Consider the following 144,179-nt stretch of genomic DNA (forward strand, 5'->3'; position numbering starts at 1 on the left):
GCAGTTGCGCCCGGTGCGCCCCCCCTTAATTTCGAAAACGAAAAATATAGCTACAAACGGCAGTTTTTTGACTGTGTCAAAATTTTCAAGCTCACTCGTTCTGCTCGCTCGCATTTGTATTGTTATGCCATTAGGGCCTGTTGCATAAAAGTTACTATTATGGTAACTTTGCCATCCAATGGTAACTTCCATGGAATTCTTGATTTTGATTGGCTGTTGAGTATTGTTGCCATGGTAGTTACCATTGGATGGCAAAGTTACCATAATTGTAACTTTTATGCAACGGGCCCCAGGGGGTGGCGATGATGTTACTGATGTTACTGCCAGTAATTGCCAGCAGTTGCGCCCTGTGCGCCCCCCTTAATTTCCAAAGCGAAGAAATATAGTTACAAACGGAAGTTTTTTTGACTGTAAAATGTCAAAATTTTCAAGGTCGCTCGCTCCGCTCGCTCGCATTTAATCGTTATGCCATTCTCCTGATGTTGTTGCCAGTAATTGCCAGCAGTTGCGCCCGGTGCGCCCTGCTTAATTTCCAAAGCGAAGAAATATAGCTACAAACGGTAATTTTTTGACTGTAAAATGTCAACATGTTCAAGCTCGCTCGCATTTAATCGCTTTGCCATTCTCCTGATGTTACTGCCAGTTATTGCCAGCAGTTGCTCCCGGTGCGCCCCCCCCCCCTTAATTTTCAAAGCGAAAAGATGTAGCTAAAAACGACATTTTTTTAACTGTAAAATGCCAAAATTTTCGAGCTCGCTCGCTTCGCTCGCTCGCATTTTATCGTTGTGCCATTCTCCTGACCGGTTGCTGCCAGTAATTGCCAGCAGTTGCGCCCGGTACGCCACCCCTCCTTAATTTCTAAAGCGAAAAGGAATAGCTACAAACGGCAGTTTTTAGACTGTAAAATGTCAAAATTTTCAAGCTCGCTCGCTCCATTCGCTCGCATTTTAATCAATTCAATTCAATTCAAACTTTATTTCATTTTTCGAAAAGAACATAAACATTTCACTTTCTTTGGTAACATAGAATAGGGTTGCATAATAAAAACAAAGTAAATTGAGAAAACATAATTGTGGAACCTTGGGGTAACAAAAACGTTGTAAGGAAAATTGATTGACTGAAGTGATACAGACGATATAATCGTTATGCCATTCTCCTGATGTTGCTGCCAATAATTGCCAGCAGTTGTGCCCGGTGCGCCACCCCCCCCCCCCCCCCCTTAATTTCGAAAACGAAAAAATATAGCTACAAACGGCAGTTTTTTGACTGTGTCAAAATTTTCAAGCTCACTCGTTCTGCTCGCTCGCATTTAATTGTTATGCCATTCTCCTGATGTTACTGCCAGTAATTGCCAGCAGTTGCGCCCTGTGCGCCCCCCTTAATTTCCAAAGCGAAGAAATATTACAAACGGAAGTTTTTTTTTTTACTGTAAAATGTCAAAATTTTCACGCTCGCTCGTAGTGAATCGCTATGCCATTCTCCTGATGTTGCTGCCAGGATTAGATTGCCAGCAGTTGCACCCGTTGCGCCCCCCCCCCCTCCTTAATTTCCAAAGCGAAAAGGAATAGCTACAAACGGCAGTTTTTAGACTGTAAAATGTCAAAATTTTCAAGCTCGCTTGCTCCGCTCGTTCGCATTTTAATCAATTCAATTCAATTCAAACTTTATTTCATTTTTCGAAAAGAACATAAACATTTCACTTTCTTTGGTAACATAGAATAAGGTTGCATAATCAAAACAAAGTAAATTGAGAAAACATAATTGTGGAACCTTGGGGTAACAAAAACGTTGTAAGGAAAATTGATTGACTGAAGTGATACAGACGATATGATCGTTATGCCATTCTCCTGATGTTGCTGCCAATAATTGCCAGCAGTTGTGCCCGGTGCGCCACCACCCCCCCTTAATTTCGAAAACGAAAAAATATAGCTACCAACGGCAGTTTTTTGACTGTGTCAAAATTTTCAAGCTCACTCGTTCTGCTCGCTCGCATTTAATTGTTATGCCATTCTCCTGATGTTACTGCCAGTAATTGCCAGCAGTTGCGCCCTGTGCGCCGCCCCCCTTAATTTCCAAAGCGAAGAAATATTACAAACGGAAGGTTTTTTTTTTTTACTGTAAAATGTCAAAATTGTCAAGGTCGCTCGCTCCGCTCGCTCGCATTTAATCGTTATGCCATTCTCCTGATGTTGTTGCCAGTAATTGCCAGCAGTTGCGCCCGGTGCGCCCTGCTTAATTTCCAAAGCGAAAAAAATATAGCTACAAACGGTAATTTTTTGACTGTAAAATGTCAACATGTTCAAGCTCGCTCGCATTTAATCGCTTTGCCATTCTCCTGATGTTACTGCCAGTAATTGCCAGCAGTTGCACCCGGTGCGCCCCCCCTTCATTTTCAAAGCGAAAAGATGTAGCTAAAAACGGCATTTTTTTTAAGTGTGAAATGCCAAAATTTTCGAGCTCGCTCGCTCGCATTTAATCATTGTGCCATTCTCCTGACGTTGCTGCCAGTAATTGCCAGTAGTTGCGCCCGGTGCGCCACCCCCCTTTAATCTCCAAAGCGAAAAGACAGAGCTAAAAGCGGCAGTTTTTGGATTGTAAAATGTCAAAATTTTCAAGCTCGCTCGTTCCCTCGCTCGCATTTAACCGTTATGGCATTATCCTCATGTTGCTGCCAGTAATTGCCAGCAGTTTCGTCCGGTGCGCCCCCTTCATATCTAAAGCGAAAAAATATAGCTACAAACTGCAGTTTGGGACTGTAAAATATCAAAATTTTCAAGCTCGCTTGCTCCGCTCGCTCGCATTTAATTGTTATGCAATTCTCCTTTTTTTCTTTTTACAAAACGTCCCTCCGTAGGGAGGGTATCCCCCTCCTACACCCTCTCCCGCTCAGTTGCTTCGCTCCCTCGCCGAGGATCTCACACCGTCACATAATGTACCCCCGTAATAGTCCTTCATAGTATCTTCATTTTCACTATGCTCTGTAAACGCGACTTTTACACTCTAGTTTTTACAAAAAGTTCCTACCGTGGGAGGGGGTATCCCCATCCCACACCCTCCGCACTGAAGGAGCGGAATGCTCGCCGAGGATCTATCTCACACCGTCACATAATGTACCCCCGTATAGTCCTTCATAGCGAAATATTCGTGTATGTATACAATCACATGTATAAAATGTACAATATATAAGGTATGTGTAAATGTACATGATGACACAGGAGCCAATAAATCAAATAAAAAAAAATCGCACAGTTTACATTTACTGTCAAAACGCACCCCCTTGAAAAAAAGCTGGTGACGCCCCTGACAACTGATGAATTCCCTGCATAAATTGTTACGTCGTGCAAGCTTACATTCTGCGCTTGAAAATCTAGTGGAGTGCCCAATCAACTGAGAAAGAAGAAAGGTCATTAATTTTGTACTCATGTGCACATGAGCTAACCCCTAACTGGCTTATTGTTTCCCTACGTTTGTCAGTGATCATGGTCATGGAGGGTATTATTGTCGAAGGCAAAAAAATATTTACGATTTCGCGGGATGTGATAGTAGATAACGTCCTTAACGACGTATCTGATTGGACAATCGCTGCATCGATGTTACCTACGAAGAGAAGACGATGTTGACATTATTGGATTATGATGTTAAGTAAACAATGACTGGTCCAAAGTTTATGATAAGCATATACACGTAGGTATGTTCTCGAGTATGTACTCAAGTATTATATCTAACGGCTCCTGATTTGGTTTGCACTATTCATTCAGACATCCTTCGATGTTGAGTTCAGTACAGAAACCCCTGAGTACACGCCTTGATTATCTACTGGAATACTCATTCTATTAAAAAGGTGAGTGAAGCGAAATAGTCATGTCATATTTCTTTTTGAAGTAACTGAAATTCTTTATTCGTCTATCTAAATTTCTGTTCAGACTGACTTCTATGATTATAGCGTTCCATCTATGAATATCAATATTCTGGATCCCCGTACCCACCTCTGAATCATTTATTTATTTATTTATTTATTTTTGCATATTATTATGCCTCTATACTTATCTTCTCTTTGCATCATTTATGAAACTTTTCCGGCTACTTTTCAATCGCTACTAATGACATAACTTACAGGTCTGTTCTGCCATATTAGCAGGATATATATATATATATATATATATATAGGCCTAATTATATGATTTTTGTGGATGATGTCACGTCGTGTCTCCTTCCTTTCTTCCTCCTCCTTACTCTCTAAAAAAAATCGAGTGAAAATTTTCACTCTTGAAGGAGTGAATACAAAAAAGAGTGAATTTAGAGTGAAATTGGAGTGAATTTCGAGTGAAAGTGTTCATTTTCATTCATTTTGGAGTGACCTCAGGGATCACTCGAAGATTTTGGAGTGATCCCTGACGTCACTCAAAAACGAGTGAAAATGAACATTTTCACTCAAAATTCACTCTTTTTTGTATTTACTCATTCAAGAGTGAAAATTTTCACTCGATTTCTTTTTATAGAGAGTTATACCTCTCTCACTCTCTCTCTCTCACTCTCTCTCTCTCCCTCTCTCTCTCTCTCTCTCTCTCTCCCACCTCCTGCTCTCTGCAATGTTCCCTTCTGTCTTGTTTATTAGACAATTGCATTTTGGAAAATATTGAAGATAATTATCATATCACTACAAAACACACTATTACTGGAATATTATCTTGAAAATCAAACCTAGCTTGGTGAGGAAAGATAACCCGGTAATATCCATTAATCCATTATGTTGCACGTTTAAAGGAATTTGAGAATCATGTGTATTAAAGGTAAGCAACTATTGTGGTCGACACGTGTACAGAAATTTAACGTCACGTCTGTAGCAGATGCCGTGTTCCTGTCTGCAGCTGCGGTGTAAAACAGTGTTTTGCCTGTTTGAATCTCACACATCAATCACACTTTAGAAGAGTCTTGCATTTTCTCTCTACTGAACAGGTACCCGAGAATAAATTGCTAATTTGTCCCAAACCTCAGTGCTTAAAATCTTGACTCACAGCAGACTGATGATAAAGTAGAGGTAAAGTTTCTACTTAGTCCTTTTAGATTTAACCTCATGTCAAAGTTTGCGATATTTTGCTTTTCCATTAGAATTCGACTAAATGGCTTCATTGGCATGGTTGGAAAAAGCTGTGACGAAAAGTCTGCAATGCCCACTTTGTATCGATCTCCTGAAAACACCAAAACTCCTGTCATGCGGTCACACCTTCTGTAAGGACTGCCTCTGTCTTCTTCAAGCTTCAGGCGGGAATCCAAATCATATTTCCTGTCCTCTCTGCCGCAAGAAGACCGAGGTGAAAGACGGGAAAGTATCGAACCTTATGACTAACCTTCAGGTCCAGTCTTTGGTAGACGAGATGGCAGGGGCCATTCAGCCATGCACGATATGTACCTCGGCGGATCGCTCTGACGCAAAGACCTATTGTCAAAATTGTAAGGCTTACATGTGTGATAAATGTCAAGTAAAGCACAATGAGTGGCAAGCAAACACCACCCACCAGATCGTCACCGTTGAAGACATCAAACAGGGGAGGGCACACATCAAGAAGAAGGTTTTATGTCCTAGTCATGACGAGGACGAAGGAGAGCAGTACTGTTCGGATGTCTGCCTTGATTGCCTGAAGATCATGTGTATGAGGTGTCGAATGCTGGATCACCAGCCGAAGGATCACAAAGTATTGAGTAACGCCCAGTACAGCAAGAAGAGATTACAAGAAATGGATGGACTAAATGAACAAAGTAAAATTTGTAAAGATGATTTAGAAACTTTTATCAAGAATGTAAGCCAGAAGAGAACAAACACCATCGCACATATCGAAGAGAAAAAGAAAGAAATCAATAAGACTTACGACGAATATGTGAGGAAACTGACGATGAGGAAAGAGAAACTGATTCGACAACTTGAGGAACAAAAGACGCAGGTAGAACAAAAATTCAAGGATATATTGGATGATACTAAGAAGCAGATTGCAATAATCAAAGGTTCCTCGGAGTTGGCAAACAAGAGTTTAAAGGCGCCACTAGAGGGCGGCACAATTGCGATGCACCACTCACTTTTCGACGAATTGAAATGTGCGATTGGGAAAGATAAACCAGATCTAACTGACGCCAGTTCTCTTGAGGCACGTGTAAAATGTATTCGATTTCAGTCAAACACAACAAACAACGAGCTCAATCTTGGCGAACTTCAGAGAGTAGAATGGAAAAAGGTCGTGGAGAGAGAGCTTCCTGTGAAGGATTGTATGGCTACAATGATTGAAACACCGACCGGTCAGATGGCCGTAGGATCTCGCTTCGGTGGGGTTTATTATTACACGCGCAACGGCGAGCTATCACCGACAAGTGATCATAAGGACATTTATATCTTATCCATTGCGTATCTCTCAGATGGTCGCCGCATCATTATTGACGGGTCAAACAACATATCACTTTTTGCCGTAAACGGTGAAAAATGTGACGTAGAATTTGACACTTTGACACACAGTGAGGGCGGAATTTGCGAAGTTTCGGTAGACGGTGAAGATCGTATTTATGCCGGCTACAGGAAAGCTCATCTGATCAAAGTTTTCACGAAGTCAGGTGGAAAGGCAGTGCGTGAGATACCCTGTAAAGACTACGCACCTGCACAACACTTCCTCCTGAAATCAAACAAGGAGCTTGTCGTGGAAACCTTTTGTAACACCGTGGCAGTTATCGATGAGTCCGGCGCAGTGAAGAGTGATGTCTCGAAGGATAGTAACATCTATCATGCCCATCCAGCACTTTGCAGCGATGACTCCATCTTAATAGCCTGGGTTAATAAGAGAGAAAATCTCCTTAGCATCGATCATTACGGTAGTGATCTAAAGCACAAGGAAACACTCTTTGATGGTCAGCGTATTGACATCCCTGAACGTAAATGGTTCTACCTGCAGCAATTTAAAAGTACAGGAGACATTGCTTTCTGCACGTCCGACAAACTCTACATCTTTCAGAAATCAACAAAGGAAGTGTGAGATACAATGCATTTGTCACGCTGGTTTTGAATAACCCACATACACTGCGGTGTAGTGGTATTGGATGGTGAAGTGGTGATGTATTTGAAAAAGAATATTCCCATGAAAGAAGGTGATTCAATAATAAGATAATAATTATTGTGTTCGAGTCCTCCTTTTATGTTCATGTGATCCATTCATTAATAATTAGTAGGTGTAGTACATGTAATAGGCTAACACTGTATCAAATTAATGTCTTCATGTCGAGTGCAACACACGTCACGGCACCGACACCCACAAGTCATACAGCTCACAAGTCATACAGCTCACAAGTCATACAGCTCACAAGTCATACAGCTAGCTCACAAGTCATACAGCTCACAAGTCATACAGCTCACAAGTCATACAGCTCACAAGTCATACAGCCCACAAGTCATACAGCTCACAAGTCGAAATACAGCTCACAAGTCATACAGCTCACAAGTCATACAGCCCACAAGTCATACAGCTCACAAGTCATACAGCCCACAAGTCATACAGCTCACAATTCATACAGCCCACAAGTCATACCGCTCACAAGTCATACAGCCCACAAGTCATACAGCTCACAAGTCATACAGCCCACAAGTCATACAGCTCACAAGTCATACAGCTCACAAGTCATACAGCTAGCTCACAAGTCATACAGCTCACAAGTCATACAGCTCACAAGTCATACAGCCTACAAGTCATACAGCCTACAAGTCATACAGCTCACAAGTCATACAGCCTACAAGTCATACAGCTCACAAGTCATACATATACAGCTCACAAGTCATACAGCCTACAAGTCATACAGCTCACAAGTCATACAGCCTACAAGTCATACAGCTCAAAAGTCATACAGCTCACAAGTCATACAGCTCACAAGTCATACAGCTCACAAGTCATACAGCTCACAAGTCATACAGCTCACAAGTCATACAGCTCACAAGTCATACAGCTAGCTCACAAGTCATACAGCTCACAAGTCATACAGCCTACAAGTCATACAGCTCACAAGTCATACAGCCTACAAGTCATACAGCTCACAAGTCATACAGCCTACAAGTCATACAGCTCACAAGTCATACAGCCTACAAGTCATACAGCTCAAGTCATACTATGTATACAGCTCACAAGTCATACAGCTCACAAGTCATACAGCTCACAAGTCATACAGCTCACAAGTCATACAGCTCACAAGTCATACAGCTCACAAGTCATACAGCTCACAAGTCATACAGCTCACAAGTCATACAGCCTACAAGTCATACAGCCTACAAGTCATACAGCTCACAAGTCATACAGCCTACAAGTCATACAGCTCACAAGTCATACAGCTCACAAGTCATACAGCTCACAAGTCATACAGCTCACAAGTCATACAGCTCACAAGTCATACAGCTCACAAGTCATATAGCTCACAAGTCATACAGCTCACAAGTCATACAGCCTACAAGTCATATAGCTCACAAGTCATACAGCTCACAAGTCATACAGCTCACAAGTCATACAGCCTACAAGTCATACAGCTCACAAGTCATACAGCCTACAAGTCATATAGCTCACAAGTCAAACAGCCCATGAGTTCGACACTATTAAAGCCAACAAGGCCCACGAGATCGACACATTACGCGCCGTGTTGTGTCGTATATGTCGAACTCATGGGCTTTATTTGCCTATAAGTGTCGAACTCATGACGTCGAACTCATGGACTAGTGAGCTGTATGACTCATGGACCTGTTTCAATGTCGAACTCGTGGGCTGTATGACTCGTGGGTGTCGGTCTAGTGGAATGACCCCAGTGTACAGCTCCGATTGTTATGATGCACGTATATTTGAATATAGATGTTAGCTGTCATAATAATGATGTCAGTGTATGGTATACAAATATCGACTGCTGCAGAGGGAGATGGTAAAACTATTTGCACCGAGGTGATTTCTCAACAGTGCTATGTCCCGAGACGAAGTCGAGGGACATGGCACTGTTGAGAAATCACCGAGGTCAAATAGTTTTACCATGGCCCGAAAGAAAGCAGTCGATATTTGTTTTATATCCCTCTCGAGCATTTTACTAGAGTAATGGCGGTTCTCTTTTGGAAAAATGTGCAGGTTTCTTGAACGATAAATCTAACGTTAGGCCGTAGCTGTGCAGCAGCAGTGCGTGCAGCGCGTAGCGAACGACACGTACCGCTGCGCTGTTACCGGTTGTTGATTCCTTCACACGAGCTACACTACAGCGTGCAAAACTCCGAAAGATCGAGGAGGTCCAGGACTACGTTAGAAGTAGGCCTAAAGCAGCTTCGTTACCCAGATCATCTTCAAAATCGGTTTTAGTTTATTCCTAATTCGTACCTGATATGGTGTCCTGCGATCATTCCTCCGTTACTTGAACCAGTCACTTTGTCAATTGAGCTGAATGCATTGATCACACTAATTGCTAATAACGTTACACACACACGCCATCGCACCACAGATTTCTGTAATGCTGTCGCGCACCGCGCTGCTAGCGCTAGCTCGCTACAAGCCACAGGACTGTCGCTCAAAAGTATCGCTACTTCGCGCACTGCGTACATTCTTAAGTGAGAAATGTAGATATCGATCACACGATCACGATTGGGTGCAAATCGTGGATTCCCAAAAGTACTATATCACGCTGGCTAGTAACCAATTGCACCGCATCCAGCTGCTCGAAGCTAGCTAGTAAAACTACACCATGTTCGTGCTCTGTACAATCCTATGGCAAGAAGCTTTACATGAGGGATAAAATATTTACTATTTGTTTATTACTTATAAATGATGTCACTGTATATACTTCTGTGTGTTTTACTCATCAATGATGCTAGTAGTGTTGGCAGTTTCCTGGATGGTTAGTGACGTCAACAATCTTTATTTTTTTCTCCATCCCATCATTCTTCCTCAGCCGTTGTGTAAATATTCTAAGAGAAAGATATAATGATATTAAAGTGATTATTGTTGAATTGCAGTATCTTATGTAGAGTGAAATAGTAAACGTGTAATTTCATATAGATCAAATCTATTAGGCCTATGGGTGTCCTATAGTTAACAATGTTAAGGGTTCATTTGAATATAGTGTATGTTGTAGCGTTTGGTAATGTGCTGGCTATTCTTTTGTTTCGCACGTGAGTTCTCATTATTTCAATCTCATGTGCTATTTGGCATACAAACAATAACAAGAAAAATGGATGATACTGATTTTTACTCCCAAATATTATGATTTCCATGCATCAACGAAAATCTTGAAAGAACTCTGTCAACTGGAGGCTATATCAAACAATGACACTACAGAGCTTGAAGGAAGTTTGGTGGCCAGTGAGATTTGTCATATTGGGTAAATCAAACTCGTTGGATAAGGTTGCTAAGGTTGTTTTAGATTGAAACTATTCTTTTATAGCCGGCTTGATGTTAGTAGCCGAAGCACATAGAATATATGTGACCGTGCACCACAAAACAAACAAAAAGTCGCACCCCTTGATTTCAAATGAGGACTCGAAAAAGGTGAAATGGTTCAAACAAGTCAATCTTGAGTTTTTCATATTTCTGAAAGAGCTATCGTTCTACATTATTGTTCAGTTTGGTATCATAACATGAATGGTAATGTGTGTTTTTAGCAGTTTTTCTACAACCCTTTTTGGGGAAAGAGTAGAATGATCAGGCTTGTCTTGGAGGTCGCTTTTCATGTCTTGAAATCCTTTGCACACTATTCACTTTTAAGTCTAATAACTTTTGAAAGGGATGACGCTACTGCTTTGAAAGTTAGCATTAATCATGGGCAGAATGTGCTAAGAGAACATGCTCCATTATCATTTCACTATGTTCTACTTACCTTATTCACTGTTATTAAATGAAGTGAAACATATGTTTTGTCGAAAAATTAATAAACTTTGAATTGAATTGAATTGAATTGAATTGAATCAGCTTAATCTGTTAATCCCTTCTTTGTTGTTGCTCCGATGGTTTATATCCTGTTTTTTGTCCCTTTCATTGCACAGCTAACACGGCTTAGTAAAGATTAAAGCCTTGAATAGACCCTGTACTTCAGAGCCTCTTTTCTCAGTTCACACTTTTTCAGAGTGTGTGCTTTCTTTCCAGTATTTAGGTAGTTTAGGGAAGTCCATTTGAATTGAGCAATACATCATTTTAAAGCTGAGAGTCTGCTCTTTCAGAATCTCTCCCCTAACTGAAAATCCATGTCTGGCGACTTTTTGTTGGTTTTGTGGGACAGGGCCACATATATTATACAGGTTTTTGATCTGTTGAAGTCTCCTGTAATGTGATTAATTCGTCGAAATGATACAGGAAGTGCAGTACGTGTCATGGCCGACGGAACCATGGGGGGGGGGGGGACCCCATTTTTCTTTGCACCATACAAAGGAATTCATAAGGTGTCACCACTTTGCCCCCACCCCCATTTTTCTTTTTACCCCGGAATTGCGTAATTGGGACTGAAAGTATAGATAGAGACCTTGAAGTGTGAGCGCGGTAAGGTTATGTTCTTGCGCTGAAGACCATTTTTTCTTTTCTTTTTTTTTTTGATTGTCAGCTGAAAAAAAAACGGAAGTGGAGTGCAGAAGGCCTTTTTTCCCTTTATTTATTTTTTTGTTTGTTGCTTTTTAGCTCACGAAACCCGGAAGTGGCCCCCAGAATTTTGAAAATGCTCCGCCGGCTATGCGTGTAGGCTGAGAGTGTATAAGACCAATGTCTGTGTAATGTAGAGCGCAACAGCGCTATTTGTACGAATGCGCCTATATTTGAGCCATATCGAATGTAGAATTTAGATATCGTGTGATAATGATGTCATTGTATGATACTATTTCTGTGTTACGTGTGTTGCTCATTAATGATACCGATACTGCTGGCTGTTTACTGGATGGTGAGTTTTGCCAACATCCTTTTTTTTTTCCGGTATCCCTCCTCATCCCCAGGGTACGATTGAACGATGAGTGACTGTTGAATTATGCACTGTGTTACGCCGTATTGTGAATAGAGAACATGTTATTACATAGTTATTCTGGTGTCCTAGTTAACAGTTTAAGAGGTTCATTTGAAATTGGTGCTTATTTTGATGTTTTGTAGATTGTGGACTGGTTTCTGTTATATCAATGCGTTAATTATTCCAATCTGTAACAAAATGTGAAAGCAACTTGATATCATAACATTAGCAAGAATCATAAACGGAGAAACAGGAATCAATTTTCAGGTTGGGGTGACAAAAACTCGATGTTTGGCTAGGTAGAGCCTTAATGGGCAGTTAAAAAATATCAGAAAGATTTGTGAAAAGTTATCATGTTGTACATTGAACTTGAGACAACTTTTGGATTATAATTTCTGTTGGTTGTTATCTGAGCAGCAGTTGTTTATAATTTGCCGTCTGGTGTGAGATTTTGCTGTTGTTGCTTCGATTGGATGCGAACCATGAATACTGAAAAAAAAAAACTGATTCATAAATATTCTGGAAAGTTTGAGACAAAAGTTTGAAGTATAGAGAGCACTTTAGCAGAAAGGTGACAACTATCCTAAGATCTAATGGCGTCTGTATAGTAAAAAAATATCAAAACTTAAAGGTCAATAACCTCGGCTTTTTAGTTATTGCTGGGGCCTACTAGGCAGTATGAAGTAAAAATAGAAAAAGAGTTTTCAAGGAAAGAATGCATTATGATTAATGAGTATAATACTATATACATATTTTTCTTTTCTTTTCATGGCCAAACGGCAGGCCACTAGAAGCTTATGGTAAGGATACCCACCAACGCGTTGCACGTCATATCAAAATCACGTTATTCTGGTATTCCAGGAAAAAAAACAGTTACATGGTATAATAATTTTGTGACATTGACAATCGCAAGTGGCATATTGTGTAACAAAATAGTAACAAACTACCACTCTTACGAAGGTAAGCGGCAAAAAGTAATGATATTGGCACGATTCGCTATGTTGAGAAGTGGAGAGGTTATGGCAGACCGATGGCGAGCCGACTGTTTCATTGAGCGATCTATGAAACAATTCTTTTCGTCTCAGGTGCTTAAAGGGATGGTATATTTTTAATTGAGACCTAATTTCAGGTTTCTAACATTTTTTTGTTAAGATAATGAGAAAGTTCTTATGAAATATGAAAGAACATGTAATTCCATGAGGAATTCAACGTTTATTTGATAAAAATTGGTTTGAAATGGGTGAGATATCCAAAACAAACCGATTCTAATAAAGTGTGGGACCCACATTTTATTACAATCGCTTTGTTTTACTTTGTTTTTGGATGTTTCAGTCATTCACAAACCCGATTTTCATCAAATAAACTTTGAATTCCTCTTAAAATGGTATGCTCTGTACCATTTCAAAAGTGTTTTCTTAGTGTCTCGCAAAAACCTGAATGCCCAATTCTCATCTCCACCAACACTGTATCATCCCATTAAGGTGTAAAACGTCATTTCTCATCATCTGACTTTGCAGTAGGCCTAACGCCCCGACGTGATCGTGATTTCTGTTCAGAGAAGATCTCGCTTTAAAACTGCTGCTTCAAGAAGATCTGGGGCGGGGGGGGGGGATTCATCATCAACTGTAGTATACATTCTCCTCTTTCTCCTGGTACAATATAGATGGACTTGCTGCTTCTACATCTAGATAGCTAGTCAATGCTGGAACAAACCAATATAACCTAAAATCTTATAACTATTGTAAGAATCGCGTCGTCCCTGAAGACCATTTTGGAGCAGAATGCTTTAAGGAAGACATATGAGCGAAGATGATGAATTACACAACGACGAAAAAAAGGTGCTCAAGCCAGACGCCATACCTACAATTTTTGTTCATCGGCCAAGCACAGTATAATGACTGATTTCGCTTCATAAAATCATTATATTACATTAGTGAAATAAACAAACGAAATAAAACTGTCCTGCTGAAATTGACAAACTTTCGTATGCGAGTGTGAGTAAAGTGAGATAAGATAAGTATGCAGTGCGTGTATTGCGAGAGGATCAATTGGGAGGCTGCTACGTTGCTCACGATAGGTTTGTGGGTAATTGCTCAATGGATTGTCGCGATCATCATTGAAAAGCCCCCCAAGTATAATGAAATCTCACAAACTTTTACTCAACTTCACTGGCTCCCCATTGACAAGCGTCTCATATTTAATATTCTCCTGTTAGTTTATAAAGTTCAAAATGATGTCTGTCCACAATATCTCAAGGAATTGATTACCTCACCTGTCCCCACACTTAGTCGTAGATCACAACATCAATCCCTTCTCCGCATTCCTAAAGTTAATACAAAGTTTTATGGTGATAGGTCTTTTTCAGTTGCTGCCCCAAGATTGTGGAATTCATTACCACAACATATCGAGAGCTTTTCCAGCCACTTCCAATAGCTAGTGATACCATTACTACCAAAGTCCTCTTCTACCTTAGCAGGAAATATGTAATTATATTGCTTTTTGTGGAAAATGTAAGATAATGATGTTACGTCGTGTCTCTTCCCCACTCTCTCTCTCTCTCTCTCTCTCCTCCTATTCTCTTCCTCACCTCTCTCTGTCTCCCTTTTCTCTTTTGTCCTTTTCTTGCTTCATCCCTGCGTAAAGATGATGCTGTTTTGAGAACTTAAACTGGGTGAATATTGCAAATATATCATTACACATTATTGCCAGAATGTAATGTTACCCGGGTCTCGGGTAACTGGGTTGAATTCACACTCCAATATCACTCTGATCTGTATGCAGAAAAGGATAACTCACGTCCAGTCAAGATGGATGCAGGGATGAAAGTGTGCTCAAAACCCCATCCATCTGAGTGATGTCATTTTCTCTGAATTTCAAGCAGTTTGGTTAACTCCACTCCGGGTTTTAGGGGTGGATGGATCAAGTTTGTGAGGGTATGTTCTTTCTTTTAAATCAATGCAATTGTCCAAAACTTCTACAAAAATGGGGGGGGGGGGTCTATTTCCTCGGGGTATCACATCTTTCCCTCCTGAAAGAAATGTCGTCCTCGACATTTACACAATAACTAGGGTTGATGCTACCAAAGCATGGATTACCAAAACGTATGTTCAGAATGAAGTCAATAAAATCCATACCATATCATTGTCAACTGACATTATCTCATCTATTCATGCAACACAGTAAACAATTAACTTCAAATGTAGCATCATAATAACATATCCTGACACATGGTGCTCCTCCATATCACACTTTGCATTTCGCTTTCGCAGGGTTAAACCCCTTACATATGCTACATTGTATAGCACACTAAGAAGTAATAAGCTTCCCAGGCGCGCGTTCCTGAGAGTGTATTCTTCTGATCCTTACAGATCCACATGCGTAATATTATAGTTTTACTCTATATTCATACAAAAATGATATGGCAAAAAAGAAATGACTCTTGATCTGTAGAACTTCATTACTAGCAAAACAAATAAAGTTCTCCCACTTTTACACTGCGCAGTGTTTCTTTTCTGTTCATTTCTTTTACAATTCATCTTTACCACATGATTAAGGGGTACAATTTCTGAGAGAGAACTGCTTTCCACAGCGGTTTAAACCACTAGTTACCTAAATTACAACTACCTTCATTTGACGAAATCATCGTCTTACTCAGCGTACCCGTCCTCTATGGGGCACACATAATGTTCGGCGTATTAGTCGACTGCCTGGTTCACTGTTGATTTCCCACCTGTTGTCCGTGGTCATACATTGTGGGGAATGCAAACGGCATTCTGTAAGGTACAAAAGGGTTATACAAGGGGTAGTTATAGGTCGGGTTCATAGGTAGGTGGGGAGGATACATGTTATTATTTTGTGGCGTTGGTACCTCGGGCATGGCAGGGTTTATGTCATTAATGTACAATGGCATGCAATGGGGGGGGGGCAGGATTTCCGAGATTATGGTATGTTAGGGTATTTGGGGGTTGCCTGTTTCTGCGAGGGCGGCCTGAGCTGAAGGATGCGTCGTCAGGTGGCGTTGTCTGGGGTGCAGTGGGGGGTCCCTCGGGGTTCGTCGTCATTTCTGACTCCCGGTTGAGAGCAGCGTGTTGTGACGGCACCATCGTCTGCTGCCCATCTCCGTCGATTGGGGTGCCCTCGTTATGATGACCCTCAGTATCCGCGTTGATTACCCGGTCTGGCTGGTGGTGACCCTCAGGGGCTGGTACCGCGGTGATTTCCTGGTCTGGGTGGTGGTGACCCTCAGCGTCCGGTGCTGCGGTGACCTCCAGGTCTGGTTGGGGCTGGGCGTCTGGTGATGGTACTGGTTCTGGCTCGGGTTGTACCTGTTGTGCCTGGTGACGGGTTTCAGTGAGGGTCTCTTGACGACCTTCCTGCTCTCCATACCCACGGCTGTACCATTCATGATGGAGATCATCGTCAGAGCTTTCCTCCATGCAGGCATCGGAGGGATCTGGAGTCTCATTTCGGTGATGGTCAGGAAGGTGTCGTTTTCGTCGTCTGCTTCTCTCCGGTGCTCCTCTCCCACTTCTCTCTACAGCCGGTCTTACTGAAGGGGTTTGTCGGTCAGCGAGTAGTGTGTCGCAGGGGGACAAGAGATTGCGATGAAGGGCACGAGTCCTACCCTTACCATCGTCTGGCTGAATGTCGTAGACGGGGAGGTCACCCTTCTTGGACACAACAGTGTATACTCTGTCCTCAAAGTATGACCGTAGCTTTCCAGGTCCTGCTTTCGGAAAGCAGTCTTTGACGAGAACTCGATCGCCCGGCATCAGCAACGTACTCGCTGGTCTCTTGTCGTGGTACTTTTTCCCTCTCTCTGAAGCCTTCTGCGCATTCTTACGTGCAAGGTCATAAGCCTCTTCCAGTCTGGTTTTCCACTTTTGAACGTACTCTGGAAGATTCTGACACTTTGCCTGTTCTGATGTGGTCAGACCGAATGCTAGGTCGATAGGGAGCCTTGGTGAGTAGCCGAAGAGTAGGTAGTGGGGTGAGTAGTTGGTAGCATCATGTCGTGTGTTGTTGTAGGCATGGACGACTTTATTGATGTGGCGTTTCCAATCGTGCTTCTGCTCCTCTGCCAGGCTCCTCTAGCATGGCTAGCAGGGTCCAATTGAACCTTTCCACTTGTCCGTTGCCTTGGGGATGGTACGGGGATGTCTTGGAGGCTGTGATCCCAGAAAGTTGTTGTAGTCGGGTGGAGAGTTGGTTCTCAAACTCCCTTCCCTGGTCGTGATGAAGCCGTTTCGGGAACCCGAACTTTAATATGAAGTCATTGAAGATTCGGTCTACAGCGGTCTTGCCAGACTTGTTCATAGTTGGATAGGCCTGCGCAAACCGCGTGAAGTGGTCCATCACGACCAGCACATACTCTTCACCTCCTCGACTGCGTTCTAGGTGGAGGAAGTCGATGCACACGAGTTCAAATGGTTCAGAGGTGGTTATGGGGACTAACGGAACTTTGGTGTTTTGAGCGGGTTTCTTCTGCATGATGCATTTACATTGCCTGGTGATGTATGCCTCAATAAAGCGTCCATGTGGGGCCAGTAGAACCGTTGCCGGGCGAGGTCAACTGTTCTGTTAGTCCCAAGATGGACCATCTTGTCATGCAGCTCGGTACACACCAAATTCCGCCACTTCAAGGGGAGAACAAGTTGTGTTTTCGTTTTCGTTCTCCGCCTGAGAATTCCATCATGTCCAACCTCTAGTCTCCTCCATTCGTGCATCATAGCTCTGGTTTCTGGAGATTCGTCTGTTCGTTCATCTGCACGTGGCCACCTTCCCTTTTGCTTGTAGAGGAGCACTCGTGAGATGTCTGGGTCTTCCTGCTGGGCTGTTTTGATGTCAGTCATGGAGAAGGAGGTCATGGATTCTGGAGACATGTCTGTTTGGGTGTCAGTGGGCTGTATGAATAGTGCCTGGACCAACGCCATTTCATCCTGGGTCTGGTGAAGGGAACCTCTCAGTGCGGCCTTGGTAGTCATTGTCGTGATCTCCTGCGTACACGATTCCTGTCGTTGGATGGGGGTCAGGGGCATTCTAGATAGAGCATCAGCATCGCCGTTCTTCCTTCCTGGTCTGTACTTGATTGAAAAGTTGAAGTCAGCGAGCTCACCAACCCATCGATGCTCTGTGGCGTTGAGCTTTGCCGTGCTGAGGATGTAGGTCAACGGATTATTATCCGTATACACGGTGAAAGACTCAGCATAGAGGAGGTAGTTTCGGAATTGCTCAGTAATCGCCCACTTGAGCGCCAGGAACTCAAGTTTCCCTGAGTGGAGATGGTAATTTTTCTCCGCAGGTGTCAGGGTTCGCGATCCGTAGGCGATCACCCTGACATCACTCTCCTGGTTCCCATCACTCTCCTGGTACAGTACCGCTCCCAGTCCCTCCTGTGAAGCATCAGTGTGTAGGATGTACGGTGCACTGAAGTTCGGGTACATCATCACAGGGGGCTGTACGAGGTCATCGATGAAGGAGTTCAATATTTCCTGATGAGAGGATGTCCAGGTGATTGGGGTGTTGGAGGGGGCTTGTCCGTGGTGTTTTGTCTTGTTTGTCCGTTTGGTAGGTCTGTGTGCCCGTTGTTTGTGTCCCTTGTGGTCACTGATGCTTTTAAGAGGTCGTAGAGTGGTTTGGCACGCTTTACGTAGTCCCTGAGGTATCTGCGATAGTACCCAGTCAGGCCACGTATCTTGCGCAGGTCTCCTACCGTCTTCGGGTGTGACTCTTAAGTGAAGTGAGGGCCTCTGTTTCACTGGGGTCTGCCTTGTATCCTTCCCCAGAGATCACTTTGCCCAGGAACTTCACTTCCTGCTTGAAGAAGCTGCACTTTGCTGGCTTCAGCTTCACACCGTTTTCCCGAAGACGCTGCAGAACTGTTTGGACATGCCTGAGGTGATTATCAAAGGTCTGGCTGTAGATAACAATGTCGTCCAGGTACACCTCACAGATGTTGTGGTTGAGGCCCACGAGAATTGTCTCCATGCACCTTTGGTATGCAGCTGGTGCATTCTTCAATCCGAATGGGATTCTATTCCACTCGTGTAGACCCCATGGAGTGATGAATGCAGTCATCGGTCGGCATTCCTCGGCGATGAAACCTTGGTGGTACGCCTTACCCTTGTTTAGGGTAGTGAACCACCGGTTTCCTCCCAGTCCGTCAATCAGGTCCTGCATTCTCGGTATTGGCTGTCGGTCAGGTATTGTCTTCTTGTTAAGTCTGCGGTAGTCGATACAAAGACGGAGGCTTCCATCTTTCTTTCGCACACACACGACTGGAGAGGCATAGGGTGACTCAGATTTCCTGATCCACCCACGGTCAAGGAGGTCCTGTAGGTAGAGTTTCACCTCTTGGCAGAGTGGTCGGGGAATAGACTGGTAGGTCTTCTGAACCGGGACGTTGTCGGTGAGTCTGATGGTCATCTTGAGGTCGGGGATACATCCCATGTCCTGCTCACCCGATAAGAAACTCTCTATTTCCTGGTGAAGGAGTCCTTCCACAGCCTTCTTCTCCTCTGCTGCCAAGTGGTCAAGCTTAAAGGAGGGTCCTTCCATTTTCTCATCGGTACCTGACACTGAGGCGATATAACTGTCGGTTTTGGGTTGGTAGTTGGTGGGTTGTGGGTCACGTGAATAGTCAGGGAGTATTGTATTATTGATTGCAGTCTTCCCAATGGCGTATACCGAGGGACTACAATCGTATTCTTGGAGTAGTTGTACACAGGAAGGTCTAGACGAGAGGACTGACCTTGGGAGACTTGTACAACACAGGAGGGAACTTCTAAAAAAAAAGATGTCACAAAACTTCAACGGTTGCAAAATTCTGCTGCCCGATTGTTAACCTTTACTAATAAGTTTGATTCCATGTCACCAGTTCTCCGTTCCTTACATTGGTTACCTGTAGAAAAAAAGAATTATTTTCAAGATTCTGTTATTAGTACATCATTCAGCTCATTCTTTTTCCCCAATATACATAAGTAATTCTGTTCAAAAATACAATCCGATACGAAGGCTACGTTCATCATCAGATGCATTCTTACTCCAAATACCCAGAGTAAAACATGGGTATGGTGATCGTGCTTTTTCTGTTATGGGACCAAAATTGTGGAATCAGTTACCTCTTCAGTTAAGGGAATTGTCATCGACAGAGTCATTCAAATCCAAACTTAAAACTTATCTGCTCCTTTCATACTGAGGACTGTAATTGCTGTATGTCATTAATATTGGATCAATATTGTATTTTAATTGGTATATGTTGTATTTTATATTCTTTATTTGGTATATATTTGTTTTTGTTTACCATTTTCTTATTTTTTGAAATGTTTGAATATGTGCATGTAAATATATGATATCTTTTCATTTTTGAAGCGCCATGAGCACTGAAAAGTGGACCTGTGCGCTATACAAGTAGCCACTATTATTATTATTATTATTACATCTTCAGGCAGGTTGCTGTTGATTCCTGGCTCGAACAGTAGTGTCTCTCCCCTCATGTTCCCAAGTCTCACCATTACTGTCACATTCGTCCAGGACTCTGGGCGCAAGACGATCGGGGAACGCGGGGAACGACCAGTCCTTACGGTGCACAACTCTTCTGGTGGTCCTGTCCTCAGTAGGGAGATTACTTGGTCAGCTGCTCTAGGTGACACTTGCATCGAGCTTCCAAGCTGTTGTGTGATGCCAGTAAGGCTGCCAATTGGTGTTGCTTGGACCAGCTCACTGATCACATTGTACCCAATGATGGTCTCAGGAAGCTCCTCGGGTGTCACTAGAAAAGGTACGAGTATGGTTGATGATGTGCTGGTGTCAGGGTCGAGGCTAAACCAGACTTCTATCCAGCCTTTGTATGGTAAGGAAGTGCCGTTGGCCGCCTTGAGTTGGAGGTCAGTATCTAGTATTTCCTGGACTTCCCTCAGTTGGACTTGTGGAAGCACCTCTCGATAAATTCTCTCTGGCATCACCGAGACCTGTGTTCCTGTGTCCCAGAGGGCTGTAGAAGGAATCCCATTCAAAGAGCATTTAACTAGACACCTATCACCAACAAGTTTCACAACCCGTCCCCCCCCCCCCTTTTTTTTTTCATGTGGTGACATGGCCAGGACTTTGTTGGAAAATCTGGTTTAGTTTTGGTTGTCCGGATCTGGTCGTGGTTGGGGATCCTGGTCTTGGTTGGGTTACACCCTGTCCCCGCTGGGTGCCCCCTGGTCGTTTCCCTGTCGTTTTCTGCATCCCCGAGCGAAGTGTTCACTGCTTCCACACTTATAACAGTGCTGACAATCATCCCCTGTCCCTTCTTTGCGGCATGATGGGCAGCCCCTTGGTTGCTGAGGTGGTCGACGCCCGGCTCCTTGTGGTTGTTGTTGTTGTTGTGGGGAGCGCTGAGATGTCGACATTTTGCCCTGAATAGCTTCAATACTCGCTCTCAATTCTGCAATCTGGGCAGCCATCTCTTCGCGCAGGTTTGGCTTCCTTTCCTTGGGAGTTTTGGATGGGGGCTCCTCAGTCGTGATTGTGTTGATTCTTTGAGGTTTTACCCCAACCTTCTGGAGACGCTTTGCTTCTAGTGCTGCAGCCGTAGTCAGTTTCTCCAAAAGTTCTTCATCAGACACCCCTGGGGTGAGGGATTGCTTAATGTCCTGTCGGATGTTATCGTTCGTTAACCCCGTAACCACTGCATGTACAAACATGCTCTGGACGAGGTGGGGGTCATACCTCAACCCAGCGGTGGAGTCCTCAGATGCGAGGAGAACCCTTTGTTTCAGGTCAAGTGCCCTCATGACGAATGCTTACGCTGTTTCGTTCTTCAGCTGGCTGATATTCGACAGCTCTTGGTAGACTTCCGTGGCTTCCTTCTCCTGAAAATGGGCCTTCAAAACCGTCCTCAGAGTGACCAAGGTCAGGCGGGTGTGATTCTCGTGGTAGGACCTTAAGCGTAGTCCTGGGGTGATGGCCCTCACTATTGCCTCGATCACTTCCCTCTCACTGTAGCCCTTTGAGAGGGCAGCCTCGATCTGGTGGTTGAGGCTGGTGTAGGTTAAACGATCTTTCTGGTTGGGTTCCCCGATCTGCCCACTGATCCGCAGTTCCTTCCGGAAAAGTGGAGGGACAGTCGAGGGAGTCGTAGTCGGCATTGCGTGGTCGGGGATGGTGGCAGCAGGTGGTGGGGTGGAAGGAGGCCAGGAATGCGGTTCATCTTTTCGATGCGTGTTCTCATCAGCCCGGGCTTCCAAAAGACGCAACCTCTCCTGGAAGTCACTCTCCAGCTGGCTCAACCTGGCCTTGTGAGCCTCAATTAGAACCTGCATCTCATCCTTGTCATCACTGGAACCTTGCTTAATCGCATCGATCCGCGATTTCAAGGTCTCCAGTTTTTCCTTGGCCCCCTCCTCCTCCGGGCTTAATTTCCGAAGGGAAGACTGCACAATACGTACTAGAGCTTGTCTGGACCGATCCTCGTCCGGTGTGGGTATGCCCAAGAGAGGACATACCTGTCGTAGCTCCTCGATGCGAAGACCAAACAGCTGCTCTTACATTTCGAACTGAGCTTCCTCGAAGGCTTCCATTTCGAAAGTGTCGAATCCTCGGATCTACACGGTCAGGCTCTCCCGGCAGCTACTTTGTTGATATTCTGCCCCCTATCTGGCCTTGTAGACTAGTTGTCCTTCACTTTCACCCAAGCCTTCGCCGTGGAGTCTCAGTACGTATAGCTGTTAGCCAATTCGTCGTCGCATCACGAGGTTAACTGCTCATACCAGGTTCAGTGTCCAAGGACAGCAAGTCTTCATCCTTGAAACCTGTTGATTTGCCGTCCTGGCAGGGTCGCCAGAAAATGTTACCCGGGTCTCGGGTAACTGGGTTGAATTCACACTCCAATATCACTCTGATCTGTATGCAGAAAAGGATAATACACGTCCAGTCAAGATGGATGCAGGGATGAAAGTGTGCTCAAAACCCCATCCATCTGAGTGATGTCATTTTTCTCTGAATTTCAAGCAGTTTGGTTAACTCCACTCCGGGTTTTAGGGGTGGATGGATCAAGTTTGTGAGGGTATGTTCTTTCTTTTAAATCAATGCAATTGTCCAAAACTTCTAAAAATGAGGGGGGTCTATTTTCTTGGGGTATCACAGTAATACTGACCAAAATACAGCGATTGGTAAGGGAGGTATCATACCTGTGCAATGTCCATTAAAAGTGCAATGTTGCTTGCTTTGTGGAAACAGATGATCATAACATATCATGGTCGAAACCTAGACTCTATATAGAAAGTCGAGTTCACAACTCATGCAGATGCAATGTCCCCTGACGGTCTGATTTTAAAACTATAATTACATGAAATAAGTTCAAGTTTAAGTTCAAATTTATTTCCATTCGACATAAAATCATCAAACAATTCATACAATGAAAACACATAGATAAAAAATATATTAATATCAAAAGAAATACACACACATACACGAAACAACAACAAGAACAAGATCCGACGCGTAAATTCATGTAAATGGGGGATCAACAGAGAAGAGCAATAAGCCTTGTAAATCGCTGACCCCTAGAAAACATACGTACTGTGTAAAATATATCGGGAGTATAGAAAAGAAACTAAGGAAAAGAAAAGGACAGGACTGAAGAACAAATCAAAAGACATATATAAGTGCAATTAAAATAATCATTCTGAATGAGAATATGAATTCAGGAGTAAACAATTATTATTCCTTTTAAAACTATTCAAGGACCGTGTCATTTTCAAATCAAATGGTATTTCGAACCATATTAATGGACCTTTATAAAAAACTGTATTCTTAGAAATATTTGTTCTCACATGACATAAATGATAATCATTAGCACGACGGGTGTTATAAGCATAAACATTACTTTTCAATAAAAATTTAAAAGAAATATTGTAGGGTAATAAACCTTTTGAACTCATATACATAAAACTTGCAAGATTATATCTATTAATATCATATTCATTTAAAAGCTTCAAATGAAAAAAACATGAAGGTGAAGTGTGAGCATTAAAAGATACATTGGAAATTATTCGAATAGCTTTTTCTGTAATGAAAACAATTTTTTTTCATACAAAAATCATTTCCATTGGACCAGGCCACATTACAATAATTGATATGGGAAAATAAATAAAGTATAGTATAACATAATCAGAATATATCTAGGGAAATGCCTCAGATGATAAAAAGTACCAATACCTTTGGCAATACGATTGCACACGACACCAATGTGTTCATGCCATGAGAGCTTGTCATCTATACTTTACATAAGACAAACGAGAAATTGTTTGACTATTAAAATACAAAACAGCATTCATATCTAATTTTCTATTTCCAAATACCATAAACTGAGTTTTACTTACATTTATCACCAATTTATTATCAATCAACCAATTACTCAAACAAATCAATTCATGATTAAATAAATCCACAAAATAACTAAAATTGTTATGTGACTTGATCACACTGGTGTCGTCTGCAAATAAGATAAACTGTAAAATTTCACTTGAACAAACAATATAATAAATACGAATCAGAAATAACAATGGACAGAGAATGGAACCTTGTGGCACTCCACAACGAATGCTTTATACGGAGACTTGTAATTGTCAATTGTTACAATCTGAAATCGCCTAGACACACACACACACACACACACACACACACACACAAATCTTTAAATGTGACCCTGCATCACAAAACGCACAGAAAGTAGCCAGACATGAAATTTTAGTTAGAGCATACTATAAAAGAGCAGACTTTAAGCTTTAAAATGATGTATAACTCAAATCAAATTGACTCTCCTAACCTATCTAAATATTGGAAAGAAAATACACACTCAGGAAAAGTGTGAACTGAGAAAAGAGACTCTGAAGTGCAGTGTGTATTCAAGCGCTAAATCTCTCCCAAGCCGTGCTGGCTGTGCAATGAATGGGACAAAAAACAGGATGTAAACCACTAGAATAGCAACAATGAAGGAATTATTAGATTAAACTGAAATTAAGCGTGCCTTATTAACACATTCTGTTCATGATTGATGCTAACTTTCAAAGCAGTAGCATCATCCTTTCAAAAGTGATTAGAGTTGAAAGTGAAGAGTGTGTACAAGGTTTTTAAGAAAATATTAATGAAAAGAGGACTCTAAAAACACACCTAATCACACTATTTTACCAAAAATGTTCAAGATAAACTGCCAAAAAAAAAAACCCACTTTCCTGCCTGTTTTATGATTCTAAATTTTAGCATAATGTAGAAGAAGACTTGCTCTTTCAGAAAATATGGAAAAGTCAAGATCGGTAAGGCTGACCCATTTCACCTATTTTCAGTCCTCACACAAAATCAGTGTGTGCGACTTTTTGTTCGTTTTGTGGTGCAAGGTCACAAATAATCTTAGCAAAACTCCGCGAATACCATAATTTTCTAATTTATTCAACAAAATTGAATGATCAAGGGTATCAAAAGCTTTGCTTAAATCAAGAAAAATAGTGTCCATACTGAATCCATACTGACTGTTTGATAAGAGATTACATGAAATGAAAAAAAGTGTATAGCCGTTTATGTAGACATTTTTCAAATACTTTGGAAAAAACGGCAGAACAGATATCCTGCGATAATTCACCAAATTAGAAATATCACCACTTTTAAAAACAGGAATTACCTTTGCAATCTTCAGTTGATCCGGAAATACGCCATTGCAAATGCGCAAATAAAATATATAACATAAAGGAGAACAGATTACATGAATCACTCTTTTCACAACATCAACAGCTATATCATCATATCCTACACTGGTTCCACTCTTTGAATCATTCACAATATCAATAATTTATTTGCATGTCATTGGAGAAAAATATGCCGTTTTATCATTTTTTGTCAATTGTGAACTATAATCATGATTTGAATATTGCACATTGTTTGTAAGATTAAAACCAATATCAACAAAATAGTCATTAAATTTTTCAACCATATCATCTTTATTAGTAATTGATGCACAATCAATATCAATTTTCATAATATTTTGTTTTCTAAATTGTACACCTAATGCATCATTAACAACTTTCCATGTTGACTTTATATCTCCTATATAACCATCAAATTTCTTTTTTTAATAATATTCACGTTTTGATTTATTTAATTCATTTGTTACTTTATTTCTAAATTTTTTAGAAACTTTTTTCCTATATTCAGTAGGTATTTCTTATATAATCTCCATTTTTCCTTATCATTTTCATCAAATTCTTATTAATCCATGATTTATTTTTTCTATATTTTACTTTGATTTCACATAAAGGAAAACATCTGTGATACAAACATCCAAATTTCGTTATAAACTCATCATAACAACAATTGGGATCAAATGACTTAAAGTTCCAATCAACACTTTCCAAATTACGACAAAACTGTTCCAATATTCATATCATTTATTTGTCTTTTCCAGGACACACACCTTTTTTCTTTAATTTCATCATAAGAAACACAGAATACAGGAAAATTATCACTGATATCAGCCAAAATAAGTCCACAAAGTATATTTCTAATATTGATTGTAAATATATTATCTAATAAAGTTGCAGATTTTGGAGTCACACGGGTTGGATAATGAATAAGTGGATACAGAGAATATGTTCCACATGCATTCACAAAATCATTAGCATATGAACAAAAAGAAACATTCATTAAATTCATATTAGAATCACCAACCAAATATATTATTTAGTTTTCCCTATTTACAATGTTCAAAACAGAAGAAACTTCATCTATAAAAAAAATGCACAGATTGATTAGGTGGCCTGTAAAAAACACCCGACACTACATTCTTATTGACAGTATTTTCTATCTCAATGAACAAACTTTCACAGTGTTCATTACTCACACTCAAATCTTCTCTATGTTTATATATTAATCCATCCCGTACAAAAACTCCCACGCCGCCACCTCTTTTACCAACTCTATTATTATACACAAAATCATAACCTTGAATAATACACATATGAGCGTCATTCTTCAACCAAGTTTCAGTGACTCCTAAAACAAAACAAAAAGAAAGATTCAAACACTGCAATAAAGCACTCAAACCATAAACGTTTCTAGTTATACTTCGGCAATTAATATGCAAAACAGAAAAATTATTACAACTCAGGGAGTGTTTGGAAACCTTGTCATTGATTTCATCAGGTAAATAAAAAGACTGATCAATCTCGGAGTCCATAAATTCTTCATTACCATTAATGGGCGACAGAACTTGTGATATTGTACTGAGATGTAACCTATCTATTGCACTTTCATATACATTGCGTTCAGACATGGCAAAGAAAGGAGAGCGAGAGAGAGATGAAACGACAAAAAGAAATGAAAAAGTAGATTATATCTGACACATACGCACACAGGTGCGCAACACATAAAATCACAGTTTATACATAAGTTAACAAAAAACCTTGACAGATTGTATCATCTGGATGCCATCAAGTACAAATACAAGCAAAAAAGGTCAGTTACCATGGGAATTATGTTACGTGTTTAAATCAGATAGAGATGATATGAACTTCTTGTTTTTTCCTGTGGACTTCATGAGGGCTATGACACGCCCATCATTCGACCACACTGCACTAACTTTGTCTTTCATTTTGGAGGTTGCCGCCAGAAGGTTTGCGTTCTGCTTGGTGAGGTCCTCAACTATCACCCTCCCATTGCCCTTCCAAATCGTGCATGCGAGCTAGCTGCTCTTCGATCATGCTGGATACATGTGAAAGATTGATTCCATGCTTTTTCATGTTTTTTTCAATCGCTCTCCCTACAGCACACTCAACGAGAATAGATAATTATCAAATAGATAATTGATGTCAATACCCGCTAAGAAATCTCACAAAGAGAGGTTTAGGAGTAAGGTAAAGTTTTTCCTCGGAAATGTACATTTTTCCTTATGCTTTTTTTTCTTAGGATTTCTTTTTTTTTCAATCTCCGAATTCTTCAAGTAGTATTTACATTTTCCTAATGTTATACTTAGGATTTTATTTTGTTTTGTTTTGTTTTTTCCCAGAATACTTTGCAATGTCTTCATTGGAACAGGCTGTGACGAAAAGCCTACAATGCCCACTGTGTATCGATCTCCTGAAAACACCAAAACTTTTGTCATGCGGTCACACTTTCTGTAAGGACTGCCTCTGTCTCCTTCAAGCTTCAGGCGGGAATCCCAATCATATTTCCTGTCCACTCTGCCGCCAGAAGACGGAGGTGAACGACGGGAATGTATCGAACCTGAAGACTAACATTCAGGTCCAGTCTTTGGTAGACGAGATGGCAGGAGCCATTCAGCCATGCACGATATGTACCTCGACGGATCGCCCTGACGCGAAGACCTACTGTCAAAATTGTAAGGCTTACATGTGTGATAAATGTCACGTGAAGCACAATGAGTGGCCAACACATACTAGCCACCGGATCGTCACCGTAGAAGACCTTCGACAGGGGAAGGCGCTTATCAAAAGGAAGGTTTTATTTCCTAGTCATGATCAAAACGAAGAGGAGAAATACTGTTCGGATGTCTGCCTTGATTGCCTGAAGATTATGTGTATGAGGTGTCGAATGCTGGATCACCAGCTGAAGGGTCATAAAGTGTTGAGCAAAGCCCAGTATAGCAAACAGAGATTACAAGAAAAGAGTGGACTAAATGAACAAAGTAAAGTTTATAAAGATGAATTAGGAACTTTCATCAAGAATGTAAGTCAGAAGAGAACAAACTCCATCGCACATATCGAAGAGAAAAAGAAAGAAATCAATAAGACTTACGACGACTTTGTGAGGAAACTGACCATGAGGAAAGAGAAACTGATTCGACAACTTGAGGACGAGAAGACAGAGGCAGAACAAAAATTCAAGGATATTTTGGATGACACTAAGACGCAGATTGCAAGAATCAAATGGTCCTCGGAGTTGGCAAACAAGAGCTTAAAGGCGCCGCTAGAGGGCGACACAATTGCGATGCACCAGTCGCTTTTCGACGAATTGAAATGTGCGATAAGGAAAGATAAACCAGATCTAACTGACGCCAGTTCTCTCGAGGCACGTGTAAAATGTATTCGATTTCAGTCAAATACAGCAAGCAACGAGCTCAATCTTGGCAAACTTCAGAGAGTAGAGTGGAGAAAGGTCGTGGAGAAAGAGCTTTACAAGAAGGGTCGTATGAACCAAATGATCGTGACACCTACAGGTCAGATAGCTGTAGGATTTGGCAATGGTGGGGTTTATTATTACACGCCCAACGGTGAGCTATCACCGACAAGTGATCATAAGGACATAAACATTTTCTCCATGGGGTATCTCTCAGATGGTCGCCGCATCATTGTTGACAAGTCAAACAACATATCACTTTTTGCTGTAAACGGTGAAAAATGTGACGTAGAATTTGACACTTTGACATACAGTGAGGGCGGATGCTGCGATGTTTCGGTAGATGTTGAAGATCGCATTTATGTCAGCTACGAGAAAGGTCAACTGATCAAAGTTTTCATGAAGTCAGGTGGAAAGGCAATGCGTGAGATACCATGCAAAGCCTACGTACCTTGGCAACTCTGCCCGTTGAAATCCAACAAGGAGCTAGTCATGAAAACCTATAATAACTCCGTTAAAATAATCGATAAATCCGGCGCAGTGAAAAGCGATGTCATGAAGGATGGCGACATCTACAATGCCTATCCAGCAGTTTGCAGCGATGACTCCATCTTGATAGCCTGGGTTAATACGAAAGAAAATCTCCTTAGCATCGATCATTACACCTGTGACCTGAAGCACATGGAAACACTCTTTGATGGTCAGCGCGTTGACATCCCTGAGCGAAAATGGTGCCGTCTTCAGCAATTCAAAAGTTCAGGGGACATCGCTTTCTGCACGCCCGACAAACTCTACATTTTTCAGAAATCAATGATGGAAGTGTAAGATCCAGTATCCATTCCCCCCCCCCCCCAAAAAAAAAAAAGAAGGAAGAAGAGTTGACATCCCTGAGCGAAAATGGTGCCGTCTTCAGCAATTCAAAAGTTCAGGGGACATCGCTTTCTGCACGCCCGACAAACTCTACATTTTTCAGAAATCAATGATGGAAGTGTAAGATCCAGTATCCATTCCCCCCCCCCCAAAAAAAAAAAGAAGGAAGAAGAGGAGGAGGAAGAAGAAGAAGAAGAAGAAGGAAAAAAAAACTTTCCAGGAGAGACTAGTGAAATGTATGTGAGCGTAGTATTATAGGGTTGGGAGGTGGTGATATTTAATCGCATAATACCTTTGAGACGTAGAAGACGTTTTTGAAAAGAACCATTCCGATCAAAGAGGAGGGCACAAGAATCAGAGGGTGCAAATAGGACAATGAAAGAGGTAAAGAGGCAAAGACATTTCATGATTACATCCACATAAAACAAGGCCTACACTTTACTGACTTTACAAAATAATTCCCTGCTTATTATGGATTGTTCGAAATTTCAGAACAATAATTGATAATGAAAAGCAGTTCCTGCCTTTGCCATGTTTGTAAGAGTCGACTATCTAAACGCTAAGCCCATTATTCTAAACCAGGAGAAGGTCATATAATATCCTGCATTAAGAATGGCTGTCTGTCATGCAATGTATCCATTTTTTAAAAGTAAAACGCACCATAAATATAGCATAAGGGTATGTGCATAAATGAACTTTGTTCATCTATCTCTATTAATCTATCTCTTGGTATTGCTATCCGGGAGGGCGTGGGCAGTGAAATGTGAACGGGTTGTCTTGATCCCATTGATCAGGGAGACTGAAATCTATGGTATAGCTTCCTGGTTGAATTGTTGAACTATCCTTGTTTTACTATACAGTGCAACTACAGGCTAGTTAGCAGTCGCATTGTGCAAGAGCTTGACAGCATGGTTTGTTATAATTGAGCAGTTTGTTTTATAATTGACTAAGTCCGTCTATGGATCATTGGGTTTTTAGACTTCAAGGACAAGTCCACGTTCATTGCAATACACATGTGAATTGATTGAATGCAGTAATATTAGTAGAACGCGTCAGTGAAAGTTTGGGGAAATCAGACAATCCGTTCAAAAGTTATCAATTTTAAGTTTCTGCGTAGTCACTGCTGGATGAGAAGACTACTGCAGTGCATGATGTATGAGTACAAGGATAAACGCATACTGGATATTACGAAGAGAATTTCACAAAAATTCACTTTTTGAAATAAGTGCACATTTCCTCGAGTCGTGACTGACGTGTTATTCACCCTTGCCTCTGATAGAGGGAAGTCAAGTGCTCTTTTATTATGCAAGAAAAGTGAAAATATCTTGAATTTTCTTTACATTTTCTTTATATAGTTGTACACATTTGACATCACAAGCTGTAGTAGTCTTCTTATCCAGCAGTGACTAAGCAAAAGCATAAAAAATGCTTAACTTTCGTAACGGATTGTCTGATTTTCCTCAAACTCTTGCTGATGTGTTTTATTAATATTGCTGCATTTACTCAATTCATATGTCTACGAAGATAAACTTGTCCTTTAACCCAGTTTTGAGGAAGCCTCAATGTTTCAGAGCAACCTCATACGGGTATTTCTTTCGTTGAATTCTTATTTCGTTATTGATTCGTTGTAAGAATAGTTTGCTGAGTATTTGACCTTCTCATAAATAACTTCACTTAATAAGTCATCAAAATTATGCAGTATAATGATCATGATGTCGTCGAATGTCGCATGTATTATGTATGCTACTTGAAAATGAATAAATGAATGAATGAATGGAAAAATGGATGAATAAATGAAAGAATGAGTGAATGTAAGGCTGTTTGAAATTGATGTTTATGCCGAGTATAAGAGCACCCATTGGACTTATAAATGCACTGTTATTGAAACATATTAACATAAGCGCTCTTTTCTGAACATGTCAGTGTGTAAAAGATATAATTTTATATGTTACTCCGCAAGAATACAAAATGTTTGAAGTGTAAAATTTCCATAAAAGGGTATTTTCAAGCTAAAACCAATGTGAACACTGCACATATATGGACCTGTGCAGGGCCATGCATACTGCTTGTGATGTTTAATATGATTATGATTATGATTATTATCATTATTAATTTGCCGGGGGGGGGGGGGAGGGGGATTCACACGAACTTTCATAACCAATGTTTTCCAACAGAAGATCAAGATTTGCCAAAAGTAAGACCAACCAGGTAGGAAACATAACGTAGGCAATTTGTATGTTGGTCCATGCTGTAAGAGGAATTCTTGTGCTCTGTCCTGTTGTCGGTAGGTTCCTTATGTCTGGTTATGATGGATATGAAAATTCTGTTCTGCCTAAAAATATTACAATATTTGTGTTTGTCATGAAACAGAATTTGTATTCTAAATCAGTGAAGTCTGTCCTGGGCGTTAAAAAAATTATCCAAGGCAAACGTGGATTTGAGATTCATTGTCTTTGAAATTATCTCGCCATCAGGAATCTCTATTATTTATAGCCGTTTTGTTAGTAGTTTGACACATTGTATGCCTGAATGGGCTTGGTATACTTACAATAGGGTAAAGACTGGAGGAAAGAGCTGAATGTTGATGAAAATGTTGTGTAGGGCATTACAGCATTGTGCCGATTACAGAATTGTACCTGGGCAGATAAGTATAGTCAAAGTTAAGCTTCTGTCTCATGCAGACATAATCTTGATGTCAGCAGTTCGTGTATTATAGTCCACTGTAATCACATCACACTCAAAAGCCTTAACAAAGAGCCATACAGCTTTGCTGTTCTGAGGTGATTCGTAAGCTTTACCAGCTACCTGATTGCATGTAGGAAATACAGATTAGTGTTGAAGTGGCGGCCTCATCTTAGCGCACATAATATTTGTGCTTGCCAAAGTTCAGTGAACTTAAATGGGACTTTTAGTAACTAATCAGTGGGAATCAGTGGGAATGCTGGAGGATGATTGTTCCAATCCTTGTGGGATTCGTTTAAGAGTACATTATATAATGTGTGAAAATTATTTGCTTAAGAATGGTCTCATATTCAAGTAATGTGCAGTTTAATGTTTCCAGGTTAGCGTGCCTGCTCAGTGACGGGGCATTAATCTACACATTACTTGAATATGAGACCGTTCTGAAGCAAATAATTTTCACACAACAGTAGATATATAATATACTCTTAAATGAATCCCACAAGGATTGGAACAATCCTCCCTCAGCATTCCCACTGATTCCCACTGATCGGTTACTAGCCTTCTCCTTTAACGCCCCCTTTTTATGCGGCTGCAAGTATTTTGGGAAAAAAATCATGGATTCTTTTTAAGTTTAGATTTCAGTTAAGTTCCCGCCTAGAGTTCAGTGGTCCCTGAAATACCAGAGTGGATGAAGACAACGATGCATACCACTTTCTCACTACTGATGTGAGAAATGATTTCTTATCTTTATTATCATCATGTACGAACATAATGTACCGTAGGTCATTCCTCTGTTTCGATTTTTTTCATTTCAAGTTAGTAAGAAGGAGATGCTTGTGTAAATTCTAAAATAATTTGTTTTTATACCTATACATTTGATTTTTATAATGAATGTAATTCTATTCAATGTTTTTGAAGACAACACTCCATGAGAAGAAATAAAAATGCAAAAAATGTTGTTCTGTACAGAGTGAAATTGACTGGACATTATTGTTTGTTCTTACTGTGTCGCTAAAAATGACCTCGGATTATTGTGTCAAGAGCCTACTCCTTTATGTGAGGAAATTATTTAATTATCGATTATTAGCTTTGGCTTTTAGGTAACCTCTCCGTGTCACAAAATCTGCCGTGACGAGACATTTTTTTTTTTTGTCAATCCAGCAGCAATGATTATAAATTCTCATACATTGTGCAACTATTATTTTCGATTTTCTTATTTATTAATATTAGTTGTTGGTTTTTTTTTTGGTGAAATTTTCACTGTAGTATCAGCACTGCATGATTTCGGGAAACTTGAAAAAGTTACCACTTATGTGGTTAGGCTTGAATTTATGGTAGAAAAATATATAAAAAACAAACAAACATGACAAATACGTAGTAAATTAAAGTGTTTTAATCACGGCAGTCTTTTATTTTTCTGTTTTCACATAGCGTTCCTTTGGTAGTAGAGGGACACGCATTACATGCATGAAAGGATCTCAGGAATCTGACATTGATGTGAGAACAATTTCGGCTTCTGTTTAATCTCGAGCTCTCGAGAAATGACGTATGTTCTATTTATAAGACAGTAAACATAGCATACAGCTTTTATGTATTTTTTGAGATTCTGTTTGTATGATATCAATGCTTGTCAAGAATAATTGTGGCATGGTATTTGCTGACGTGACAATTATTTAACAAAGATATCTTTAACAATTCTGGCATACATCTTATAGGGATGGTACAGTTTCGGTTGAGATCGAGCTTCAGGTTTCCAAGTTTTTCTTGATGATGATTTTTTATTTATTTATCTTTTTGATAATGCAAAATCTCAGGTGTGAGTATTTTCAATTTGTCTCCGTCTACAAACTAAATTTGTTAAGATCGAAACCGAAACTGCTGATCTGTTAATTAACAAAAATGTCGGGGAAAAAAGAATCAGTGGGACTCGAACCTGTCATCTTTTTGCTTTCCGGGCAGCGACACTACAATCAGGCTGTCCTTGGTTGCCGGTAGTGACATGATGAACATAGAACAAATACCCAAGCTCGGAATTTCCGACTTTGTTATTCGGACAAGGCATTAAAGAAGGCTTCGCTGGACCTAAACTCTGGAATTCCCTTGACAGCAGTATAAAAGAATCTCTAAGTTTCAACACTCTTACTTTGAAATTAAAGAAAATGCTTATTAATGCTTATATTACTGGGGATTTCCATTTTGAAAGCTCCTAACTGATTTCTCTTGCTGCTAACGCCTTTATTTTGTTTACTTTATTTCATAACCATTATGTTATATCATTCATATGAAGACAACTTCTCAGTAAGACCTAGGTCTCACATGTGTCCTGGCATCGACCCCCAATACTCTCCTCTTTTGTCCTTCCCTCTGTCTTCCTGTCCCTTTCTATCTTCTTTTTATCCTTTCCACGTGTATGTAAGAGAGCTGCTTTGTTACTGTATGTGTGTGCGTTTGAGTGCGTACTCGTTTTGTGTTCTGGTTCCCGTGGATTATGTTAAAATGTCTCGTGTATTACATGTACTATTATATTGCGACTCCGAGGGGACTGCATTCTACAAGCTTGGCTTTTTAGCAGTCCCCTTCATTTCCGACCTTTTCTCTGTTATGATTCAGTCACATTTTGTCCTTGTACTTCTTCTACCAAGATATGTTTTTTGTTTCATGTAAACAAATGACGTGTATTTAAATTTCATTTGGACATGTAAAAGTTACTTTGTACTGACTTTGTGTATATGCAATGTCATATTATATGCTTTGGCCGGAAATGAAATACAAAAAATGAATGATTATTATTCAGAGGGGTAAATGTTGAGGTGTGAGTTTCTTCAGTTTGTCTCCCTCTACAAATTAAATTCGTTAAGATCAGTGAAGATCGCACCTGGTGATCTGTATTTAGAATTAACAAACCTGTCGGAAAAAAAAAAGGAACCAGTGGGACTCAAACCTGTCATCTACTGCTTTCCGGGGAGCGCCACTATACCACGAGGCTTTGACTATGTGTGTCTACGTGTGTGTGTGTGTATGTGCGTGTGTGGTGTTACATTATGCGTGTATGTGTATCACATGGGATGCAAAGGACATATCCCGCGGTTTCGGAGTTGGACTTCGTTGAATTGGACTTCAAGCAAAGAAACCAAAATAAAAAAAACACCAAAACACAAACAACAACAAAAACGAACAAGCGAACGAATCAGAGAATAAAAAGAAATTATGTATCAGGCTTTATCAGCGATTTTACACTGTTGGCATCTTACTGAGCAAAGCCCAAATAGCTTCAAGGAATGCATGCAGTTATAATGATGGTCGTTTAGTTTCTTCCACTTTGCATTTCATGATATCAATATCAAAAGTCAGTGGCAGTGACAACATAGGTCGAACGAGGGAAGAACAGTGCACAAGACTGCTATAGCAAATACCGAATGCACGCCTGACGGATGAAAAAGAATTAAGTGCTTTTCAGACATCAACATGGCATGAAGAAGAGAATAGAAAATATGTGTTTGTCTGCGTTTGGAGGGGAAGTCTTTGTACTTCCCACACACCTCGACTTTGGACATCCGTTGTGGAATACAGTGGTATCGCCCCTCCCTATTGTTATCCTTAAAGGCATACTTTACCATTAGCAGATGAAACAAAAACCCAGCATTAGTTCTTTTGTTCTAAAATGTCAGTTAGAGATAGAAATAACCACTGTAAAAATTTGAATCCATACAATCGAAGTATATATACTTAACAAAGTATGTCAAATACACAGAATGTGAAAAATATTTCCAGACTAACTCGTCTACAGTTATGGTCTATTGAGAAAAATACTGATATCTCCTTGTAATCTAGGCTTTATTGCGAACATTTGTATTGTATATTTTTTTTTTTTGATACTCACAAACCAACACATAATGCCTCAAATGTGATATCTTGATTCTTTTAAAATCACCGCTTCCAAAGGTAAACAGGGCCTTTAAGGTTTCCCACGAAGCGATTTTATTTTCTCTCTTATTTTATTTTCTTCTCCCAACTAAAGAAAAAAAAGTAGGGATCAAGGAAGCATTCGCACATAAATAATTTAGTGCGACTGGAAATCGCATCTGGCATAATGTGTAGCACTATAATGAACTAACATATAGGCTGGCAAGATTTGATATTATATGGGTAGACGGGAGGCTACTGGAAAACTGGGGGTATTTATCACTTTCAGTGACAGTTTTAATTTTTGATGAATTATGGTTAATTGTTTGGTTATGATAGATACGTAGGCCCACCATGTTATTATTGCTTGTTTGACTAGTAAGCGTGTAAGTGTCAGTGTATAGTTATTGTGTGACTGTATGTAGGGGAATCGGTGGAAGAATTGTACTTGTCCACATACAGTGTGTTGTATTTGATGTATATGTCACTGTTTTGTCAAGTGTAATGTTTGTTTGTGCAGGGCCCCCAGTAAGAACAGTACCTGCCTACTGATGGGGCTACCCTGTTGAAAAAAAGACAGAATAAATAAATAAACAAATAAACCAGAAATATTCGCGGCATGACATTTTCACGAATTGCCACTGCAGTTTAGTAAATTGTCATGCAGGCAAAAAAACTTTCCAATGCATTTTGATTTCGCGAATCTTAGTTTCTCGCGACATTGGAGAAAGTTTCATGAACGCGAAAATTTCTTGTTTTACAACATGGCGGACAAACAGAGGTTCTGTGACAAGGGCCCACAGAGGAAGTCAAAAGACTCTTAGTCGTCTCAATTCAGGGTGGAAGAACGGTATTAATTTATCATCATGGTGACAACGTCTTCCGATTACTGTTCGAGAGAAGATTTTGCTTTGAAACTGCTTCTACCAAAATTGGGTGGGTGGTGGGGGAGGGGTATTGGTGTGATACGATTTATTGTCAAATGCAGCAGACAAGAAAGGTTGGAAACCTGAAGCCTCATCTCAAATAAATACTATATCATTCCTTTAAGTACACAATGTCAGATCCAAAGTTCACACTGGCACACTTCAGTAAGTTTGTAATAATGTACTCGGAATGTCAAATTACTTGATATTTGGTTTGCACCATTATTGCACACATCAGTCTGTCGTTGTTGAGTTCAGTTCCGAAATCCCCGTGAGTGAGTGATTTCCTTATCTACTTGAGTACACGTTCACAGGTAAGTAAAGTGAATAGTTCATGTAATCTTTCATGTAGTTACTCCGATTATTTATTTTGGAGTTTTGCCCGCGTAAAGCTTGTTTACCTATCTTTTAAAACCAAACAAATATTGTCTTGTTATAGCATGTGCATACATGCATATTTACCTGCATACTTGCCTTCTGTGTTGTGTGAAGATTCGTATGAATATTTAAATGAAGAGGTGAGGTTTGAGGGCTTACTTCGTTCCTTCGGGTGTTCGCGTTCGCGTCGGGTGGTCGCGTTACCCGACATTTCGTAGATTAGGTGCCCTAATATACGAAGGGTCAGGTAAGGAGGGGAAAAATAATCACAATTTAATACAGAATGATCCCTGACATAAGGCTGATCGTTTAACGCGACTATACGTTAAAGAAAAGTGTCATTCAAGTGACGAAGTATCGGGTGAATCAGGGACGGCGAAACCAGTGAATAAATCAAAGCAAAAGACATTAAACAGGCCACAAAATAGCACAAAAATGGCAATAACAAATAAAAGAGTATAAAATATCCTCAGAAACATAATTCTATTTCTTAATAAAACAATAGCATTACAGGATGGAGAATATGAATATTTAAACTTGCGATCAAAACAGCAAATCTAAAGCGTTAAAATAATTAAGAGTTTTATTGCAAAACGCGCGCTAACTCCATTCTTGTTAATTTGATTGCTTGATTGCTTGATTGATTGATTGATTATTGTTCACTCTGGAAATTCTCTGTACATCGGATATCACAGCAAAATAAACATTAAATACATCACAGGTATACACCACAGATATATCACAGAATACGAATGAAACTAACTCATACTAACATGCAATTATAGCATATGCAGGACTCCACACTAACTTTTATCTTTGGCGGCCCGATCGATTGAATTTGTATTTTTTGGTGGCTCGAAAGTAAAATCTGGTGGACCGAAAAAAAAAAAATCAAGAAAAACTAAATCGGTCCTACTAAACATATAGAAAAAGAAATATTAAGTATTACTGAAGTGATAGAGGTACCCATGGCATATCTGAAATAAATGAATTAAAAAATTCAATCATATTACCTTTATTCTGAGTTCTAAGATTGAGCAAATGGGCTTATAGATTATTATTAAAGTTGATGCCTATATTAAGTGGTCAAAACTTACATTTGAAATGATAAAGTGGGAGCATTGCAGATATTGGTAAACATTCGACATTTTGTTTTGCCATTGTAAAGAGCCGAAAGTTACCGTTATTCATTTCTGCTTGTAAAAGCAATCATCCAACATTTACTAGTATTTTAACACCTTACGGCAGCCGAATGCTGTACAGTTAATCATTTCAAATGTAAAAGCAAATAACTGAAATTTCATTTTAGCATCATACGGAGCTGAATGTTATCCTCATTCATTCCCGAACGTGAAAACAAATAGGGCCTATCCAATTTTTATTTTAGCATCTGAGTCGATTGATATCATTGATTATTTCCAAATGTAAAAGCAACATTTTGTTATTTATTTTAGCATCGTCCGGAGCAGAACATTACCGTAATTTCCAGATTTAAGAGCAAACATCCAACATTTGTTTTATTATCGTACGGAGCCGAATGTTATTGCTGTCTACTTCCGAAAGTGAATTGAATCATCTGACGATTATTTTAGCATCGCACGAAACCGAATGTTACTGTTTTTCATTTTTGAACGTCAAGGCAGACATCAGACTTTTATTTTACCATCAAACGCCGCTGAATGTTACTGTTATTTCGAAATGTAATAGCAAATATCCGACATTTATTTTAGCATTGTATGGAGAAGAATGTTACTGCTATTCCGAATAAAACGTCAAAGCAAACATTCGACATTCATTTCAGCATCTTCCGGAGCCGAATGTTGTCCTTATTCACTTTCAAGCAAAAAATCAAATATCTGACGTTAATTTCAGCACCCTACGAAGCTGAATATTACCGTTATTCATTTCCAAAATAAAAGCATGCATCTGATATTTATTTTGGCATCTTACGGAGCCGATTGTTACCGCTGTCCATTTCCAAAAGTAAAAGGCAAACATCCGATTTTTTTTTTGATTTTTTTGATTTTTTTTTTTTTTTTTTTTTTTGGGGGGGGGGGGGGGGGGGGTGGCTCGATCGGGACACCGGTAACTAGATTCTGATCGTATCTGAAAAGAATTCCATCTTTTCAGCCAAACAACACAAGTATTCGCAGTGATCTGAAAGAATGTCTCCATAAATGATACTATGTGGTTTTGTAGGCCCTACAATAAAGGACGTTTATCCTCAAAGAAATAGGTCCCCACTCCATTCACCGCCATTCAGTTACACGTATATAATTTGTATTTCGTCATAGTGCAGCCGATGACTGCTAATCAACCTCCATAGACTTTGCACATGGTAGACACTCGCACCTGTGCTAGAGGGGACCGATATCACGATTCAGCCCGATAAAGTCCATGGAGGTGGTATGAGCTAGCTGTCACCAGCAGTGAAGAAATGAGTGGAGACAGAAACCACGATAATGCCGATAACAATGTTGTCAAGACTTTCAGATAGAACAGGAAGGACCAGCTGCTGATCGTTGTAATCCACTAGTCGAGACGATTAAAACTTTCGCCGCACATAATACTGTACAATATGAATGACCGTCCATTGAAACCTGCATTATCACACTCTATCGCACGCGAGCGTACCGCTTTGCCATAGTTATGCACGGCGAGCATTATGTGCTGCTAGCCTTGTATACAAACGCTCGTGATAATTTTTTTCAGAGTAAAAACGTAAGAATACAATCGCGTATTCGGAGATAAAACACGCGATCGTTCGTAAATTTGCACTGGCTTTTTCTCTAAGATTCGGGTAAGCTGTACCCGATACTTCGTAAAAAATAGGGGTCTAATTCTCAAATGCTCCACCCGACCCTTCGTAGATTAGGGCATATAATTTACGAAAGGTCGTGTATCGCGACCACCCGACCCGAACGCGATCTTATTTGTCCCAACCGTATAACTGCAGACACATAGCGCGCATAAAAATGATAGTAAAAAGTTATAATTTTTATTGATTTATTATATGTAAAATAATTATATTATAAAGATAAAGGCGTAAATATTCATATTTGAATGACGCGCCTCAAATACAAAAACAACAACAACAACGATCACCCGATGAAACGAAGTAAGCCGAAAAAGAAAGAGCTAAGTTAATGCTATGAAGACATTAATGACTAAAATTTCATGTTTCATGGCGGACCCAGGGGTGCCCTGATCGGGGGTGAGGGGGAGGAGGGGGATTTTCCACATTTTCAGCACATTCTCGAAAAATCTAGGACGGATTTTCACCCAACTTGTGAGATACAGTCATATTTATGTTAATATAATCTTGATTTGTTAAAATGCGCCCCCCCCCCATCGCCGAATGAGGGGGGGGGGGGGGTTAAGCTTCACTTTTAACATCCCCAAAATCTGGATTTTTTTTTTTAAATCTTCTTCTGTCAAACCGAAATAGATAGAGCTAAGTTAGTGTTATGAAGACATTGACGTGATTAATGAATGAAATTTCATGTTTGACTATGGCGGATCAAGGGGTGCTCAGATCGGGGGGGGGGGAGGGGTGATGGATGGAAGGGGATATTCCACATTTTTAGCATCTTCTTGAAATATCTATGAGGGATTTTCACCAAACTTGACAGATAGCAAGATAATGGTAATAATTATGATGTTAATTTGTTCAAATGAGCCCCCCCCCCCCTTCCCCCACCGCCGAAGGGGGGGGGGGGGGGGGGGTTGGGCTGCGGGGAGTTGAAGCTTCAGCGTCCCTAAACTCTGGAATTTTTTAAATCTTCTTCTGTCAAACCGATAAAGATAGAGCTAAGTTAGTGCTATGAAGACACAGCGTTAATGAATGAAATTTCATGTTTGGTTATGGCGCGGATCAAGGGGTCTCCAGATCGAGGGGGGTGAGGGCAAGGAGAGGAATTTTCCACATTTTCAGCATCTTCTTGAAAAATCTACGACGGATTTTCACCAAAATTGGCAGATTGCCTCTTTACGGTGATATGCACTTAATTTGTAAAAATGAGCCCCCCTCCCACACACACACACACATACACACACACTCACACACCGCTTAAGGGGGGGGGGGTTGAAGCCTCGGAGTCCCTAAACTCAATTTTCATCTTATTCTGTCAAACCGGAAAAGAGAGCTTAGTTAGTGCTATGAAGACATTAATGCATGAATTTTTATTTCACGTTTGATTGTGGCGGATCGAGGGGTGTCCTTATCGGGGGTGGGGGGGGGGGGTGAGGGGAGGAGGGGGGATTTTCACATATTCTGCATCCTCTTGAGAAATCTTTGACGGATTTTCACCGAACGTGGGAGGTAGCATCTCTAGGGTAATAGAATCCCACTTTGTTCGAAGGGACAACAAATCCAAGTTGTTTCCCTTCCCCAAAGATGATGATGATGATGATCCACAGCATTTGTATGGCGCCATATATCTGTCACAGAAACATTCAAAGATAGGGATAAGACCATGGTAGCCCCCGCGTCATTTAGTAAGCAGACGTGAAATTTCATCAAAGTATAGAATCTACCTTCTGAAAATGTTATAAAATTGTGTTCTATTCTTTAAAAAGTATGTATTCCGTTTTTTCATAGTATAGGGTTTCCAATAAAATTCTGAATTCCACCCGAACGACCCCACCCCCCTCGTCTTGGTCCCTTTCAAGTTCAAGGGGCGGAGATGGGGTGGGGGGGGGGGGGGGCTCCATCTCCTCCCACCTTAGGGGTTGGGGCAGTGCTCATTTAGACAAATTGAGGTCATATCACCAGATAAATACGCTACGCTACGTTTCAAGTTTGGCAAATATCTATTATATAAGGGTTTTAAGAAGAAGCTGAATATGTGACAAATCCGCCTCCGCCGCACTTAACATTAATTCATGAATTAACTAACCATAACAGGCACCAGCACTCTATTAGCTCCATCATTTTTGTATAGTTTTTTTTTTTTTTTAAGTTGATAAATAATTTAATTATCCGATGGATGCGTCTTTCGTTTTCAGGAAAAAGACAAAAAATGTGAAAATTAAGCCTCCTTCCTACCCCCTCCCCTTTTTGGGCATCCCTTCATCTGTCATAGTAAACTTGAACCTACATCATGCATTAACTGTATTTACAGTACTATCACCATAAAGATGCTATCTGCCAAGTTTAGTGAAAATTCATCATAGATTTTTCAAGAAGATGGAGAAAATTTTGAAAATCCCCCCTCCTCCCCCTGGTTACAGCTCGTTATTCCGAAGGTTTGTTATTCCGAAGGCTCTTTATTCATAAGATTCGTTATTCCGAGGGTTCATTGTTCCGAATTTCATTTACGGATTAACCAGTCTTCGGAATAACGAACCTTCGGAATAACGCCACAAATTTTCGGATTAACGAACCTCTAGGTACAGGGACTTTGCGTGTTTCGGATTAACGACCCTTCGGAATAACGAACCTTCGTAATAGCGAACCTTCGGAATAACGAACAGCACCCCCTCCCCCTCCCCCTCCCCCTCCCCCTCCCCCTCACCTATACCCCCGATCAGAGCACCCCTAGACCCGCCATAATCAAACATGAGATTTCGGTCATTAATGTCTTTACAGCACTAACTTTTTCGGTTCGACAGAAGTAAAAAATAAATCAAGAGAAGAGGGACTCTGCGGGTTCAACCCCCCCCCCCCCCCCCGTCGGCGGGGGTGGGGGGGATTCAATTTAACAGATTAAGATCGAATCACCAGAAATATACTATCTGCCAAGTTTGGTGAAAATCCGTCATAGATTTTACAAGACTATGCAGAACAGGTGGAAAATCCCCCTCCTCCCCCTCACACCCCTTATCAGGGCACTCCTGGACCCGTCATAATCAAACCTGAAATTTTAGTAACTATAGTGTCTTCATATAACATAGTTCCGTATTCTTCGGTTCAACAGAAGAAGATTCCAAATTCCAGAGTTTAGGGACCTGAAACTTCAACTCCTCCCCCCCCCCCCCCCGCCCCTTGGTGGTGGGAGGGGGTGGGGCTCATTTTACCATATAAGACTATATCACCGTAAAGATGGTATATCTGGCAAGTTTGGTGAAAATCCTTCTTGAGATTTATCAAGAAGATGCAGTAAAAGTGGACAATCCCCCTCCTCTCCATCACTTCCCCTCCCCACCCACCTTCCCCCCCCCCCCCAATCAGGGCACCCCTGGATCCGCCATAATCAAACATGAATTTTCAGTCCTTAATGTCTTCAAGGCATTAGCTTAGCTCTATCTTTTCTTTTTTTTTTTGTTCGACAGAAAAATATATATTTTTTTAAATCCAGAGTTTAGGGACTCCCCCCCCCCCTTTTTTTTTTTTTCGGCCGGGGGTGGAGGGGGGGGGGGAGGATTGGGGGCTAATTTCAATTCATAAAGATCATATCACCGTAATGAGGCTATCTGACAAGTTTAGTGAAAATCTGTCCTAGACTTTTAAAGAAGATACTGAAAATGTATAGAAAATCCCTCTCCTCCCCTCACCCCCCCCCCCCCCCCCCGCGGCGATCCGGACACTGCACCCCTGTATTCGTCATAATCAAACATGCAATTTCAGTCATTAATGTCTTCATAGCACTAGTTTAGGGACTCTGAGGCTTCAATTTGAAGACTCCTCCCCACTTATGGCCCCGTGCCCTGCATCCCTGGATCTACCATTAAACGTGAACTCCTGTCATCAATATCTTTAAAGAACCAACCTAGCTCGTTCTTATTTGGCTATATAATACAAGAAGAATTTCGATAATACCGTAGTTCTGGGGCTTTGAGGCCCCCTCCCCTTTTTCGGGGGGGGGGGGGGGGGGGGGCTACTATATAACAAATTGAAATTCCATTGCCATAATCGTGCTACCTGCCAATTTTGTTGAAAATCTGTCAAGGATTTCATTAAGAAAATCTAAATGGTGGAAGTTCATGGGCAGTTTTGATATGTCTTTATACAGAATATCGCTAGATTAAATGATTTGCACATTTCCCGGCGACGTTGTGCACATTTCCCGGCAAAATTGAACTTTTGCACATTTCCCGGCGTCATGTTTGCACATTTCCCGTTGATGAAATTTGCACATTTCCCGGCGAGACGTTAGCACATTTCCCGGCGTTTGCACATTTCCTGGCAAGACGTTTGCACATTTCCCGGCGTTTGCACATTTCCCCGCGAGACGTTTGCACAATTCCCGGCGTTGGCACATTTCCCGGCTCCACAGACCGTGCATCGCAAAACGAACAAAAAGTCGCACACACTAATTTTGCGTGAGAACTGCAAATAAGTGAAATGGGTCAACCCAGCCGATCTTGACTTTTTCATACTTTCTGAAAGAGCAAGTCTCTATTTACATTATGCTAAAATTTGGGGTCATAAAACGGGCGGGAAAGTACGGTTTTTTTAGCAATTTATTTCAAACATCTTTTTTTTTTTAATGTGACCGTGCATCACAAAACGAGCAAAAAGTCGCACACACTGATTTTGCGTGAGGAATGAAAATAAGTGAAATTGGTCAACCTAGCCGATCTTGACTTTTTCATATCTTCTGAAAGAGCAAGTCTTCTTTGACATTAGGCTAAATTTTGGAAACATAAAACGGGCAGGAAAGTGTGTTTTTTTAGCAGTTTATCTCGAAAATTTTTGGTAGAATAGTGTGATTAGGTGTGTGTTTAGAGTCCCGTTTTTATTTCTGAAAAACCTTGTACACACTTTTCACTTTCAACTCTAATAACTTTTGAAAGGATAATGCTACTGCTTTGAAAGTTGACATTCAATATGGAGAGAATGTGTTAATGAGGCATGCTTAATTTCAGTCTAATCTGATAATCCCTTCATTGTTGTTATTCTGGTGGTTTAGTTCCTGGTTTTTTTTTTGTCCCATTCATCGCACAGCCTGCACAGCTTGGTAAAGATTAAGAATAGACACTGTACTTCAGAGCCTCTTTTCTCAGTTCACACTTTTCCTGAGTTTGTACTTTCTTTCCAATATTCAGATAGGTTAGGAGAGTCCATCTGATTTGAGTTATACATCATTATAAAGCTTAAAGTCTGCTCTTTCAGAATATGGTCTGAACTAAAAATTCATGCTTGGCGACTTTTTGTTTGTTTTGTGGTGCAGGGTCACAAATAGTGTGATTAGGTGTGTCTTTAGAGTCCCTTTTTCATTTCTGAAAAACCTTGTACACACTCTTTACTTTTAACTCTAATAACTTTTGAAAGGATATTGCCACTGCTTTGAAAGTTAGCATTAATTATGGACAGAATGTGTTAATGAGGCATGTTTAATTTCAGTTTAATCTAATAATCCCTTCATTGTTGTTACTCGGGTGGTTTACTTCCTGTTTTTTGTCCCGTTCATCGCACAAACAGCATGGTTTGGTAAAGATTAAGCGTTTGAATAGACACTGTACTTCAGAGCTTCTTTTCTCAGTTCACACTTTTTCTGAGTTTGTGCTTTCTTTCCAATATTTAGATAGGTTAGGAGAGTCCATTTGATTTGAGTTTTACATTATTTTAAAGCTTAAAGTCTGCTCTTTCAGAATATGGTCTTAACTAAAAATTCATATCTGGCGACTTTTTGTTTGTTTTGTGGTGCAGGGTCACATACCTATAATGACAGATCTAATAATGGATTATATCAATGTGATAAGTCAGCCGTGACATCATTATGACGTCATTATCTGAAATCATGTTTACATTTATATCTCATTAAGTCACGTTCTATCTATTCATCTCATGAAAATTGGTCATGTTCATAGAAACGAACGCTTTTCTTCATACGCGGGCGTAGAGAATCTAACATACTCCAATCGAGCTCAAAATTGTTTTGCACACGTTTCAGGTTATTTGCAGCATTTCATAAAAAAAGACCGACAGACGTATACGCGCGCGCACATATACGCACACGCAGCTCGTATGCAATGGAAATTTCCCATTTTTCCACATGGATCAGATTTCTAAGATATCAAGAAATAATTCTACCAAGTTTCAAGTCAATCCGACACAATATGACGTCGAAGTCAAGGCCCGTCAAAGCTAAAATTTCGCGCGGGCGTCAATGGCGATATACAATGCAAAAATGCCAAAAGTAGCTAATTTTTAATCCGATTTCACTCGTCAGGATGGACAGTGACTCCCATTTTTTATTACATATTCTGAAAGCTGGTGAGCTGTTGATATGATTTCATGAGGGCCTGATGCTCGCAAAATGATTAAAAGATATCAAATTCCTCAATGAATTTTATGAAGTAAATTTTCAAAATGACATCATCAAAGCTCAAGTTCACTCGAGAGTATCCCACTTATCCTTAGCCGATTTTCACCCAGATTTCAGTATGTTGTAGCTTGTTGAATGACCTTTTCGATATAATATATCGATTATATTATAATCTTAAAATTTTGATCGGATGACGTCATCACATCGGAAAATTAATTGAAGTAACCTTGTCAAATTTGATCAGTTTGCGTGCTATATCTATAGCAGGGCATTTTTTATGGATATGAAAATTGACATGACTGTCTTTATCGAGCAATAGCTCACTTACTCTTTTGTGAATTTCTTCCAGATTTTGATATGCTGGAGCTGAGACTTTGGGCTATCGTAATAGGCCCTCGGTTTTTTTTTTCGGTTGAAAATGGCATTTGGCTTCTATGTAGCACTATTTTGCTTAATACACAGAGCCTATGGGGATGAAATAGGTCAGTGGATAGCGTATCGGGCTTTTAAACTAAAAGTTATGTGTTCGAGGCTCGCTCCAGCCAATTCTTTTGTTTTTTTTTAAACCCTTAAATGTTTTCTATTTCTTTTAGTAAGTCTTATTCTCCCTTGCTAACTTTATTTTTTTTCTTATCCTTTTATTTTTTCTTCTGCAAATTTCTATACTATACCTTATCTATTCTTTTATTTTTATTTCTTTTTTTTCCACTTTTTGTGCAATAGATCAAGAACAGCAAGTCCTATCAACCCATATTTTGCACATGTTTAGTTCATGTCACGAAAATCATTTCATAAAATAACACCTACTTCCTCCGACACCACCATTGGTAGATGAATTGAAGTAAAATATACTTCATTCTGTATTCTTGTTAGTGTAATATGGTATCATAAATAGTGCTCCCGTGAATGGCGTTTTGAATCAGCGTTTTGTATCAGCGTTTCAAAACGCTGATTCTGCCTTCGTTGAGCATAAAAACACCCCAAGATGCAATCTTGGCTGTGCGAGGTATAAAGGTTCAAGGGCCAGACTGCTTTGTCCTGTATCTTGGTAATTGCATTCTCTATCACTCCCATATTTTGCACACATTTAGCCCATGGCATACGGATTGTTTCGTGAAATAACAACTTTCTATCAGACGCCATCTTAGCTGTCTGAAGTAGGGTCAAGGATCAAACAAATTTCGTCTTGTATCTTCTTAAACTCATTGTATATTGTCCCCATACATTGCACAGATATTGACCTTATGTCAAGATAATTTCACAAGATAATGACATTTTCCTAAGACGGCATGTTGTATGACAAAATGAGGCTCATTTTGTCTCTTTGTTACCATGATAATACGTATTCCCTTACCATTTTAAATCTGTAGGCATGACGGGTTTGATTCCCTTTTCTTCGATGAGAATCTTAGAAATCATTTATATATCGGATCACCTAATTTGTCAGTCTTGACAAATTTTCGAATCTAGTTCCCTGATTGTTGTTGCTCAAGTGGTTTACTTCTTGTGTTTTGTCCCTTTCATCGCACAGCTGGCACGGCTTGGTAAGAGATTGGGCGCTTGAATAGACCCTGTACTTCAGAGCCTCTTTTCTCAGTTCACACTTTCCACTCTCTAGTATTTACATTGTAGATAGGTTAGGGGAGTCCATTTGCATTGGGTTATACATCATTTTAAAGCTTAGAGTGTGCTTTTTAAGAATCTGCCCTCAACTTAACATTTATATCTGGCGACTGCTTGTTGGTTTTGTGATGCAGGGTCACAAAAAGTCTTGATGGGTATAGTTGCCTGTGTAAAGACCTGGACTCGTGCCCAGAACCCAAACAGGGCACATTGGTAAGACATCTTTTGTAATGTCCTTTTACCTTGTGTTTTTGCCTAGGGGTGGATGGGTTTTCGCATCAAGATTACCATGTACATTATAAGCAGCGTGAAGAAATAATGATTTGCTTGCATCATTTATAAGTTACACGCATAATCAATACATCACTGCGATGCTTCTCTCAATGAATTTGAAACCCAACGTGGCTGGTTGTACAATGACCATATTCTGCTCATGCGCACAGTGTAACTTTGAGCTGGCTTTGTGTGCCAGAATCGTCGCTAGCCATAAGAAGCTGAATTCACCTTGTGGATGGGAGGGCACAGTCGTAAAATAAACAAATGAATAAATAAAAAAAAAAATCAGTAAGAGGTTTCAGTATTAAAGTACCATCACTGATGACAAAACACGAAACGTTCCTACATGTATGTCGATAGGAATTTAAAAAACGCCTTCCCATTAAGCAAAGGGTCAGCACAACCCTTTGACACAGACAAACGTCAACACGGGCAAAAACACTTCAGATGAACGCCTGCTTTCTCTCAGCGTTCCACATGTCGAGTTTTCAGCGATGACTAATTTTTGTCGGCACATGTGAGCAACGGTACTGCCGACCACAGCCTGCACTATTGAAAGTTCACGGACATTGTCATGTTATTTCATCTAGATCCATAAAGTTGAAAAAAAAATTAAATCCTTAGTTCAAAGGCCAGAATTTCTAAACATTGCATCAGTCATTTTAACAACAAATCTCTTCATATGTAGGCGTTTAAAACGATTTATGAGATTAGAAAATAAAATAAAGCACCCGAGCTTTTAGAATAATTCAAGTAACTATGTTGAATTGATACAAACACGGCTTTCAAAGGCATATATATATATATATATGTGTGTGTGTGTGTGTGTGTGTGTGTGTGTGTGTGCGTGTGTGTGGTGTTGCATTATGCGTGTGTCTGTGTATCACATGTGATGCACAGAATATATCCCGCGGTCATGGAGTTGGACTTCACTGTGTTCCACGAAACAAGCAAAGGAAAAAGAAATACATCCCAAAAAAGCAAAAACAACAACAACAACGAACAACGAAGCGAACAAGCAAACAAATCAGAGAATAAAAAGAAAATATGTATCCGGCTCTATCATCGTTTCTAAAGTCAAGTTCGGCTAGGTTGACCCATTTCACCTATTTCCAGTCCTCACACAAAATCAGTGTGTGCGACTTTTTGTTTGTTTTGTGATGCACGGCCACATATACGAGTAGTCAAAGGGGTGCACATTTAATGGCAACCGAGTGGGATGTGTTCAAAATCATCTAATCCAAGGGAAATATTATGAGAAACATGCACTAGCATATAGCACAAATATGCTTCAATTTTCCATGCCTTCACATGGTCCCGATCGTTACGGTTGTACAGCAATTGCCCTTTTGTTTGTAAGAAATGAAATGATATAATAATACAAAAAGAAAAATGCTCTATCATTAACTACATTGTCAAAAGGGTGAACATTCGAAAGCAATCCCTTGGGAAATGTCCAAAATTACACCGCCGATCAAGACCCGTAATCACATCACACGGATACTATGAACGCAAATACCGACGTTCTTTCGTGTAAGGTTTTAGAAGTAGTTCAAGCAATACAGCTACACAATTTTATATCGATTAATGTTGTGGAAATGATAGGAGAAGCGTTGCTTCAAAATATCTATTTAGTGAGAGGATGCACATTAAATACCAATCCTGCGGAATGTGCCCCCAAAGTACACCATCCTCATGGCAATAATATAGAAAACATTGGATATTATTGACTCGAATACACTATATGTTCCAAACGTACATGTTTTCAAACTTCGATCGTGCCGTACATCAAGGGGCACTTTTGTTTTCAAAAATACGTTGTAGTTAATAGAGGAGACATTGCTCTACAATACTCCTCCTCCTGTGTTCTTTTCTCCTTTTTTCCCCTTCCCCTTCTTTTCAGTACGTTTTCCCGTTATAATTTACAATCAATCTTTTTCAATCTGATGTTAAATGATTACATTTATCATATTGTCTAGGATTATTTATAAGGATTGTGTGCAATATTTGGGACTTCTTGAGAAAACTTGTATCAATAATGCATTTACTTCTTTTATTTACACAGGTGCTTGCATTTGCGCTTTGGTTCACTGCTTTAGGGAGAGACTATTTTGTTTTGCTGTTGTTGTTTCAGTCTATCGCGGGCTTGGCTCGGGGAGGGGGAGGGGGTACGGGGACTGTTACTCAAATCGGTTATGTACTTAAAGGTATTAGCCCACATTTGCAAACCCACGAAAATCAAAACTGCATAAAACAGGTCCAATATGACTTCAAGTACAAGTTATAACAGTAACATACCTCACCTGTTGCTCTTTGCCTATACCATTCGATAAAAGAGAGAAAATCATCGTTTTAAAATCAATTTTCAAACCGGGTCAACCCGACCCAAAATCGAATTACGAGCGCGGGCTAGCTACGTACATGTAACTTATACATGTATCGCATGCATGTAGTACGTACGTGGACCGGAGCTAGCGAGCGTTATACGCATGCATACGGTGCATTTTCATTTATTTTTATGAAAGTAATGGACTAATTGGAACGAAATTTTGCACAGGTGTTACTGCAATCATACCCAAACTCCATGCTAACTATGACACCAATTGCTGCAGGTTTACAAATGTGGGCTAATACCTTTAACAGGGACAGATTCCTGGATTTTTTTTTTCTACACCGATTGAGTCAGTTTCATATGTTTGTACAATTGTTTCTTCAAGTTTGACTTTGTATGTTCGGATTTTATCATGTGCTTTTTCGTTTTCCCGACATTTTTAGCACAATTTACATAGAAATTTCGGATTGAATTTTTTTGTATTTTGTTATTATTACTCGACGATTTAGATTACATTAAAATAAATTGAACTCAATTGAATCGAATTAATTTTAATCAAGCACGAACCACTGGCAGGTGTACAATATAACGCCATAATAGAATAAGTAACAGTGTTAGACACGTTCAGTTTCTCACGTTAAAAATGCCTCATATTGTGCATCCACGCCGAGGCCACAACACGTAAAACGAGTGAAAAAAACAACAAAAGAAGACAACATTTACATCATTAAAATGACAAAATTGGGGTGAGCGAAGAGACAATAATCATTATTAAGACAAAACTTTTTGAGACATTAAAATCTTCAAAAGGAAAATCGTTCTTACATCTTTATTTTTCTCAACGGTGATGGCCTTCAAATGGATATAGGAAAGTTCACCGAGTCTCTTGAAAACAAAAAAATAAATAAATAAAACAAACAAAATGTTTCAGGTGTATGGTTATTCACAAATGTAAAAGTGCTGGCATGAAAAACACTGCATACAGATAGTGATTGGTTTTGCAATCATATAAAAACCATTGTTTCTCACTGGCAAGATGTTCTGCAGACCTAATTGAGAGAATTATGCGAAATAATGACGGAGATATAACAGTGAACGTTCACAGCGACATTTATAGTTGCTTCATTGTAAAACTTAAACTCTTCAAGTCATGGGTGCAAAAGTCAGATTTTGGTCTAATCTTGTTTGTACCATTAGCCTAATTTTTCTTGATGGTCTTCCTCGATTTCGAGGACACTAAAACCGAATCAGGATGATGAAATGCTTCCATTCTTGAGGGGTTTGGAAATATTCAAAGTGACCCTCAAAATGGCCGCCAAAATGTGAAATTACTGCTCCATAGAGTATTACCTTTATAAATAGTTTTACCGTATGTCGAAGTTGTTGAGTTTAAATCCGGATTGTGCAACTTTTGCATCAATAAGAATTCTGATATATTCAAGGTGGCAGCTTTAATGTCAAATTCCTCCATATTTCTTTTCAGGTGGTATTGACGAAAAAATGAGAGGATTGTATCAACCTATTTCGAGGGTGCTGAATCCGAATAGATATGACAACTTTTGCATCCCGGAAGGTTTTTGAGATATATGAAATTTTTGTAAGAAACAAAAATGAAAAAGTTGATTATTGATATTTCCATTAAGATTGTATGAAAATATACTAAAAAAATTGATTTGATGTTGTTGATGTTGTTGTTGTTGTTTTTTTTTTTTGAGGTTGATAAATCAGAATCTTGATGAATTCTTGAATGTTCTTAGATACTCAAAATTTTTGTGCCCATTATTTCCGACCATCTTAAACATTTAAAACCTCGATGTTGCAAAAATTGCATTATTCAGATTCGGATTCTGCAAAATATATCGGGCAGACCAAAAAATTAAAAAAATAAAAAATAAAATCAGCCTCTGGCCACCACACTTTTTACTTGATCAACGATAGTTTTGAAAAGGGACTTGTTGCATGAGACTTATTTCTTACAAACTAATACAGGCCCTCACATGCGGGCTGGTTATATTCGTAAGTAAAATCTCTCATAACGGTCATATCGTGTTTGTGCGTTGTATACCAGCCTCACCAGTCAAGTTTAAGAGGCAAAGAAAAAAAAAAGCAAAGATGTGCAGTCTGATTGAGGTGTATGATAGAGGTGCCAGCTGCCTCTGAAAAAAAAAAAAACAAGTCGTATAAAAAGATACACAACAATTGGCAACGGGGTTGAAAACATGATTATCAGCCGGCGGGGGAGGGGGAGGACCCTATTGGAAAGAACACAGTGTCTCACAGTGAGTTCACAGTGTGGTCACTATGTGAAAACGCTCGAATTTAACGGTGTGGAGATTATTTCACACTGTAGTTTGGTTTTCACAGAGTGTCCACATGGTTATGTTCTTTTTTTTTTACCGTATGAATTGATGGTTCCCAATGAGTTTGAATTTAAAAGTTTGAAGAGATTTCACACTGTGTTCAGAATGTGTTCACATTGTGTTCTCACTATCCTTCTCGCACTGTGGGATACTGTTTTTTTTTTTTCCCAGCAGGGAAGAAAATTGCCCCAGTTTGGAATTGTCATTATTATTATTATTATTATTATTATTATTATTATTATTATTATTATTATTATTACCATTATTATTATTATCACCATTCCTCTCATTATTATAACTATTATTACTATCAGAATGATAATCATCATTCATTCGGCAATTAAAACGTGTCTACATAGACAAACATAAACAAACAAATTTGATTCAGCAAGTCAAAGAATACATGAAGTATAACAAAGCAACAAAGCACAAGTGGAAAAATCAGGCCTAGAGAACATAAGAAACAGGGCTGCCATGGGCAAGAGAAAGTAAATTTGATTACCAAACACCCCTTCAAATATATCAAAATCTGTACCTGTAATAGCACATAAAAGTCATATCAGGGGTGATTCATTTTTAGATGAGAACAATGTATGGAAGGGAAACGAAAAAAACAAACAAAAACATTACAGATAAGACAGTTTGTTTGCAGTTGATCGCAAGAATCTTTTAAGTTGATGATGCAATTACTTACTTTGCTGCATAGTATAAGAAACAAAGAAATGTTTGTGAAAAGACGTGAACAGTTGCAAAGAAGGAAATGACAATTAAATTAATCAACATACACAATAGTCATATCCCATCAATCACTGTAGTGTAAGATGGGAATGTTAATATCTGAATTTACCCATGATGTTGTGAGTGAGTCTGTCTGTTGGATTGTGAATACCTACTTGACATGGTGATTTTGTGTTATCTCTATGGTAATGTCAAATCGGTTACGTTTCAGCATAATTATCGAACGAAAGCACTGAAAACACACCAGAGCTGGTTATACGGCAGTCAGAAAGCAAAATCCCACAGGGCTCATTGGGGATCATCTTTCAATAGAAGGTCGGGTACATCATAATTTGTATAAGGATCTAATGTTCAAGAATCGTATTTAAAAAAATACAATACTATTCCTATCAACACATCGAATAAATATCCCACCAGGCCATCTAGTGAATTTCATTTACCTCTTTGTAGAACGATTTTTGCTAAAAACACACTTATTTATGTAGGCCCAAATTATTGGAATTCTTTGAATCATAACTTAAAAAATGCTCCATCCATTACTCTTTCAAGAGGAGACTGAAGTCTTTTTTAGTGCAATCGTACGACTCTACAATACTGAATTAACCTTTTGGCTTTTTTTTTTTTGTATATACTAACCTGTTTACTTTGTCCCCTATTCGAAGAATTAACGGTATTTTTTTCCCCTGGATGTTTGCAATGTTGTCATCTATGCCATTTTTACCCATAGCGTCTAGTAGTTGACTTTCCGTATGCTACTTCGGTTCATATATCCCTCTATTTTCTATTTTCTTGTCTTTCTTTAAGGCGTCAAAATTTCACTTTCCCCAGCAACTATCTTCTGTTTCTCTTGGCATGCTTCTGCCGAAGATTGCTGTTTATGTTTATGTTGTTTCTGTTGTTCTGTTACTGTTTCTGTCTCTGTTTTGCGTTCTTGTCTGCTATTTTGTCTTCAGTTCGTCAGTCTTGTCCATCCCGTTTTGTCCTGTACAACCTTTTCTTTAGTAGTTATCTTGCTGTCTAGTCCTGTTTTATGTTAGGTGGGGTCTATGTAAATGTATTTATTTGTTAATCTAATTTCTAGTGGGCTTCTAGACTTCTTTCACTTTGTTATTTTTTTTTTGTATATACGACGCTTCAATTTATCTTTTCGTTGATGTTTTTCTCCAGAGGGACCCACATACTACAAGCTCTGTCTTTTTAGTGGGTCCCTCTATTTTTCGCATTTAAAACAACGGTATACATGTATATTTCACTTGATCACTTCTGTTTCTTTCTTGAAATACAATGTATGATTACTATAGGTCTTCAATTGTCGTAGTCTTTTTATTTCACTATGTTTTACTTACCTTATTCTCTGTTACTAAATGAAGTGAAACATATGTTTTTGTTCAAAAATGAAATAAACTTTGAACTTGAACTTAAATAAAGAGTACAAAAAGTGAACACATTTTTCCTGACAATACAGAATGGCTACAGAACAGTGGAGTGATGTGGACTCCCTTCTGAATGACATTGCCAAAGATATCCCACACGATGAGGCTGTCGCGGACCTTGGGAAACAGTTGGGATTCACTTGGCCGGAAATCCAAAAGTTCATAAAAACAAACAATCATGACTGTGAAGTAACGAGCTACGGAACACTCTGCATGCTCCAGAAGTGGAGAGACAGAGTGAGCCCGTTTTCACTTCGATCGGACCTAAGAGAGGCTCTGATTAAAGCCAAGCTAGTTCGGATTGCTGAGACACATCTACCATCAGGTAAGTTGTCAAGCTGTTATAGTATAAATGTGTTTTAGGATTAAAAGCATAGTATTACGCACGCACGCTCACACACCATGTACTAGGTGTTTCAAAAAAATATTTCCCACTTTTGATTGTTAATAGTTCAATAACTATTCATCCGAGAAAACTGTCATTGATATCAGTAATAGCTGAATAGTGTACATTTTTATTGAAGGTAATTTGAATGTGTAAGCACAAATAACTTTCATTGAATCTAAGATTGATTTTGAAGTAAGGTTTCAGATTTTGGTCAAATTTTAACCCTTTGTACAAAAATGAACTTTGCACAGAAACCAATGATGTGTATGTGAGTGTGTGCTGACAATGGCCCTGAACAATGGACATGCATGAACCACCCGTTAAGCCTAGGCGTCAGTCTCGCGCTCCCAGGCACGTGAATGCTTAATCAATAATTCATGTGATTGCCCTGGGCACTGCTAGTCTGAATTCATGCACGGTAAGAGTGAGATTTAACGGAGCACGCGAACGATTTGCGAAGGACGCGAATGACAAAATCCAACATTCGGAAAAGTTTTTCTCCGAATGCGTTCCGACAATGAAGCCGCAAACTATTCTTGCGCAATTTGTGCGAAGTTTCCACGACGTATGTGCGAATGTCGTGTGTATCATTGCTAAAGTACAGCATGTTACGTACACGAAGAACACGCGACGGAAATGCGAACAACGAAATATTTTCAATAATCATGGGAGAAAATGTACCCAAGGAGAGGTGGAAGCTGTCTTGAGTTGATTTTTTTTTTCGATCCTCTATTTCTCCTTTCTCTTTCTCTCATTTTTCTATCGTGTACTTGCCTACATTTTTTCCTAGGACCTATATCTCCACTGGTAAAGCATTTGATTTTTTTTTTTTTGCAGTTCTTCCAACACATAATCTCTATAGTTCAAATAGAATTTTGCATACTTTAGATCAATATTAAGTGTATTCTGCGATTTTTTTTTGTATATCAAACACTTCTTTCTCTTTTCTAGTCTTTAATTTCTTTTGTTACTGTAGTTGTTAATAATTGTTTGATGTTTAGATATATGCTACGATTTTTATTTGTAGAAAACGTATAGGTCATATATCCTCCAAACATGCACTAAACGTTCGTGAGAATGTCTCTAAAGGTACGCGAACAGTTTGCGATTACGTCGTAAAATGATCGGAAAAACTTCGCAGATTTCGCGTAACATACGCGAGACATTCTCCAAAGTTTCGGAGTCTGTTTGGGATTTCACGAACATTTTGCGAACATCGCGCGTGTCTTGCGAAGGGCTTGCGCATATGACAAGGCTTTAAAGACACTTTCGAGAACAATTCACGAGCAAATCACGACCAAGTGTGCGGAAAAGGTTCGCAAAAAAATTTCAAACTTTTTTTGAAATTCTCGTCGAAGAAAAAACGACATTCGCGAACAATTGACGACGCTTCCGAACCCTGACGTTCGTTTGACGATCTTTTGCAGACTAAAATACGAATGCTGGATTTTGTCATTCGCGTCCTTCGCAAATCGTTCGAGTGCTCCGTGAAATCCCACCTTAAAGTGTAAAATGCATGCACATGGAAAAAGTTAGCACATGTTTCCGTGTGCTTGCAAACACCACATTTCATTCCAGCTGGCAATCATTTTCAAATTTTGCTTCACATATCACTAAATCTGGGATATAAATAAACATAAACGATCTAAAGTTCTTCATGTCAATACAACTGTCTACTACTAGTCTGACAAATTTGTCGCTTTTTCGATAAAAAGAGATCAGTTTTGGTAAAGAGTGTAGCAGCATTTTGGGGGGCGATTTGTTTCACAGTAGATTTATTTAAGGCTTCATATACACAAGTGTATACTCTAATTGATTTTCTTTGCTTCCTGGCACCATGTTTACGACAGAACAGAAGGTATTCATTGTAATTTCGTTTTTCAGCAGTAGGGAGAGCACTGTCGCCACTCAACGACAGTATCGGCAGGCGGTTGACTTTACACAGATACTGCCAGAGGCTGAATAAAGACGAGTTGTGATAGTGGAATTTCTCATGAAATAATAATGAAGCATTCAAACCCTGGCCACTGTTCAGGACCATTGTCAGAGTATTAAGCACACAGTCCCATACACACCCATTGACCCCTGTGCAAAGTGAAATTTTGTACAGAGGGTTGAAAATCTGGAGCAAAATCTGGAACCTAACTGTGAAATTAATCATGGATTTCATGAAACTGATTTATGCTTTCATCTAACCACCTCCAACAAAATTGTACACTATTCAGCTCTCACTCATATCAATGACACTGTGTTCTGATATATATATATATATATATATATATATATATATATGACACGAAATATCATTATACTTCCAAAACCCAGAACAAATTTTATGAAATTTGGACGCATTTATTCCAGTGTTAAAATATTCAATAGCCTCCCCGAAAATGTAAGAATACTAAGTAATTTGAGGGCTTTTGAAAGAATGTTAGAATATGTGTTATAGTGTGGATTTCATAACTATGTTTGAGGTAATTTGTCTGAATTTACGTGAACTTGTTTGTGTCACCCTCTTTTGTAGCGTTTGTGTTTAGTGGTTGCGTTTATATTCCTCTTCTTTTTTTTTGTTCTTGGTATCTAGTTTCTGCTATATTGTAGTGTATTTCATTATGTTATGCTTGTTGTTTTTATGTTTTTTTGTAATTGTTGATTTACTTTGATTGATTTGTTAATTGTTGTGTTGCTTTTGTTGTTGCTTTAACACTGTACTCACGGCCTCTCTGAAAAACAGCCTCATTTGGCTGATCGAGGGCATTTTATACCGTGATTAAATAAAATAAAACAAACAAACATTTAATTGAATTTATTTGGGCATTATTCAGGGCTGCGCTACGTTTTTGAAAGAGGGGAGAGGGGTGTCTAAATCGCCTGTCAGTCAAGAAGAAAGAACATCAAAAGACAAGAGAAACAACAACAAAAAAGTCTTCATACTTTTAAGGTCTGATTTTCAGCCGAAAGTCAGCTGACAAGCAAAAAACAAACAAACAAACAAATGAAAACAAGAACAAAAAGTCTTCATATTTTTGCAGCCACTTCCCTCCCACTTTGCATGGAAAAGAGTGGGACATTTGATCCCTGTAAAGTGTGTGTGTATGTGTGTGTGTGTGGGGGGGGGGGGGGCAAGCTTCCCCCCCCAACCCCACCCCCACCCCCCCCCCCCCACCCCCCCCCCCCCCCCGGGCTGCGCCCGTCCAGTTATGGGCTTGTAATCGTGGTGATGGTGGCTATCGCCGATCATCCCCCCCCCCCCCCCACTCCTCAGTACGGATTTACGCCGTTGCTATACATACGCCTTTCTGAATCATTGTGAAGTTGGAGGATACACCCAAATTAACCCAGGAGTTCATCCATGTTACCCAAGACCAAATGCCCTCTTGGAATCTGATTTTGAGGGGCTTAATAAACATGATCAATGTTAACAACAATCGCTGCAGACCTAAATATTTGTGAATTTTGTGAATTTTATTGCCTCTTCCGACCTCCTCTCGGGGTATGAGAGTAGCAAACAGAGAGTATAAATACATGTAGCAATATAACAAACCAGTGAATGCAATACTAAAAGATTACACATGACACAAGAGATATACAAGATTATAAATTATAGTGTATAAAGGAATACAAACATGAGTAAAATGAAAAGATATACAAACAACGTCGAGTTTGCATGCATCCAAGTAACGCAAGTCTCGCGAGACACAAGATCGAGAAAAGTGTCAGCAGACGGCGAACAAAACTACAGAAATATATATAGGGCTCACACCCATAAATATTTCCCCATAGGGATGTGTGTTAAAAATCAAATTTCAAAAAAAAAAAAAATTAAACAGCTGGGAGAAATTAGGTGTTTCAGCTTCACTAACCTGGATAAGTAAGATATACCCTTTCATACATCAAATTCTCAGGGTGGATAATTCAGTTCAAATTCTGTCCAGGGGTCCACAAAGCCAGACTACGAGTTCTTGTCACTCAAAAAATCACCCATTTTCCGTACACCTACCCAATGAAATATAGTCCCCTCAAATTCTACCAGAAAAGCTTTCATCTTCCAACCAAAATGCAATTTGTAGAGGAATTCATACTCAATATCTACAGCTATTCAGTTTTTTGCCAAACTACATAATTGATTTTTAATTAATTTTTTTCTTCATTTATTTTGGTATCTTTGGTACGAATTTGTGAAGGGGTCTGGGACATTCCATTGTATTTATGGGTGTGAGCCCTATATGCAATATGGAGAATTTAAAAGGCGTTCTGTCTTTTCTCCCCTCTCCCTTTCCCCCTCTGTCTTTCTGAATGTCTGTCTGTCTGTCTGTCTGCCTGCCTGCCTGTCTCTCTCTTTCTCTCTCTCTCTCTCTCTCACACACACACGCACTTTTTCTTGCACTCGATCCCCTTTCTCTCTTATCTTGCCTGATTCCTATATAGCTTTACGTTAATCTGTTGCTGATTGGGCAATAACAACTTACGAAATATTGCCCTTGTATCACGATTTCATACGCCATTGCGGGAAGATTACGCTTAACACAAAACATCGTTCGGTGAGGAAGTATGTCTGGTAACGTATATCGACTGTCATTTCTTGCACATTGAGTAGAAACTGTTATAACGGGGGGGGGGGGGGGGGGCAGGGAAACATTGGTGGGGCAGCAGCATGTCACACACCTCTGACAACAACAACAAAACAAAAATCGCCACCACCATATACCATGGCCCCGTTTTATCAAAAGATAAAACCGATTATTAATTTCTTTAACACACAGGCTGTCATAGACTTATGATAGAAATCAACCTATATTTTAACTCTTCATAAAAAAGGACCCAGACTTGAGTAAGTTCAACAAAACTTTATCCTCCCCTCGCCTCAAGCGACATCGTCCACAGCCTCGATCCAACGTGGGCCGAACAGGCCACATCCACTTTGCACAAATGCATAATTATTCGGTTACAGCTCGTTATTCCGAAGGTTCGTTATTCCGAAGGTTCTTTAGTCCGAAGGTTCGTTATTTCGAAGGTTCGTTAATCCGAAAATGAAACAAAGCTCGTTGTTCCCAAGGTTCGTTACGGACCCTATTTCACTTCGGATTAACGAACCTTCGGAATTACAAACCCTACTTCATTTTCGGATTAACGAACCTTCAGAATAGCGAACCCTATTTCATTTTCGGATAAATGAACCTTCGGAATAGCGAACCCTATTTCATTTTCAGATTAACGAACCTTCGGAATAAAAACCTTCGGAATAACGCCACAAATGTTCGGATTAACGAACCCTTTTTCATTTTCGGATTAACGAACCTCTAGGTATAGGAAATTTATGTGTTTCGGATTAACGAACCCTCGGAATAACGAACCTTCGGAATAACGAGCTGTAACAGCACCCTTATTATTCATGACACTGTAGGTTCCATTAGTTTCTGAAACAATGTGGTAAAAAGATGTATATATACAGGAAGCCGACATAGCTGATTCGGTGTCCCTGCCTACTGCATTTTTCATTTATAGAATATTTAGAAAAGTTTCTTTATTGATATCTCGTAGCCCAGGGGCTTAATTGCGTATGACATTACAAATAATTTCAGACAGTTACGAAATAGAGCAATCACAATCACAATATCATAATTGCACTTAAATCAATAGGTTGAGCAATATCCGATACTAAGTATATAAAACGCACAGCAAGAACATATCCCACATTGGCCAAAACAAGCCGAACTATATAAAAAGTACTGTGACGACTGGTTTGCCTCTTCTCCAATAAAACTACAAAACGTCATACACAGAACATCAATTTTGCATAAATTATGCCGATATATTAAAGGCGTAATTTACCATCTGCAAATGAAACAGAACCCAGCTTTAGTTCTTTAAATTATTTCTAACATGTGAGACAGGGATAGAAACAACCTACGCAAACATTTGCATCAGTATAATCAATGTTACGTATAGTTAAATATACAAATTGTGAACAACAGTTATAATAAAAACAATTCTAGACTAAACGGTCTTCCTTTGTTGAAAAAGATAGTGATATCTTCTTATAGCATAGGCTTCATTGCATATTTTCTTTTATCCTGTAGGATGTTTTGTAATACTTCTGACCTACAAACATGCATCAATGATAAGATACCTCATTTTCTTTTTCAAATCACTGCTCCCAATGGTAAACAGTAGCTTTAAAGTTACATTGATTTTGTCAATCTCTATGTAACATCGTAATGCCTTGTATTCAGACTGAATCAAGAAACAGGTGTAGATATTTTGGCTTTAAGCTATTGCAGTTTCCCTAACGACATGATATATATATATTTTTTGCCATATTTTGTTTTTCGTTCAGAATTCTTTGCAGTGTCTTCACTGGAACAGGCTGTGACGAAAAGTCTACAATGTCCACTGTGTATCGATCTCCTGAAAACACCCAAACTTCTGTCATGCGCTCACACTTTCTGCAAGTACTGCCTCTGTCTCCTTCAAGCTTCAGGCGGGAATCCCAATCATATTTCCTGCCCATTCTGCCGCCAGAAGACGGAGGTGAAAGACGGGAATGTATCGAACCTTAAGACTAACCTTCAGGTCCAGTCTTTGGTAGACGATATAGCAGGAGCCATTCAGCCATGTACGATATGTACCTCGGCGGATCGCCCCAACGCAAAGACCTACTGTCAAAATTGTAAGGCTTACATGTGTGATAAATGTCACGTGAAGCACAATGAGTGGCCAGCAAACACCACCCACCAGATCGTCACCGTTGAAGACATCAAACAGGGGAGGGCGCACATCAAGAAGAAGGTTTTATGTCCTAGTCATGATCAGGACGAAGAAGAGCAGTACTGTTCGGATGTCTGCCTTGATTGCCTGAAGATCATGTGTATGAGGTGTCGAATGCTGGATCACCAGCCGAAGGATCACAAAGTCTTAAGCAACGCCCAGTACAGCAAACAGAGATTACAAGAAATGAATGGACTAAACGAACAAAGTAAAGTTTGTAAAGACGATTTAGAAACTTTTATCAAGAATGTAAGCCAGAAGACCACAAACACCATCGCACATATCGAAGAGAAAAAGAAAGAAATCAATAAGACTTACGACGAATATGTGAGGAAACTGACGATGAGGAAGGAGAAACTGATTCGACAACTTGAGGAACAGAAGACGCAGGCAGAACAAAAATTCAAGGATATATTGGATGATACTAAGACGCAGATTGCAAGAATCAACGGTTCCTCGGAGCTGGCAAACAAGAGTTTAAAGGCGCCGCTAGAGGGCGACACAATTGCGATGCATCATTCACTTTTCGACGAATGGAAGTGTGCGATTGGGAAAGATAAACCAGATCTAACTGACGCCAGTCATCTCGAGGCACGTGTAAAAAGTCTTCGATTTCAGTCGAACACAACAAACAACGAGCTTAATCTTGGTGAACTTCAGCCAGCAGAGTGGAAAAAGGTCGTGGAGAAAGAGCTTCCTGTGAAGGATTGTATGGAAAAAATGATTGAAACACCATCCGGTCAGATGGCCGTAGGATCTCAGTTCGGTGGGGTTTATTATTACACGCGAAACGGCGAGCTGTCACCGACAACTGATCATGAGGACATAAATATTAGAAAGGTGGCATATCTCTCAGATGGTCGCCGCATCATTGTTGACATGTCAAACAACATGTCACTCTTTGCTGTAAATGGTGAAAAATGTGACATAGAATTTGACACTTTGACAGACGGAAAGGGCGGATATTGTGATGTTTCGGTAGACGGTGAAGATCGCATTTATGTCAGCTACAGGAAAGCTCAGCTGATCCAAGTTTTCATGAAGTCAGGTGGGAAGGCAGTACGTGAGATACCCTGCAAAGACTACGAACCTTCACATCACTATTCGTTGAAATCAAACAAGGAGCTTGTCACGCAAACCCATAGTAATGCCGTGAGCGTAATCGACGAGTCCGGGGATGAGAAGAGCGATGTCATGAAGGATGGCGACATCTATTATGCCTTTCCGACAGTTTGCAGCGATGGCTCCATCTTGATAGCCTGGCTTAATATGAAAGAAAATCTACTCAGCATCGATCATTACACTAGTGACCTGAAGTACAAGGAAACACTCATTGACGGTCAGCGTATTGACATCCCTGAGCGAAAGTGGTTCTGCCTTCAGCAATTCAAAACTACAGGGGACATTGCTTTCTGCACTGTCGACAAACTGTACATCTTTGACAAATCAATCATGGAAGTGTGAGATACAATACATGTGTCACGCTGACGTTGGTTTTGAATAACACATACACACACACACACACACATACACATACATAGAGAGAAAATGAGAAACTAGAGTAGATACATGTACGTCTCCCAATATAACCAAGTCCTCCAGACCAGCAGTTTTCTTTGATTGTATCGAAGCTTCGTTATAGCCCTAAAGTAAAATATAAAGATAAACATAGATGATGACATTTTGGACATTATTTTGTATCATTTTTTATTGCAAAGTGGGAAGTCACAGAAGTTTCATGCTGAAAAAGGCCTCTGACTCCAAGTCTCCAAATTACGAAATTTCCCTGCCGTGAACAGTTGCAGTTTCATCATAATTTTGGGGAGGGGGGGGGGGAGGGGATCCAGGAACTTCGTTAAGGGGCGGCGCCTTTACAAAATTAAAGGGGGGTGCATGCCCCCCTTCTTTTTATAATTTTTTTTGTTTTGACACAAAATTAAGAGGGGGTGCGCACCCGGTGCGCCTCCGCCTGGATTCGCCACTGATTTAGTTAATTCAAGCAAAATAAGTTGTGTGTGTGTGTGTGTGTGTGTGCATATTTCTTGCCACAAAAAGCCTTTCATACTGACAAGATTCTAGGTACACAAAACACAACAATCTAAAGTAATTTTTCCTCAACACAGCAAAAATGTGATTTATTTAAGAGATGTTAACACTGTCTTGCTGACATCAATCAAAAGCCAAAAAAAAAAATCATTTGAAAAAAATGCTATTCGGAATACATTCAGACAAATCCTATAGAGCAACTGCTATACAGATATTACATGGAGGCCACGTAAAAAAAAGAAGAAAAAAAGTAGAAAAAGAAAATGCCGGGCTAAGTCCCCAAACATATATCAAGGTGTTTGAAATACATGTACATGTATATATTCAAACAGGGAGGTGTTACAGAGATGGAGTGGCAACTCTTCGTTATTCATGCGAACACATGTTTGGGTTCAAACAATGGGATGTCTAGCATTCCACTACGCTTTGAAGTCATGCTCGGCACCGCTCTAGTTGCAAGACGAAGTTCGGAGACGAAGAACGCATTTCACCTTTCGTTGAATTACATGCTTTATTTCACCGCAAAATTTTTAATGAAATACTCGAATTGATGTAGAATAGTTTAGGAAAGAATTCAATATTATTAACATGTATTTCTAGTTTCTTCGTAATTCGCAAATCGAAATGAAATGAAAATTAGGCCCTCTTCAAAACCTAATATTTTTCTATAATGTGCACATTTCCGCATGTTATTTTTTAAAATCTTTTAATAAGGGATATTTTGATCTTTCAAATAAAGTACTCCGTTAAAGCGTGTTCCAGCGTGTTTTTAAACTATTTGCTGTTAAAATTGTGAGTTTTACACTGCATTTTGATTCGCTGCTCCAATTCAAGGTACACAAATTCATTGTTGCCATCATATTGAAAGAGAGAGCGAATTGCAGTAGGAGCAAATATTTCTTGATGTGAGAGCGCTAGTCCCGATTATTGATGCTCTCTTTTGTCAAAGCACATGGGTAACACCTATGTTGAGCTCATAGCTTCTCGGCGGTGCCGCGCATGACTTCAAAGGAGAGCAGTAGTTGCCTCTCCTTCTCTAGCACCTCCCTGATTCAAAGGTGTCTGCTAGGAAATGTTCCCACATACATTGTAATGTACTTGTAAGATATTTAGCACAAACAGACAATCCTATTCTATTCAAACAGAAAGGCACATACATACATTGTACATGCAGTAGATGTTGATGTTTAATGATCTGTGTGCAAACTTTGGCAAAAGCAATATTACAGTGAGCTCTGGAGAGCTACATTCAGAGCGCACACACAAAACCCAAATGATTAGCCATACCATTCAAAGCAATGTAAAGTCACATGGATTAATGGTTGTCTTTTGTTCATGCCTCAATAGTGCCCACGTGTTCCTTGGTCACAAAAGCACTGGTCAAGAGATATCAAAATTGGGCCTCGTGCATGCAAAGCTTGTCAATATTTTCTGTTAGATGTATAGTCGGGCTAATACTTGTAGCACTTTTTCATCTTCCATTTCATGATGATATTGCTCGGGTCAATACACACAGTGCAAGATATTTATTATGTTGAATGTGTACATATTACTTTCTTTTTGCACGGTTAAGTTCCATTGTGACTTTAACAATTCAAACACATATGTTTTCACTAATCTCCAAAGTTTTTTTGGTACAATAAGCCATTAGTACTTTGTGTAGAATTTAGATTTGAATGCACTAGTGGATATCATGCTAGGTATTGTTAGCACTCTTACCAATTGGAATAAAACATGCTTAACATCTTATATCTCATATAAAACTTGTGTCTGTAATGTGTTTTGTAATAAATAAAAAGATTAACTATGACAAAGTCACTATGACATATACAATATTGATTAGTTTTTCATAAAATTCTGTATAAAAGTACTTTAGAATGTGACTATAATTTGCCACTTTGAAAAAAAAAATCATATTTCTAATCTTGTGCAGAACATCCTGAATACGAAGTGTTGGTTGGATATTCAATGCATTTAAGATTAAGAATTGTACTGTCAATTTTGAATAATATCCACATTTTTAAAGATATTCTTCATTTTCGAATATATTACACTAGTAAGTAAAACAATATACAGTTGTAGTGTGCAACTGAACACAACTATGGCATCCTGCATTGTTTTTAAAAGATGTAAAAAAGGATTAGAGTACTAAGCAATTTCCTATTTCTAGGATCCATGGCCAACAAATGTTGTGACTGACCTCCAACTTTTAAAAGGTAACAATTAAAGACATAAATAACAACTAAACCAAAGGCAGGCTGGCTCTAATAAGTCCAAATCAAAGACACAAAGATCTGAATTTCAGTTGCCGTCAATGACATCAAATGTAGGTGTATGCACAACACGAGCCTGGACGGATGGAAAAAAAAAGTGTTTGAATACATTTATAAACAATTCTTACCTCTACTCGCTGTCAAATGACACAAGATTCAAATACATCAAAGTATGCCCCAAAGACTACTTGAAGGAGAGGAAATAAGATTAAAAAAAAAACAGAGTGGCAATTTTTGACCGGCCGAAAATTTAGCACTGCCAGGTTGGAATGTTGAGAAAGTGATCAATGATTAATAGTACTGACCAATGTAAGTGTCTATCATATCATTAATGTCATGCATGCTTGCAAAACATGTTTGCAGCACCACACAAGAAAAAGCTGGCATTCACACAGCACTGTGTTGCCTCTAAAAAAGGATATACATGTACTTTGATGAAACAGAACATCTTTGAAACATCAGCACTATGGTCTATAATACCTCAAACCTTCAGAGACTCACCGCCTTTTGCTACATCACTATCATGCATAGCTGCTTCAGTTAACAGCACTCTTGCACTAGAAGTAAACACTGTCTGCAGTCATGGTTTGTGGCTGTTCATAAACAGAGCAAATCACACTAAAAAAAAAATAAGCCCTGTTACTCCTTCATCAAATCAAGCTCTCTGCTAGAGCCACTGACACAAGCGGATGCACTTTAAAGGACAAGTTCACCTTCATAAACATAAGGATTGAGAGAATGTAGCAATATTAGTAGAACACATCATTGAAAGTTTGAGGAAAATCGGACAATCCGTTCAAAAGTTATGAATTTTTGAAGTTTTTGTGCAGTAACCGCTGGATTAGAAGACTATTGCAGTGTGTGAATAACTTAGATGTCACATGCGTACAACAATATAAGGAAAATATAAAGAGAATTTCACAAAATTTCATCTTTTGAAAAAAGTACACATTCCCCCGACTCGCTACCGACAAATGTTATGGCTAATATTATTCCCCCTGCCTTTAGAAAGAGGCAAGTCAAGTGCTCTATTATTATGCGAAAAAAGTGAAAATATGTTGAATTTTCTTTACATTTTCTTTATGCTGTTGTACGCATATGACTCACAAGCTGTAGTAGTCTCCTCATCCAGCGGTTCCAACACAAAAATTTTAAAAATTCATAACTTTTGCATCGATTGTCCAATTTTCCTCAAACTTTCACTGATGTGTTCTATTAATATTGTTGCATTCTCTCAATCCTTATGTTTATGAAGGTGAACTTGTCCTTTAATCCATTGAGGACGGGCTGATCTTGCTACAACACGTATTTCCCACAGACATTTGCCTGGGGGTTCTCAGGACTTGCCTTCAACGGGTTAAGAAAGACGTAACTGATCAAGTGATGAATAGAAAATAATGATGCTTTAACAATAATACCACAACTGTAATCCTTAACAAATATTTGACAATGAGAAAACATGCAAGCACGAAACAATTGGCCAAATGAAAACACCGCACAGAAAAGCTCTGTACAGCCTCTGTAAAAATTGACGGCAATATACAATCAAAAATTAGAATTTAACGCGTACTGTTACAGATCATACTAATGACAAGTTTCACTGACCATTGGCAACATGTGTCATCAAATATTACGCCTACGTCATTTTTAAAAATATGGACATAAATACATTTTTGCTATATACAGACATTTTTTTTTTTGCATTACTGCAAATGTGGTAAAAGCTGCAGAAATCACAAAATGTGATACAGACGTACTTTGTTCCCTTGAAAGAAATCTCGAAGATATCTTTAAACGCAGAATATATTTTGGCACCATAAATGTGCCATTACATTGTCTGGCGTGGCCTAGCCTGCACTGAACAAATCAATGAATATGAAAGCAGTATTACCAAGGAGACACAAAGATGGAATTTTGCACGAGGACATATAAGAAATTGAAGGTGAATTCATTCATCAGTCTTCCATTGGGCTCAGTAGATTATAATGGCATAGGTGCAAATCAAAATTTAAAACTTTGAAAAGGTTTTCATATAAATACATGACTAATGAATCTGTAGAAATATACCAGTGCCAAAACTTGTAGGCCAATAATTCACAAAGGAATTTTTAATATAATCCCTGGATTATACATATTTTGATAGCGTCAATGTATATGACACATCATGTCTGTTTAAAAACATCCAATGATGACTGCATGCCTACACATGCATGCAAGGAATGCAAATTTTGTGATTAGTTTAGTTCTTGGACTATGAAAGTTCAAACCATGGATTAGATTTCAACTGCCTTTTGTGAATTGCAACTGTTTGACAAAAAATTGCCCTACATCGACGTAAAAATAAGCAATGAATTGATCGCTGTTTTAGTAGTAGCCATGACAAAGATATCGTGGGACGGTATACATGGGTATATTTACTTATGTTGAGGAAAAGCTGATTTTGCTATAACACACATTTCCCTGTGAACCTGCCCGAGTACACTCAGGGACAGTCTTCAACAGGATGAATACTACTATTATCCGGGTACTTGTGATGCATAACTTACATATCGATATTATATCATTTGTGGGATAAGAACCATAAAAAAATTCTATAAAGAATCCATATTTCCGGAAGATAGTGAGGACTTATAAATGTGACTTCATCAAATCTGATTGTATTTTTATTAAATTTGTATCATGGTGAAGGATGACTATTGCACCGTGCCGCATTTCTTGATCATTTACAATACTATCCACACCAAAACAAAGACCCCCCCCCCCAAAAAAAAAAAAAAAAAAAAAAAAAAAAACCCACCCCAGATTGAATTATAGCAAAAGTGACCAAATTTTATTGATCTTAGCCTTAGATCACAGCAGAACCATGGATGTCTCTAAAGATTTACACTGTGATATCGCTGAAACATATCACCTATCTCTGTACAAAGTGTTCGTTGATTCTCTTTGCACCGACTGAAAGCCATGTTAGTCTTGCCTCACAGTGGCTTCAGAGAATTACATTCCGAGTGGAACGGTCGGCATGATGACAATCAAAAGTTGACCCAGAATCCGATCTTTTTGACCGGAACCGCCTTTACGACCTCCGGCTTCTTTAACTTGTTAAGCTCCATCACTTTGTAGGAGACGCTGGAATCCCTCTGAAAGTCACAGAAAGAAAGAGAATAAGAATGACAAATTCATCATATTTCAGAGACAAAGATTATCACAGTTTCCATCACAGTAAAACATTTTATCATTAATCATTGAGTGACTGAAGAATCGAGAAAGTATAACTTTGGAATATGCAGACTTAGCAGCTATCTGAAATGTACTACAATTATAGGTACAACTGCTATAGTATTACAATGTCACCCTCCATGCTCTTCTTGCAAAAAGACATAATTACCAATATGAGGTTATAAACAGCAGGTTCTATTGCAAAATAAAACTCCATTTCTTGCCAGCTTTATGGCAAATACTAAAATAATGAGACATAAATTATATCATTTTGAAAAAGATGTTAAAAATCATTTAAGCTGGTGTTTGACTGTTACGAGCCTCAAAGAGCTTGCACTGGGGCGCAAAGTCTAAAATCAAGGTTTATTCAAGAAATATCTCTTCAATCTTGTAGCAAGAGACATGTAAGAGTCAACTTTGAGACTGACACCATCAAAACACAGATAAGAGACTGGTCCGAAGACTAGCAGAGGAGACTACATCACTGATGCATCAGACTCACCCCAGCGAATGAATTGGACTTCCTGATAGGGTGGCCTACTTTTGACCGAGAGTAGGGAGGATACTGTATGTTGCTGATTGACCGACTCCTGGATGGATGGACGAAGAGAGGACAGAAAAAAAAAATGGTCAGTGCACTCTGGGTGTTCTACATGGTTTTGACCAATATCAGTGTTTGTGACACATATTACTTTGAATTTATGTATAAAGCATTAAAACTCCATTAATTACGTTCTTATTTCACGGCTGATTTTCAGGAAACCCCAACCTGTCATTTTTCTTTTTTTTTCAGTGTTTGTAAGAGTCAGTAAGAACTTGATTGTTCTGCATGCACACAAATTGGCACTACTATAATTTTTGATATTGTTTCAATAAAAAAAAAAATAGAGCAAACAAATGTTCAACGTTGAGACAAAGTTAGCATTCCACTAAGTAATGCAACACAAACAAATCAGCCCACATGCACCTAATATTACTGTCCAGCCCTCAGAATACTGGTATCTCTTGTACAGTGAAACCCCATTTTAACAAGCTCACTTGCAATGAAGTACAGGTTGTAAAGAAGAGAACTGAATATCCATTATTGTACATATATTACGTATACATAGGTGGTCTCTCTTTTCTTTTTCTTTTTTTACTACATCTCTGACAAGGCAGTGGTTACTAGCTGTGAGGTAAAATCTGTGGTCTACGCAACCTCACTATGGTGGGATTTTCTTGTTTAACTGAAAAACGAGAAATTATTGTGTGCATGAAACTTTCATAAATTTTGTGAGGGGCTAAGATTCCCAAAAACAGAATACAAGCAAAGTTTTTGTCAACACAGTGCATTAAATGCCAGTACAATGCTGTGCACCTTATGAGTACTGTCCCGGTACGTTTACTTAGTGGTGCGCAATCTTTTTCTTTCTTTTTTTTTTAGACTGTATGCATGTTTTGTGGTGTGCATTCATTTCATTTTCATGATTACATTGACCAGCAGTGCATATTGTTCACCAATTCCCCAGTATTGCTAGTACATGTAGTATTGATACTACTTATTTTTTCACGGTCAGCTATTTGCTATAAAAGTTTCATGACAAGGAAAAAGGCCATTGGCTCCACTTCACGAATGCTTCTGGTATTACAGTATACATGGTTTGTAGGTGCAGGAGAACGTAAAAGTTAAAGTGATGATTGTGCAACCGTCAGCCACATACCGGTAGAGGAAGGATGAGTGAGGAGGAGGAGGCGGTGGATGGTTGCAAGACTGCACTCAAAGACAGGAACGGCACAACACACACCGTCAGTGACACGAAGAACAGCAAAATACACACCGTCAGTGACACGAAGAACAGCAAATACACACCGTGAGAGACAGAAGGTAGGATTGTGGTAAAGATTGACAGAAAAGGAAGAGGAGGAGGAAGAGAAGGTGGTGCAGGATGACATGAAATCAAAGGATGTTTGTGAGTGAATCATGGTGTCAAAAAGAGAAAGAACAAAATAAGGCCAAAGGCATAACAAACAAAAAGTCTACTGTCTCTTGTTATGAATGACCGTACGTGCGATACAAAATGTGTGGAAAGATTAGCAAAGGAAAGGTGTGACAGAATAAATAGTCATGGCAGTCTCAATTAAATCAATTTTCTTTATAAATCTTTTTTTTTTGGGGGGGGGGGAGGGGAATAACCCACAAGCATTGGTTGATGTCTTTGCCCCTATGTTTTTCTTCTTCTTTTTTTTTGCACTCTCAAAGTTTAGTACGCTTCCATGATGTTGCTGAATATTAAATAGGCAAATAAAAACCAAAGACAAAAACAAAGCAATTTGGTCATCAATTGTGTCAAGGGCATGTGATAATAAAGTCATAACACACTAACACACAGAGATTAGCAAAGAAGCACAAAGTCAAGTATACAAGGACAAATGACCTTTTTTTTTGGGGGGGGGGGGGAGGTTGTCATTACAACTTCTCAGTGCTTTTACTTGAGCTCAATTTCTTTTTTAGAAAAAAATTTTAGTGTGTATGTTTTTATTTTGGATATTGTAATGAATAGAGAATCTGCATTCTACATGACTTGTAAAAACAGTAGCAGATATCATGTACTCAATATGGAAATATGCCTTCAGGTTAAGTGCGGAGTTTTTTCTCCCCCCCCCCCCCCATTTTTTTTCTTCTTTTTTTTTGGGGGGGGGGGGAGGGAATCTTGAGTAGATTTTTCTGCATGGAATATTAGCACTTTAATGACAATCACTGTAAGGAAATCAGTTTCTACGCAGCTTTCAAAGGCTTCAAAGTCTTCAACCTTGACATGGGAAAACACAACTCAACACTTTCACAAAAATTACACAGAACCTGCTCCTAGATTATAGTTTAGCAAGTTTAATCTACCAGAACGGCAACACTTTCACTCCAGAAAGAAAAGAGGCGAGACAAGATGACAATACCATCGGCTGTTACATACCTCTTTGGCGTCATAGATCGTCTGTCGTGATTCGTGGGCATGCCAGCATGTGCTCCTGCTGACAGTGGCAGTTCAGCTTCAAAAAACATGATCGAGAAAAAACATCAATTCTGTGATTATCACATTGGAATATGAGCACTTGAGCCCACTATGTACTGTAACCAGCAGTACTTTGTTTTAAATCTATGGGAATGTGTCTGTATGTAAGGGGTAGCATTCTAACAATCGGCAAGAGCATGAACAGTTTAAGAAGAAAACAAAAACCTAATCAAGATAAACAGAACAGCTATAAACTAGATATATCGCTACGGCTACTGATATGCCTCCGCCATAATGCATGGTTCTCCTAATAGGTCTATAGTACAATGTCTTGACAATGTGTGATGACAGTTTCACACAACTGGCAAAATATTAAAATGACAGGTTTGACACAAATGTGCTGAATGTTCACTTTCCTAGAACTAGGTTCAATTGGATGAATGATTAAAATGTCAGAGTGCAGGTATTTGGGGAACTGATGATTTTTACTTGACTTTTGACCCTTTTATAAGTTTATGCATTGAGCAATTTCCAAGGTATTGAGAAAAAGTATAATTTCAGTATCAAATGGGAAAATAGCATTACCTAAACCTGGCCTTTGACCTTTGACCTCACAGTTACAAAGAGAATCACTGTTAGGTTGAACATGCATAAATATGTAAGTTTCATGATGATACCTTGAGTTACTTTCGAGATATGGAAGAAAAAGTGCAATTTAGCACTTTCACTTGACCTTTGACCTTTTGACCTTTGACCTTTTGGCAAGAAACTTCCCCAAAAATATATATTGGGTAATACACGCCATACATCAAGTTTAAAAAAAAAAACCTTCAGGCATATTGCATTTTAAGGAAAGTAGTGATATTTTGAGGAGTTGACCTTGACCTTTGACCCCCTTGACCTTTGACCCATGACCCCCCAATTCCCTAGATAATCACTGCCCATCGGTACAAGCATATATACTAAGTTCCATGAAGATACCTTGAACCATTTGCAAGATATGGAGAAAAACATGAAATTTCAATTTTTTTTCACAAAATAACCTGTGACCTTTGACCTTCGACCCTGTGACCCTAAAATCCACACAAAGTATATCCCCCAAGGATATACCCTCATACCAAGTTTGATGTAAAACCACCACACGGTTCTTGAGATATCGACAAAAACAAAACGGGACGGACGGACGGACGACCCGAAAACATAATGCCTCTGGCCACTTCGTTGCGGAGGCATAAAAAGCTAAATGATATTTAAAGTCAAGCAATTGAATTTACCATGAAAAACTTTCTAGGTATCCAAAAACAAGGTCAATAGTGAGTGAAAAGTGACATTAGTTTAGAGATTTGCATGGAGAATCAAAATTCAACACCACAAAGTTTCCTTGGATGCTTACATGTACTGTAGCTCATATTGCAAATTCTGCATGGCATTTCATATTTTAAGTATGTCAGACCTCCTTTGTACAATATTCTCATCACCGAAAATCATATACTGGTGGTAGAATCCCCAAAGCTACCGGTGGTAGAATCCGCCTCACCTGGCGTGGGATCCGAGAGACTGCTGGTAAGAGAGCGCTGCCTGGACCGATCCACTCTGGGCGGGGGGAACCTCTCGGGGTCACTGTCTGTCTCACTCTGCTTGCCCAGTTTCACCGGGTCCCGATAAGAGTTCTTCTGGGACTTGCGGCTGGGACTGTGAGAAACGCTGCGCCGCTTGGGGCCCGCCCCTTTCTTGCGCCTCCGCTTGGACTTGTCACCGGCATCCGGTTGGCTGTGACTGGGAAGAGGAGTTGAAATTATGTAATAATTGATATCTTATTGCTAAAACTAAAGAGAACTAATGTAACGTCTTCTCACTCAAGGAGTGTAAGGCCCTCACCAGGGGGGCATTTCATGAAGCATTTTGTCCAACAAACTTGTCAGACAAATTTGCTCTCAGCCAATCAGATGCAAGGATTTCAGCAGCTTAAAACATTTTGTCAGATGAAAAATCTGACAAAATGCTTCATGAAATTCCCCCCCCCCCCACCGACTGACATTTTAATGAACAAAAACAACTAAAAAAGCCTTCATAAGCTGTCATAGTTGCCATTTAGCAGATATGGTAGATGTATACTAGTGTTCAGGGATAAATTACAAGGTCAAAAAATAAATCGTCAAAGTGTTAAGCTCACCAATACTTACTCCATCCTTCTAATGTCTTCCAAGTTAGTGAGTACAGACCTTCCAAGTTTTGACGGAAAAAGAGGGATGATTTGGCTCAAAAGTAGGAAAGAAAGAATGGTCCACGTAGCAGTGTGAAGTAAAATTATCAACAACAAAAAAATATGAAGAGCTGGGAACGGTCAAAATTCAGATTCTTTCCTCAAAATTCAGATTCTTTCCTGAAAATTCAGAATGGTTGGGAGGTCCTTGATTACTGGTAGTAAACTTTGATTTCTACATGAGATTCTTTTAAAGTCATCATATCATCCATTCATTTTTTTCCTCTACCCAGCATGCTCCTTTCATCCCGTCCCTAAACTGCCACTACTCACCCATCCTCCGGCACCTTGAGGCTGCCCAGGACGTCACCGGACTTATCCTCCGCATCATGCTGAAGGGCGTGTGGGTGGTGGTGGTGGTGGTTGGGGTGACGCTGGAAGAGATTGCTTGCAGGCGTGTCACCTGGCAATGGATGCCGGGCGTACAGCGACTTCTGGCCGCGTGGTGACATGCCTGACTGTGCCTGAGAAGCAAATCACACACAATCAACAGCATCAAAGGCTACTTCCCTTTCAGCAAATATACAATGTCGAGAAATATATATTTTTAAATGTATACACATACGGTGAAATACATGTATCCTCTTTTGCTAACATATGTACAGTATCAGGTTTGCTAACGTTCAATATCAGAACAGTTGACATCTATGGTACATGTACCAGGTAATTGCTTCATTTTATGGCCTGAGCCTTTAGTCAGTAATGGCAGAGCAGCTGGTGGGTTTTGGTTTTTTTTTTTTAAATTTCATGAGCACTGCACAGAGAGTTGGTCCTTATATATAGATAGATATTTTATGTTTTTTAATTTTTTTTTAAAGCACCACATGCACTACACTGGCCAGCCAAATAGTTTGTAATACACCAGAAGGTGGACTGCACTTTACGAGAAGAAGATGAATTTCTTCTGTACTGCACAGCAGCAGTGAGAGGGCCCATGAGATTGATACAAGGTCAACATGCACACATGTACCACAACACCACAGATTTTTGCCCCACAAATGTTTTGACAAGAAAATTTGTGACAGAATATCTGTGTAAAACTGGCTTTAGATACAATGTACTTCCATTACAACAAACACAAATACAACAAAAATGTTAACAAGTTACAAATAAAAATTCAGGTCCCAAAATCACCATCCATACTCAAATCTTTATATAAGTTTATTGTTTGGCTACAATAAAATTTTGATAAAATGAAAGAAAACTGTCTCGGGTCCTGAGGACTTCATTAAAATGAAAGTCACCTGTAACTGATTATTAATGTAGCAAAAATTATCCCTTTTAAAGGGAGCTGATCTGCAGATATTATGCTTCTTCGATTTAATCTGTCCTCATCTGCTGATCATCATGGTACATTTGAAAACAATGACCTGTGTAGGCCTGCTAGAACAGAATTACCCATCAGGGCATTGTGCACTGAAGTGAATTAAGGTACAAATCCTACACTTAGATTAGGAGGTTGGCCAAAAACTAGTCTGTATGCGCTCAATGTTGTATTCTCCACACTGAACCACTCCGAAGGCAAGAGCCTGTTGTGTGAGCTTTATCCAAAGTGACATGGGGATTCCTGAATCTGAATACATTGCCAGTCAGGCCAACCTTTGCCAGTCAGGCCAACCTTAGCAATATATAGTCTCCCTCCAATACCATTCCTTTGACATACACTGTAGCCCAGGATTTGATGCTTTCTATTTATGTCATATTACAAAGCCCGCAGAAGACAATACACCTTATACACGTACACCTGTACCTATCTACAAGAACATTGCATTACCTATCTACAAGAACATTGCATTTGTGACAATATCTGTATCTATTCATGTTTGGGCTTTTGTGTGTTGCATGTATTTCTTTTTTCTTCTTCTTTTTGAATATGTCTTGTTAATCATCTTACATCTACAATTGTATGCAAGGTAACTGATCTATTTTTGTTGACATGAGATATCCATCTTAACACTTGTCTCAACATTACTATTATACCATGTATGATCTAACTTCTACAATGACACTTATTACCTGGTATTACCTGGAAACCCTTCAGTTACTGTACATATTTGGCAGGTTATCCAGTGCAACACTCAAGCATTACAGGCCAGCGGAACCAAAGTATACGAAGAGCATTCTATGGCAGAGACTCCAACTCTCCCGTTTTCGACGGGAGATCTCCCGCCGAAAACCCATTATTGCAAAATCTCCCGTTCTCCCGTTTGAGATTTAATTTCTCCCGCCCTGGCTCAATGTCTCCCGTTGGAAAGGATTTCTTACTTATTGCTATCGTATGTTGCAAAAGTAAGCCTTAGATAGCACCAGAGAGCATCTATAACCCTAGGAACTTCGCGCTTTGCACACATAAACTTGGAGTCTCCCGTTTGCTAGGGGTTTCAGGCGGGAGAATCTCCAGATCAGAAGGTGCTTGGGGTTGGAGTCTCTGCTATGGTGCTTGGGCTACCATGCAAAAACATGCGGTAAGTTCATGAGCATCTTGATGATATCATGCAGTTATGAGAAATGGATGCTGACTGCAGTAAATGTGATGGGAGAATATTATACACTTGTAATATATATTTTCATGAAAAGTTTGTGCTACAAAAGATGGTAGTGGCCCCAGTGACACAGTGGTACAGTCTTACCTCTGGAGGAAACTCCAAAGTGACTGTGTGCAGTCCCTCTTTGGCACTGGGTGAAGCCACTGTGCTCTGCGGGTGAGTGCAACGTCAAAGAAGCGGCAAGGGGCAAATATATGCGGTGAAAATGCAGAATACATGGTGGTGTGGTGGTATTGTTAAGCACACAGCAAACTGAAAACTCCAGAGTGTTATGAATGGCAGACCTGGCATATCATACTGGAGGTATACATCATAATGAAATTGATAGCAGGTGAAATGTCTTGCTCCTGTTTATAATCTTATCAGATGGTTTAACTACCCGGCTGTTAACTCTTTATGTGCCATGGTGGAAACCCCCTGTGTGCCACGTTATTCTGAGACACGAAGGTAGTCATGTTTTGAGAAAGAATTCTGCTTTTCCAATTTGTATAACTTCTACAAATTTCTGTTAAGATGGGCATAATAGTAGGCAAAGTTAAAGAGGAATGCCAAGCTTTGTTTCGATATAAATTGTATGACGACTCTATTTTCAATTTTTCTTTTGAATGACCAGTTGCTACATTACTGTAAAGGCATGACTTTTCCACATTAAACCGTGACAGAAACTTAGAATGTATGAGCAAATCTAGTGGGGAACATTGCTTGATAGTCGATCACCACATAGAATGCAAGCCGTATACATGTATGAGAGGAACAAAAGCATGAGAAACGCTTTCATTGTGCCGCGGGATTAGCAGTAATTAGCGGTTTATCGATCGGTCTTGGCGGCTTTGTTTGTTGAGCAGAATATGCAAAGTTGGCACGCCGTCGACTGAGTTGGAGGTGCGAACGTGGCACATGAAGAGTTAAGAGATGTTAGATGAAATCAATTTGCCCAAATGTTAAACATGCACTTACAAAAAAAAGAATAACGCAGCACAAGATGTTATACAGGGCTGCACAGTAAACCATATTTTCTACTGGTCCGACATGTCTGTCAGACCAGTAGGTACATGTACCCAGTTTTTCCATTTTTTACTGGTCTATTCCTGAAAAAGTTACTGGTCCAACAGTGACTTTTACTGGCCTGGGACCATTGGACCAGTACCAGGGTGCAGTGCTAAGGACATCCATACAGTTGCTATTAGATTATCTGTGGATCCACTATCTAATTGACTTCCTTGTATGGTGGCACACAGTATACATTGTAAAAAGTAAAGGTTCTGAATTTCAATGTGATTTTAACATATATTTCTTCTCTTCTTTTTCTTTTCCTCGTTCAAGAATGACTTATCACAAGTAGTAAGCAGTCTGGTCGATACAACTGCTAAAATTCTTTCCTACCCAGATATTTCTTTTGCTCGATCATAAAACATGAGGAAAAAGAGTAATTGTTAGAAAGGGACGTTATATGTTTTTTGGAGGCAAGGGTTGCAGGGGTCAGGGGTCGGTTTGAGAGAGAGGGAGAGAATGGGTGGGGAAAGGATCTTAGCTCTCAAGATCCTAGTTGAAAAAAGACCATGGTGATTTGTGATTTCATTGTTCGGGGTCCCCAAACACATACAGCACGGGAGTTATGATGGGGTTGCCTAGGTCGTGCAATATGAAAGAACTGCGGTGTACATGTATATACATGCAGCAATAACCTTCCCATAAAGCTTTACGCATCTTTAAATCGTACCAACACCACAAACCCACCAGACCAGTTAAAAGAGAAAACATACACACAGGTATGAGCACAAACCAACAAACACATAAACAGTGTAAAACATTGTGGGTGAGGGTGAGTATAAACACATCATACAGAAAGCTGGTAGTATGGGCTAACAGTAACAGTACAATTACTTGAAATACTACATGTATATGATACCACATTTCCAAGTATGATATTTCAAGAACTGGGATGTGTAAGACAATTTCCTACAAAAATGGTTGAAATGCATACAATGTAGAACAGAACCACAATGACATGACAACGAGAATAATTATTACTCCTTTTGATGGGAGAAGCTGGCATTTTGCACATTTGTGTTACAGGACGCAATATTTCTGTGAGTTGTTCATTTTGCAAATATCAAATGACTTGCAAAATCTACAAGACTAAAAACATCACCAAGTATGCAGTAGCCTTTTGAGTTCACCCTTTTCAAAACTCTTTAACCCTATTCTAACTGGGGGGGTCAAATTGACCCCACCCTTGACATTTCGCGCCACGATTCCACAACGCGCAAACATTTTGCCGCGTCGTTTCATGACTTTTTTCATTGAAGTCTCCCCCATATTTTGAGACCAAATTTGCGACGTCCGGGTACACCGTTCTGAAGTTACGCAATGTTTTGCATATGCATGTCAACCCGAAAACAGCTCAAATTCATGATTTTGTGTGCAAATCCAATGCAAATTGTGTTTTTTGGTTTAATTGATATATATTAGATTATTTCAACTTTTGAACATTGAAATTAATCAATTCTTATGTAGATAAGCTTGAAAAAGTGCCTGCAACAAATTTTGGTAAAAAAACAATAGAAAACAAAAGGTCGAAAAACAAGAGAATACATAAGAAATTAACAAAACAATAAAAAACAAAATAAACTGATTTTGATTGCGCTATTTTTTTACGAGAAAATTGTTTGATGTGTCTTGAGGAACTCTTGACACAAAAATTTAGCAATCCTTCATTCTTTTTGATGGAGTTATAGGTGAAAATATGATTTCATGCATAAATTTGCATCATTAATTTATCAAAAAATATAAAATCAAAATTTTTCTATTGTATGACCAAATCTTGTAGTTGACATCCGGCTCTACGTTCAGGCAAAATTTTGCGGTGATCACGCGATCGGCGGCCGAGATCTGAAAGGGGGGGGGGGTCAAATTGACCCCCCCCCCCCCAGTAAAAACTTGGTTTCAAATAGCCCAGTTAGAATAGGGTTAAGGGATACACTTGTAATGTGTCAGGCCTGCTGAAAAAAAAAAAAGAAGAAAAATCTGCAGCATTTCTTACCCCTTTTATTAATCAGTTTTCCAAGAAATTCAATGATGACATAATAGGTGTTTATTTCAAAGTCTGTATGTAAACTGACAAGCTTGTCCCATATCATGAAGCACCAGGTTTCTATGTCTTGCTTTTATTTTGATCAGCTGTGTGTCCATGGAAAGCAACGCAGTAGAATTTCATTTTAAAGACTTAACGTCCCACCTTGCATTTGATAAGTGTCTGCATATGGCAGGCATACAATAAACCAAATGTGAATTTAAAAAGAAGACCAAAAACACAAAATTCTCCCTGGTTATTGCCATAGAGTTAACAGCAGTTATAAAATGCAGGAAAACAACAACAATTACAATCATGTTTAACAGCATTCCCTGATTCAATAAGCTTTGTGTACTGTAGCTAGATAATCTAAGGTATCATTTCAGTTACAATGTATGTCGGATCTTTATCTGTCAAGAATGTTATGTAAGATTTAAAGGATGTTTAAGATTGAAGATACATTATGTGCTACAAATGCCTATAAACTACTATGATTTTGATGAACAAAAAGGCTATCATAACACCACATCTTGTTGTCACAAATACATGTACATCTACTGTATCTTCTACAGCTATGCCACTACAGCTACTGTACGTATGCTTGTATGTCACTAAGCAAGACAAACAACTCTGAGTGCTTAAAAAAGGAAATAAAACATAATTTCAATAATTTCAGTTACTTTCTTCACAGTCACAATGTGTGAACAGGTGGGAATCATTAATTTCAAAAGCTTGTTGCGAGTTACACCTTTATCAACATTTCAAGAGGTAATGACATTTAGATTGTGTAAAGAAGTTTAATCAAGAGCAAAGGCCTTCACATGATTACTGAGACTGTAAGATTTAACTATCTAAGCACACAAATATCACTGTGATTTAAAGTTTATTCTTATTCTACAGGAAGCAGAGGAGAAAAAAAAGACCAATTGCACTGCCCATCCATACACTAATCATTGCCATATTTGTTAAAGTTGACCATGTAAAAAAAAAAAAAAATGTTGTGTACATAAATATTTGATGCATATAACATACAAACCATGCAGAATACATAACACTTTGGTGAGTTGCAATGGAATTAGAAATATCATGCATCACAGCGTATTAAGAGAATTTCGTTCAATAAGCATGATAAATTCCATGTGTAGCAGGGAAGCAAAAAGAAAACGTGCTTAGTGCCCAATGTTGAGGTGATATTCATGATAGCAAAGTGTTACTGTGATAAGAGATTGCATAATAATTTGTGGACCAGCATGTCAACTACAGTAATTTGGACTAACCTGCAAAGCGTGGGTCTTGACAAACAGGGCGGTCCGCTGCTGGGCAATGGTGGCAGCCGACAGGGCTTGCTGCTCCGTCTCTCCATGCAGCTCCTTCGTCCCGTCCAGGGCGTTGATCATGACCGAGTTGAGCAGCTCCGTGACTGTAGAGGGCAGCGTGCTGCTCGCCTGCTGGCCTGCGCTGCGGCCAAACAAGCCCAGGTTGTTGGTGGACTTGGAGAAGAGGGTGCGCTGGTTGCCAAGACGACCACCACCTGCAGCGGCTTCTCCTTCGTCTGTCGTCTCGGCAACGTTCCTCCCACTGAGGACAGAGTCCGACTTGGTTTTCATCTTGGACCAGGTATGGCCCGCTTTGGTACCCTTCCCAGTAGTCGGTGCCCCTGTAGAAGGGGGCGACTGCTTGCAATGTGTCAGAGGGAGGGGTATGGTGAAGTTTTTTCCTCCAGAGGTGAGGCAAGAGGTGGTGGTGGTGGTGGTGGTGGTGAGGGGTGAGGCGGTCGTCATGGAAACTGACGAGGCAACAGAGATGCCAGTCCCTTGTAGACTAGCCAGATGTTTCCGCCTCTCTATTGATGCCCTAGTTTCTACAATGATGGCAAGGATGAAATACAAACTCAAAGAGTCATTCAGTGCTTATGGATTAGAGACACTTTAATGTCGAATTTTGTCCTGGAAAGAAGCACTGAACGGTGGGGGAGGGGGGCATTTCATTAAGCGTTTTGTAAGATATTTTTTCTGACAAACTGTTACAGGCAACTGAAATCCTTGCATCTGATTGGCTGAAATTTGTCAGAAAAAAACATCTGACCAAAATGTGTCATTAAATGCCCCCCCCCCCCATATGACTAAAATACAAGGAATTCAAGGATGTACTAACATCAACAGAAAGATTTTTTTTCCCCCTAAAGTTTCAACAGACATTGTATTAGGAGCACAAACAAGCAACTAAACAATCATTCAAAGGGGTGCTGTAACTTTCTAGGATCTGCGAATGAACAGTCTGCTCTCCAGGTGACGGATGTCCCTGAGACCACTGCATGCATTCTCTTTTCCACTTTACAGAATTTGCAGGAAGCATTTTTAAGATGACCATAAATAGGCGGACAAGTGTCAAACCACTCCTGTCTAACTGAGTACCATCAATATAATGTCAATTACCAGCAATCCTAAGGATTGAAGAGAATCTTTGACCCACTTTCTACAACAACAAAATTATTTGCCCAAGACTATTGGGTAATTGTACGGATGATGCAGTTTGTACCAATCATGCAATAGAAGTTTTTGTTGATCAATACTAATCTCCACACATATTGCTCTGATACACTGCTTTGCATACGAACAAGCCTTCCATAAGAGCAGCATCAAATTGCATTAAATCTACTTTGTTCTGCCAGTAACATGTTTCTATCTGACAAAAATGGTATGTTAGGATGGTGGTCCTGACAGGTTTAAATAGCCTCATGCCTTCCCTACATAATGACATTTTGTGTTGAAACACGGTACTTGCAAGTCTTATGTATGCCAAGATATGTAAAATGTGTATTTTGACATAACAGTTGCATCCACTACGGTACCAAGTCTTCCAAGAAATAATGTACTGTAAACGTCAATATTTTCGCGTTGAGCGGCTCGAAAACATATTCGCGGGTTCTTAAATTCGCGCTCCGCAGCGGGTTAATACACAGTCGCTGTTTTCATCCAGCGATGCCAGCGTATGAAAGCGATGTAGCGAGCGGCGCGAGTGTGAGTACAAGCGCTCAACTACGTAGTACACTGTACACGTATTTTACTCGATACATGTACTGTAGTACTAGTACTGTAGTCGCGGAGATGTAGCACACCAATCGGCCATGGGCTCGGTGCGTGCGGTGCGTGCGATGATACTGCTATATGCGTAAACATGTCTGTACTACGTAGCAGTATCATCGACGAAGCGCACGCAATTCAGGCCGTTCAAAATGTGCATAGAAAATTGCGAAGATATATTTGCGCGTTTTTGAATTCGCGCTAGCCGAATGTAGCGCGAAATCCGCGAAAATTAATGTACCGCGAAAATTTCCACGTTTACAGTAACATGTACATGCATTACTCACCACGGACTGGTCCGAGCGGTTTTGAATGCGTCGCCCTCTTTGGGCTTCCCGCAACGTTGGGCTGCGAACTGGCTGCCGAGGTTGTCCCTGCATGACCGGTACCAGCCAGGGCGTTGAACGAGCCCCCGCCGTGATGGAGCATAGATCCTCGACTCACTCTTACTGGACTCATGACTGTGGCTACCAGACTGAGGAGGTATTACAGAGAGGGTGAAAATGAAGGCGGGTTTAAGGAGGGGAGAAATCAGAGTGCACCTGGAGTAATGGCCCCTTTTAGGAGTAGACATAACACAGTATAATGTTTCTTGTGATAATAATATTTGTGTATCTTCAAGTACTTTTATCTCTGCCAAGGGAAGAGGTTATGTTATCATCTGCGTTGGTTTGTTTGTCCCAGTGTAAAATAACTCAAAAAGTTGTGAAAAGATGTGGATGAAACTTACAGGAATGTTGAGAATGCACAAAGGAACAGATGATTAAATTTTGGTAGTGATCTGGCAATCTTTGTGGATTTTTTGAAAGATTTTGATATTCTGGCAGGTGGGGTCAATGAACTTGGGAGTTCAGGCTGCACGTATTTGAGGTTTCTAGTTTCTGCTAGGGCGAGGCGCGCCGTGCAGCTGAGGGTTTATGATGTAACAAAGGCTTCTATATTGGGAAATTGGGCGACTCTAAGCACACAATGATATAAGTACGAATGGGTGGAAATCACTGATATCTCTATGGAAGAACAAGATCAGTGGAGGAAATGAGCTGCATGCTTGGCAAAGGTCTGCACTCTCAGAGTGCTTCCCTAGTTTATGAAGTAATAGCCATCAGAATCAACTTTGCTACAGCTAATATTTCACGCTTCATTACACCTTTAAGCCAATATCAAAATTCAAATGCCACTCACGACCAATCATACCTTGAGGTTTTGGACGCTACACGAGACATCTTTTTCGGCAGGGAGGGGGCGCCTCGCATACTGCGGAGATATCGCTGGACCCAGCTCCGGACACCATGGACGCTGCCACTCTCTGTGCCGGCCAATCTTGACCACGGGTTGATATCAAGTATGTCTAGTGCAGCTACGGCAGTGGCTCGGCCAACCTGTGACAAAGTATGCACAAGGAATATTCCTTTACGTCCATGGCAAAGCATACAAAGAAAACTCATTGTTTCTCCACAGGTCTACAATCTATTCATGGCAGATTTTGCAGTTATGTAAAATATATCATTCAATGTACAGTATTCTAGAATACAATGAGGGGAATGAAAACAAACTGGATGTACGGCATACACATTTTAGCAGAAAAAAATGTAAAAAAAAACAGGAGGATCATCTCTAAGTTCATAAGAATTGGGGAACAACATACATTAAATTCAATTTGCACCTGTCCAGAACACATTGAATGAAAGCCATGCTGCAAATTCCATAATCTGAGTGGTTGCTTAAATGATTATTCAACATAAGACAGAAAACATACGATGGAATTTTAAAAAAAGAACGAAATTTGTCAAGAAATGGATGACGTCACCTCCTCATAATGCTGTGGTCCATATTTTGGAGGGTAGCCAGCCAAGGGTGGAGGTGTTGCTCGCCCCTCATCATTGGAGGCTGGGGCAAGAGAGTTCACAAAGCGACCTGAGTTGTAGTTGCATTCCAGTGTGTAACTGCAGAGAAAATATCAGTCAATACATTGTAAATCAGTGTTTGTAGGAGTAGACGGCTTGGTAGTGTCTGGTGCTACTCTAAATAGAAATTTCTGAGTTTTTCTTTTTTTTTCTATACAACAGTTTAAAGGGATTGTATAGTTTTGGTTGAGACCTAATTTCAGGATTCTAACATTTTTTGGTGAGATAATGAGAAACCTCTTTATGAAATATGAAAGAGCATGTAAATCCACGAGGAATTCAACATCTATTTAGTGAAAATTGGTTTTGGAATGGCCGAGATATCCAAAACAGAGCGATCCAATAAAGTGTGGGACCCACATTTTATTACAATCGCATTGTTTTACTTTGTTTTTGGATGTTTCAGTCATTCCGAACCCGATTTTCATCAAATAAACTTTGAATTCCTCTTCAAATGGTATGCTCTGTACTATTTCATAAGTGTTTTCTTTGTATCTGACAAAACGTTAAAAGCCCAATTCCCATCTCCGCCAATACTGTACTATCCCTTTAACAAATGTAGAAAAATTTACTCCAACTGGCTTTGATGTTGTCATAGCTACTTATCTTCATTAGGTATGCAAAACAGAATTATTGGATGGCATGATGCAAATTTACGGAATTTAATGGGATGTGGAGAAAATGCGTTGTTGTTTGAAAGAAAATAAAAGGAAGAGAAAGAAAAAAATTGGGGCCCCATACAAATACTTTGCCCCAGACAATACTAACATTAAAGAAACATTATAAATCTTGGGCGAATAGAGATATTAAACAAAAATATCAAATATACCATGTCTCCACAAGGGAGCTCATATCATCTCCAAGAGGAGAAAGTACTCAATACTGAAGTATTATGACTGGGAATACCTGAGTTGACAATATGTGTTCACACTTCCAAACACAAACAAAGAGATACTACAACTCTGAACAGTACAGCTTTAAAGATCTCTTTGATGGACATACAACAGAATTCAAACATGGGGATTGGCATAGTTGTGAATATATCATGAAGTTACGCACCTGCAGCACAGTAAGGGGACAAAAAAAACAACAACAACAACAAACAAACGAGGAGCATCTAAAGTACTGTATACACCGAATATTTCACGAGGCTTTATTTTCACAAATTTTGCGAGTCAGGTGCTATTTGCGAATCTGAAAATACATGAAAATATGAACTCTGATCCCGACATGAATGTGACGAGCACGTAAACATTTCTCCATTCAGTGCTGCACTCCACGGTCGTGAATTTAACCACTCGCGAAATCGCCAGGAAGTCCCGATTTGCAAAAATTTAGACTCGCTCAATATATGGTGTATACAGTATTGAACATATTCTTACCTGTGGGTGATTCCTGTGGCTTTGTACACTGCCACCCGCCCACTGCCTTCCTTACTCATACCATCCCTCTTGTCCTTGGTATACATGTTCTTCTCTGTGAAGTTGCAGCCGTCGAAGTCAAAGTGAGCGGAGTTCATGGAGATCAGCTTCGTGTAGAGCAGGTTCTCCACCTGTCGATCTTCGTCTTCTAGGTGGTTGCCGTACATGAAGCATCCCCGCTTGGAGGCGTGGCCGTGCAGGTCCACGTAGAATGCGATGCCACTTTCGTCGGGACGGATGGAAGCGGCATCGACGCTTTCCGGCTCGTCGCTTGCAGAAAATTGGGCATTATTGTTCGAGTGGACCTCTTTTGTGGCATGGTGGGTCTTGCTGATTATCACACTTTCCACATCGGAGTCGTCCACGGATGCGTCGTCTCTCGTAGGGTCATCCACCTTAGAGGACCGTGATGACAGCGCACCAGTCCCATTGATTTGTTCATGACTTGCTATATTTTGTACATCTGCTTCCCCCTTACCATCGCTTTTACATTGAGAGTCCCCTGCTTCTCCGTTCACCGTCTCTCTGTGCACGACAAGAATAGCGTTTGCACCGGTGCCTTTCTTCTGAATCACAAACTTTGTGTTGCTGAGTTCGGCACGAACTTCGGCACTGTCCGTTACGTCCCCGCATTCCATCAGTGAACCGTTGTCACACTGTTCGTGGCCATTTGTGGAGGGACATGCAGCAGAAGGGGAGATCCCCTCTGGCCGAGAGTTGGCCGGCTGCTTCTGCACTCTGGAATTCACATGGTGGTGTGTGATGACACTCTTGGCAGCAAAGATGGAGGGATGCAGGTCTGGGTCGGGATTGAGGTACACCCGATTCAGGTTGACGCCTCTCTGATCGGTGCGGTAGTGGCCGCGCTGGACGCCATCAGGGTTGAGGAGAGGAATGAGCTTGAAGACAAACAGCTTGCGGAGCTGGATGGCCCGCTCATCCTTTGGGCGGAGGATGAAGTCGAGGAATCCGTTGAAGACAAAACTGGCGGGCGTCTCCCCGGGATGTACACGACTGCTCAAAAAGAACACCTTTACAACAGCAAAAATACAAGACAACACATTATTACTCCAACAGCAAGTGTCCTAAAAACAGTGTCCTATATTGTTTATCCAAATATTTGTCTCTTCATGTCAATGCAAAAGAGCAGTCAAAAAAGCTGCTCCTCACACGGTGTCCTTAGTTAAAGCAAAATATGTAAGCTCCATACAAAGACATACTTATAAAAACATATTCATTTGAAAGCACAGGCAATCTTATCTTCTTAGATGTGTAGGAAACTGCAAAAAACAAAACAAACAACTCTTGACAAAAATTTGACTTGCCAAGAGACTACTCTGCCTGGCTTGCTACATCTCCCGAGACCAATTTGGATTCATGCCTAAACACACCCGTTTGTGCTTGAATTTCCTGGCCCGCTCTGTGGAGGTGTCTGGAAAGAGCCCGTGGAGGCGTGGCTCCCTCTCGGAGGTCAGGCCGTGGCAAGAGGAGATGGTGACGAGGTCAACTCGCAGGTTGTCAAGGGAGTGGCACAGGAGCTCACGGTGATAGTAGATGGCATTGCTGGGACTGAAGGTGAACAGCATCAGAACATTGGTTTGTCATTATTTATTCGGCAATTCAACATACAATACAAGCGGACATGAACAAACAGAAAATCGTATTACATGATATAAAGATTGTGGTGATTCCAGGTGCATGCCGCTGGTTGCCAGGGGAGGAAAAGGCAAACTTAATCACCGAGGCTCGAGGCCTTCCTCCCCGAACTGGCAATAGTGTGCTAATGTGTGGATAAAGTTTATATTTCCTTCTTGCTCTAGATATTAAAGGCAGTGTTGCAAGTTACCCTGTTATTTCACTTTTTCACAGAGGACATGAAAAGCGTTCACAGCTTCTCCACTGATCGAGGGTCTCCGTAGGCCTTTTTTTAAACTTTAATCTACCTATTTGATCTTTTAGAGTAATGCTAAAAGCATGCTTTTTTCCTTTAAGTTTTAAGTCACAGCTGGTACATACTTGTAAGCAATTTTTGTACAGCAGTATGATACAATTAATTTTACTGATTAATCGTTCTCATCACAACTAAGTTCACACACCTCTTGAAATGTATTAAAGTTGGGAAGACTAAAATATTTTTCCCCAATTCAATTTCATTACCTTATCTTCTTTTCAGAGAAAACCCCAAATTAGCATGCTCTCTTTATGAAACTAAAATCACAGACAGCCATATTATCAAAGGAAAAGAAAGTGAAAATATATCTAGAGCTTGTAATGTCAAATGAAAGATTTTTGACAGCATCATAAATGCGTACCAGCCAGCGTCATATTTCCTGCCAGAGAACTTGTTATCCAGCTCTGTGAGTCGCTCCTGGTACTCAGTGTACGAGTATGGGTAGCAGAAGGCAAAGTAGACGGAGGAGAAGCGATACTCAAACCGGTAGGTGAAGGACAGGATGAACTGACCATCCACTGTCTGGGGAATGAGGCATGGACGGAAAAAAAATTGTCAATTCATCCGTAAACTGACGGAAGGAAAACATAAGATCCTTCAAAAAAAAGTTCTAGATTTAGTACATAAAAAAACAAATAGTTCTAATGATGAAGGAAGAAATAACTGTGGCTGTTTTCACTGAAACCAGGAATCTCCTGTATGGCAGTATACTCACCCTGTAAAACCTGAAACATTCAAGGCATGGAACTTTCACAAATTGGAGCCAACAGTCTTTTTCACAGAATAAAACTTCCCTGAATTGCTAACCCCCCATGAAAAAAAAAAAAAAAAAAAATGAGTACCTTGAAACTAGAAGAAATAATCCCTGAAGCATCTCTTTCTGAACTGAACTGGGATGTAATGTGCTGTGAAAGTAAAATGGTGCCATCAGTATACTACATTTGGCAGACAAAAACTTTTGCATACATACTTTACTTTGCGAATCTTGCCACCTCGCAAAATTTGTGCAAGCTTCATGCGAGCGAAAATGTCTGGTTTTACATACCTCATGCGTCGGTCTGTCCCTAATACGCTCCCACTTGGGCTTCTGAGGCAAGACTTTGACGACAGGTGCCAGTCCCTGGCTGTACAGCTTGCCCTGCTTGTTCATGTTCATGATGTTAAACTTGACCAGCTTGTTCATGGGGCAGCCCTTGACAGCAAAGTGGAACCAGGTTCTATTTTTAAAAAAAAGCAAACAAATATTGAGTGTCATATGTGGGAAAATCAGGATAGTTACGACGTTTGCGAAGCAGGTTTACCAAATATTCCACAGTCCTGTTACTCTGTCGAGTGAGGTGGGTTCTGTTGTCAGAATATTGTTGCAAACATACTGGTAGTAATGAGCTTCATTTCCTATCGAACTTGAGCCACTTGTAGTGGAAAGCCTCAGCACTGCAGGCAGTGTGAACAATGAATACTATATTATTTCTTTTTTTAAAGAAAGAACAATATTTTTCTAATGTACAGCTTGTACCACAACGAAAGTTGATGAAAGCTTTCAAAAGAAAATTATTCAGCATATCATCGTTGTTGAAAAGACTGCATCAGCACCTCACCACAAGCTTCTGAGCAAAATGAAACCAAAACATGTTCAAGTACACTGTAACTGGTATCCTCACCTGTTGCCATTCTCAAACTCCGTCCCTGCACAGTCCGGACTGGTCCACAAGTTGAACTCATAGTCAGGCATGGCGTTAATGTCGCCCACCCTGTGGGCGTTGCCATCCTCCTCATCCTCTTGGGTGACCCTCTCGACCCTGGCGAGGTTCCCCGAGTCAAACTTGGACGTGAAGAGCAAACCAGCTGCCCTAAACTCCATCATGTCATTGGGTCTGTAATTTACAGAGGAGGAAAGAAGCAAAATACTGTATTATTTCATGCTTGATTCAAGTATGCAGACAACTTTTTGATTTGATAAATATTAACTTTCTTTCATTTCTTGGCCATTACGACAAACTAAAGACGTATCGACATTTACTTACGTATGTGTAAACACTAAATTCTCTGACAATGACACAGCATAGCATTCCGCAGTGTCATTTGGGTCTCACAAACCCAATCACAATCCAGGCCCAGTCAATATAAATTTCTATCTATGGGCCTATTAACGGTTGTCTATCTAGACTCCTACTAGCCCGCTACCTAGCCTAGTACAATTAGTAAGCACACAAAAAACAATTTACAGTAGGCCTATAGCCACCCAGGTAGGATAAAAAAGAAAACTCTCTCCTAGAATGAAAAAAAAAGAAGTTGTTTTCTTTACGCCTAAATTGTTATGTAAAAAACCTGCATCAATGTTTGACCTCCCGTGCCAAAATTCCATTGCATGCAAAAGCTAGATTCATATTCAGTTGGCAGTCGAATTATGGTGAGCTTGCTTTCATTTTGATGGTGAATAACTGTGTATTTTTCACATCTCTAACCCAATTGTTGCTACTAGTACTGTTGATGAGGTATTGGAGGGGGTCACCCTCTCCCCATCCCATCCCCCCCTTTTTTTTTTGCTCCCATGACCACCCCCCCCCCCACACACACACACTCACACACTTTTGATACAGTCAAAGAGTAATTACATGTAGCTTATGCATTTTTAATCTATCTAAACTGTGTGAATGAAGATTAAATTTTATTTAAAAATTCTAATTTTTTCTGATTAGAAATTTCTAAAGTCTAGATCTAGTAGAAAAGATCTAGGATCTACAAACTCTAAGGTCTCTAGACTCTACCAGGCCTCGAATTTCGCCAGTTTTAGGGACAGGCAATTTTTGGTTTTAGGGGCCCTCTCTCTCAAAATTTTTTAAGGGCAGCATGGAAAAGTTGCAGTACGCATGGTAATTTTGAGAGAGGCATTGCAGCAAGTAGATAGGGCATTGCAGCAAATTGCCTTTTGCCTCCCGGGTAATTCGAGGCCTGCTCTACTAACAATCAACAAATGTTCCAAAGTAAAATAAACAGGTGGCCTGAATTAAACCATGTGAACTTTTTCCTACTGTCTTCAACTTCACTCTTCAGTTTTGCTGTTGGTGATTGGACTTGGAAATCCACGTTATACTTTTTTTTTTAGTTTTGGATTTTTTGGTAGGACAAAAGCAGTAAGACGTATCACGCGTAAGAGCGCAAGAAATGCCCCTCATCAGAAGTAGGACGCCTCATGTGAAAGCCTTGCTATTTGGTCCGTCTGCTGCAAAGACCAAAGTGTTAAAACTTTTTCGAGACCGATATGTGATGAGACTGAACCATGCCATGGCATACGGCCAAATACGGGACTGGAATGATCTTCCCTGCCCACCCTGGCTTTGCCATTTTACATGCCATCATCGATGCTATTTTGATCTTCTTATCTTAGAGTTCCCTGAATTTATCTGACTAAGTAACTCGAGCTCAGTAACTGTAGTGTTACATTAAAGTCAAAGACTGAAAGTCGAAGTCTAACTTACTAAAGTAGACAAAGCCAACACAAAGGGGCATAGAAACCTAGTGTTACATTCATATTAGTCACAGAAAGATCCGTCTCTCCGGATATGGGATGAGGAGTCTTTTATTATTTTTTTTTTTTACGTTATCGCTCTCCTCCGTAATAAGGAGGGGATCCGTGAAGCGAGACGCAGTCTCCGCGGAACATTTCCCCGACGACCAGATACCAATGAGATACAAATTATACAGACCGATCTTTCGGTCAAGGATGCTACGTGCAGTCTTTCATAGCGTGAACGATAACAGCAAAAGCAACGAATGGGACTACGCGGCTCAACTCTCGTAGGCGTTTAGTTGTTTACAAAATAATTTCAGCCGGAACAAAGAGACGTGTTACTCTCCATATGAAGACAGTATTTCTTGGAACTTACCTGACGACGATGACATCAAGAATGAATTTAAATCGACAAAAACGAGAGCATAATAACCTTTGAAGCGTTATTCGACGCTTATCGATACGTTCCAACTGCTTTAAACAATTTGGCTAGCAACATGTCACGTGACTGATATCATTAACTGTGATTGGACGATTAATCTAATAACGATCACGCTGAAAACAGAGTTACGTAATCCGACCGGAGGCCGATTAGAAAGCTGAATGTCAAAACATGAAAAGCATACACGACAGATCGAGGCTTCAAGCTTACTGCTAAGCGTGTGTTTCTGTTTGAAAATTTGTTCCAAACTATTAGTTTTGGTGGGAAAAATCTTGAGAAATCTTTCTCCTCCCATCAACTTCCAATCCCTTTGCCTGATTGCAAATATTTAACACCGCTTGCGCTCATATTCTTCTTTTCATTTCACTTATTAAGTTTGTTTCAAAAAAGAATGTTCACAAGTGTATATACAAAACGTATGTTTACAAATACACATCCTAGATATATCATAATATAATATAATCACATCCCTAAGTTGTGAAGCCAAAATGATGCATGATGAAAATAGAGCTAGGGGAAGGTAAAAGGCAAGACTTGAAATGTGCGTGTTCAAAATGTTCATGAGTGCTTATACGGATATTTCATGATCTCTGTGGGGATAAATAAAAGAAAGACTCAATGCTTTGTATGTCCCTTTGAAGTAGAACACTATTTTTCACCATCCGTTCATTGTCTGAATCCTGTAACCTACGTTTCCATGTTTTTAGGGATTATTAATGGCGTGGAGGTATAATAGGCCAACATGTATTTCGTTTGATTACTAGTAATCATTTTCTATTTCACGTTAGTCATAGATACTCCTTACAATTGATTACATCGACACTGATAAACCAGAATATTTTCCACCACGCTCTTAAACCATTCAATTACAAAATCATATAATCACTGCAAAAATGCTGTGGAGCATACATTATCATTGACAGTGGGTTTTTTTTTTTTTTTCCGGAAGTGTAGGTCCCTGAGTGCATTGTGGGCCTTACTTTATTTTAAGCACTAGCTGATTTATAGAAGGTAACTAACAGAAAAAACAAGAAAAAATATCAGTTCTTCACTTAAGACATCGAATAGATATTCTGTAACATATGGTACAAAATATGCTACATAACATATTATGCTACCAACTTTATACTTTCTTTCCTGGAGATAAGGCCACCATGCAGTTATGACCTCAAAATCACACAGTACAAGCTTTAGCCACACGCCCTGCTTGTAACTTGTACTGTGCAATTTTGAGTTTAAGAAAAATTCGTTTAGAAAGTTTGAAATCTATATTTTGTTTTTTTTTTGTTTTTATGTAGGAACATTTTTTTCTCTCTTATATCCCTCATTCACAGGCCATAATACATTTTTCCCAGCTTTATTTCCCTGTTAATCCGTTTATACTTCAACAGTACTAGCAACTGAATAGATGAGATGCAAAAATCATGTTCTGTAATGTCATTTATTTAAGATGTAAACAAAACAGAACTGCGCAAATTTCAGAATTGTGCTAACATAGTGGGTTGAATGCATGAATGAAACTCATAAGAAAGAAAATTAATATTGTACACTACAGTCATGAGTAAAAAATTTCAACAGGGCTTTATCAACATTTATGTTTGGAATAACTTCATGACGTATTATGGAAAACATATTGTTATATTTCTATCTCTTTCCAAGTTTCACAAGCCTATTATGCACTACATGTGTATTTATACACTGGACTCCCGTTATAACGAAATCCTCGGGACCGGCACTTTTCTTTCTTTGCTATATCGAAATTTCGTTATAACCAAACAAATAAACAATAAAGATTAAAGAACATAGAGTGGATAATTCTGCGGCCTGAATTTTTACTTCGTTGTACCCGGAATTTCGTTATAACCATGTTCATTATAACGGGAGTGCACTGTATCATTCTCTTGATAGGCCTAAACATTCAAAAGATCTAAATAACCATATTTTCATGTTCTGTGCATATGTGAAGAGTTTGATATCAAAATGGGTTAAGCACCATTTTTAAATGACATAAAGTAAGTCCATCATCAGACAGAGCAATATAAAAATTTCCAATGATACTTCTCTTGTTTCATACCTAGTAATGTTCTTACAGTTAAAAGATTAAAATACCACATATTTTCTGATCAATTTACTTTTCTTTATTAGCAGCTTCAATCGCAAGCATTCAAAATGAACAAAAACGAAGTAATTTCCTTTTGCGATCGAACTCTTCTTGTACATGCAGCTGGTAAGGTAGAGTATATGCCATAATACAGTTGTACAACAACAAACAAGAAGAGACACGTATGAAATATAACTTTATGATATCACATCTGCACAATGCAGACAATTTAATTTCATAAGTGATCAAAAGAGTACGACAAAAGAACAGAATGTATGCCTGCATAGATTGAATTTTCAAACATGATTTTGCATTCAATAACGTAGTCACCTTTCATATCATTCAAATGTAAAATAGCATCATATACCCAGCAAACTCAAACAAAAATTTGAGGGTGCCATACAATGCAGTTATCTTTGAAACAGGTATGCACGGCAAGCACCTTCAAGAAGATTTTTTTCTCTCTCTTTGCAGTTAGGCTGCATAAAAACAAGAACATAGTTTGCTCTACTTAGTCATAGCAAAATGGGAGTTCAAAACACTGAGGGTATCCACAACAAAGTCATTCATATATTTCATAGTTTAAATTTGTGTTAAGGTCTGAAAGAGGCAGTTTTAAATCTACAGAAAGTAACTTGTTGAAAATCTCACACAAGTATAAACATAATGATATGATTGTGAGAACTATTAAAATAAAAGAGTAAGCAAGCTGTTTTGCTAAATATGTCTCTGTTATGTGGTATCAATATGATATTCATATCTGACTTTCAGTCCTAAGATGTATGTAGCACTAAAGCATTTACTTCCTGAATAATTTTTTTTCTTCCACAATTTACTCTCATTATATTCTGCACAGCATTGAAGAAACTTGGAATATATTGTGTCATATTTACATTTTCATCCCTTCAAAATCTTGCAGATGAGAGAGAAGAATATTTTTTTTCTTCTGTCTTGAATAATCTAATGATAATAATAGCTAGTTTTCACATAGCGCATTCAGACTTGTTAGTTCAATGCGCTTTACAGACTATTATTACCCGGTCACTGGATACATATTTTCCAACTAGCGCTGACAGTGCTCACTTTCCACTCCCTGGGGAGTAGGAAAGTCAGTCGCCATTTTACAGGCGAGCACATACTGATCAACCAACACAAACATTCCCATCCTAGCAGGTACTCATTTATACTCCTGGGTGGAGAGCAGCAAAGAATGTGGACAAACTGCCTTGCTGAAGGGCAAACGTGTCGGGCTTTACTTTTCGGGCATCTACTGCTGCAATGTTAAGAACATGTTTAATATAAGATGCCTCTCATGATGAGGAGAAATAAACAGTGTGTTAATCATTGCTATACAGGAACTTGTAGTCACATTAATCAAGAAATCACACATACACTGATCAGTGTCAATGTCATGAAAAAAAAAAAAAAATTGCACACATCCTTAACCTGTGAGATCAAACAAAAAAATATTAACAATGATGGTGAATAGAATCACATGCAAAATTTTGACAATACAATATCAACACTGGCAACAAATCCTGGACAAACACTTCCACGAACAGGTACAAACATTTTTGATTCATTCAAATATACCACATTCCCTGGACACACATATACACGTACACACACACACACACACACACACACACACACACACACACACACATACACAAAACAAAAATGCTTGTAGCAGTGCTTTACCGTTTATCCGCAATACCGTACAAAAACACACCCACTTTTTAAAGTTATTAACAATTCACAGACACTTTCTGAGATGTCAGTTTCGGTGCCTTAAAGTGAAAAAAAGGCAAATATTCCATACATGAACAAGCCAGAACAATCTGCAATGTACCAAAGACACTAATTCTCAAGATTTCATGGTCAAACTACATCTCTTTTGGTTTTGTTTCTTCATCATTTACTCATTAATACTTTGATTACTTTTGACCACCATCTGCCTATGAAAACAAAATAAAACAACGACTAATCCTAGAGTTTCATGATGGACACTATTTCTTTTTCTGTGGTATCATGAGTACATTATTTCCATAGATTTGAAAGATCATAGAGAATAATTCCATGATTGGTTATTTCAGGATGGGCTGAGTCGCTGAAGTAGCCACTCCACAATTGTTGTCCTTCATGCTGATCATGACGTAGCCGTTGTTCCCCCAGTAAGTGGACCAGGAATTCTTGACCAGCCAGTAGTCCTGGCCGTTGTACGTCCCATAGCCAACAGCCAGCACGGCATGGTCTAGGTCATCGGTGGTATTGCCTGCCGGATGAAACACATTTGGCAATGACATAATTTATGTTGACACATTTTCCAGGCAGCTGGCTAAGGCAACATAGTATTCATAGACATCCATACTGATAATGTCAATGGGCCGAATGCATAAAACTAGCAATTGCTTCAAGCACAAGCACAAGCTCGTCAAGTAAAAGATCTAGCTCAAGTAATTGCTTAAATCCATATGCATAACCTTGTGCTTTCATTTACACCTTTTATTTGTCCCGCATGAGCAACTGCTTGCGTCTTCAACAAAAGAGACGTCACAAGAACAAAGGCCAATGTGATAGCACGTATTTGAAAGGGTGTGTGTGTGCAGAAACATTTCCTGACATAGCAGAATGACACTCATAAATGCACACACACAGACGCACACAAACGCACATCTATTGTATACACATTTACACACACACAAACTGCCTGATTCCAAGCACTGCTTATAGTAGCCTGGATCTACCAGGTCGCACGTGGAGAGAGGTCTCCTTGCTCTCCACATATGTCAAACATCACACCTGTTTTTCATCACATTTTCCGTGCTAACCATTAGACATTCCCGTTGTTGAAACGAAAAAATTTCTTACACAACTCCGGAGGAATTTCTTCTAGATTTTATATCCCACTCATGCACAAACTTGGTCTATGAATATGAAAATGATATTTAAAAGCGCACATCCCACTTAAGCAAAAGTTCAAGCTCATTTCATAGAGGTTGGAAAATCGTAAGCAATTGCTTGCAAGGCCAAGCAAAATGTTGGTTTTATGCACATGTTTTTAAGCAAATGCTTGGTCTCTAAACAATTGCTTTTGCTTGCCAGCAAAAGCTTTTGCTCGCAATTGCTTGTTTTTATTCATACGGATTCAAGCAAAAGGCTAGCACCAGCAACTGCTAGTTTTTATGCATGTGGCCCACTATCACCAACTCAACTGAGTGTGAGTTGAATCAAACAGCCACACAGTCACAAGACCCTAGAGCAGTTTTCAAGTTCCCAGCTGGAGAGGACAGTCAGGCTTAGGAAATCAATTAAAGGGAATTTTTCAACAATCTCTTCTTTTTTTTTTTCTCTCTCTCTCTCTTTCTAATTTGATCCATACACATGATGTGGCACAGGTTCCTATTGTTAGCAGAATGTTTAAATGGTCTAGTTCTTCAACTTGTATTCATCTAGAGCTACTGGAATAGTTTAAGATTCTGAGAGATATTTCAATGCAAGTTTTATTCAAATTTCCTTTTAGCACATTATTTCAAAGCATACATTCTTCCTTTACTTTCTTGAGCAACAACTAAAAGAAAATTCAATTTATCCACTAACACATATTTTTTTAACATAAAGGTCACATTATGCTCAATCTTTCTTTACCTCCATTACATCCCAGCCCTTTTTGATAAATCTGCCTCAAGCAATAACATCAACCAACGACAATAAGGATTGCCGGGATTAAAACAAATAAATGACAATCCCTCTCACTAAATCTCAAGTCTGTACATCACATGTTCAATTCATTCATTCCTATATCTTGACGTAGTATGCATAAGACTTTGATACACACTTGTCAGTTACCTGACTGTTTTCATCTTATCTGTACATTTTATACACATACCACGAACACCGAAATGAAGTGTTATTTGTTTTCAGATTCAAAAGCCTGATAACAGACTTCCCTCCATGCAATCAAAGGTGAGGTCACATTTGTTAGAATGAAATTCAAGCATACCACATTTGGCATCGTAGAAGACTCCATATGAGTAGAAGAGGAAAGAGGGTATAGCTGCGTCGATGCCGACGGACGCTGGTCCATTCTCTGCGATTGCTATTTTGAGTGCCGTCTGATTTCCCGACTTAATCGATGTGTAGTTCTTGACCACAGCATACTCCTGGGACTTATTGAAGTGACACATGCCATTCTAGAAATTTACAAAAAAAAAGGAAAGAACCACATAAGGATTAATAATACAGCAATTCAAAGACTGGTATCGACTCAGAAATCATTGCTATGGGGAAAGGTTACAAAGGGACCCCATTCTCTGCCTTTCACGCTTGTTATTAACCCGTTCCTCCTGCAATTCTCTGAGAAACCTTCAATGCCCCCAACAAGATTCTTTTTGTCCATCGACAAAAAACAGACAGGTTGGTAATCTGCCTGTGCACAAGCTGTCCAGCAATAAAATGTATTCCTTTTCCATGGTCAACTAAATGTGTCAAGTGGATGTGTTTAGCATAATTATTTTGACAGTATATTAACCTCATTTTCTATAACTGACATTGTTTTGAAAAGGGGAACATTAATCAAATGCCAGTTTAAGGCAAATTAATGTAAAGTATATAGGCACAGAAGGGTTGATGAAAATATCTACACAAGGTTGACAAAGCACACTCTATGTGATGAGTCAAACTCTTTCCTTCAACATGTCAGCAACATCAATCTAACTGGTATCACCATAGATCAAAATCATCTGCATGATGACTGTAGCATAAATTGAGCATGGCATTCTAACAAAGCAATGGCTACATTAAATTCCTATGAACTTCTCATTTCTCTGTCTATGCGTGCAAACCAAAGTGGCAAAAAAATGCAGGTTGAAGGCATTATTTACCACTTGCACAGGAAACAAAAACCCAGCTTTAGTGCTTCAAAAGAGTTCTAAATTGTGAGTTAGGGATAGAAACAACCAACGTAAAAATGTGAATCAGTGTAATTAATGTTAAGTACAGCTAAATATACAAAATTTGAACAATAGTTATAATAAAAATGTTTCTACACTAAACTGTCTACAGTTATGGTTTTGTAAGAAAAGTATTGATATCTCTTTATATTTTAAGCTCTATTGCAAAATGTATTACATGGTAGGGTGTTTTGTGGTACAAGTGACCTACACATATGCATCAAATGTGATACCTCGAACATTTTTGAAATCACTGCTCCCAATGGTGAACAGTACCTTTAACCTGTTGAGGATGAGTCCCAAGTATACTTGGGCAAGTGTCAATGGAAAATGTGTGTTGTAGCAAATTCAGCCCGTCCTCAACAGGTTATGGGATTGCTTTCCATACATGTATTAACCCATTGGAGACGGGCTGATTTGGCTACAACACACATTTCCCATAGACACCTGCCCCAGAATACTCGGGACTTGTCCTCAAAGGGTTAATTGAGAAGCCAGACACGCACCTGTCCAAGGTAAGGTCCGTAGGTCTCCTCCGTCTCCAGCCCACCATTCTCCATCAGCCACTCGTAGGCTCTCCAGTCCTCTCCACCATCACAGCCATTGTTCCCCTTCTCCCAGGTGCAGTCCATCAACATCTGCTGCGACAGCCGCACCCGCTTCTTGTGCTGTGGTGTAAAGTGAAAATATAATTGCTGCTTTGAATACTGTAAAACATGATATATTCGCGGCATGAAATTTTCGCGAATTGGAGCCGACAGCCCTTTTCGTGGCATGAAATTTTCGCGAATTGCCACTGGTGTTCAATGCATGTAGTGTAGACAAAAACTTTCGCGTGCATTTTAATATCGCGAATTTTGGCGCTCGCGAAATTCGCGAAATTAAAATGCACACGAAAATTTCTCGTTTTACAGTATACAGCTCCAGATAGAAGCTGTGGGTCAGTGGTTGAGAATTTAGGCCCTCAGTTGTGAAGTCCCTGGTTCAAGTTCACGGATAGCAGTGGATGTGACCCTACACGCAGCACTCAACCCTCATTGCCTATGGTTGTTCTGAGGGGACTTAACTCTTTATGTGCCATGGCATAAACCCCCTGTGTGGCACATTATTAAGAGATACCAATGCATGTCATGCTTTGGGAAAACATTCTGTTTTTCAAAGCTATGTAACTTTCATAGATTTTGTTACCCTGGGCATGTAGTGAGCACAGTTGTAGAGAAAAGGCCAAGCATTGTTTTGATGTAAATTGTATGAGAAATCTATGATTGTTTCCCTTTCAATTGACCAGTAGCTACATTGTTGTAGAGGCATGACTTTTGCACTCAAAACAGTGACAGAAACTTTAATAGAATTTACTCACAAATCCAGTAGGGCACACTGCTTGATACTCATTCATCACATAAAATGCAAGCTACATGCAACAGGAATGGAATCATGAGAAACACTTTCATTGTACTGTGGCATTTGGCAATCTATTGATCTGTTTGGGCCGGTTTGTGCGTTTGAGCAGAATACAGGCTATTTGGCATGCCATCGACTGAATCGGGCGTGTAATGTACGTGGCACACAAGAGATCTACACAACAATCATACTACTATTAAAAAAGATGATATGCACTGGGCAGGAAATGAACCCTCAACCTCCAAGTGAAGAGTCCTTTAATTACCCGCTATACCATGGCTTGTTCTTTGCTCTCTTCATTCCCATTACCAACAAAACTTTTGAGGACTATGGGAGCCGAGCCAAGGGTTAAAGTTCAAATGGGACGGTTGGTATGCTTAATATTGTCATGATATCATAATAATCATAATTCTTTCTTTAATAATTCATAATTATCATCATAATCATCAACTTCGGGCACTGCATCAAATTCAGAAGCAATAGTGGCTGTGGTAAATAAAAAAGAATTAATGGTTCAACACACCTTCATGAAGTAGGCACCCTCTATGACTTCTGAGGTGCCAAAACTCCAGCAGGATCCACATATGGCTTGGTCCTTGACAGGGCTCACGGCACCTAGAGAGTGGACAGGCATTTTTTGGTTTTTTTAGTTCAACAGTACACATGCTTCATCATGAGTCATAGAAATCTGAAGATATTACATTGTCTCATAATCTTAAAAATTGTCTAGATGTTTCATTGTTGTTCACTGATGTTGATACTACTACTGGATGAAAATCACAATCAATAAATTTAGAGTAAATATCTTTTACATGGCTCTGAAGAGTAAGACTCTGTCATCATTCATAAGTCAATGATGTTCAAGGGGGAAATAATCAACATGATTTAAAACACTTTTGAAAGTTGGCAATTGCAGACTTTTTGGCAGTGTTGGCAATGTGAGTCAGAATATGTAGTTGATGCTATCAATTTTGACATATGAAAGAAAACATCAAATCACAAATATGTGCAATGTTTGGGCAGGAAAGCAGGTTTAAAGGGGAAGGCTAGTAACTGATCAGTGGGAATCAGTGCGAATCCTGGGGGATGATTGTTCCAATTCTTGTGGGATTCATTTAAGAGTACATTATATATCTATTGTTGTGAGAAAATCATTTGCTTCAGAACGGTCCCATATTCAAGTAATGTGCAGCTCAATGACTCGTCACTGTACAGGCATGCTAACCTGGAAACATTAAACTGCACATGACTTGAATATGAGACCATTCTGGAGCAAATAATTTTCACTCAACAATAGATATATAATGTACTCTTGAATGAATCCCATAAGGATTGGAACAATCATCTCCCAGCATTTCCACTGATTCCCACTGATCAGTTACTAGCCTTCCCCTTTAAGCCCTAAATTTGATCAAGTGCCAATATATGAATCTCATCCAGAACCTCACGGACAACCACACTTCCACAAATACTCTCACATAACTACAGATGTGTGTTTTGTCTCAGAATTCTTCTGTTCTGTAGTACCTACAAAACAGTCCTGTCCACTCTATACAAGATGGGGCTTTGTGAAAGCTGCCATTCAAAGTTATTTTATCTTTCAAATGATATTCTTACAAATACTTCAGTGTTTCTCACAAAAGGCTGATATCTTTAATAGTCTGGCATCATCTAAAGTTGTAAAATCATTCTGTGCTCCAACACACTTTCAAAGAACCACCTACATTCATGATTGATTATGTTTTTGTTTATACTAAACATGTTTATATTGTTTAATTCTCTTGTACATGCACCCCACGAAAATTACTCATGAAAGAAACATGACCAAAATTTTTCCATGAAAACTCAAGACTTTTTATAGACAATATTTTACAAAACAAATCTGCAAATTTGACAAATGAATTAGGTGCAGCAGAGAGATCATTATATGGGTGGAATCAATTCTGTCCTGCTTATTCAGCTTACCAAGAACATTCCAGTTGATTGTATCAGGGACGTCCTCTGCCCTAACATGCGAGCCATCGTACGGGATACCGCGTGGAGGTGTGGTCGACCTCAGCCGGCCCCTCATCATCTTGAACTCATCTGGGGTGATGTCAGCTAGATGATTGATGGCCAGACCGTAGCCACGGTTGGCTCGGTTGACAGAATGGATCATTCTATAATGAGGGTTCAAAGACAAAACTGAAATCAATGGCTGTGATTAACCCTTCACATGCCCAGGCACTAGGCATTAACCCATTGAAGACGAGTCCCGAGTATACTCGGGCAGGTGTCTATGAGAAATGTGTGTTGTAGCAAAATCAGCCCGTCCTCAATGGGTTAACTTGCCAAGTTCACCTTTAAATATACATCTAGATTGAGTGAATGTAGTATTACAAAATAGTAGCACACATCAATGAAAGTGAGGAAAATTGGACAGTCTGTTCGAAAGTTATGAATTCTTAAAGTTTCTGCAGTCATTTCTGGATGACAACATTACTACAATTTATGATGTCATACACATACATCTTTATGACAAAAAGGAAAATATAAAGAGAATTCTGCAATTTTTTTTTCTGCAAAAAGTATGCATTCTCTCAACTTGCTACTGATGTATTATACAAGTGACATTATTCCTCCTGCGTTTTGAAAGAGGAAAATTTAGTGTCTTTTTATCATGCAAGAGAAGTGAAAATATGTTGAATTTTCTTCATACTATTATACGCATATGACATCACAAGTTGTAATAGTGTTAATTTTTTAACAGATTGTCTGATTTTCATCAAACTTTCCCTGATGTGTTCTACTAATATTTTTGCATTCTCTCAATCCACATGCTAACTGGGGAGAACTTGTTCTTTAAACACTCGGGAAAACCATCTAATTTTATAATCCAAGAACAGTTCTAATGGTAGTTTTTCATGGAAAAGCAAGTGAAAATTGTGAATTTTTGTGGACATAATGACCTGCTCAACATCTAGATCATACAGAGTTGCCAATTTGCCTTTCTCTCTGAACTATTATAAATCATAACTTTTTACATTGCATGTCTGCATTTTCCCAATTCTCTCAATAATCCACAGCTATGCACTCTCATTGTTCATATAATCACAACATGTAATATAAGGATGAAGCTTCCCTTTAACCCGTTGAGGATGAGTCCCGAGTATACTCGGGCAAGCGTCTATGGGAAATGCGTGCTGTAGCAAAATCAAACCGTCCTCAACGGGTTAAGATATCATGGCTAGTTGTGGCTGGGAATATGAGGGGAGAGAAATCCTGCACTCAATACCTGACGTTCTTCTCAAAGTGCCCCTTGCGCGTCTCATGCTCCTTCGCCGTCTGATACTGTTTGCCGAACTTTGTCTTGAACTCGTCGAAGAGGTGGTGGTATCGGTTTCCTCTCTCTGGGTTGATCATCTCGCGGAATGGGTTGGCTCTGATCTGGTGCTCCATGCCCGGTCCCGGGAAAGCCCGGCATTCCAAACCTACAAAAATCAAGGCATGCCAGCAATCGTACCAACAGACTTCAAATGAAGTGTTAAAAGGCCATTTTTCAAACTGACATAATTTACATACACAGTGACACCAACCAAAAAAGATGGTGTTCACATTGAATTCAATACATATTGTCAAGTAAAAAAAACCCAATAATACAGAACTGGAAATGAGATAAAGATGTGGAATTCTGGAATTCCATCTTGTCACAAAAAATTAACATTCAAGAGGAGACAGGGCAATGGAGTCTATTTTTTTTTTTTTTTTTTTGGGGGGGGGTTGTTTGTTTAATATACAGAATGGAAATGATGTTGAACAGTGCATTTGTATAAATGAATTTGGAACATGTATTTTTTTTTCAACACATATTAATGTAAATGCAAAAACTTTCGCAGTACATTGATTTTCACGTACTGTATTTCACCCTACTTCTGGCTAGCAAGAATTGTAAAACCTGCAAAAAAATATCTTCGCAATTTTCTCTGCACATTTTGAATGGGTTGATAATTGTGTATCATGAATTCAAGAACCTGTGAATATTTTTTTGAGCCACTCAGCATAAAAAATGAATCATGCAAAAAATCAACGTTTACAGTACTTAGCTCTTCATGTGCCATGGTGTAACCTCGTGTGTGCCACATTATTCTGAGATAACAACATAGTCCTGCTTTTGGAAAACCTTCTGTTTTGTAAATATCTGTTACTTTTATAGCTTCGTGTTACCTGAGCATGTTAGGAGCAAAGTTGTGGAGAAAATGCCAAGCTTTCCTTTGATGTAAATTGTATGACAAATTTGTTATTTCTTTTTTCTTTCAAATAACCAGTAGCTACATTATAGTAGAGGCACGGCTTTTGCTCACCAAACAGTGACAGTAGGGAACACTGCTTGATAGTCAATCACCACAGAACATGCAAGTTACATGTGACAGAAATAGAATTCTGAGGTGTATGGTGGAAGTGCTTTGAGATACAGTATGTAGTGGAAAAAGCTTAAAGGGTGTTTACAGTTCTGGTCGAGGTGAAGATTTAGCTTGTAACGTTTTGTGAGATATTCAGAAACCACTCTATGAGATGTCAAAGAGCATGTAGTTCTAAGGGGTATCAAAAGTTTATTCGATGAAAATCGGTTTTGAAATGGCTGAGATATCCCAAAACAATGTGAAACAAAGAGATACTAATAAAGTTGGGGCATGTCGCCTTTTATTATTAGCACTTTTTTGGATATCTCAGCAATTTGAAAACCAATTTTCATCAAATAAACATTGAATCCTTCTTAAAATTACATGCTCTTTTATATAATAAGAGGCTTTTCATTATCTCAATTAGGAATGTCCAAAACATGAATCCCTACCTCAACCAGTACTGTACAGTCCCTTTAAAATGTTACAAACAGACAACCATTACCACTACCATAACATATAGATCACCTGCTGGAGTGGCAAAAACTTCATCTGGGATCACAGTGGTCTCATCGTAGAAGTCATAGTCGATGATGTACTTGTCGAAGTGAGAGCCGAGCAGGCTGTTCGCGCCCATCATCACGTACTGGACCGGCTTGGGCGGCGTGGTCTGGGACACAGCAAACGTGTAGACGTTCTTCCTCGAGATGTCAGAGAATGTCATTGTTGTGATGTTCTGCCAGAGGTCTACCATCTGTCCATTGCGAGTCTCAGACTTGTAGTACTGATGGTGAAATGGGGGGGGGGGGGGGGGGGGGGGGGGGGGAAGATCATGCAGCATTATGCAGACTTTGTTTAGCACGTTTAAAATGGATCAATTCCAACAAATGTCATTATGCAATTTCCTTGGCTAGCTGACTAGTACATTTGGTATTTGAAGGATACATTTACTATGCATTAACTGTATGCATGTGTGTTAAAGCAGGCAAAAATAGCCAGGAACAATGGCCGAATCAAGACACAAATAAAGTTCGACTTTATTTTGACCATTTTAAACATAATATGTGACCCTGCATCACAAAACAAACAAAAAAGTCGCCAGACATGAAATTTTAGTTAAGAGCATGTATTCTGAAAGAGCAGACTTTAAGGTTCAAAATGATGTATAACTCAAATCAAATGGACTCTCCTAACCTCTCTAAATATTGGGAAAAAAAGCACACAAGTGTGAACTGAGAAAAGAGGCTATGAAGTACAGAGTCTATTCAAGCGCTTAATTTTTACCAAGTCATGTTGGCTGTGAGATGAATGGGACAGACAACAGGATGTACACCACTGGAGTAACAACAATGAAAGGATTATCAGATCAAACTGAAATTGAGCATGCCTTATTAACACATTCTGTCCATAATCAATGCCAACTTCCAAGGCAGTAGCATCCTCCTTTCAAATGTTATTAGGAGTTGAAAGTGAAGAGTGTGTACGACATTTTTTTTTAGAAATGAAAAGGAGACTCAAAAGACACTTCTAATCACACTATTCTACCCAAAAATATCGGCAACTAAACTGATAAAAAAACACACTTTCCTGCCCTTCTTATGATCCCAAATTTTAGCATAATGTAGAAGAGACTTGCTCTTTCAGAAAATATGAAAAAGTCAACACCGGCTCGGTTGACCCCGTTCACCTTTTTTCAGTCCTCACACAAAACCAGTGTGTGCGAGTTTTTGTCATTTTGTGATGCATGATCACATTTAATGTACGTATCTGTTTCATTTGAATGATCAAAACAATGACTTAAATTCAACTAAGATCGATATGATTTGGGACATTTTTAACACATGCTGTATGAATGGGTTCTATTCCGACAATGAGAACATTGCAGATGATTACTCATAGGTTCATCCAACAGTGCCCTCTTGAGTTACCGATCAGTGTATCTTTACAAGCATTTTATAGCTTTTGTGTTACACAACATCAGCAATACTGTCAGCATGTAAGACCACAAGGTTTTTTTCTTTTTCTTCTTTTTCCAATCGGAAAAATCATCTTGAAAAGTGACAGCTCTTACAACAGTTGTAATACAGCAAAAAAAATGATTGAAAAAAAAAATTTACTGACGGGATGGCTTACCGAAAAGTGAGTGAGATCTGGTAGCATGCTCTGGGCAGTGACTGGTTCAGTAGAGTCTCCAGGCAGTTTGAAACAGGTGGTTACCGACTTCGTGTTGTTCACAGTGGAGGGACTGATCTTGTAAGTGTTGCCACTGGGTTTCTCATTGCCAAGCAAGAACGTTTTGTCCAAGCCTTAAAAAAGACCATTATTAGATGTCTTTTGAGTGCATTGCTTCAAGCTATCAAGTCCTAGAAGTCAGTTATCTGGAGCTTCATCCTAATTTTCCTACCCAAATTTTCTTTTTAAGAAAGAAGAGCAAAAAGTCATTGCAGCCTTAATTTGTCAGTCAAATAATTTCCTTTTTTAGTTGCACAGTTTCAAAGCCTTTTTAATGTTAAAGTTTGAGGTGATTCTTAACTGGCAACACATCACAGGAGATTGCAATTCCTGGGTCTCTCTCTCAAATGCCAATCTTCTGTTTCTTAGATTTTGTTCTGAGTTTGTGATGATCTAATTGACTATGTGTCTTCAATATTATAATACACTATCATACCAGAATACAGATTATGTGCCTATGTATTTACAAGATTATGTTTTCTTTAAAAAGCAAACAAAAAAAAACAACCAAAAACCAAAAACAAACAAACTCTGAAGACTTGTTGAGTAACGTTAGAGAATGCGTAGAGGATTCACTCAAGCAAAACACAAAAATTGCAAAATTGCTCTTCAGATGCTGACACTTTAGAATGGCTAGTGGCCTAGTATCACATTATATCTGGTCATAAATATCATATACTGTCATTGTGGCACAAGTGACTGACTCTCCTCTTAAAACAAAATGAGCAAGAAAAAAACCCAACACATTTTTCCCCCTTTAGTTTCAATTATCAATTTGGTTGGCTGGGAGTTAGTTTTGCATGATGTTGCTAATTTCTTAAAATTGGCTCGTCTTGTCTTAAACTTTGATGATTAGTTTGTGGTTTAGCCCTGTGTAGATGCACTCAAAACTTATACAATAAGTTTTGAGTTGGGAGGACACGCTCATCAACAAATTCTAAAGTTAGCATGACATCTCCATGAGCACCATTTCAACCTTTAGTGTGTGAGTACAATTAGTGTACCGTTGCACAGTATTGGGTTAATCACCAACATTAAATGTAAACTATGTTTTGCTTCCGGTTCTGTGATTTAAATAATCATCAAGTGGGACTCTCGTATAAAAGTCTACTCATAAAGGCTTGAAGTGCTGTTGGTCATCATGGTTTAAGCAAGTTCTTATCAATTATCAGTCACTATCCTGATTAGCCTTCAAATGGATGTAACCATTGTGAGATGTCAAAACTCAAGCAGAACAGAAAGTGTTTAAAAACCAAGTCTGTTCCCCCCCCCCCTCCATTCACACACTGAAATATTGTCTAGTTTGTTAAACAAAGACAACACCATTTAACATTAATTCTCTATTGTATAGAGCTTTAGGAATGTACATGTACAGTATATAAAGCAGATAATCAATGTTGAAGTTTTGACTTCTATGACAATTTGATCTGGAATCTGGATTAATATACACCATAGAAATGTAGATGATGTATAGTGCTAAATATAATGCTACCCACACGTAAGAACTGAAACTCATCCTGATACACCATGGGTAATCAAGGAAGAGCATAATGTTGAATATTATGGGAAGTATTCAGCATTCTTTATTGCTCCATGAGATCAAACTGTCAAATCATCATATTCAGTGGCAATTGAATTTCCTTTCGCATACTGTGAACTGTGGTTTGACTTGAAGCCCAGCTTAATAAAGGGTGTTTACAGTTCTGGTCGAAGTGAGGATTTAGCTTTAAACGTTTTGCGAGATATTCAGAAACCACTCTATGAGATGTCAAAGAGCATGCAATTCTAAGGGGTATCAAAAGTTTATTTGATGAAAATCGGTTTTGAAATGGCTGAGATATCCAAAAACAAGGTGAAACAATAGATCCTAATAAAAGGCATGGCCTGTCGCCTTTTATTATTATCACTTTTTTGGATATCTCAGCCATCTGAAAACCAATTTTCATCAAATAAACGTTGAATCCTTCTAAAATTACATGTTCACTTCATATTTCATAAGAAGTTTCTCATTATCTCGCTTAGGAAAGTTCAAAACATGAATCCCCACCTCAACCAGTACTGTACAGTCCCTTTAACAGGGAAATCCATGAGTGTGAAACTGAACTGGAATGACACATGAAAACTAGCAAATATCATTTAATACTTGTAAAGGATGAGTAAAAAATAAATAATTAAAAAAAAACACACACACATTTGTTTTGTTATTTATTATTTTTCCCTATTCTACAATTTACAAATAAAACATAAAGAAGTTGAAATGTCAAGTAGCACAAATAAGGTATTTCATATGATATTTGAAATATGAAGAATCCACATATAGAAGCATTGCTTGTGTCCAGCAAATTCTAATTCGTACACAAAATTTAGTTATAAAGAATGAAAAATTATGAAACACGAAAATGCATACACTGAAGAATATAAAAGAACCCTCCCCCCCCCCAAAAAAAAGAGAGAAAATTGATTGTCTGAGAAAGAGGTGCAAGTCTGATACAATGACAGAAATGCAAAGTATGCACATATAAAGTCCAGCAAAATAGTGGAAATTGCAACAGATATGATGTATTTAATGGAGTTAACACTATAACAGAGGAATTAAGTTGAGTTTCAATTGCTTTCTATGGAAAGAATTAAGAGATGTATAGCATACTTGCCAACATTTTCATTTGAGAAAGCAGTAGAATCCAGGATGCCTATGCGAGTAGCACTAGCTTGAATGCTAATGAAATCTTTCAAAAGCGGTAGTCTACCGCCAAATGCGGTAGAGTTGGCAAGTATGGTATAGATAGAGGTGGTGCTTATTTTCTTGGCTGGGCAGAACCTTCCTTACCATTGTACACATCGATCCGGCTCCTGTTGTTAGATCCCTGGAAGAACACTTCAAAGGGCTCGTTGAGCTCGGCGTACGGAAGCCTGATGTACCCCGTGGCATGGTAGTGATCCTTGAAGACTGGCTTTTTCGGATCCGAGGCGACAAAGGATACACCTGTCAGACCAACAAATGAAGAGTTTTCAAAAGTGTGACTGAATGGGGGGGGGGGGGGGGGGGCAGTGAAGGGCAGGGATGTTTGTTTAATAAAGTCTTACAATTAATTTACAGTATACAGCTCCACAACACAGCTGAATACTTTAAAGAAATAATTAGATCATGTTAGGATTTCAAACAGGGGCATAATTGTGCTTGAATAAAAAAGAAATACTGTACTGCACACTGCATGTACATGCCATATTACCAAGTATAAATTTTTGCGCATTAGGACTTCCTGACAATTTCACGAGTGATTGAATTCACAATCTTGGAGTACAGTACTGGATGGAAAAATGTATAATGCTGCGCATCACAATCAGAGTCAATATATTTTGCATATATATATATCTGTCTTTTAAAGGACAAGTTCACCTTCATAAACATAAGGATTGAGAGAATGTAGCAATATTAGTAGAACACATCATTGAAAGTTTGAGGAAAATCAGACAATCCGTTCATAAGTTATGCATTTTTGAAGTTTTTGTGCAGTACCAGCTGGATGAGAAGACTACTGCAGTGTATGAATAACTTAGATGTCACATGCGTACAACAATATAAGGAAAATATAAAGAGAATTTCACAAAAATTCCATCTTTTGAAAAAAGTACACATTCCCCTGACTCGATACCGACAAATGTAATGGGTAATATTATTCCCCCTGCCTTTAGAAAGAGGCAAGTCAAGTGCACTTTTATTATGCGAAAAGAGTGAAAATATGTTGAATTTTCTTTTACATTTTCTTTATACTGTTGTACGCATATGACTCACAAGCTGTAGTAGTCTCCTCATCCAGCGGTTCCAACACAAAAATTTAAAAAAATCATAACTTTTGCATCGATTGTCCAATTTTCCTCAAACTTTCACTGATGCGTTCTACTAATATTGTTGCATTTTCTCAATCCTTATGTTTATGAAGGTGAACTTGTCCTTTAAAATTCATGATTTAGCATCTGCTTCACAAAAATTCACGAAAATACAAACCTTGGGAACACGAATTATTCTATGTACACAATAGTCTTATACTATTATTCATATTGACTGTTCAACTTCAACACAAATTGTTTTTTGATATTCATCAAACTTCCCAAGAGCTACACTGGAGACCCTCTATCTGTTTACCAATATCATATCATTGACTATTTAGTGCTTGCAAAATTGTACTCTTCCACTTCCAGCTATGCTTTGACTGGTCCAATATTAAATCAGACAACCTGAATGAATGGTACTGGTACATTAGATATTCCATTAAAATTGGGCCTAGAAAAATAAAACAAAAACATGACTATTTATGATGACTCCAATACCAAACAAAGACTGAAAGAGCATTTTAAACACACAGCATAGATTAAATTTTATGCCTTCCGTCCTGGCTGAATTACTGTCCTGATATTGATCTAAAGAAGTACCAGTAATAGCGTATTAGCAGAGGATTTCTTGTCAGACTCTGTAGTGGCTTATATAAGTTATAGGAGAGCAAGAGAGACAGGTAAATTTATTGTAAGCGATCTACTGTACTGACTACAGAGACGTATCATGGGTGTATGCAAGGGGGGTCGGGAGGGTCGTACGACCCCCCCAAATTTTCAAAAGGTCCACTTTTTGTAACATACATTTTTGTTTTTCGAGGGCTTTTTACCCTGTATACAACAGGGGAAAAAAGTGACCAGGTGGTGTTCCAGCAAATTGTCAAAAACCTCGTAAATTTCGTAACTTAGTTTCAATCTGCTATAACTTATTTCTTACGCTTAAGCCGCACTGCCATGTTTACTGATTTTCCTGTCTCCCATCAGCAACTCGTCGAACTGGTTGCCTAGACTACACACTTACACACTTATTACTTGCGCCTTACCCTATGACAACCGCGGCCGTTTGAATTATGGCCTAATTAACCTATATTGTCCTGTAAGGAGAATGTTATAATTCATACTCATGTTTTCAACTCCTGTCCTTTTGGATTGAGATTGAAGTGCATATTCTACTTTCTTACTACATTGTACATTCGGAGGCAAAGTTAAGCAGGATTGACTAGCTCTGGGAGTATCGTCAACTCTGGAATACTTGTATTAAATGGTCCGCAAAACTTTTTACTATAATATACTCTAGGATTTAATAGGAAGGTGTAGCTAGTCAGCAACTTTTTTTAAATGCAGTTTTCAACTTACCTATTCACGAACTTGTAAGTGACCAACTCAGGTTTTATCACCAGTTTTAACATAAATGAGTTTTTCTAAGTATGCCGAAAAAGTCACTTTTGTATGCACCAAATGGCCCTATTGCAAGACATAAAATTCAAAAACTCCCCACCGTGGGAGGGGGGACACCCCCCTCCCGCACCCTCCCCCTTGTCCCTCGCAAAGGTAAAGGTCCAAAAATTGTGATTACGACCCCAAAGAAAAAATCCTGGATACACCCCTGGACCAACTCGGGTTTTATCACCAGTTTTAACATAAATGGGTTCTTTTCTAAGTATGCCGAAAAAGTCACTTTTGTATGCACCAAATGGCCCCATTTTAAGATATGAAATTAAAAAACTCCCCACCGTGGGAGGGGGGACACCCCCCTCCCACACCCTCCCCCTGCTCGGTCGCTCCGCTCCCTCGCAAAGGTAAAGGTCCAAAAATTGTGATTACGACCCCCCCCAGAAAAAATCCTGGATACACCCCTGCGTATACTGATGTATTGGCCACTGCCATGGCATTGCCATTATCAGATTATTGGGCATGCCATTGCATTGGCATTAAACTTTAATTACTATCTTCACGAATGAACTCACCAAACAGCAGCAAAAGCACAACTCCTGCTGAGTGGGCCATGTTGCTGGAAACTGTCGACCAGCACTGACAGAAAAGAGACAACCCAGAGAGTGTGTAATTTAGGTATAATTTACTGATACTGGGAATAACGTTTCTCAACAAGTCAATTATAACGGCCCTACTTCCTTGACGTGGTACTGGTCGGGTGCAGGTGCATGCAGTAAACACCGGGGGGCGATACGTATGTTACGCAGAGAACCGTGCAGATCAACATGAACAGCGAGCATCCTACACACACGTACACACACTGCCGCAAAATCCAGGCACGTGATTGCGCTATGGTCACATGATCACACACAATACTAGTAATTGCCTCCCTTTCCGTCATGTGATCACTAGACCTACGTGATTGATAGTCCATTGTGAGCTACCAGAAAAAATAGGTCCTTGTACTGCGCATCACCATCAGTGAAGAATTTCATACAGAAGGACGTAATGAAGAAGGAGTATAATAGAATTTGTGCAAATTTATGAGTAGCTTCTATAATATAACAGTTATGTATGCTTGGCATTTCACATCCAATGGCTTTGATGTTCCAGGCTTCAGTTTCATTTTCTTCCACCTTTCCTTCCTATGGTTAGAAGCCAGTTACATGTCAAGCAATTATTGTATGGGTTTATTCTCGCCTGATGATTTCAGAAAGGCTCCCTTCTCCCATCTCTTTGAATTAAGTGTTAATATCATTACATGATAAAAACAGAATCCTTGTTCATGCCACTTTTTAGCACGTGTTCAGTATTTTGCTTTCTGCGGCCGTATTTGTATCTTCTTCTTTTTACTTTTTATTAAAAAAAAGAAACTTATTTCTTCATTTTCATCTAAGGTCAGTGCACTACATATAGTCTTTTACTCAAATTTTATTTTCTTACATCCCGCTCTCTGCATTTCCTCTTCTTCGTCGGGGCCCTTATTAGTTCTTTTTTATTCAGTCTGTCTTTTTTATCTTTATCTGTGGATATTTCGTACGCGCTGTCACACGTGATAGGAAATTGACTGTTTATCAAGCCATAAAAGTCCATAAAAAAAAAAAAAACGTTTGGGATTGGTCACTGCTGAGATTACACTTGCAGCATTCCGTTTACAATACACCCATGCTTGCTATGTACGACTATTTTCACTACGCTATACTCTGTTCGGCCTCGAGGATGTCATTATTACTGGTGATAAATCAAACAATTCTTCAGCCAATTCAGTCACCTATAATGATAATAAGGTTCGATATTAATGTTTTTCTTTGATAGCCCGTATCAGCAAAAAAAAAAAAAAAAAAAGATAAATAAGTAAAAATCATCAAACATCTTTCTTTTGTTTTTTCTTTTGGTGGTGGTGGTGGTCCTGAACCGTGAAATTTGGTGTCCGAAAAAAAAGAAGAGAAAAGCATCTAAGAATGAAATTCAAAATAAATACAATGAAACATAATAATCGTGTTAAACTTCGGAGGTATATGAGGGAGTGTATATGAGGGAAACACTGGGTGTTTCCTTTCTTTCTTTTATCTGTTTTATTAGTGTATCTCATAAAAAATAAACAAAATAGGATGACTTAGTTTTTAATGTGAAGTATAATGTCTCAAGCATTTAGATGGAGGCAACGCGATAGTATAGTTTTGCGAATTATACGTGAGCCTTCAGCAATGTTCAGTGTAATTGCACCAGTAACGATCTGTTCTCTGTTGTTCGCGTTTGATAATATCACTATTACCTTTACTTATTTTCATAAACGTTCACTCGTCTGGGAACCGCGAAGGAACTATCATCGGAACAATATACTTGATTTCATATGATAACCTTGCATGAAGAATTGTCTAGTTTTGTTTGTTTGGATTTTTTCCAAAGTAAATGGTAGTTGTTGTTGTTGATAATGATGAAAGTAACCTAGTGATTATGGTCATTAATAAAGGCCTCCCACAATCTAATGATAAGCTCCAGGAGAAAACATGGAAAAGATGCATATCTGGAATAAATTACTGAATGATACCCATTTAGTAAAGGATTTCTTCCGATATCATCATGTCATTTATAGTTGTATAATATGCTCATTGTCATGCAATTCATGAAAATATTGAAAACATTAGAATTAACAAGTTGCAGTGGCGGATTCAGAGGGGGTGCAACCGTAACCGGCGCACGCCCCCCCCCCTTTATTTTTCGTTAAAAACAAAAGAAATGAAAAGAAAAAGAACCCGGAAGTGGCACCAGTAATATTAGTCACCCCCCCCCCCTTTACAGAATTCCTGGATCCGCCCCTCAGTTGCCTCCTCCTTTGAAGCCTGATTGGGCGACCATATTCTGCCACTGGACAGGCCAACCTTGAGAAGTATCAAAATACAGCATTCATATATAGGGATGCCATCTTTGTAAACAGCCCCATAGTATTGCGAGGGCTGTTGAGGCGTAATGGTCTATTTTGGTGAGAAAACAATATTTTTACTTTTACTGCAATGACCGTGACTGTGCATGCAGTATAGAATGGAATTTGAGGAAGACTGTATTTTCCGTGAAATCTGCAGTATTTTCGCCAAATATCAGCACACAATACTGTCAGGAAAGTAACAGCTGGCATCTCTGAGCATACAATTGTTGTACAACCTCTGGTTTCACAGAAAGATGATTATAGGCCGTACATAATTGTCTCCATCCAGTTTTGTCCCTTGAGCTTATGGGAGTTGTCATGGTCAGGATGCATCAAGTCCACCTTTTCCACTATCATGACTATATCTACATGAAATTACGGATGCACTGAATCTTGAAGTATTCTTCATCTTGATTTTATTGAAGGACATTGCTCAAGGCATTGCAAATAATATTCTATTTACGATTGATTAAGACATATAAAGGTGTTCAGATTACTAAATACACTGTATACATATTGCAACAGCTGAATATGTGACATTGTAGTTGGTCCGAGTACGGATGTGAAAACATTATTGCAACGAAGATAATTAATCTGCAGAAAAATGAAAGCATCTGTTATTGCTTTTTCAAATTACAAATCATTCACACTCATGAACATTTTTTATAAAGTGACAAAATTATTTTTTCTTTAACAAGAGCACGATACATTAGATGTTACACCTTATCACGTTTTCTTTCAATCTCATCAAGAAAAAAAAACACGTGTAAAGCATGTCATAGAGCTCGATACACAAACAGCAAATTATTCTTGTGTCATATTCCAACTATGTCCTGTTTCTTTGTATGTAAGATTTTAGTATTGAAAGGAGGTAAAAACAAAGCGCATAATTTTTAGGATGTTGAGAGAGTTATGCGATGCGCCTGCAGCTGGAACACATTAAAATGGCATTCCGTATTGCTTTTCTATGACAAATTATTAGTAAAATTACAATACGAAACTTATATTCTTGCTTTGCAGTTTGATCAGGGTTGTTGTAGTTCGTTTAAAAAAACATAGATAATCTAGTATCATACACTTAACCATATTGTACAAGTCTATCGGTAGGAGTACAACCTGGGCTCCTCTGGTATCATTCGACATATATGATCGTGTAAATCTAATGCTGTTTCCAGCGGCACATTCGCAATCTCGAGAATCATTCTCACATGAGAAAAACAATAATATGATTGCATTATCTGTCAAAGTGGTTATTTCCTGTTTAGAAAAAAATAAAATGATTGTAGTCTGAACTTAGGAGTAGAAAACACTAAACGTATAAGACACTATGAAAGGTGATACAAATGTATAAAGTAATTAATGCATGTAGGATAAAAGATGATGTATAAAACAATGAACTGAAATTTATAGAGATATCAGTTGTAATTGTTACTGAGACAGATGTTCAACAAATGACTCAAGAATACAACTTCAGGAGAAAGACACAATAGGCCCAAGTATGATTGTATAGATCTCACTTAATTATGCAATAAAGTACTTTGACTAAGTTTGGCACAATTTCCAGGGACTAAATTTCAGATACAGTTTTTTTAGTACTGTTACAACATAATTATGTACCTTTGCTACGCCCCCTTTGCTGTGATAACAATCATTACCTATAGCTAATCACCGTGTAAGTTTTCTTAGCTAAATGATCAGTATGGGGTAAGATATTGAACCCCTGAGTTCCATTTGTTGTACAGGTATTCAGAACAAATACATCAGGAGTGTATCGGATTAAAGGGGATGGCTAGTAACCGATCGGTGGGAATCAGTGGGAATACTGAGGGATGATTGTTCCAATCCTAGTGGGATTCATTTAAGAGTACATTATATATCTACTGTTGTGTGAAAATTATTTGCTTCAGAACGGTCTCATATTCAAGTAATGTGCAGATTAATGCCCCGTCACTGACCAGGGACGCTTACCTGGAAACATTAAACTGCACATTACTTGAATATGAGACCATTCTGAAGCAAATAATTTTCACACAAGAATAGATATATAATGTACTCTTAAATGAATCTCACAAGGATTGGAACAATCGTCCCTCAGCATTCCCACTGATTCCCACTGATCAGTTACTAGCCATCCCCTTTAAAGCTCAAGTTTGCAGGCACTTCAAGTAGAAGCCATCAAATCTATTCCACTTCCGGATTTCTTCAGCTGACAAGCAAAAAAAAAAAAAAAAGGGGGGGGGGTCTTTAGCTGAAAAACATTACCGCGCTCACACTTCAAGATCTCTATCTTTTTTTGTATGGCGCACAAAAAGTGTGTGTGTGTGGGGGGGGGGGGGGGGGGGGGGAGCGAGCCCCCTGCCCCCCCCCCCCTCCCCCCCCCCTCCCCCCCCCCCCTCCCCCCCCCCTCCCCGCCCCGTTCCACCGGCCATGCTTTATTTCAGACACTGATTACTTGACGATAATTGATGCGGAAAAGTAAAACCCAAAGTAAAAAATGCACATACTTCTATATGATCAGCTGCACTTATGCGTCCAAAAATTTGGCAACATGATAGATTAATCTGCAGAAACACACAGAGACGGACACTTGACAGATATTACACACTTGAACTTCGAAAAGTGATGAGAAAAAAAAAAGGCAAAACATTGACACAAGCAATGTGATGGACATATTATTGCAACACATATCCAAGCTCTCTCTTTCATCCAACTGCTACTGCGCTTGCATAGTTATTGACATTTTATGAAGAGTTTAGATGCGATATATATCATTAACTTGATATATCCGAGATTGAAGCTGCTGAAGATCACAGAAAATGATAAAAGTATATGTGATAATGTTTATGTTATATGTTTTTTCTCTGCTAGACGATATACGAATATAACCTTACCTAACCCTAATCCCACCGGGGTTTTTTGAGGGACTTGAAACCACCGGGGGGGGGGGGGGGGGGGGGGGGGCCTTTTTGGCCTCCCCCCTTCAGATCTCGGTCGTGGATCGCGCGATCCTCGCGAAAATTTGCACCAAGATAGAGGCCAATGTAATCTACAAGACTGTATAGTTAGATTTTTCAAATTTTATACTAATCAATTTATGCTAGTTAATTTTATGCAAAAATAATTTTTTGCCTATAAATCTAAAAATAAAGCTCCAAGACTTCTAATTTTTTGGGGACACATTCTTTTCAATATTCTCAACAATAATATTGAAGCAAAAATTCGGCTTCATAATTATTTCTTATGTATTTTATTGTTTATTGAATACATACTATTATGTATTTCTTTGTTTTTTTACTTTTTGTTTTTATTGTTTTTTCGCCAAAATTTGTCGCAGAAACTTTTTAAAGCATAATCATGCTAATATAAATCATTATCAGCCATTGAAAGTAAAAATATTCATCTTTATATGAATTAATTGCAAAAACACAATTTACATTGGATTTGTACACAAAATCATGTTTTTGAGCAATTTTTGGGTCGATGAATTTTTTTCATAGGGGCGTGGTATCAAAACGGTATGCCCGGTAGCAACAAATTTGGTCTCAAAAGTTGCCCGATACTTAAAAGAAAAAAGTCATAAAATGTTGCGGCGAGAGCATCACGCGTTGCGGAATAATCACCCGAAAAGTCGAGCCCCCCCCCCCCCCGGTGGGAATAGGGTTAAAAGAAACTTCTAAAATGGCGCTCATCACAAAATATGAGAGAAATGTAATTTGTTTTAATTGAGAGAGAAAATTTGAATTTAATCATTGAAGATGTATTACCAACTTCAACAAAGTTATAAATTAAAACGATATCACAAGGCATTTGATGATTGTGCAACCAAAGTATACAAAAGAAGGAGCTCTATATCAAAAGGGGAGCATTTATTCCATTATTGACATAGTAACGACAAGTAATGAAAGAAAAAAAGAAACAATAATAGGGTGACAAGCACCATAAAACACAGAAATTTGTTTTTATCTATTTATTCTTCTTCTTCTTTTTTTTTGGGGGGGGGGGTTCGTATTTGTTTCTGACGGTTAATCCGACGGTTTATGTAGGCCTAATATTTTGATATGTTTACAAAATAGGGAAACAGTCCAAAAACCCAAAGCAAGGGTAGGTAGCATCCATGGCCACTCCACAGTTGTTGTCCTTCATGCTGATCATGACGTAGCCGTTGTTTCCCCAGTAAGTGGACCAGGAGTTCTTGATGAGCCAGTAGTCCTGACCGTTGTACGTCCCGTAACCAACGGCCAGCACAGCATGGTCCAGGTCATTAGAGGTGTTACCTTCAAGTTAAACATCCCAAAAAGGTGATGATAAGATTTCTTTCAGCGTAAAGGGATCGGTATAGTTTTGGTTGAGGTGGATGGCACCCACATTGTATTTGATATGACCACTTCGTTTCTGGATTTCTCAGCCAATTCAAAACCGGTTTTTTTTTAATCAAATCCATCCTTATTAAACTTTATGCAGACTTAAAATTACTGGTATGTGATGTGCTTCCCCTGTGCATGTATGGTAAAAAAAAAACCATGGCCCCAAAGTAGAGCTTTTCAGTTTCAGTTTCAGCTTCAGTAAGTTTTATTTCTCCACTTGTTTAGAACAATTTTGATAAGTATGATAGATTATTATGACAATATCAGACATATTCGCAAATCATGGACACATATAAACAGGAGTTCTCAGTGCATAGTCATGTAAATAAAAATGATATATTTCATGACGACAAATCTTTAAAGGAAACCGAAACTCAAAGAGCAATGTGGATTAAGTGAAAACAGCAACATTATAGTAGAACACATCAGTGAAAGTTTGAGGAAAATCGGGCAATCGATGCAAAAGTTATGAATTGTTAAAGTTTTGGTGTTGGAACCGCTGGATGATGAGACTACTAGAGGTTATGACGTATGAGTGGACAACAATATAAAGAAAATATAAAGAAAAAATTCCATCAAAAAAAAAATCGTTTTTCACGAAAATAACACATTACATCAACTTCATACTAACATAGGTTAGAGGTACCAATAAAACTATTCCCCCTGCTTTATGAAAGCCGTTTGTCAATGCTCTTTCATAATGCCATAGAAAAGTGATTTTGTGTGTGTGTGTGTGTGTGTGTGTGTGTGTGTGTAATTTTCTTTATTTTCTTTATAGGAGGAGACCGTTACTTTGTCAAAAGGCAAATCGCTTGACTTGGACAATGGCCTCTAAAGATTTTTTAACTGAAGGAATTGTCTTGCCTCGATCGAAAGAGGTTGTGCTGTTGCAACAACTTAGTGAGGGCCTTTGAATAAAAAAGGCTTTAACACTTACCACACTTTGCATCGTAGTAGACACCGTAGGAGTAGAAGGCAAAGGATGGGAGGTGGGCATCAATGCCAACAGAAATTGGTCCTCTGGTAGATATGGCCTTCTTGACATCACCCTGGTTCCCGGAAGTGACGTTCACATATCTGGACAGTGTCGTGATTCCTTTGGATTTGTCATAATGACACTCCCCATCCTGCGTCAGGAATTGAATAAAATACATTGACATTTAACCCTTGAGGCTTTTAATGAGCTTTATGCACCAATTAACTGATCCATACTCCACATCTAGATGGAGCACTTTCTATGTAAATTGGCACTGGTACTGTCTGGAAACGAGTTGATGATAGAGAAATACACAATCCTCTTAGCCCGTGGTGTTTCCTGACATTAAATTTTCTCTTAAAGACCGAAGAAAACTGTTGTATGCCTCAATAGGCTAACTATTTTGCTTTTTGTCAAGTTTGCCTCAGAGGCAAGTGGCTAAAAAGGTGGTGAAAGAACACAGCTAGCTTAGATGCAGCGATTAAATGCTTTAGGCACAGAGGGGTTGATTTTCACATTCTTTAAAGGGGATGGCTAGTAACCGATCAGTGGGAATCAGTGGGAATGCTGAGGGATGATTGTTCCAATCCTTGTGGGATTCATTTAAGAGTACATCATATATCTACTGTTGTGTGAAAATTATTTGCTTCAGAACGGTCTCATATTCAAGTAATGTGCAGATTAATGCCCCGTCACTGACCAGGGACGCTTACCTGGATACATTAAACTGCACATTACTTGAATATGAGACCATTCTGAAGCAAATTATTTTCACACAAGAATAGATATATAATGTACTCTTAAATGAATCCCACAAGGATTGGAACAATCATCCCTCAGCATTCCCACTGATTCCCACTGATCAGTTACTAGCCATCCCCTTTAAGCAATACTTAGTTTGCAATTATTCATACAAGTCTGTGTTACATCCTTGTAAAAAAACAACAACAACAACCTCACAAAACAAATCCATCAAAGCACAAGACAGTCCAGCCATAAAGTAGTTTATAATACTACTAGTTTAGGTCAGGGAGGTGGGACAGTGTGGCAATCAGCACCCCTACTTGCCTACCCCCCCCCCCCCCATCCCCCCCCCCCCCACCCCCACCCCCAACCCCCAACCCCCCATACACACAGCAAGAGAAATAATTAGCCTCACACCAAGTAGGCCTATACACTATTATCAAGTGTAATATACCCTCTTCAGTTGGAATTCAACTGAATTCTCATCCTGGGATATCTCTTGACCTTCAGGAAGAGGTTGTTGAGGGTCACAAGGATATGACGCAAACGACAACAACAACAACAGCAACAACAGCAACAACAACAACAGCAGCAACAACAACAACAACAACAATTAACAACAACAAGACTATATTACTGAAATTCAAAGCAAAGTCACTATAATGTACACCTGTCCAAGGTATGGTCCGTAGTCTTCCTCAGCCTCGAATCCCACTTTGTTCTTTTTCAACCACTCGTATGCTCTCCACTCTTCTCCTCCATCGCAGCCATTGTTTCCCATGGCCCAGGTACAGTCCATCAACATCTGCTGCGATACACGAATTCTTTCCTTGTTCTGTGATAAAAATGAAACAAGAAAGGGATATAAGGGAGCTTGTGTTGCAGCACTGACAGAATATGTTTCAAGTTTTTAATTCTTTTCATTGCAATAACCTGGATGTTACGACTAGAGTGTATCTACCTCACATTGTTAGTTAGAGTCAGATCGTTGAATTGAAAGAAAAAAAACAGATCATTCATGTCTTGCAATATCATATTGGGCAATAATTGCCACAAAGTCGTTACATTTACACTTGTACAATGTGTAATTATCGTCTTGTCAAATTCATATTTCTCACCAGTTATTATTACTGCCACAACATCTGCAATTTTTGCAATTTCTGCTATTATGGTCCAGATCATCACTTTCATCATTATCTCGTCTCTTTCTCATCACAATCATCCGTAACAAATCATTATCATCTGTCAACACTACAACACCAGTCTTAATTTTCACCAATATCATCTCCCTTTTTTTTTCACTCCAATCATCATTGATTTTTTTTTCACAGACCCCGCCCCACCCCTACCCCTCACCCCCGAAAAAAAGTATGAATCGCGTGACTTTTGAAAAGTGACCATCTTGTCATTAATATGTACTCACTTATTGCCTGACTGACCAGATCACTCTCATTTTCATCAGTCAATAAGTGAGTGTAAGAACATCTTTGCTAAATCATTTTGCCCAAATTTAATAATTTTCTTTAAAAAGTTACGCCATTTTGATCAAAGGGGGAATTACTTTCTTGATGTGTTATATAGTTCTCCCAAAATATGCTTTGCTATTAAGCTGGCAATTGGTCCCCCGCACAAACCTTCACGAAGTAACCACCCTCTATGGCCTCGGCAGCACCAAAACTCCAGCAGGATCCACAAATAGCCTGGTCTTTGACAGGACTAACGGCACCTTTACATTGGAGGATAAAACAGGTACATGTATTTGTTATACATGTAGTATGTATGAAGAACAGATCAACAGATCACGTGACACGTATTGACACGCCTCCAATGTATGCTGCGCATGCGCATTGCGAAATAAAGGCAGCTTCGGAATCGTAACCTTCTCGAGTGCAGATATTCTTACTTTGGTCTGTATTTAACTTATTCGGGAATATATAACAGTATTAGCAAAGAAGAGAAAGTGGCAGAGTGATGCTTCAGAGTGCTAGAGAAAATACTCACATGAGTGAGGTTCATCGCACTAAGTCTTAAATCTCTCATATTCCATTTTTATTGATACCGTAACATCACAATAATTTATGCTACTGATATAGTTGACGATAAAGGCTTGGTCGGCAGTGCAAAAGAACAATTTTGCTTTAGTTGTCCTGATGTATACATGTGCATGTACAATGATCATGCAGGAACCAATAAATCAAATCAAATCAAATCAAATTTTCTGCATTTTACATCACCTGTTATGTGGGGCCCCATTTCATAAAAGATGTTATAGGATAGCAGCTCTTGCTAGAATAGTAATTTCCAATCAACAGCCAGTCAGAAAGATAATTTTCTTGACGCTAGCCATAGCATGACAATTGCCATTCCATCATGAGAGCTGCTATTTAATAGTAACTTTTTTTTTTTATGAAATGGGGCTCGGATCTACCACATTATTAGGGTCAAGGTATATGAAGATTAGCAAAAATTTAATGGGATTATAATTATGCACAGTTAAGCTATCTACTATTAGCTATCACGCAGTCATCCCACGAGACCGACACCCACGAGTCATGAGACCCACGAGTTCGACATTCTAAAAAAAAAAAAGGTCCATGAGTCATACAGCCCACGAGTCATACAGCCCATTAGTTCCACACTAGGCAAATAAGGCCCATGAGTTCGACACTAGGTAGGCTTAAATAAGGCCCACGAATTCTACACTAGGCAAAAAGGCCTATGAGTTCGACATTACCCCTCGAGGCTTATATGGAGGTCTCGTGGGCCATGCTTGATTAGTGTCGAACCCATTGGCCTTGTTTGCGTAGTGTTGGACTCATGGACCTTACGTGCTTAGTGTCGAACTCATGGGCTGTATGACTCGTGGGCTGTACGATTCGTGGGCGTTGAACTATCAACGTACACCCCCTATCGCTGTGATGCACACAATCACATACCAAGAATATTCCAGTCGATGGAGTCTGGCACGTCTTCGAGTTTGATCCTAGAGCCATCGAAAGGGATGCCGTGGTTGGAACCAGATGACCTCTGTCGACCTCTCATCTTCCTGAACTCGTCCTCGGCGAGGTCGGCGAGGTGGTTGATGGCCAGGGTGAAGCCTCGGTTGGCTCGATTCATCGAGTGGATCATTCTGACGTGGACATGTGATTTCCAGATTTTCAGGTGAAACATCGTTACTTGACGGTTTCTTACAAACTTAATTTCTGATGCATTCATAATGATATCCTGCTCGCTACGTCTCATGAAGTTCTATGTGCACTCATGCACAAAGCGCTAACATGTCTCGCATGTCAATTTAACCCACTACATGTATATAGTTTCATAAAACCCAAGACCGCCAGATAAAATTCGTACTACTAAGAGCCAACCGTGCAGTAGCGTACTTCGATTACAACAGCTCTGACTTGTGTAGTACCTTCTCTTTAGCCTTTATGCATGTACTTACAGGGATATATTTTCCTGTACTAGTAAGCATAAATGTATATTGCTACACTCTTTAAATGCCATCTAGAAGTTATTTCGACTCTGAATGTAATAAGGATGTTAAGTCGTAAGGAAATCCATTAAAGTGAAATGATGCAGCAGTCATACAATATACAACAACAAAAATTTTAATCATGAGAATTGATGGGGTCACAATATGATTCCAACTCAATGTTAGTCAGTTTCAGTTTATCTAGTCATATCAGGGGAGAAACGACCACAACAGGATGTGAGACCTGGTCCGTGAAAATTAGTTCAAAGGTTTAAAGGAATTGCTGAAAATGTTTTCAGATATTTAAAAATCTGAGCTGCACAGTCCAACACATTCCACCAATATCTCTAATACTGCGTCAAAATTAATTTTTGAACAGAATCCGTATTAGATATAATCATCTAACGCAAGTCTCTGAGTGACTTAAATTCCCACACTAAATTTTCCCTTTCGCCACTAATGTGTTAGAATAAATCTTTTTATGGATACAACGTACACTGCAAAAAGTCCGGTGTTAAATAGTGAACACCGAGCTGGTGTTAAATTTTCGGTGCTCATTTATGGTGTTAAATTAACACCAACGGGTGACATTTCCAAATTTTAAACAGTTTTTTGAAGAGTTTCTTAGAAACTGCACTTCTTGTTGATTTTTAATTTAAACAAGACGATCAAGAATTTTACATTAAAATACTAGATTTTTGAAAAAATATGAAAATAAATTTACACCAAAGTAACACCAGCTGGTGTGGTCCCTTATTGAAGCTGGACGGGTGTTAAACCATTGATATTAACACCAGCAAATATCAAATCAACACCATTAGGTGTCATCTTTGAATTAACACCAGTACAGTGTCAAAATAACACCAGGTACAGTGTCAAATTAACACCACGAAGTGTCAGGTGAACACTTTTTCAACACCATCACAGTGCATTTTTAACACCTGTGGGTGTGGTCCTTTATTGAAGTTTGATCGGTGTTAGATTTAACACCCGTGGTGTTAAATCTAACACCGAAGTTTTTACAGTGTATAAACCATGTGAGATTGGTTCATGATTATATAATTGACTGTAACAGCATAATTTTTGGTTCTTTTTGTGTGTTTGTACTTGAATGATTTAAATTTTCATCAACTTGAACATCATTATACACAGATCAGTTTGCTAAGTTTGACACTTTGTTATAGAAATTAAGCAACCATTATATAAAGATTAAGCAACCATGATATCAAAAAGTGTGTAAAAGAACCCGAAGACCAGCTGATCTCAGAGGCATCATTGTACACGCTTCTTCAAAGAAATACTTCAGGCTCATACACTTACTCCTTCTTTCTACACTTCCTGGAAGACACTAGCTACTGGATATATTAATCCTGCTGCCATGTTTTACATTAACGTTTTGACTCGTGACTGTGATAACTCCTAGAATAAACATATCAACCATGAAATATTTTCCCAATTAGTCACATTTGCACGTCTGCCACAATTTATGGATGCACAACCCTCATCTCTTTAACTCACTAGGTCCAGTCAGCAATCCGTTCATACATTCAAAGTCAAGCGTTATTTAATGTATGCTGGTGGTCAGGGGGTTAACCACACCATCAAAGAGAAACCACAACTACTCATCTTCCGCCAATGAGAAGCTTTTTTTTTTCACGAGCATCATAAAGATGACAATAAAAATGAGAATTCTAGTTTCAATTCCTGTGAGAAAATTCATCCTGCAAATGTACATGTACACTCCCAAGACCAGTTGATGAAGTGTATCAACATTGTGTACGAGCATATTATATACGACCATGGCGGTTATGAAAAATTAAAATGGGATGTAGACTTAGGTACGTATATGCTAACATGAGCAATGGCTTAAAATGAAATACCACTGATACGTGACTAAGGAATAAGGCCTATCATATATCTATCGTATTTCTATAGATAAAGATGAGAATATTATTTTGCAATCTAGCCCGATGTCAAATATATCAAATTTTACACAGATCCTTATAGTATTATAAAAAGACTTGTTGATTGGGCGACAAAACATTTACTCCGTGCGACAATCGATCCGGTCTTATTTTTCCAAGGACTGAGGGTTTAATAAGGTTGCGACAGAGTTTTAGATTTAGTTTGATGTGATGATTAGGATTTATAGGGTTAGGGCTAGGTCTGCGGGTAGAATTTATATTTGTCAAGAGAACAAATACTTCATGGCAGCAATCGTCGCAGGAGCGAATGTCATGGAACCATTGATTGAAATACTGAAATTGGTATAGCTAAATATAAAGAGACATGATTGTTTATTTGTTTGTTTGTTTGTTTGTTTGTTTGTTTGTTTGTTTGTTTTTTATTTAGACGTATAATACTATATACCTGACATTCTTTGTGAAGTGACCCTTCCTTGTCTCGTGCTCCTGTGTCGTCTCATACCGCTTGCCAAACTGGTCTTTGAACTCGTTAAACAGGTGGTGGTATCGGTCCCCCATCTCTGGATTGATCATCTCCCGAAATGGGTTGACTTTAATCTGGTGCTCCATGCCCGGTCCTGGAAAACCCCGGCATTTCAAACCTATTCATAAGGTTTAAAAAGAAATGATGACGGAGTATTGTGCGCCAGGAGACATCAGAATCAATTGAAGAGTTTGTTTGCAAAAACCGATAAGTCCATATTTGTCAAATGGAGATATTTGCGATTAAAGGTCAAGAAAAATAAAGAGAATAATAAGAAAATTTTTGCTTCTTTTGACCATAACTTCAAGAATATACCTTTATATGTAGTGACCAATACATCATTTAAAAGGTATCATTTTGTATACCTTATGACAGAGGCAGTACTTCAAAATCTTCAAAAAAATGGACTTATCGGTTTTTGCAAACAAACTCTTCAATTTTACAATTTTGTTCATTAAATGCTAAATTCATTTAATAAACAGAAAGACTGTGACAAATTGAAAGTGGAAGAACGATCTCATCGTCTCTGGAGGAAATAAGTGGTCCTTTTGCTGTGGTAATGCAACATTATAATGTCTTGTCAATCTTCACAAGTGAAGTAAGAGAAATAATGGAACTGGTTATAGTGAAACAGACGGATATATTGCTCCCAAATCTTCTGTGCATTCATACCTGAACATCATCAAAGCTTCAGGTCACAACAACTGTACCGATAGCTAAATCGCATAGGCCCATACAAAGTCTATGGTATCTGATATACTGAAAATTCATAAGCATTCATAATTATCAATTCTTCTTTATTGCTCCTTTGAACAAGGATCGAGTCAAACCTTCAATGCCAAACTCTGTCAACACTGCGTCTACAGGCATATTAAGACACATATATCACCAACTCTTTGTTTTACATTGTTGATCTCATTTTCATGCATAAACTTGTTAACAAATGTCTAAGCCCTTCCCCCCCCCCCCTTTCATGCAGTTTAATGAATTGCACCTGTCTAATGGGACCTGCACAAACTCTATGGCAGTTTCGAAAGCTGGAAGGGAATGTGTTAATGGGAGATCCATGGCCTGAAATCTTTGTTTCAAAGTACGAAACATCCAGCAATTTTCTTTTTTTTTTCTTTTTGTAAGAAGGCTGTTGACTGGAACGTACTGAAAATTTGATGTCACTACTTAAAATATAAACTCATCGAATTGATCTCCTATAGATCGTTTGAAGAAATCACCTTTCGGAATGTCAAACGTCGTGTTCGGGATCGCCGATGTCTCATCAAAGAATTCGTAATCGATCACGTATTTGTCGAAGTGCGAACCCAGTAGAGTGTTGTAGCCCATCATTTCATACCGCACGGGTCTCACCGGCGCCGATCGCGTCACGGCGAACGTGTACACGCTCTTCCGTGTAAGGTTGGAAAACGTCGTCGCCGTCACGTTCTGCCAAAGGTCTACCATCAGCCCATTACGTAACTCGGTCCTCGAGTACTAAATGTGAAAAAAAAAAAATGATTAATATTCTTTATATACAAACTGCATTACATGATGCAGACATAGCATGATATAGGGATAGAATGTGAATGTGGACACAAGTAAAATGAATTGGTCACGTTATCAATTTGCAAACCAAAGGCGGATCCAGGAATTCCGTACACATAAATTTTCATTTCTTTTGTTTTACCCAAGAACGAAGAGGGGGCGCGCGCACGGTGCGCCCCTTCTGGATCCGCCACTGCAAACAGTGTATGGTTCACAAGAACATTAATGTAGTAAATACATTGAAGTGTTTGGTGAATTGAAATAATAATTATTATTAACAATTTATGCAAAATGGGGATATAATACATTGTTTTGTTTAGGTCTATACAGGAAACTCAAAAATTGTTTTGCTACCTTCGTTTCTTTTTGATTTTGCAACTGAGAAATGCTGTGTTTGAAGACGGAGTTCAAATTAATCATATTTATTGATTTGCAAAGAGCCGCTGATTTCACAGTCCTGATTGTATTTGAATTCATCACAAAATATTTTCTTTGTTTTTTCAGCAGAAAAGAGTTCAATATGTCTCAAATTAATAAATATGGATATATCTGTTTTTGCATTTAAACTCTTAAATTACCTTTTGCTCAAAAACGAATTGGGTAAACTTGGAAGAGACATAAGAAACCCAATAAAACCAAGAACTTTCCCAGGATAACTTTCCAACTGTTCTCCCCCAGAGTTACCCGGTGGATTTGCCGCACGTCTGTACTCTTGGGCTGGGGAGTTCTTTAAAATGAAGAATTAACGTTTCCTGTTCCTGTTTAAAGGGATGATATAGTTTTGGTTGAGACCTAATTTCAGGTTTCTAACATTTTTTGGTGAGATAATGAGAAACCTCTTATGAAATATGAAAGAGCATGTACTAGTAATTCTATGAGGAATTCAATGTTTATTTGATGAAAATTGGTTTTGAAATGGCTGAGATGTACAAAAAAGAGCGATTCTAATAAAGTGTGGGACCCACACTTTATTACGATTGCTTTGTTTTACTTTGTTTTTGGATGTTTCAATCATCCCAAACCTGATTTTCATCAAATAAACTTTGAATTCCTCTTAAAATGGTATGTTCTACACTATATCATAAGTGTTTTCTTGGTATCTCGCAAAAAGTCAAAGCCCAATTCTCATATCCACCAATACTGTACCATCCCTTTAACACTTAAATGTACACTAGTTGGGAGGATCCCTATTTATTACTGTGGTGTCTTGTGACATGCGATGCAGGCATTAATAAGCTGGTAGCTGTGATGGGGGAGGGGGTATTTATCTAATTTCTTGCGAGGGACACGAGGGAACGTCTTAATCGTACCAAAGTAATATTTGATAATAAATACCGCCATTTTTATGACCGCGATTATTCTTTCCAAACCTCCAGCTCCTTGCCTATAGGCCTACCCTTTTACAACGAGATACTAACAATTTATGACTTGCCCTCAAAGATACACGTAATATACTTTTTGACTGCTAAACTTTGCACTCTCTAGACTGTTGTCAGAGTCCAACAAGGAGTACATGACCTGCATTCAAAATATACCTAATATAGGTAAAAGGATGTAAAAGCCAATATTTCCAACAAAAAAAAGTCACGTGTAGCTTGAAGTGACTGAATCTTGGTTGTAAATTCACACAAAGGTCTGTATCTTGCACGAGTTTATGATAATTTCATAAATCTTTTTTTTTAGGGAAGCGTATAGACATCAATACAATTCAATGTAGAATATAAAAGCTTATTCAGCGAGTTGAGGGGTTATACAGAGGACAACGTGAAGAAAATGATTTTTTGCAGGTTAATTGCCCCAAGTCTTGGTGTCGTGGCTTAACATATACACCGTAAAACAATATGTATGCATACTCTGAGAATGAATTATGCGCGAATCATTTAAATAATGAGTGAATGCATGCATGAATAAATGAATAAAGGATGAATGATAACTAAATAAAAATGCTTCAATGAATGATTGAAAAGATTGCTAAATGATCAACATAATGAATGGATATTGAATTGAGTGGATGGATAAGTGAATGGATGAATGTGAAAAGGATGGGTGAATTAGATGACGAAATGGTTATAGATAAATGAACTGAAATAATGAATGAATGAGGGAATTCTTGAATGAAAGAATGAATGAATGAATGAATGAATGAATGAATGAATGAATGAATGAATGATGAATGAATGAATGAATGAATGAATGAATAGATTGATGAATGAATTATAAATGAATGGATGAAAGAAAAATAAATGAACAAATGAATGAACAAATGAATGAACAAAGAATGAATGAATTAACAGACAAAGGAATGGATGAAAGAAAATGAATGAATGAAAATGACTAGTGATTTAATGATGAATAAAAAGAATGTTACCGTGAAGAAAGTGAGATCTGGTAGGAGGCTCTGAGGCAAGACTGGATTAGTCTTGTCTCCAGTCACATTGAAGCAGGTTTCCTGCCACTTGTTATTGGATATTGTTGCTGGAGAAATCTTGTAGGTGTTGCCGTAAGAAGGTTCATCCCCTCGGTAGAATGTCTTGTCCATCCCTTGAAAGGGGAGCAGAATATAAGACTAACAGTATCAATATAAAGTTGGAATCATGTAATTGTAGACACATCATGTTCTATAAGTGTGTGTTCCTGATTTGGATTTCAATCACTATTCTCCGTGTTCTTAATTGGCTGCTTTAACTTTCTGTCATGTATGTGTCTTTCCTGAGCTACACAATACCATTGCAGTATGTTTCATATTTCCACATTATATATGATATATATATATATATATATTAATTATATATATATATATATATATATACATATATATATATGTCACAAAACTAGAAACAACTCGGACATTAATACATTGTCATTCAACCATTTCTATTCATTTGTTCTGTTCACAATTTCTTCGTACTTTCTTTATAGTTTCATTCATTGTACAAGTTGCTCTTCTTACATCTCACTGAAATGTAAAATGAGATGAGTTTTAGCATCATAACAATCTTGAAATTGTCCTCACCATTGTAGACATCTATTCTGCTTCTCTTGTTTTTCCCTTGGTAGAAAATTTCAAAAGGCTCATCCAGCTCGGCATAGGGTAGCCTTATGAAGCCGGTGGCGTGGTAAGCATCTTTGAAGACAGGCTTATTTGGGGCGGCTTGAACGCATGTCAGACCTGTTTCAGAGAAGAATTCGATTTTGATTTATGGAAAATAATCAATTCAAATCAATCCAATTAATTATTATCATGTCACTGAGTAGATAGAAATACACTATCACCAAATATTAGTTTTTCACTGTTACACCGGTAAGCCTTTATACTCTTTAACATCACGGTTGACAAATCCAACATGACAATCTAATTTCTTAAGTTGATATACCGGGTGTCCCCCTCAAAAAAAGGGGAACGGTGGATTTTCAGTACCTTGCGTTCTAAAAGTGATATATTTTTTGACATCATTAGAAAGAGCATCCTCTGCAGAAGACAATGATACCAAAATCATTAAATTTGGTTCAGTACTTTTTCTTCTACGCCAATTTCTGAAAACGCAGTCATTTTCAAATTTCGCCGGATTTTTGCGACTTATGAGATAGTAATTTGAGTGCGACACGCGATCCATACGGTGAATATTGTGTAAGCTCGGTGATCCATGTCAACAAAAGATACAGCTTTCACATTGGGCACGGGCCAGAAAAAAACAGTGTGTGTGTGTGTGTGTGTGTGTGTGTGTGTGTGTGTGTGTGTGTGTGTGTGTGTGTGTGTGTGTGTGTGCGCGCGCGCGCCCAATATGAAAGCGTTATATTTTGTTGACATGGATCAACGAGCTTACACAATTGACCGTATGGAACGCGTGTCGCATCCAAATTATTATCTCATAAGTCGCAAAAAATTGAAAATGACTGCATTTACAGAAATTGGTGTAGAATAAAAAGTACTGAACCAAATTTAATGATTTTGGTATCATGGTCTTCTGCGGAAGATGCTCTTTCTAATGATGTCAAAAAATATATCACTTTTAGAACGAAAGGTACTGAAAATCCACCGTTCCGCTTTTTTTGGGACACCCGGTATAGGAAGAAGAAGGAGTGATGGAGCAGAAAGAATTGAGAGGTGGGATTGAAGATGAGGGGACAGGCATGAATACGAGGATATAAACAAACGTGACAAAGAGAAGAACAGAGTTGACTAAAGGAGACGGAAACAACGAAGAAGGGTTTGGATAAAGTGAAAGAGGAGATGTAGAGAATAATAAAGAGGATGCGAATAAAGAAAGAAAAGTCAGAAGAATCAATAGGCTGAAGAGGAGAACACTGGGAAGACTGTGTGGAAGAGAATAATAACTGAGAATTATAAGGGCGTTACGGCTTCATTTAGTGGCAACTTAACGCCCTATCATTCTCAACCGACGTGTACTATAATGTGATAGGAACCAATGTTATAAGAGGAGTGGTGGAGGTGGAAATGGGATTGACAGATTGGAAGAAGGGGGAGAAAAGATGTAAGGCTAAAAGAGATGGAAGAAAGGTATAGAAAACAAAGAAAGACAAGGGAGAGGCGGAAGGAATTGGAGTGACTGAAGGCAGGAGAATGTGGTATAAACAAACATGGAAGAGAGATGGTCAGACATGTCAAAGGGAAGGTATGTACGTGTATAATGAGGAGAAACTCGATGAGGAAGAACTTGAAACAGAAGAAACGAGGGAAAGAAGAGAATAAAGTGGAGACATGCATATTTTAAAAGTCAAGGAACAGATAGAATGCTGTGTTAAAATAGGTGAAGACTATAAAGGAAAAAGAGAAGAAAGCGGGAGAAAGTTCAGAAGTGGAGGAAGAGTGGAGGGTTTTGAAAGAGGAAATCACGGTAGTGTAAACTGATCATAATGATGACCAACTGTCCTCCATAATGCACGTTCCATTGGATTAATGCAAGCTTCGCAGACTTCTTCTTTACTCTGGAAGCAAGCAAGAATATTCTCTAATATGGGATCATCACAGATCCAGGACCAATCTAAGCCCAAAGTAAATTCCAAGAGTATGACATCGGCATACTTAAGCCACGGAAAAGATACGGTTTGGATATCAACTTTGCCATCGAAGTTGATAAACTCAGCACTCTAGGTCACTCATGTATTTCTAAACCCATAAGTGTCACAAATCCAAGAAGCTAACTTTTGTTTTTAAAAAAATAATTCCTCGACCCAGTTTAGACGTGAAGTTATATAGACAATAGGCCTATTGACAAAATAATTATTTACAGTTCCTGTTATGATAAGACTGCATAGCCTGTATGGATCTATAAACAAAATCTCATATCGCAAGCATTTTAGTAGAAAATGCCTGAACATTAATAGCCGATGAGGTGAGACAGGTCTCGGCAGAACAAACATAGAAAAAACATTCGAGTGCATTGCTTTTTGTCAGTCAATCTCTATATCAACTACCGTGTATATCCTAACTTAATATGTTCATTAGCTAACAATTACGACCAAGTGTCGGCTGTAGATAGACATCGAATGTAATAATGAAACTGAAAGTAGACAAGTAGTTGGCCTGAGCTGAAAAACTCGTTCTTTTCATGGTACCGATAATAGTGACCGAAAAACCGGGAGAATTAAGATTATCAAATTATCATCTTTGTTACCGGTCAGCACTCCAATGAGCAGCAGATGTCCAGCTTTGACGATCATCTTGATGAGCTGATCTGTCTGATCTGTCTGTTATCAACCATGCATGCACCTTCACGCGAAAACTACAACGTATACGCAGATAGATTAGTTCCGCATATGCACACGCATACAGAGTATAAAAGCATAATATTCCTATGCTCACACAATGTCGACCACCCAAAGAGCATTGACTTTGGACTCTGGAGCGAAATCCGAGAACTTCAATAAATCACGACTTTATGCTGCGACCAACCAGGTCCACCTCTTATTGGCAGGCGGCAAAAACCCGACAGTCTTGTGATATATCTGCCTTGAATTCTATACTCGATTGATTACAGAGCATCACGTCACCACGTGCCTGGGTCAATATCTAACACAATAGATTAACAGTAAGTGCCTATTGCAATGGATATAATAAGACCTATTCATAGCTTGTAGATATAGTTTGCAGTCGGAGTTTTGCGCGCTTTCTATGCCTAATAAAAAGTAATTTTGAAGAGACTAGAAATCTCCCTTTCTACCGCACAGCGTTCTTAACGCCGGAAGCAGGAAATTGGTTGACGGGAAAGCTATTCAACAATATTTGCATGCAACTTTGCATTAACCAAATCACTTTAAAGTTCTACACACATTGCGCTTACTTATTGTTAATACAGTGCACTCCCGTTATAACAAACACGGTTATAACGAAATTCCGGTCATAACGAAGTAAACATTTGGGCTGCAATGTCATCCACTCTATGTATTTCTATTGTTTATTTGTTCGGTTAGAAATTCCGATATAACGAAAGAAAACTGCCGGTCCCGAGGATTTCGTTATAACGGGAGTCCACTGTATGATGTACCCTACAAGTATTACACTTTGCCACTATATTGTTTGTTTACTATATGTCAAAAAACTGTAGGCCTATGTCAAAAGGTACACCATACATATAAAGTATGATTCTGTATCGAGGGGGGGGGGACACAATTCAAAATAAATGCCAATCGATCTAATCATAGCTGTATTGAATAGGCCTGATGTAAATCACACAATCACAAAAGACAGATTCATAAAACTCGGACATGAGCGTGTTAGGGAAATTCCGACAATCCGTTGAAAAGTTATGAATTTGTAATGTTTTGGTGCTTCTATCGCTGCATGGATGAAAAAACAAACAAACAAACTATACAGTCACATAATGGAGGATTTTGTTAATTTAAAAAATACTAAGAAAACTCAACAAAATTTCTCCTTATTTTTTGTAAACGAAAAGCACACGTTCCCTCATATTGTTAAACTGACATACTCTATATGTTATGGGTATCACCCCCTCCCCCAATTTCTGGATAGGTATCAAGACAATTGCTGCTAATTCATTATAAAAAATGGAACAATGTTGAGTTTTCTCTATGTTTTCTTAATGTCGTTCTCGTTATTTATATATTCTGACGTCACAAGCCGTTGTAGTCTTCTCATCTATTGCGATTGCTGCAAATTCATTAAGTCCTAAGACAGGATATCTCGTTTATATATTTACATTATACACTATATAGTTCTTTTTAATTTGTTTGTTGTTTTCCTGAATGTGGTCAAATTTGCCTTAGTTTTAATCTCATGATTATCCTCAATTTGTCTATATCATGATTAAATATTATAACCTATATCCGCATCTTATGGGAGCCAAGAACGGATATTTGCTTGTATGAAACATGAGACAAATTTCTGTTTGAGTCCGTACATTTTCAACATCTGTTTTAGACGATATTACGTGGCATTAACCACAACGCACTGCGCTGTATTAGAGCTTCAAAAGAGATAGATGTATCAATTGTAAACTAATCCTACTTGTATAGACGTTACATTCTAATGTGTCAAAATGTGATTTGTTGATTATCTTGATATCAGCAAATCTATTTAAAGAACAACAACTCTCTGAACATTCTACGTGGAAATCAAAGAGAAACTTACGATGATTTATTAAAGGGGAAGGCTAGTAACTGATCAGTGGGAATCAGTGGAGATGCTGGGAGATGATTGTTCCAATCCTTATGGGATTCATTCAAGAGTACATTGTATATCTATTGTTGTGTGAAAATTATTTGCTTCAGAATGGTCTCATATTCAAGTAATGTGCAGATTAATGCCCCGTCACTGAATATGAGACCATCATTCTGAAGCAAATAATTTTCACACAACAATAGATATATAATGTACTCTTGAATGAATCCCATAAGGATTGGAACAATCATCTCCCAGCATTTCCACTGATTCCCACTGATCAGTTACTAGCCTTCCCCTTTAAAGAAGAAAGAGTAAATATCAATGTAATGGGTTTCAGCAGAAATAATTTAAAAAAAGAGACTTTTGAGGCGATGAAGTCATTATCTCATGTGTTTCTGACCTATATAACTTTTGGTAGATATGATAAGCTTACACACAAAACTTTGAACCGCGGCCGTAACTGATGGCGGGCTGATTTTGCTACAACACGCATTTCCCATAGACACCTGGCCGGGAATATTCTGGTCTCGTCCTCAACGGATTTAATACCTTCACTGGAATGGGTTCTACAGCATTTATTCAATTCATATTAGTTATTGTTGTGTGTGTGTGTGTGTGTGTGTGTGTGTGTGTGTGTGTGTGTGTGTGTGTGTGTGTGTGTGTGTGTGTGTGTGTGTGTGTGTGTGTGTGTGTGTATTTTGTTTTAGATTGAGATCCATACAGTATACGTTGCAACCTGTATCCTTATATATAAACAGACCCAGCCAGAACCGTATTGACTCAATGTCCGCAGCGGCTTCACTATAGTTCGACGTGTATATCATCCACATTGTACTAGATAAGTACCAGGTTTAATGGCAACATTAATGTTTGGGTAACTTCCGCTTGTCTCTGCAAAGCTGTCCGTATCGGATCGCAGAGGCTCTTTTTTTTTTCCTGGAGAGTTTAGCGGAAGAGAAAGAGGTGCCACTAAAAGCAGGATATCCTGACGATGTCCTAGGAACAATGTAAAGAATTTTCCCAAGTTGTTGGGAATTTTTTTTTTCCGCGTCTTAATTTTGGTCATAAACAATTCTGAAGCATTAATGAAGGACCGTGGAATCTCTCAAGAACATGGCGGTTTACTAAATTTGCCTTCCGCTACTTGTTCGTGCCCTATTGGACCACTTGACACCAGGCTTTACACACATTTGTAACATTCAATCATGGGGTCATATCCCACGACCTAGACACCCACGAGTTATACTGGCTACGAGTTAGACACTCGGTAAGGACAGGCTCACAAGAATGCCAATTGATATCCAAATAGGCCCACGAGCTCGACACCCTCTCATTACTATTTCTTCAGCTTTTAAATGCCATTAATTTATTTTTTAGGAACACCAGGCGCATAATACGTGTCATTGGTTTGTTGATGGCGCTGTTCATCCTGGCACGCTCGCGGGCCCTTGCCAAGTTAGTGTTTAGCTGCTCGCAGGCATTTAATATTGTAGCCGTTCATTTTTCGTGGGGCGAATATTGTATAATAAGCCATGCAGTTCGGGGTTGGCTCATGTGCAAAATGTGTACAAATGACAAAATATTCTTCTTTCTCGGTTGATTAGGCACTTCACTAGTTTTCAAGCGACAGAATGGATTAGCTTGCCCGACGTAACAATTCATTTATGTAATTCACCAGTCATGTTTAAACAAAGGGAGTGAACTCGCATAGACCAGGTGACCAGAATGATCCATCAATTAGCACTTTGGAAAACATCCATTTCATTATTTTTTCATTGAATGTATTTAGCAATATTTTTCTATTGATATTGCCAAATACTGATTTTTCTGTAGGTACGTGGATGTGAACGCAAGCAACACATATTATAATGATAACTTGAAATAATCATTACATCACATATGCTTATCTCTGTGAATAAAAAAACAACAACAACATGCGCTGCTGGTACAAAATAATGACCTTTTTCTGTTCATGCTCAAAGTTGCACCGCAAACTGGCTTATTAATGAAATCTTTGAAGGCTTCCGTGGTGGTAGAACGTTGGGTGGTAGAAGGCTTCACGGTACACCACGTATTCTTTCTGGAGTATGTGAGTGGCCCTGAAAAGGGCCTACCCAATCCCGACGTTTCGGCAAGCATGTTCTCACCGTTCTCTTAAAGGAATGAGCAAGTGAGTGGAAAATCCGGCTGAAATACCCTCAGGAAGGATCAAAGGGACTTTGTGCTTATTGATGTGGAGCTCTCTGGCCATGTTCATGTCGTGTCTATCTCGTGAACAGAATGACTCGTAGATGACGAGGTTGTGACGTGCACCCCACATGATCAGTGTATGTAATGCGGCAAGGGTCCGGCACTGCGTTTCGTAGATCATGAATGTTTGAAAAGAGCCCTGTAAGCACCTCTAAATGACAAGTATTCTTAAACACCTTTCTCCCATCATCTTCCATTAGTTCTTGTTATAGTTCTCTACTTTCTTTATCTTCGCACCCCGTAAGAAGTTTCCCTCTCTCTCTCCATCCCTCCTTCCCTCGCCCCTCTCCCCCTACCCCCCCCCCCTCTCTCTCTCTCTTCCCACTCCATTGCACATGACATCGACTCAGTGTATCATTTGTCCAGGGTGTGTTTGTTCAGGTTTAGTTAGGTTTCCATGTCCCACTTTCTTTCGTAATTCCGCTTATATGTATGATTATATCAATCATAATGATTTCTTTTATAACCCCCCGGGGGGGGGGGGATCCACCCTACCAGTATTCTTCTTTAGCATTACTAATACTTATGAGATTTTTGGCAAACTTATATATTTCGTTTATTATACAATGTGATGTAATTTATAATGAATGAATTATTATCGAATTAAACACAATTTGGTAGTTAAACACAATCACCAAAATAATGAATGAATGAATGAATGAATGAATGAATGAATGAATGAATGAATGAATGAATGAATGAACGAACGAACGAACGAACGAACGAACGAACGAACGAACGAACGAATGAATAAATGAATGAATGAATGAATGAATGAATGAATGAATAAATGAATGAATAAATGAATGAATCAGGTAGCACAACCTTTCCTTCACTTCAGGCAGCCTTGCTGCCTTAATCTGGTACTTTCTTTGCGTATAAACACAATTACGAAAGTAAATAAGCAATACTTTGATAGTTGAGTAACATAGTACAGGATATCGATGATTCCACGACAAAGCTGTTTTGAAAAGTGTCCACTTACAACAGGGACTTAAATATCTTGTTATACGTCGTGAGACATAATATATTATAAAAACAATGTGAAACATAAACAACTGAAATGGTAAGAACAAACACAAGTCAAGAGGATAAAGTCAATGAAGGATTAAAACATTTATGCAAAAAAAAAAAGAGAGAATAGATGTTACAATAAAGCAAATAGGCACAGTACGATGATATTCACACAGGGTAGATTGACGAGTTCTCATATAAATTTCTCTGAATAGTGGAGCGGCATAGCCGAACAATTGTGCATTTTGTGATAAAAGCACCAAATTTCGTACACAGGTTGACAATCATGTTCAGATTAAATTTAGATATTGGGCCATCGTAAATAGCGCCCTCAACGTCCATGGCAGCCATTTTTCAAAATGGCTGCCATAAATGCCATTTTTTCGTAAATTTTACTAATGTTAGGAGGCAAAAGTCAATAAGATTTTGCTTACATATGGGAAATTACATTCAAAATAAATCTAGATATTTGGCCATCGAAAATAGCGCCCTCAACGGCCATGGCAGCCATTTTTTAAAATGGCCGCTATAAACGCCATTTTTGTCAAAAGATTTGCTAACATCAGATGGGAAAGCCAGTAAGATTGCAAACAAGTGGGAAATTGCATTCAGAATGAATTTAAATAATATCTAGTCATTGTTGATTGCGCCCTTAACGTCCATAACAGCCATTTTTCAAAATGGCTGTCATATGTGCCACTTCTACAATAACTTTGCAAATTTCAGAGGAGAAAAGTTAATAAGATTTTGCCAGCAAATGTTGATTACATTCAAAATAAATCTAGATATTGGGGCATCGGAAATTGCGCCCTCAACGGCCATGGGAGCCACTTTTCAAAATGGCTGCCAAAAATGCCATTTTTTGTAAAAAAATTTCAAATTTCAGAAGGGAAAGCCAATAATTATTTGCAAACAAGCCGCAATGGGAAATTACATCCCAAAATAAATCCAGATATTGGGCCATTGGAAATTGCGCCCGCAATGGCTATGGCAGCCATTTTTTTTTTTAAATGGGCACCATATAAGTGCCACTTTTTCATTTAAAAAAAAACGGCTAATTTCAGAAGGAAAAGTTAATGAAATTCTGCATATATTTGGGAAATGACATTCAAAATAAATCTCAATATTGGGCAATCGGAAATTGCGCCCTCAACGGTCCTTGCAGCCATTTTTCAAAAACAATGCTATTTTTGTTTTACATTTTGCAGATGTCAATAAGAATTTCCACAAATTATAGAATTACATTCAAAATGAATTTGACAATAGGCCATCCAAAATTGCACCCTCTTCGGTGGGTTAGTTCTAAATTCATTTTTTTCAGTTTATTTCTAATTACAGTATTTCGCGTGTGTCGGCTAACAATATAGTTATCAAAAGTACGTGTTTTTTATGGAAACATAGAAAGCACAATCACTTTTATCGTAAATTGAAAGGCCATCGTATCTGTCGTAAGAAGTTACATGTTACATTATATATAAGTCTATAGTCCAATGTATTGAATGATATGGTGTTGCTGTCAAACTTAATACATGACACCATTGTCCCTGGATATTCATATTACTCTTTTTCGGAACTTTCTCATGTTTGCCACCTGAAATTTGCATTAAATCGCTGAATTTTAATCAAAAAGTGTAAAAGCTCCCTCGTTTGGGAGAGAGAAGCCCCTTTCCCACGGTCTCTTTCAGTACATCTCTGTGGACTTTTAAGTACATAGTAAAAAGGTACAAGCGCGGAACACTATGTACAATGTAGCACAAAAATGATGTAGCCGTTTACATTGTCCCTGTGTATTCGATTTTGAATTTTTATTTTAAACATGCAGAATAAGAGGTGACAGATCCCGCATTTCATCCATTGATATTGTCTATGAATATCGAGTTTTCTTACTTTTTAGATTGATAATTTGCAAATATTCCACAAAAGTGTGGACCAGATTGTTAAATTTCACTAAAGATTCAAAAGCTCCATCGTGTGGTGGTGGTGGGGGGGGGGGGGGGGGGGGGCTTCATTATTGATGGGATATAATTGCTAAGCATTTGCCTTGTTTATTTTCATTGTTCCTCAAATGATTCCTTTAACACCACAATACAGATTACATAATGTCTATGTATGTATTCTACTGCCTTCTCCTTTTGAAATTAAGCAAATTTTCAAGACAAAAAAGAAAAGTGTATTGTTACCATTTTGACAAATGGGTGACATGGCCATTGAGAACACAGCTTATGATGCCGCCATGTCTAAACTTCTTTGTATTTAATTGTCAACTTGCGCAAAAAGTTGTATTGCCTTCATCCAGCATTAGCACGCCTTTATTGAAGGAAAATGCCATCTATGACAGCCATTTTTGGAAAATGGTTGCCATTAACGATGTGAGCGGTTTTTTTTTTTCTTGAAAATTTGCGAAGGGACAATATCTAGAATTAATATAATCAAAATTTTTAATATTGTCAACCTGTATACAAAATTACATTGTCGTCGTTTTAGAAAAAAAAAACATCGACGGCAGCCATTCTTAAATATAAAGTTACCCTAGCTAGCTCCTGAGGACGCAATTCACCGATGGCCTAAATAATCTCTTTATATTTTGACACAGTTATCAACTTGTATGCAAAATCCTGTTGGCTTTTTCTTTTATGAATTTGCATTGTCTAGACATTTGAAATAATAATACATGTTATCTACGGTTATCGTAGTCATTTTGAAAAATGGCTTCTATGGCCGATGAGGACCCCTATTAAGATGGCTTGACATATTGTTTGATTTTTAACATGATTTTCAATTTATGTA

At 38.9% G+C, this 144,179-nt stretch overlaps 3 protein-coding genes across 3 annotated transcripts; all 3 read right to left on the reverse strand.

Moving 5' to 3' along the window:
* Window positions 1–70,316: 70,316 nt before the first annotated feature.
* On the reverse strand, window positions 70,317–93,711 carry LOC139708975 (cytosolic carboxypeptidase-like protein 5). Its single transcript, XM_071620943.1, has 16 exons — window positions 93,619–93,711; window positions 91,393–91,605; window positions 90,777–90,948; window positions 90,093–90,253; window positions 89,172–89,349; window positions 87,742–88,811; window positions 86,263–86,398; window positions 85,650–85,834; window positions 84,743–84,930; window positions 82,654–83,233; window positions 78,384–78,447; window positions 76,027–76,217; window positions 75,028–75,266; window positions 73,452–73,527; window positions 71,006–71,093; window positions 70,317–70,424 (listed from the first exon to the last, which is right to left on the reverse strand). The coding sequence occupies exons 2-16, from the start codon at window positions 91,593–91,595 to the stop codon at window positions 70,317–70,319; spliced, it is 3,639 nt and encodes a 1,212-aa protein (XP_071477044.1). The 5' UTR covers window positions 91,596–91,605; window positions 93,619–93,711.
* Window positions 93,712–95,992: 2,281 nt separating this feature from the next.
* On the reverse strand, window positions 95,993–114,726 carry LOC139708968 (digestive cysteine proteinase 2-like). Its single transcript, XM_071620937.1, has 10 exons — window positions 114,548–114,726; window positions 111,577–111,732; window positions 108,651–108,823; window positions 107,046–107,301; window positions 105,413–105,608; window positions 104,104–104,297; window positions 102,662–102,753; window positions 101,244–101,405; window positions 99,789–99,978; window positions 95,993–98,060 (listed from the first exon to the last, which is right to left on the reverse strand). Exons 1-10 carry the CDS (start codon window positions 114,585–114,587, stop codon window positions 97,873–97,875), a joined length of 1,647 nt encoding a protein of 548 aa, XP_071477038.1. The 5' UTR covers window positions 114,588–114,726; the 3' UTR covers window positions 95,993–97,872.
* Window positions 114,727–120,961: 6,235 nt separating this feature from the next.
* On the reverse strand, window positions 120,962–136,272 carry LOC139708969 (digestive cysteine proteinase 2-like). Its single transcript, XM_071620938.1, has 10 exons — window positions 136,120–136,272; window positions 133,497–133,652; window positions 132,852–133,024; window positions 130,177–130,432; window positions 128,870–129,065; window positions 125,961–126,154; window positions 124,659–124,750; window positions 123,695–123,859; window positions 122,242–122,431; window positions 120,962–121,214 (listed from the first exon to the last, which is right to left on the reverse strand). Exons 1-10 carry the CDS (start codon window positions 136,163–136,165, stop codon window positions 121,003–121,005), a joined length of 1,680 nt encoding a protein of 559 aa, XP_071477039.1. The 5' UTR covers window positions 136,166–136,272; the 3' UTR covers window positions 120,962–121,002.
* Between the last annotated feature and the right edge of the window lie 7,907 nt (window positions 136,273–144,179).

Source organism: Diadema antillarum, unplaced genomic scaffold, assembly GCF_040938485.1.
Source record: "Diadema antillarum isolate AM-2024a unplaced genomic scaffold, OU_Dant_1.0 seq00001392_RagTag, whole genome shotgun sequence".
NCBI classification, from domain to species: domain Eukaryota; kingdom Metazoa; phylum Echinodermata; class Echinoidea; order Diadematoida; family Diadematidae; genus Diadema; species Diadema antillarum.

Bases quoted from the DNA above. Each gene is read 5' to 3' on its own strand.
- LOC139708975 (XM_071620943.1), bottom strand. From the start codon at position 91,595: ATGATGGAGTTTAGGGCAGCTGGTTTGCTCTTCACGTCCAAGTTTGAC. The intron at 75,267-76,026 runs GTGAGTAGTGGC...TCCTCTTCCCAG, and splicing joins CTCAAGGTGCCGGAGGATGG to TCACAGCCAACCGGATGCCG. The intron at 73,528-75,027 runs GTGAGGCGGATT...TGTTTTTTGAAG, and splicing joins TCTCTCGGATCCCACGCCAG to CTGAACTGCCACTGTCAGCA.
- LOC139708968 (XM_071620937.1), bottom strand. From the start codon at position 114,587: ATGGCCCACTCAGCAGGAGTTGTGCTTTTGCTGCTGTTTG. The intron at 107,302-108,650 runs GTAAGCCATCCC...TTTCACCATCAG, and splicing joins CAGATCTCACTCACTTTTCG to TACTACAAGTCTGAGACTCG. The intron at 99,979-101,243 runs GTGCGTGTCTGG...GTAAATTTCTAG, and splicing joins ACGGACCTTACCTTGGACAG to AATGGCATGTGTCACTTCAA.
- LOC139708969 (XM_071620938.1), bottom strand. From the start codon at position 136,165: ATGATCGTCAAAGCTGGACATCTGCTGCTCATTGGAGTGCTGACCG. The intron at 129,066-130,176 runs GTGATTTCTTCA...CCTTATGAATAG, and splicing joins GACGTTTGACATTCCGAAAG to GTTTGAAATGCCGGGGTTTT. The intron at 126,155-128,869 runs GTATATAGTATT...TGTCCACGTCAG, and splicing joins CACTTCACAAAGAATGTCAG to AATGATCCACTCGATGAATC.